This window comes from Macaca thibetana, chromosome 15, assembly GCF_024542745.1.
Source record: "Macaca thibetana thibetana isolate TM-01 chromosome 15, ASM2454274v1, whole genome shotgun sequence".
Lineage (NCBI taxonomy): Eukaryota > Metazoa > Chordata > Mammalia > Primates > Cercopithecidae > Macaca > Macaca thibetana.
Window position 1 is genome coordinate 27,337,091 of NC_065592.1, and position 141,431 is coordinate 27,478,521.

General features: G+C 42.1%; 1 protein-coding gene and 1 pseudogene across 2 annotated transcripts; both read right to left on the bottom strand.

Moving 5' to 3' along the window:
* Positions 1-8,815: 8,815 nt before the first annotated feature.
* Positions 8,816-91,025, bottom strand: HSDL2 (hydroxysteroid dehydrogenase like 2). Its single transcript, XM_050761024.1, has 11 exons — positions 90,744-91,025; positions 73,950-74,113; positions 72,249-72,347; positions 68,949-69,063; positions 63,608-63,711; positions 61,536-61,634; positions 41,786-41,980; positions 38,328-38,399; positions 25,547-25,696; positions 20,145-20,273; positions 8,816-9,124 (listed from the first exon to the last, which is right to left on the bottom strand). The coding sequence occupies exons 1-11, from the start codon at positions 90,758-90,760 to the stop codon at positions 9,012-9,014; spliced, it is 1,257 nt and encodes a 418-aa protein (XP_050616981.1). The 5' UTR covers positions 90,761-91,025; the 3' UTR covers positions 8,816-9,011.
* On the bottom strand, positions 21,421-25,127 carry LOC126937839 (60S ribosomal protein L38-like; annotated as a pseudogene). The gene is made up of 2 exons (XR_007719867.1): positions 25,121-25,127; positions 21,421-22,540 (listed from the first exon to the last, which is right to left on the bottom strand). The product of XR_007719867.1 is annotated as a 60S ribosomal protein L38-like (transcript).
* Positions 91,026-141,431: the final 50,406 nt, after the last annotated feature.

The window sequence follows — 141,431 nt, forward strand, 5'->3', positions numbered from 1 at the left end:
TCAAACTTTTAAGAAAAAATAATGCCGACCGGGCGCGGTGGCTCACGCGTGTAATACCAGCACTTTGGGAGGCCAGGGCGGGTGGATCACGAGGTCGGATCGAGACCATCCCGGCTAACACACTGAAACCCCGTCTCTACTAAAAATACAAAAAATTAGCGGGGCATGGTGGCGGGCGCTTGTAGTCCCAGCTACTCCGGAGGCTGAGGCAGGAGAATGGCGGGAACCTGGGAGGCGGAGCTTGCAGTGAGCCGAGATCGCGCCACTGCACTCCAGCCTGGGCAACAGAGAGAGACTCCCTCTCGGGAAAAAGAAAGAAAAAAGAATGCCCATCTTTCAGAAACTTTTTCAAAATATAAGGGAACACTTCCTAACTCCTTTTTTGAGACCACCATTACTCTGAGACCAAAAACAGACAAAGACGTGTCAAGAAAACTACAGCCCAGGCCGGGCGCGGTGTCTCACGCCTGTAATCCCAGCACTTTGGGAGGCCGAGGCGGGCCGAGGTCAGGACATCGAGACTATCCTCAAAAAAAAAAAAAAAAGAAAAGCTATGGCCCCAATATGGCAAAGGGACACAAATACAAAATTGAATCCACCAATATATAATTAATACAATATGACTAAATGGGATTTTTCCTAGAAATAATAAAGTTAGCTTTTCACTCAAAAATCAATCATTACATTGTTTCTTCTTATGTAAAATAATTTTTTTTTGAGACGGAGTCTTTGCCATCTTTATATTGACTTAAACATCTCAAAATTTAGAAACAGAATTGCCTGGAGAAGAATATCATAAGGAAGATAAAAAGTCTAAAATAAGAGATTTGTGTGCTGTAAGGTTTAAAATCTCATCCCATGTGGGCCCATTATTGAAGGTTTATTAGTGTCTTTTGGAGGTGTCAAAATTCACTGATTCTTTGCAATCTTTGTGTCCTTGCATTGTTGTCTGAGCATTTAAGAAGACCGCCCCTGGCTGGGCATGGTGACTCACGCCTGTAATCCCAGCACTTTGGGAGGCCGAGGCAGGCAGATCACGAGGTCACGAGATCAAGACCATCCTGGCTAACATGGTGAAACCCCGTCTCTACTAAAAATACAAAAATTAGCCTGGCATGGTGGCAGGTGCCTGTAGTACCAGCTACTCAGGAGGCTGAGGCAGGAGAATGGCATGTACCTGGGAGGTGGAGCTTGCAGTGAGCCGAGATTGCGCCACTGCACTCCAGTCTGGACAACAGAGCGAGAGTCCGTATCAAAAAAAAAAAAGAAGACGACCGCCCCCTCTTCTGTCTTATGAAGGTGTTCTTTGGCAGAAGTAGACCTTCACTATTTAGCCTGTGATTCTGGAAGGGCCAGCTCCCAGATAAGCTGGAATGACCCCAGATAGGCAGAGCTTGTTGTGATTTCTCTAGTTGACTGGGCTACTGCCTTTGCCCTGATACTGGATAGAGCTGCTGGCTGGGTACCGTGAGGGCTTTTGGTCAGGTTAGTCACAGGATATATTCCCTAGCCAAGCAATTCTGATATTTGGGATCTGCAGTTAGGGAAGGCTGCGGGCTGGGATTGGAAGTTAGGTAGAGTCACTGCTTGGGACAAGTGGGATCACAAGCTATGCTCCTTAGAATTGCACAATTGAGGCTGGGTGCGGTCTATAATCCCAGCACTTCGGGAGGCTGAGGCAGGTGGGTCACGAGGTCAGTAGTTCGAGACCAGTTTGACCAACATGGAGAAACCCTGTCTCTACTAAAAATACAAAAATTAGCTGGGCGTATTGGTAGGTGCCTGTAATCCCAGCTACTCGGGAGGCTGGGGCAGGAGAATCGCTTGAACCTGGGAGGCAGAGGTTGCAGTGAGCTGAGACTGTGCCATTGCACTCCAGCCTGGGCAACAACAGTGAAACTACATCTCAAAAAAAAAAAAAAAAAAAAAAAAAAAAAAAAATTGCAGAATTGAGGATTGCCTGCCTGTCAGGATAGAACTGTGGGGTAGGCTTTTGGCTGAGTTAAGTGGTTGGTTGACTTCTCAGGTCAAGCCAGTCTGGCCCCTTTGCATTTCTGAAATGTTTAGAGGTGGGAGTCTTCCTGCGTGGGTAGGTTGTTAGGTGGGATTTTTGGCTGAGGGCTGAGTAGATCTTACGTTTGGCTTCCTGGGTCAAGCTGGTCTAGCTCCTTCTCTCCAGTGCATGGAGGTGGGAGTTTCCTTGCTTGAGTAGGATTGTTAGGGTGGGCTCTGAGTCTGGGCACAGAGACTAGCTATCTAGGGACTCAAGCTAGCTTGAAATACCCACCATGCTTCTGAAAGTGACTAGCTCAGTTTTGTGGGTAGGCTTTGAGACTGGCTGGTATCTCTCATCTGGTGCCACAACTGGCAGAAACGTAAAGGTATTACCAAGATCCACGTGCTGGTTACTATGACCTCTGCCTCCTTTCATTGTTTCTACCTGGCCCTGAGTGGTCTAGTGATGCCATTTCCCCAAGTGTTCCAGGGGAAAACACAGTGGGCTGCCGGGGAAACATCTCAGAATACGCTAGGGAAGCTAGATGACTGTCTCAATTTCTCTTTTCCCCTAGTAGAAACTGTGGGCCAGGAAAATCTTCTGTCTTGCATTGTGCTGACTTGGAGGGAAAGGAGTGCCACAGTTGGAATAAGACCATTCTTCCTTGGGCAACATAGTGAGATACAGTCTCTTAAAAAGAAAAAAAAAAAAAAAAAGACTGTTCTCTTTACCCTTCTAATTCAGATTTCATTCAGTTCTGTGGACCATGTGTGTCTCAAACTTGTTTCCAAGTATTGGGGTTTACAAAAGGGTTTTCTGCCCTGTGGATAGTTTCTAGGTGAACTTTCTGTTGGTTGGGAATGAAGCCTGATACTTCCTAAACTGCCATCATTCCCCTAGATACAGCTGTTTGTCTCTATTTAAGTACATTTGGCTTCAACAAACATGGGTTGGGGAAAACAGCACAATAAATATTTTTAACTTAAAAAAATCATTTTAGACTAGGCAAGGTGGCTCACACCTGTCATTCCAGCACTTTGAGAGGCCAAAGCAGGAGGATTGCTTGAGACCAAGAGTTTGAGATGAGCCTGGGTAACAGAGCAAGACCCCATCTCTAAAAAAAGTAAAAGTAATTTTTAAAAATCATTTTAATTCACCATATTAATAGAATAAAGGAGAATAACCCTAATCGTCTCAATAGATAATAGGAATAGCATTTGACAAAATTCAGCAATAGTATGATTGAGAATACTCAGCAGATAAACAATAATCAGCCTGATAATGTGCATCTACAAAAAAAACACCCTACAACTGTCATAGTTAATGGTGAAAAAACACAGTGTTTTCCCCCTAAGACTAAGAACAAGGCTGGGATATCCATTTTTACTACCAGTATTCACCACTATACTGTGGGTCTAACAGTGCAATATGACAAGAAAAGAAATATATAAGGCACCCAGAATGTTAAAGAAGAAATAAAACTATCTTTACTTGCAGATAACTATCACATACCTAGAAAATCCTAAGGGATTTACAAAAAAGCTGCTAAAACTAGTAAGTAGGTTTAACAGTATTGCAGGACACAAAGTATTTCTGTATCCTAACACAGAATAATTAAAAACTGGAATTTAAAAAATTATTTAGGCTGGGCATGGTGGCTCACACCTATAATCCCAGCACTTTGGGAGGCTGAGGTGGGAGGATTACTTGAAGCCAGGAGTTTGAGACCAGCCTGGGCAACAAAGTGAGACCTTGTCCATACAAAAAAAAAAACAAAGCCAGGCATGGTGGTATTTGCCTGTAATCCCAGCTACTTGGAAAGCTGAGGCGGGAGCCCAGGAAAGCTGAGACTTGGAAAGCTGAGACCTTGAGCCCAGGAATTCAAGGCTGCAGTGAGCTATGAGCATGCCACTGCACTCTAGAATGCACTGCAGAAAAAAGAAAACATCTGTGCACTGAGGTACACTATGAAAGCATTACATGACTGTTTTGGGAAAAACTCCAAACCATTTTTCCTCTGCTCTTATACCAACACAGCAATCACCAACACACAAGAAGACTTATGTGACCAAATGTGTGAGGGTTTTTCCCACACACTAAGCAGTGGACACCAAGTGGGTGTCCTCCAATTTTATTCTGACACTATCTACTTGGAGATAGTGGGTATCACGATGTTGCCCACTATCTACTATCTCCAAAGTGTTAGATGCCACAGGTCGAGGGCTCAGTCCCCAAAACTGGCCCACCTCTCAGACACCAGTTGTAACTCTGGGCCTCTGGAAATTCTGACTAACTGACTTCAAGTTGGGGTTCCCACAACCCCCACTTGGGGTTCGATTAATTTGCTGGTGCAGCTCACAGAACTCAGGGAAACACATTTACCAGTTTATCGTAAAGAAAATAATAAAGGATACATATGAAGAGATGCGTAGGGCACAGTATTGGGGAAGGGGGCACAGAGCTCTCCAGCCCTCCCTGGGTGCATCACCCTCCAGGACCCTCCATGTGTTCAGCTATCCAGAAGCTCTTGGAACCCAGTCCTCTTGGGTTTTTATGGAGGCTTCATTAAGTTGGCATTCTTTCCCCCAGCATATAGAGCAGCATCCTCTCTAGAATGAGGGTTTATATGACCCACAGTTCTGCCTTGGGGAGGTGAAAGGAAGGCAAGAGAAGGTCAGAGAGATTCCGTTTCCTGAGGCCTGCCTGCAAGGCCTGACACACCCAACATTGTAACAAATGCTTGTAACAATGCTATAGGAATTATAAGCCAGGAACCCTGGAGAAAAACATAGAGGGGGAGAGGGGGAGGGGGGAAGAGAAAGAGAGGAAAAAAACACAATGACCCAACCTCATGGCATTTCACTCTTAGACTTTTATCTTGACTCTGAGAGACTCAAGATTCAATTTAAAAATGGCATCCTTAATTCTTTTTTTTTTTTTTTTTTTTTTAAAGACAGAGTCTTACTCTGTTATCCAGGTTGGAGTGCAGTGGTGCAGTCTTGGCTCAATGCAACCTCCACCTCCTGGGCTCAAACAATTCTCACACTTCAGCCTCCTGGGTAGCTGGGATTACAGGCCACGCTGCCACACCCGGCTAATTTTTGTATTTTTAGTAGAGATGGGGTTTCACCATGTTGGCTAGGCTGGTCTCGAACTGCTGGCCTCAAGTGATCCGCTGACCTCAGCCTCCCAAAGTGCTGGGATTACAGGTGTGACCTACCATGCCTGGACAGCATCCTTAAAATTTTTCTTTTTTTTTTTTTTTTTTTTTTGAGACAGTCTCGCTCTGTCGCCCAGGCTGGAGTGCAGTGGCATGATGTCAGCTCACTGCAAGCTCCGCCCCCCCGGTTCACGCCATTCTCCTGCCTCAGCCTCCTGTGTAGCTGGGACTACAGGCGCCTGCCACCACGCCCGGCTAATTTTTTTTTTTTTTATTTTTAGTAGAGACGGGGTGTCACTGTGTTAGCCAGGATGGTCTCGATCTCCTGACCTTGTGATCCGCCCGTCTCGGCCTCCCAAAGTGCTGGGATTACAGGCGGGAGCCACTGCGCCCGGCCCTTAAATTTTTAAAGAACTGTGTACTTCACCTTCTGGCTATGTTTGCCTTTTACATGTATTAGGGCCTAGAAGCTGCAAATACTTACAAAAATGGTGAAATCTTACTAAAGATAAATGAGAATTATGATGACCATTATGTGGAACATTCCAGATGAATAAGACTGTTTGTTCATCTAAGAATTGAGTTTAAAAATGAGGGCTTCTGAATCAGGCCCTCCCAGGGATACCTACTGATGTGCAAAAGCTTCTAAAAAGATTTCAAAAATGTTTGCCTCTTTAAAAGATCCCATGTAGAAGGCAAGAAGGCAAATGAAAAGCTTTAGCAACTAGTTTATAAGAAGATTGAATCTGCCAACCTTTTCACTTAGTTACTATTTTACTCCAAAGGCAAAAAGAATGCTAGGTAATATTTATAAAAATTAGGCCCGTGGGTAAAGCAGGTTTGCTTCTTTTTCAGAACTATCCATCTGCGTCCAGAAATAGGAAACCCTTTGTCTGCTCTATTTGCTAATGGGCTCTGCCCTGAACTCAGTAATCTAGTTAAGAAACAGAAGCTAAGTTGAAAAGACCACCTATTGAATTAAATCAGTCTCCAAAATTTGCATTTCTGGTATTTGGCCAGTTATTTTGAAACTCTTTGTAAAAATGTGTATCTATAAAGGAAAATCAGTAGAAATTCTTACAATAGGTGAGAGCATTAGTCCAAATAAACCTCACCTTCGACCATTTTGTCTTAACTGGGCTTCTTAGCATCACCTTTCTGTCTTGGCAAATAACAATATTTGGGCCTGAAATGTAAGTTCTTTGCCTTTGAGATGTAAATTTTCTACCTTGTGTTACCTAGGAACCATCCCTTTCAAAATGCAATTCAGGATAGAAAATTTTTAAATGGTTATTTAAAAAAGGGATGAATAGTAGACTGTGATGGGTTTAAAACAAAGGTGTAATCTAATGATTGGATGGATCAGAGGAACTCATTGCTGGTCCCCTAACATTACAAGCTCAAAACCAGTCAGCTCAATTTACTCCAATTTGGAAAAAATTTTAAAGCCAGAAGGCAGAGATTCCGATGGGCAACCTAACTAACAATCACTTAGGGCAATAATCAAGCAGGTCAGTCAAGAAAAGGGCAAGGTCCCTTGACTCAATCCCCCTGTTGGAATGGGTATAATTAGCAAATTCATGTTTTAATGACCAGAACCCAGAGATTGCTGCCTCACGGTATTTTCTACTTCTCATTTTCCCAAACCTTAAAGAATGTCAAAGAATAAAATCTCAACAAATTAAATTGTAAAGATCTAATTGGCTTTTATTAGCGATTCATGAACCGGGTAGCATCCAGCCTACAAAATAAACAGAAGCTCCACCAGGTGTGACGGAACGGTCTGCATTTGTCAGGCAGCACTAGCAGGAACAAGGAAACAGCATAGTAGAAGTAGCAGATTGGTTAACATCAGGTTACTTCAGGTTACGTTCCTTGTGTGGATTAAAGCAGAGGGGGCTTCCTCGTCACCATCACGCTGGCTCATGTTGACTGGACTCCCTTTGATCAGTTGCAGTGAATCTCTGGACTTGTTGAAACTGTCCTATTTTTAAGTTCACTTTGATTACACGTACTCCATTCCTGGATGGAGAGGTGAGATCTTGGAGTTCCATTCAACATAAATGTATTGGAAAGTTTTTGTTAGATAGGGCTTGTTAATTTTGGCCTTGGGCTACTCCTTTCCCATCTCTGATCCTCTGCTTCCTAACTTGTAAAATACAGATTAAATGCTCCTGACATTATGATTCTAAGAAATGTCAGGATTAGCTAAATTGCTTAATGGCACAATAATATTAGAGTGGAAGATGAGAAGCAAAATTGTTACGCTGAGCAAGTATTTTTAACTGATTGAAATGAAAGATAAGAGCTTTTTTAAAGTTTATCCTCCCCTCAACCCTCCCAGCCTCTCAAACCACTGTATCAGCTTGCGAGGGCTGCCATAAAAAAAACCCCACAGATTGAGTGGCTTTTTAAATTAACTTATTTGGTGGGTAGAGATAGGGTCTTACTATGTTGTCCAGGCTGGCCTTGAACTCCTGGCCTCAAGCAATCCTCCTGCCTTGGCCTCCCACAGTGGACGGCTTAACAACAGAAATTTATTTCTCACTATTCTGGAGATTAGAAGTCAAAGATCAAGGTGCTGGTGATTTTGTTTCTTCTGAGGCCTCTCTTTGCTTGCAGATAGCTGCCTTCTCACTGTGTCCTCTCCTGGTCCTTGTTCTGTGCACGCATCGCTGGTATCTCTTATGTCCAAAGGACACCGTGTTGGATTAGACTAACAGCCTCCTTTGAACTCAGTCACCTCTTTAAAGACCTCATCTCCAAATAGAAATGGGAGGTAGGACTTCAAGGAAGGAATTGGGGGTTACACAATTCAGCCCATACCAATGCCCTATCCTCAGGTTCCTGTTTCGAAACATGGTAGCCAAATGCATACTCCTAGGGAGAAAATTATTTTGTTTTAGGACAATTTAAACATATTTTTACATGGAATACATACTGCAATTTGTTAAATTACATTAGTAATATTTTCCTATGGCTAAGTCTACCTGGAAAGCTAGTTATCAAAATGAAAAATGAATTGTTTCATTTAGTCCTCACCAGTAGTAGTTAATTCGTTTTTTGTGATTTTTGTTAAATGCACTATATACGATTTTCTTTTTTTTTTTTTTTTTTTTTTTTTTTGAGACGGAGTCTGGCGCCCGGGCTGGAGTGCAGTGGCCGGATCTCAGCTCACTGCAAGCTCCGCCCCCCGGGTTTACGCCATTCTCCTGCCTCAGCCTCCCGAGTAGCTGGGACTACAGGCGCCCGCCGCCTCTCCCGGCTAGTTTTTTGTATTTTTTTAGTAGAGACGGGGTTTCACCGTGTTCGCCAGGATGGTCTCGATCTCCTGACCTAGTGATCCGCCCGTCTCGGCCTCCCAAAGTGCTGGGATTACAGGCTTGAGCCACCGCGCCCGGCCCACGATTTTCTTTAAAATAAGTATATAAAAATCAAATACATCATTAAAATTTTCATTAGTATACAATCCAAAACTAAAAATTTTAAAACAGACTAGCTTCATTTTACATGACAAAGAGCTAATTTTACTGCTTGATCTGACTGGCTGCCCAAAATACTTTTCTTGGAGAAAGACAGTGAGTGAGATGTAAGGCTCAAAGGGTTAAACCCTTGAAATATAAAAACACATACTGTCTTAGAATCCCACTTAATGAAGCTTATGTTTGATTAGCTTGCTGTTTTAATTACAATTTCAGGTCTTTTAGAGACAAATTCTATTTTTTCCAGAACAAACGTGCATATCCTTATAACACAACAGGGAAGAAAACAAACATTAGATTTTAACTGTTGAGCTTTTTTTACTTTTTGAGCATAGCAGTCGATTTTTTTTTTTTTTTTTTTTTATCTTTTCCTTCACAGTCTGGCATTCATCTGATTCATTAGCTTCTCCAATTTGATTGCTAGGGCCATGTTACCTTTAATCTTCAATTTTCCTGACATGAATGCCATTGTTGGTTTTAGTTTCCCTAAAATGAGAAAAGGAGAAGAGAGAAAAGCAACCATGAATGCCCTTAGGGATATACTGCTTTAAGAACACTCATTCTAAAAGAATCTCGAGTTCTATAAACCTCAGAAGCACAGAAATTTCTGTTACAGCATTTTATATCAGTATCTTGGGAATCCCAATTCCTAGACTTAAATGTTAACAATATCCTATAAGAGCTAGCATAAAAACCACAATCAGCAAAAGATTAGAGCAAATGTTTTTACACTAAAAAGATTTTTATACACTAAAGGATACACGGCCCTCTAATGAATTCTGCTAAACAAATACTGTCTATTTTAGTTAATTTTCCAACTTATGATAGTTCATTAAACTTTTAACATTTCAAGTTTAAGTTAAAAAAACCAAAGAGTGTAAATGAACAAAATATTCTTAAGAAATGATCATTAAAAGTATAGTGTATGGACACAAAATATGTGTTAGCATTACTTTAACCACAGAAATGCCAGGGTATAAAAAATGTGAGCATTAAAATAGAATTGTAGCTAGTAACAACATGTAATAAATATGAGCTCCATGGAGAGAAGTACATTTGTTATCTGCTACTCTTATTCCAGTGTCAGTACGGGGTCTGTCACATAGTGGAATTAATGAGGAAACAGACTCAAAAAGGATTTTGACTTGCCCAAGGTCACACAGCTTGTATGAGGCAGTGCTGCAATTCAAAGCCAGATATGTCTGCCTTTCATTTATGACTTTTTTTTCCTTTTCTTTTTATTTTGAGACAGGGTCTCACTCTGTCTCCCAGGCTGGAGTACAGTGGTGTGATCGTTGCTTACTGCAGCCTCAACTTCCCAGGTTCAGCCGAACCTCCTACCTCAGCCTCCTGAGTAGCTGGACTACAGGCGTGCAACACCATGCAGGGCTAATTTTGTAGAGATGAGGTTTTGCTATGTTGCCCAGGCTGGTCTCAAGTGATCCACTTGCCTCCCAGAGTGCTGGGATTACAGATGTGAGCCATCTGGCCCAGCCTCATTTATGATTTTGTCTTACATTATGCTAATTGATATAGATGACAGATCTCCTAGAAGGCACAAAATGTGTTTGGTATATTAGTAGCCACCCTCCCCACCACTGTGCTCCACACAGGTTCTTTGTAGAGAAAGTATATGAGTTAATGTATTTTATATATATTATATTAAGCTATTAAATGCCTTTAAATGATTCCAAATAGAGGTTGTAGCAAAGCCTCATAGAGTTATTATAAGGTAGAAAGGATCAAGTCCAACTCTTTTAATGAATAAACTGAGCTGTGTCCTACTTTAAGACAATGTGATGTTTAAATCCCAATACTAGCAAATAATAAATGAAGGGCAACTTTCATTTACATGGAGGATACTGAAGGATCTTTATTATTGAAGGAACAGAACAGCCCCTCAAAAAACACAGACATCTGGGTGTCCTTCAGCTAAATCAACTGGATCATGCTCTGTTATTCTACAGTGAAGCCTACCATTCCACCCACCCCACTCACACACATCTTCCAATCAGCTTTGCAAAGCCTTGCCCATAGAGATGAATGGACATCAAATATAACCAAAACCAAAACATAGATAAGAGCAACTTGGAGGAAACAGAATGCAGGCTCAGATGAAAGATAACTAAAATAGAGTAAATGGAGAACAAATTAAAAATTCCATAATCTCTGCCCTCAGAGATAAAAGAAAATAATACAGCAAGGGATGGAGAACAGGATGCAGGCGGAGAGAGAGGGAAGAGGAGGAGCACAGGAAGGAGAGATGAAAAGAAGAGGGGATAAAGAGGAAGGAGAGGGGAGAAAAAGGGAAAGGGGGAAAGGCAGCGATACCAGGGAAAGACAGGGGATGGGTTGGATTGACGAGGAGGAAGAAAACAAGATGAGCTCTTAGAAATTAAAATTTTACTCAACAAAATTAAAATGCAATAGAAAGGAAAAAGAAGGTGAGTCGATCTCCTAGAAGGTGAAAAGAATTATACAAATACATGTGCAATAGGAGAAATGCATGATTAAATCAGATGATCTTTTCTCCAGAAAGTCAGAAGAGAGAAAACTGAGAGAACTATCAAAGAAATAACGTAAGAACTTTTCAAGGGGCTGAAAAAATGACAGAAGACATTTACCTTTTATCACTGTGAAATATGAGACCACCACAGAGAAAGATGCCTCTGATTTCAAAAACTTTCAGAAAGGACAAGGGTAGATAGAAAAGATTAAGAACAACAACATCAAATTCTCAACGATAATCTTAAGATGATAAAGCAATGGCCTCAAAATTCTGAGGGAAAATGAATTGCAACCCAGAAATCTCTACCCAAACAATCAAGAGAGTTGGTAGAATAATAGTGGTTTCAGATACACACAAAAATTTTCTCTAAGGTATCCTTTCTCATGAAACTACTGGAGAATGTGTGCCACCAAAATGAAGATGTAAAGGAAGAAAGAAGACATGGGATCCAGGAAACAGGAGATTCAATGCAGGAGAGAGTTAAATTTCTAGGACAACAGCTGTGTAGCAGGCTTAATGAGCTTCAGGTCTGGATTATAACATGAAGACAAAGGGCTCCAGGGAAAAAATGGACTGACATGAGCTGATACATTTGACAATGTAGAAAACTGCATCAGGAAGCTGTGGGAAGAGTACAGGAAGACTCTGCTTAGTGTCATGGACTGAATGTTGGCATTCCCCACAAACTTCATCTCTTGAAGCTCTTGCCCTCGGTGTGATGGTCTCAGGAAGTGGGGCGTTGGGAAAATAATTTGGTTTAGGTGAAATCATGAGGATGGAGCCAGAATGATGGGATTAGTGCCCTTATAAGAAAAGGAAGAGAGGCCGGGCGCGGTGGCTCAAGCCTGTAATCCCAGCACTTTGGGAGGCCGAGGCGGGCGGATCACAAGGTCAGGAGATCGAGACCACAGTGAAACCCCGTCTCTACTAAAAATACAAAAAATTAGCCGGGCGCGGTGGCGGGCGCCTGTAGTCCCAGCTACTCAGGAGGCTGAGGCAGGAGAATGGCGGGAACCCGGGAGGCGGAGCTTGCAGTGAGCCGAGATCGCGCCACTGCACTCCAGCCTGGGCGACAGCGTGAGACTCCGTCTCAAAAAAAAAAAAAAAAAAAAAAAAAAAAAAAAAAAAAAAAAGAAAAGGAAGAGAAATAATTCAGTGGCATTTAAGTCCAGCCACAATGTTGTGTACCACCACGCAACACATGTGGTATCTATCTAGTTTCAACCCATTTTCATCATCCCAAAATGAAACCCTCAGGGATTCAGCATTAGCAGTTCCCCCTGCCTCCAGACTCTGGCAACCACCAACAGCTCTCTGTGTCTCTGGATGCACCCATTCTAGATATTTAATATAAAAGGATTTCGACAGTATATGATCTTTGGTGTCTGGCTTTTTTCATTTAGCATAATGTCCCATGGTATAGCATGTGTCAGTACTTCATTCCTTTTTATGGCTGACTACTATTTCATTGTATGTATATACCACTCTTTGTTTATCCATGTATCCCTTAATGGACATTTGGGTTGTTTCCGTCTTTTGCCTATTGTGAATAGCGCTGCTGTGAATATGCATGTACATTTATTTGTTTGAGTGCCTGTTTTCAATTCTTTTGAGTATAGATTTACAAGTAGAAATTGTCATTTGGTAATTCTGTAATTAACTGTACCTATACATCTATGGGTTTAAACCCATGTGTCTATAGTCAACTGATCTTCCTTCAACAAGGGTGCCAAGACCATTTAACACAGGAAAAAACAGTCTATTCCACAAATGGTGCTGGGATAACTGGATATCCACATACAAAAGAATGAAGTTGGACTCTCCTGCTATCTACAAAAATTAACTTAAAATGAATCATAAACCTAAATGTAAGAGGTAAAACTCAAAACTCTTAGAAGAAAATATAGGGATAAAGCTTCCTAACCTTGATTTGGCAAATGATTCTTAGATATGACACTGGAAGTAAAAACCAAAAAACATAGGTTGAACGTTAAAACTAAAAACATATGTGCTTCAAAATATATCATCAAGAAAGTGAAAGACAACCCACAAAAAATGTGAAAAAGCATTTGTAAATCATGTATCTGATGAAACGTAACTGAAAATATATGAAGAGTTTCTTTCTTTTTTTTTTTTTTTGGATACAGTGTCTCTCTGTCACCCAGACTAGAGTACAGTGGCATGATCTTGGCTCACTGCAACCTCCGCTTCCTGGGTTAAAGCGATTCTCCTGCCTCAGTTTCCTAAGTAGATGGGATTACAGGCGCCTGCCACCATACCTGGCTAATTTTTGTATTTTTAGTAGAGACAGGGTTTCACCATGTTGGCCAGGCTGGTCTCGAACTCCTGACCTCAAGTGATCTGCCCTCCTCGGCCTCCCAAAGTGCTAGGATTACAGGTGTGAGCCACTGCGCCTGGCCATAATTTCTTAAAACTGAATAATAAAAGACAAATAACCAAATTTTGAAATGGCAAAGGACTTGAATGGAGATTTCTCCAAGGAAATACCTTTGATCCATAAGCACATGAAAAAATGTATATCATTTGTCATTAGAGAAATGCAGATCAAAACAACAAGAAGCCATTTCACATCCACTAGGGTGGCAATAATGAAAAAACAAAATAATAAAAAAAACCCAGAAAAGAAGTGTTGGTAAGGGCTAGGATATGGAAAAATAGAAATCCTTGTACATTGGTCGTGGGAATGTAAATGATGTAGCCACTATGAAACACCTTTTGGCAATTCTTTGAGAAGTTAAACATATATTATGACCTAGAAATTCTACTCCCATGTAGATAGCCAAGAGAAAGGAAAACATATATCCACACAGAAACTTGTATATGAATGTTTATTGAAGCATTATTCATAATAGCCAGACAGCAGAAATAACCTACCTGTCCATCAGAAGATGAATGGGTAAATGAATTGTGGCAAATCCATATAATGGAATAATATTCAGCCATAAAAAGAAATGAGGTACTGATACATGCTACAGCTTGGATGAACCTCAAAAACATTATACTAAGTAAAATAAGTCAGATGCAAAAAATCACATATTGTATGATTCCATTTATTTAAAATATTCAGAATATGCAAATCAATAGAGAAAAAGCAGATTAGTGGTTGCCAGGGGAGGTGAGAATGAGAAGTGCTTACTTACATATGGTACAGGTATTCTTCTGCAGTGATGAAAAAATTTTGAAACCAGGGAGAAGTGGTGGTTGCACAGCATTGTGAATGTTAAATGTCACTGAACTATACACTTTAAAATGACTAATTGCGGCCGATTGCGGCCAGGCGCGGTGGCTCATGCCTGTAATCCCAGCACTTTGGCAGGCCGAGGCAGGCAGATTGCCTGAGGTCAGGAGTTCGAGACCAGTCTGGCCAACATGGTGAAATTCTGTCTCTACTAAAAATACAAAAATTAGCCAGGCATGGTAGTGGGCTCCTGTAATCTCAGCTACCTGCGAGACTGAGGCAGGAGAATTGCTTGAACCCAGGAGGCAGATGTTGCAGTGAGCCAAGATTGCGCCACTGCACTCCAGCTGGGCTGACAGAGTGAGACTCTGTCTCAAAAAATAAAATACACTTTAAATGGGTGAACTGTATGGTATATGAATTATATCTCAATAAAGCTGTTTTTAAAAAGCTATTGACATACAACAAGAAATTGAATTGTTAATTTAAAATATTCCTACAAAAAAATCCCAGCTACAAAATGGCTTCACTAATTAATTCAAATGATACAAAATCAAAACACAAAAATTAAGTATAGGTCTATATACCAGAAACAGGCAATTTGGAATAAACTAACAACAATAATTTCATTCACAATAGTAAAAAAGAATAAAATATTTAGTGGGAAAAGCATGAACCATAAGAGGAAAAAATCATAGATTAAACTTGATCAAAACAAAAAACTTTTGTAATACAAATATACTATTAAGAAAATGGAAAGAGAAGCCACATACTGGGAGAAAATATTTGCAAATCACATATCCAATAAAGAACATGCATCCAGAATTTATAAAGAATCTTACAACTCAATATTAAAAAGATGACTCAATTTTACTTTATTTTGTGTGTGTGTGTGTGTGTGTGTTTAGAAGCAGGGTCTCACTATGTTATTCAGGCTGGTCTCATACTCCTGGCCTCAAGTATCCTCTTTCTTTGGCCCCCCAAAGTGTTGAAATTATAGGCATGAGCCACCATGCCTGGCTGACAACTCAATTTTAAAATGAGCAAAGACTGAATAGACAATTCACCCAATATAAATAGCTATTAAACACATGAAAATATGTTTAACATCATTATCAGTAAGAAAATGCAAATTAAAACAACACTAGGCACGGTGGCTCGTGCCTATAATCCCAGCGCTTTGGGAGGCTGAGGTGGGTGGATCACTTGAGGCCAGGAGTTTGAGAGCAGCCTGGCCAACATGGTGAAACCCCATCTCTAGTAAAAATACAAAAATTACCTAGGTGTGGTAGTGCATGCCTGTAATCCCAGCTTCTTGGGAGGCTGAGGCATGAGAATTGCTTGAACCCAGGAGGTGGAGGTTGCAGCGAGCTAAGATCATGCCACTGCACTCCAGCCTGGGAGACAGAGCAAGACTCTGTCTCAAAAAATAAACAAACACATAAACAAACATATGAGATACCACTACACGCCTACTAGAATGGCTATAATAAAAAAGACAACAAGCCAACTCTGGGTGTACTGCCTATGAGTTGACCCTGCTCTGCAAGGAGCAGTTAAAAAAAATGTTTTTAAAAGACAACAAGTGTTGGTGAGTAGGTAGAGAAAATGAAACCTTAATACACTGCTGATGGGACTATAAAAATGGTATAGGCACTGTAGCAAATAGTTTGGTAGGTTCTTAAAAAGTTAAATATTGGCTTACAGTGGTTCTCACCTGTAATCCCAGGACTTTGGAAAGCTGAGGTGGGAGGATTGCTTTAGCCCAAAAGTTCAAGACCAGCCTGGGCAACAAAGCGAGACCCTATCTCTATTTTATTTTAAGTGAAAAAAAAAAAAAAAAGTTAAATGTCAACTTACCATATGACCTAGCAATTCCATTCTTAAAAATCTACCCAAGAAAAATGAAAACAAATATCCATACTGATACATGTATGAGAATGTTCATAGCAGCAATATTCATAATAGCCAAAAACTTGAAACAATCCAAGTGTCCATCAGCTGGAGAGTGAATAAACAACATGTGGTATATCCATACAATGGAATACTATTCAGCAATAAAAAGGAACCGAACTATTGATACCAGCTACAACATATATATGAATGAATATCAAAAGCCTATGCTAAGTAAAAGGACCTAGATGCAAAAGACTATACACTGTTTTATTCCATATATATAAAATGTCCAGAAATAGCAAATTTATAGAGACGGAGAGGAAATTAGTATTTGGCTGGCTAGGGGGTTGGGAGTGGAAATAGGATTGACTGCAAAGAGACATGAAGAATTTTTTGGTGTGATGAAATGTTCTCATAACATACAGTCCATAACTGGACTGTAGTTATGGCTGTGCAACTATAAATTTATTAAAAATCATTTATACTTAGGATGGTAAATTTTATTGCATGTGAATTAGACCTCAACAATACTGTTTTAACAAAAGGTTTTTTAAAAAGCTAGTAAGCTCAATGTTTTATACACACACACACACACCCCTCCTCAAGTAATACTGCTCAATTTACTTTATTTCTATCATACTGCTCCACCATATAGTGGCCTCTATTGGCCAAAAGGAGAGATTCCGATTAGTTGGTTACTAGTTGCTTTTTTTTTTTTTTTTTTTTTTTTTTTTTGAGACAGAGTGTCAGTCAGTCACCCAGGCTGGAGTGCAGTGGCTTGATCTCAGCTCACTGCAACCTCTGCTTCCAAGGTTCAGCCTATTCTTGTGCCTCAGCCTCCCAAGGAGCTGGAGTTACAGGCATGTGCCACCACACCCGGCTAATTTTTGTATTTTTGGTAGAGACAGGGTTTCGCCCTGTAGGCCAGGCTGGTCTCAAACTCCTGACCTCAAGGCATGCATCTGCCTTGGCCTCCCAAAGTGCTGGGATTACAGGCATGAGCCACCATGCCTGGCCTAAATTTTATGTTTATAATGTATCCACTATATAAACTAGGCATAGAAATGGCTATGGTTTCATCAAAGAGAATTCTTAGGATGTAAAGTCTAAATTGTGCCCATTTAGAGGAAAGCAGATGGGAAAAACAGAAATAAAAGGACATAAGAAGCACAAGCAAACTCACTTGCTCCCAATCTAAACCATACCTATAAAATATACTTGATAAGAATAACTGTTTTTTTTAAATAATTCATATAACTGACTGACCTCATCCAGTGAACTCAAGACCACATTCAAAGAAAGATACCAATTAAAAAGCCTATTATTTCAAGTGTATGCTACATAAGTGAAATGTAAATTAAAGAAAGAAGTCACTTGATTTCTTCACCTTTGGAGGGCAGACTAGCATAAGCTTTGGAGTTAGCTTGGATTCAAATCCTAGCTCTATTTTCTCATTCATCAGCTGACCTTGGGCTTATTATTTTATCAAAGCCTCAGTACTTACTGGTATAAAATGGAGAACATATTTTATTGGAAAGGACTGTTGGGAGTATTGCTTAACCTATAGCAATCATATAATAAATAAATCATACATAATTACTGTTATTTCCATTTAGAAGTTGACAATAAATTTTTATTTTAAATGGTCTTCATGTTCAATACTTATAAGAAACCAGTTCAGGCCGGGCGCGGTGGCTCAAGCCTGTAATCCCAGCACTTTGGGAGGCCGAGACGGGCGGATCACGAGGTCAGGAGATCGAGACCATCCTGGCTAACACGGTGAAACCCCATCTCTACTAAAAATACAAAAAAAAAAAAAAAAAAAACTAGCCGGGCGAGGTGGCGGGCGCCTGTAGTCCCAGCTACTCCGGAGGCTGAGGCAGGAGAATGGCGTAAACCCGGGAGGCGGAGCTTGCAGTGAGCTGAGATCCGGCCACTGCACTCCAGCCCGGGCTACAGAGCAAGACTCCGTCTCAAAAAAAAAAAAAAAAAAGAAACCAGTTCACCAATTCATTGAGCATTTATTAAATGTGTCCAAAGAACTGTGTTTAAGCTCTATGGAGAGATAGTTGTTGAAACACTAAACTATTAAAAATCATTAAAGGGGCCAGGCATGGTGGCTCACGCTTGTAATGCCAGCACTTGGGGAGGCCAAGGTGGGTGGATCACCTGAGGTCAGGAATTCGAGACCAGCCTGGCCAACATGGTGAAACCCTGTCTTTACTAAAAATACAAAAAATTAGCCAGGCATGGTGGTGGGCACCTGTAATCCCAGCAACTCTGGAGGCTGAGGCAGAAGAATCACTTGAACCTGGAGGCAGAGGTTTCAGTGAGCCAAGGTTGCACCATTGCACTCCAGCCTGGGCAACAAGAGCTAAACTACATCTCAAAAAAAAAAAAAAAAATCCTTAAAGGGAAAACCACTGATAAACATTGAAAAGATGTTATAGTGTATTAAGTGAAAAAGATTGCCAAACAGCAGTAATGGTATGATCCTGTTTTTATAAGCACACATGTATATATACACTCACACACACAAATATACATATGTATGATGCTAAACCAAATTATGCAAACCATAATAAGATGAGCATAACATACATATATAGATGCTAAACCATATTTTGGTTTGGTTATGGTTTAGCATCATACATATGTATATTATGGTCATCTTTCAGTGGTATGGTAAAAATAATTTTATTTTCTTTTTTCTTAGGTATACTTTCTCTTTTTTTGAGACAGGGTCTCATTCTGCCGCCCAGGCTGGAGTGCAGTGGTCTTATCTCAACTTACTGCAGCCTCCACCTCCTGGGCTCAGGCAATCCTCCTACCTTAACCACTGGAGTAGCTGGGGACTACAGGTGCACACCAGCACACCCAACCAATTTTTGTATTTTCTGTAGAGACATGGTTTCCCCATGTTGCCCACGCTGGTCTCAAACTCCTGGGCGCAAGTGATCCTCCCACCTTGGCCTCCCAAAGTGTTGGGATTACAGGCATGAGCCACCATGCCTGGCCTATCTTTTCTAATTTTCATATGAACATTTAACACCACTTTAAAAAAAGGGAAAAGTTGAAGAAATGTTGATCATTAGTACACTGTATACAGATTGGCTCAGATGGAATGTAGGCAATTAGCATCCTGAATTAGAACTGGAAAGAAAGACTTAGAGGGCACAGAATACACCATGTTCCTGTTTAGAAAGATTAAAACAGAACGAAGTCTGAATAACATTTATAATTCATTCCATGAAAGACTCTTTAGATCAGAATGTTATGCTTAGTTTCAAGTGCTGCTTCTAGTTTTTTAGAATTTGAGTTAATTAACTTATCATTTGGAGTAGTTTTCTAAGAGTAAAAAAGAGAAAATTATCCTTAATTTTCTAGCACAGTTAGAGGTAAATGGACAGAATAGAAAAATCACACAAAAGGTTCTCTGGGTTTGGGACTCCACAGAAAGCAGGGTTACTAGGCCATGGCCGAGGGCTGGTATGTGTTTCGTATTCAAACAGCTGGCAGGATGGAAGCACGACCTTACTCTTGATAAGTGAATTGCTGCTACTGAGTTCAGTGCCTCCAGTGACTGGGGTGTTATTGGAAACATAATACCTTAGGCCAGCTAATATGTTGAAGCCCACTCAGGAGTCCCTTTGAATTATCTCTCTGTTCCCAACATTACTGGCTTCTCAGTAATGGAAGAAAATGATTCTGACATCTGCCTTCCACCTGTGAGAGGAGGGAGAAGTGGCAATAGAGGCAACAGTAAGAACAGCCTTCCCAAAACTAAGATTCCACTGCTGCCAACATCTACAAGTCTTGATTATTTGGGAAGGGATAAAGCAAAATATCAGAACTAAATTTTCGCTGAACAATAAGGTAAACTAATAAACTGGAAAACTCACCTGAAAACATTTTTACAAAGTCATCAGTAGACATACTCATCACCACATCTGCCTGATCAGAAGGCTCTCCATATCCGACATTCCCACCCTTGCTTTTCAGATCAAGAAACCACGTGCCACCATCTTCACCTAGAGAGATAAACATATGGAAATCAGTGTTATAGGAGCCCTGTTCTTCTTAAATTTAATAATTACTTCAATTAGAATAATCTTACAAAATGCTGTTTCCCAAGTTAAAATCCCCAGACCTCCATCAGTCAAATTCAGCAAATATTTATTAAGCATGTCCAGGTACTCTGCTAGGCTCTGAATACTCTTCAATTAAAAAAAAAAAAAAAAACATGGTTCTACTCACAAAAGAGGAAGTAGAGGGTGATGTGGGAGCATATTAAAGAGTCAAAATACCCAGAGTAAGAAAACTCATAAAGACAGAAAGTAGAACAGTGGTTCCTAGGGACTGGGGGATGGGGGAATGGGAGTTACTGTTGAATGGGTATAGAGTTTCACTTGGAATGATGAAAAAGTTCTGGAGATAGATGTTGATGATTGTTTTTTGTTTTGTTTTGTTTTCTTTCCTTTTTTTTCTTTTTTTGAGACGGAGTCTTGCTCTGTCACCCAGGCTGGAGTGCAGTGGCTCAATCTCGGCTCACTGCAAGCTCCGCCTCCTGGGTTCACGTCATTCTCCTGCCTCAGCCTCCCAAGTAGCTGGGACTACAGGCGCCTGCCACTGTGCCCAGCTAATTTTTTGTATTTTTTGTAGAGACGGGGTTTCACCATGTTAGCCAGGATGGTCTCGATCTCCTGACCTGGTGATCCGCCTACCTCAGCCTCCCAAAGTGCTGGGATTACAGGCGTGAGCCACTGCACCTGGCCGGTGATGACTGTTATAAAACAATGTGAATGCATTTAATGCTACTAAGCTGTACACTTAGAAGTGGTTAAAATAGGCTGGGCATGGTGACTCACACCTGTAATCCTAGCACTTTGGGAGGCCAAAGTGGGCAGATCACCTGAGGTCAGGAGTTCGAGACCAGCCTGGCCAACATGGTGAAACCCTGTTTCTACTAACAATACAAAAAATTAGCCAGGTGTGGTGGGGAGCACCTGTAATCCCAGCTACTTGGGAGGCTGAGGCAAGAAAATCGTTTGAACCCGGGAGGCAGAGGTTGCAGTAAGCCAAGATCACGCCATTGCACTCCAGCTTGGGCAACAAGAGTGAAACTCCATCTCAAAAGAAAAAAAAAGAACAAAAGAAGTGGTTACAATTTTATGTATCTTTTACTGCAATGCAAAATTAAATTTTCAAAAAGGGTCAGGAAAGCTCAGTTGAAGCTGAGATTTGAAAGTTAAGTAAGAATTAGCTGGATGGACATGGTAGAGGGAAAGTATTTCAGGCAATGAGAACAGCATATGCAGAAAAGCCAGAATCAAGAGTGCAGCATGTGTGAGGAACTGAAAAAAACACAGTGGCACTAGAAGGTAGATGGGTGTTGGATGAGCTTGTGAGGCAGTCTAGGTCTGAGCACAGCCAGTCATGTAAAAGATTGAATGACTTCATCCTACAGGATGTGTCATATGGTAAGGTTTGCGTATGGCCCTACCTGCAGTGTAGATAATACATGGAGAGAAATCAAAAGAATGGAGAGGGCTACTAAGGATGGTGTTGGGATAGTTCAGGAGCTTGAGGGTGCATGCCTGGACTGGGAGCGTGGCAGAGGCATGGAGAAAAGTGGGTACATTTGAGAGAGAATTTCAAGGCAGAACCATAAGACTAGGTAACTGCATATGAAGAGGAAAAGGTGGGGAGGGTACATAGGAATGATCTGCTAGTTCTTGGCTTGGGTGGATTTGTTTTTTAAGTGGGAGAAGACTACTGAAGAACAACAGATTGCTTTATTTTTAATTTTTTAAGACAGGTCTTGCTGTGTTGCCCAGGCTAGAGGGAAGTGGCATGATCACCGCTCACTGCAGCCTCGACCTTCTGGGCTTAAGCAGCCTTCCTGTCTCAGTCTCCCAAGTATCTGGGACTACAGGCATACATCACCATGTCCAGCTAATTTTTTATTTTTATTTTTGTAGAGACAGGGTCTCCCTATGTTACCCAGCCTGGTCTCAAACTCCTGAGCTCAAGTGATCGGCCTCCCAGAGTGCTGGGATTACAGGCATCGTTTAAAATTGTAATACAGCTCAAACCAGTATGTCTGGTTCATCTCAGCTCCTTCACTGTCAAACCAGGGGGCAGGGACTGCTTCAGTTTCTCTGCCTTCTCTTTGTCTGTGACAACCAAAGTATAATCCTGCTGCTGTGAACTTTATTTTTCTTGATCTTGACAGATATGGCATCCACTTGCCTGGATCTGAGCAGAAAGTGCTTGATTTCCTCCATTTTTCTTTTTCCTTTCTTTCGTTTTTTGAGTCAGAGTCTCGCTCTGTTGCCCAGGCTGGAGTGCAGTGATGCAATCTGGGCTCACTGCAACCTCCGTCTCCAGGGTTCAAGCAATTCTCCTGCCTCAGCCTCCTCCCAAGTAGCTGGGACTACAGGCGCACACCACCAAGCCCGGCTAATTTTTATATTTTTTAGTAGAGATGAGGTTTTGCCATGCCGGCCAAGCTGGTCTTGACCTCTGGTGATCTGCCCACCTCAGCCTCCCGAAGTGCTGGGATAATAGGCATGAGCCACCCAGGAATTTCCTTAATTTTTCGAGGCATGGCAAGGAAGCATGCAGAGAGAGGGTGTGGATTGACAGTGCCCAAGAGACACAGTAAGCCAGACACTCAGCAGATTTAATGGGTGGTTGCAAAGGCAGGTCCTGGGAATGGTTGTTTTGGACATTTTCAGGCTGAGACATCTTTGTGATAGTTAACTAAAAATGTCAGATGAAGTCTGGCTAAGCTAGAAACAGGGACACATAATCAATCGGTTCATATGGTCACTGAAGCCACGTGAATGGTTGGGGTTTCCTAGAGAAAGTGTCAGAAGTAGAGTGTCAAGAGTGCTGAGACAGTGACGTGAAGAACACTGCTTAAGGGAAGGACAGAGGAGAAGCAGCCAGCAAGGGAGACTGACAAGCTATGATCACAGGCAGGGAAGGAAAGCAAGGAGGTTACAATGAAGGACCGGGGAAGGAGCATTTCCACAAGGAAAGTGTGGTCAGCAATATCAAATGCTGCAGTGTGGTCACAAGGGAGGAATGACACATGCCCACTGGTGACATGGAAGTCATCAAGGACCTTGGTGAAAACCAATTCTGTGAAATGGAAACAAATGGTATCAGCAGGGTGTGTTCAGGGGAGTAAGTTGTAGATGAACATCAGTCTGGCTCTGAAAAGGAGAAAACAGATGGGGCGTGTGGTTTGTTATTGTCATTGGGTTCCATTTTAAAGTTAGAAAAGAATTGAGAACATTAAAATACCACTGGGAAGGAGGCTGCAAGATGAACAGATTGAGGACAAGGTACAATTAACAGCACAAAATTCTTGAGAAGGCCAGGGAAAATGGGATCTAGAACTTTGCTTCCAAGTATGATCCATGGACTGCAATACTGTCATTACCTGTCAGAAATGCAGAATCTCAGACTCCACTCCAGACCTACTGAATCATCATTTTGCATTTTAGGAAGATCCCAGGTACTTGGTATAGACATTAGAGCTGGAGATGCACTGATGGAGAGCTGAGCTCCATTCTACTAAGAGGGAAGGAGGCGAGGATGATGCCTATCATGGTTGATTTGATATCTGATGGCAGGAAGCTGAAGGAATTTATGTCTGCAGTCTTCTACTACCTCTGTCAAAGAGCAAGTGGAATTATCTGCTGACACTGGCAGGGAAGAGGTGAGGGGAAATATGGGAGATTTCAGGAACACTGAGAAAGTTTGAAATAGTCACTGTGGAAAATGCAGCAGTAAGCTGACCATGAAAATACGGAATTCTGAAGTGTTGCTTAAACCTCAGCTGAAGTGGGGCAATAGTCAATTTCTGCTGGTACAGATCCACCCAGGCGGTGTGATTTTTTTTTCCTTTCCTCCCTCAAAACTTAGCAGCCTGGATGCAACTGTGGAGCAGCCAGAGAGTTTGATTCAGCCAGGACTAGTCCTTTGTCAGGTGATGGCACAAGCACAAAGGGTCCAGCAAGTTTAGGACACAAGCAAGAGAGTGACTAAAGCCATGGATGATGGATCCCAAGGATGGCAAGGAAGTAAGAACAGGAAGGCAGGATGGATTAAGATAAAGCAGAGAGGACGAAGAATAAAAACGTTTGTGTATAATGGGGCTGAGGTAGCTTTTTTGTAACATAAATTTTATCTGTTTCTTACTTTTATTTGTTTGAGATGCATCTCACTGTGTGGTCCAGGCTGGAGTGCAGTGGTTATTCACAGATGCGATCACAGTGTACTACAGTCTTGAACTCTTGGGCTCAAGTGATCCTCCAGCCTCAGCCTCCTGAGTAGCTGCAATTACAGCTGCATGCCACCATCCCTGGCAGCTAGTTCTTAAACTATTATTAACATGAGTAAATTTTATATGGAGAAGAACAATATTAATTGGTTTTTAAAAGCTAACTATCATCCAGGCACAATGGCTCACACGTGCAATCTCAGCACTTTGGGAGGAGGCTGAGGCAGGAGGATCGCTTGAGGCTAGGAGTTTGAGACCAGCCTGGGCAACATGGCAAAACCCCACCTCTACTAAAAATACAAAAAATAGCCATGTGTGATGGTGGGTGCCTTTAATCCCAGCTACTTGGAAGGCTGAGAAGCAGGAGAATCGCTTGAACCCAGGAGGCAGAGGTTGCAGTGAGCCCAGATCACACCACTGCACTCCAGCCTGGGCAACAAAGCGAGACTCCGTCTCAAAAAAAAAAAAAAATTTTAAAAAACAGAAATGTAAAAAAAGCTGACTGCTTTCAGACTGACCTGTTAATGTCAAAGATAAAAGTGGCAAGGTGCCTATAGTTGATAAATTACTGTATCATATTACCTGTCATGATCCATATGCCCTTCTAAGCAGGATTTTCTCTCAAATATGCCAGAGTTATATAACACTGGGAATATTTGTAATAAAATTTACTTTACATGTGTCCGTACGCACTGATCTTAATCTAGAAATAAAAATCATTGGGAGGCTGAAGTCGGAGGATCACTTGAGCCCAGTAGGTCGAGGCTGAAGTGAGCCATGATCACGCCATTGCTCTCCAACCTGGGTGACAAAGACTCCATCTCAAAGAGACAACAACAAAAACAAATTAATAGTTATAGGTGCTGTTCTTGAATGTCTATATTCAAGAGTAAGGGTCTTGAATGCAGCCAACTATCCAGGGCATCACTGTTGGAGGCTGATTTTCTTCCAAAGGAAACACCCCGTTTTGTTTCATAAAAACTTCAGATTACCAGATGCAGTCCTTACCGGAGAGTTCAAACAGATAGATTGCTTGAGTGGCTTTAACAATATCATCACTGAGAGAATCCTTAACAATTCTAAATGTTTTTTCCACAGCTCCAGAACGTGGTTTTGGTTGCGGCTGCGGTTTCTCTTCTTTGAATTCTGGAACAGCACCTATAAGATGTTATTCAAGCAAATGACCTTAATGCTTGGCAGTGAAGGACCACACACAGAATTAATTAATCAGCAGGACAGACTTGCCACCAATTAGACCTATTTGACCAAAATGACTTTAAATGCATTAAGTGGCATGTAAAAGCATAAATCATATTGACAGAATAACAGTCAAACACACATCAATTGTGACTATAAATGTAAATAGTTTGTACTCTCCAAATAAAAGGCTAACTTTCAGATTAGGTTAAAAATACTACTAAACTATAAATATTCATTATAAACAGACCTTCTATATCTGAGCACTTTGTGAGGCCAAGGCTGGGCGTGGTGGCTCATGCGTGTAATTCCAGCACTTTGGGAGGCGAAGGCGAGCGGATCACTTGAGCCCAGGAGTTCAAGACCAGCCTGGGCAACATGGAGAAACCCTGTCTCTACAAACAATACAAAAATTAGCTGGGCGTGGTGGTTGGTGTCTGTAGTCCCAGCTACTTGGGAGGCTGAGGTGAGAGGATCACTTGAGCCTGGGAGGTGGAGGCTGCAGTGAGCCGAGATCACGCCACTGCACTCCAGCCTGGGTGACAGAGGGAGACCCTGTCTCAAAAATATAAATAAAATAAACAGACCTAAACACAACTACTGGAGTATTAGGGATGATAATCAATCACTCCTTTGTCAATTTCTCTGAGTTCTAAAACCAAATGAGAACAAAATGACACTGGAATCAAAGATGGAAATCAAAATATCAGCTGTGGAATTAGTGGAGCTATACTGGAGACTGTAGCTTGAATCAACACCCAAGTGTGCTTTCTAATCACTCTACCTCTATATTCAATCTATTCACATAGTCCTTTCACCCATGGATTGATCCTGCATCCTCCCATCACAGGTTAGAAATGCTCTGTTAAGTACAGATCATGTAGAAAACTGAGGACAGCCTGCTCAAAAAGAGAATGCTCAGAAGGGTCTGACATACAACCTCAAGTTCTCCCCATCTCCCTTATTCAGATTGATCCTCCCAATAGATGAAAAGGGAGGTTAAACTATTAGCCCCCTGACTAACAGGCTGCCTTCTCTGGAAACACTAGGTCACGGGAATGAAGGTTGCCTGCAACATTTTAAAACTTGCATTCACTTAACCCACTGGCTATAACAACTTAACATATGATGTTAAGCCAGGGGAGAAGACAGCAGTTCATAGGACTGCTTTGCTCCTGTATCATGATGCTGCCCCCCAATACTGTCACGGTTTGTGTATTTATTTATTTATTTATTTATTTATTTATTTATTTATTTTTGAGATTTGTCTCAAAATCTCGCTTTGTCACCCAGGCTGGAGTGCAGTGACTTGATCTCGGCTCACTGCAACCTCCGTCTCCTGGTTCAAGCGATTCTCCTGCTTCAGCCTCCCAAGTAGCTGAGACTACAGGTGCCCACCACCATGCCCGGCTAACTTTTGAATTTTTAGTAGAGACAGGATTTCACCATGTTGGCCAGGTTGGTCTCAAACTCCTGATCTCAGGTGATCTGCCCACCTTGGCCTCACAAAGTGCTGGGATTGCAGACGTGAGCCACCATGCCCAGCCTCTCTATTCCTTTATTTATCATCCTAGAATCACACAGGGGCAGCTAAGTAGTTGCCCCCAGAAACAGGTAAGAACAATTCATTAATTAAATTAACTCCAAGGCCAATCTGTGCTCTAGGCTGAAGGTGAATCTGTTTCTCAACTCAAATTATACACAGCCATCTTGTCTAATACAATTCCCCAAAGGTTATTAAATGAAATCTAATTGACAGCATAAAGATACTCCATAGTACAAAGTAAGCTATTAATTCATAAAGTATACTGAATATAAATTGCCTTTCATTATGATGTTTCCACAAATTTAAAAAAAAACCCTTCTCCTTTTATAAGTTAAAGTACAAACATATATTAGAGATGAAAGCCTTAAAGAATTTCTTTAGCCTGTTTTATTATTGTTTTAAAATTTACTACAGTGTACCCCTTTATTGCCTGCACTGGCGGCTATCCACTTCTCCTGCCTTGCCCTTAGCATGGCGCTGCTTTTTATTAATGTGTAACATACATTCAGAAACAGTGATCAGGTGTATCCAGACCAAAATTTATGTAAGAAAGTGAAAACATCGTGTCATCACCACCTAGGTCAAGAAAGAGGACATTACAGGTATCCCAGAAGCCCACTCCACAACCCCTCCTAATTGCTAACACCATATATTAGTTTTGTCTCATGTTTATCGTCAAATAAATGGAATCAATCATACAGTATCTATTTTTATATGCCTGCCGAACCTTCAAAACTCTTCCAAAAAAAAATGCAAGAGGAGGGAACACTTTCTAATTAATTACGTGAGGCCAGTTTACCATGACACCAAGCCAGACACAGACATACAAGAAAACTGACTAGGGTAGACAGACAATATGCAAATGCATATACATGCATACATACATAAAATTAAGTCGAGAAGTGATGGGTTCTACTTAAGAACTGGGATAGAATGTAAGAATATTTTAGTTAAGATAGTTTTTGAATAGATACTGAACTAAACAATATAAGGCTGAATATGTAAATACATACACACGTACATATTTATTCTACAATTTGAAAACATAAAATTGGCCAGTAGTTCATCTTCACCAGTTAAATTTGAAAAAGGTATTCCCCATGCTTCAACAATAACACCTAATACTTTCTAACCTTTGCAGTGCTTATTTGAGCAAGGCCACTTCCCAGTTATTTTCCAAGTGTACACCAGTGTAAGTGAATGGGACACATTACTATTCATATAAGGTATTATTATTTAGAAGCCAATTTTAAAATTGAGCTATGAACTCCAATATTTATCTATTTATTTATTTATTGTTTTTTGAGACAGGGGCTTACTCTGTCACCCAGGCTGAAGTGCAGTGGTACAATCAAGGTTCACTACAGCCTCAACTTCCTGAGTTCAAGCTTCCTGAGTAGCTGGGACCACAGGCATGTGCCACTATGCCCAGCTAATTTTTTGTATTTTTTATAGAGATAGGGTTTCACCATGTTGGCCAGGCTGGTCTCGAACTCCTAGATTCAAGTGATCCACCCGCTTCAGCCACCCATGACTGGGATTACAGACATGAGCTACTGCACCCAGCCTCAAAAAGTTGTTTTTGAAGACATGGAGAACATTCACAATAATTAAGTAATGTTAAATTAAATGAAAATCTATGCAATTAAACATAATATAAATAAAGCTTCTTTCAAAAAAAAAAAAAACACACTATGAACCTACTGGTAAAATATTTATTTCTGGGTATACATTTTAAGTTATAGGTGCAAAAAAAAAAAAAAAAAAAAAAAAAAAACAGTGGTTGAAAGGAAATAAGCCAAAATATAAATGTACTTATAATTGGATTACAGGTACTTTAAATTTTTTTCTTTGAGCTGTTCTATACTTTTTTTTTTTTTTTTTTGAGACAGAGTCTTGCTGTGTCACCCAGGCTGGAGTGCAGTGGCGTGATCTCAGCCCACTGCAATCTCCACCTCCCAGGGTCAAGCGATTCTGGTGCCTCAGCCTCCCAAGTAGCTGGGATTACAGGCACATACCACTGTACCCAACTAATTTTGTATTTTTATTTGAGACAGGGTTTCACCGTGTTGACCAGGCTGGTCTCAAACTCCCGACCTCAGGCGATTCGCTCACCTCAGCCTCCCAAAGTGCTGGGATTACAGGTGTGAGCCACTGCACCTGGCCTGTTCTATACTTTTTTATACTTCTGTATTAAGCTTTTCTTTTCAAAAATGTTTTTAATTTTTAATGTTTTAAATTTTTTCTATTTGTAGCGATAGGGTCTCGCTATGTTGCCCAGGCTGGTCTTGAACTCCTGTCCTCAAGTGATCATCCCGCCTCTATCTCCCACAGTGTTAGGATTACAGGTGTGAGCCCCTACATCCTGCCCATACTAAGTTTTTCTATACAGACTAATTTAAAATGCTATCAAAATTGAGTAAAGTATATAACAAAATTGATTGGCTGTAGCCAAAACTATGTTAAGGGGATAAATGCACAAACTTTATTTCATTATTTTAAAAGAAATAACAATAAAGTATTAGCCCAACAAGTAAGAACAGGAACAAAACCGACCTCAAAGAAAGGAGAAAACAATAAAGCAAAAGTAAAAAAAGTGAGGTATCAGATGATTGCACAATTCTGGGAAGATGCTAAAAATCATTAGACACTTTCAAATGGTGAATTTTTTTTTTTTTTTTTTTTAAACAGAGCTTCACTCTGTCGCCCCATCTGGAGTGCAGTGACATGATTTTGGCTCACTGCAACCTCCACCTCCCAGGCTCAAGTGATTCTCCTGCCTCAGCCTCCCGAGTAACTGGAATTACAGACGTGCACCACCACACCCAGCTAATTTTTTGTATTTTTAGTAGAGACAGGATTTCGCCTGTTGCCCAGGCTGAACTCCTGAGCTCAGACAATCCGCCTGCCTCAGCCTCCCAAAGTGCTAGGATACAGGCATGAGCCACCGTGCCCGGCCTAAAATGGTGAATTTTTTGGTGTATGTAAGTTATATCTCAAGTTGTTTTTAAAAGGATAATGAATCAGAAAAGAGAAAACCTGTAGAATTAAACATGAAATAAAATTTAAAATCTGGTGCTTTTGAGAAAAAAAAATAAGATACTATAAAATAAGCAACTGATCAAGAAAAAAGAAAAATAATTTTTAAAACAGAGGAAAGAGGCCAGGTGCAGAGGCTCACACCTGTAATCCTAGCACTTTGGGAGGCTGAAGTGGGTGGATCACCTGAGGTCAGGAGTTTGAGAACAGCCTGACCAACATGGTGAAACCCCGTCTCTACTAAAAATACAAAAATTAGCTGGGCATGGTGGCGGGTGCCTGTAATCCCAGCTACTCAGGAGGCTGAGGCACGAGAATTCCTTGAACCTGGGAGGTGGGGGTTGCAGTGAGTCAAGATAGCACCACTGCACTCCAGCCTGGGTGACAGAGTGAGACTTTTTCTCAAAAGAAAAAATAAAAAAACAAAGGAAAGAGATAAAACAGTTTGAAAACTTTAAAAAACTGTGTAAGTGAAATACTACATGTCAACTCTTAAATAGGTTTTGAAACTTCAAATGGATAATTTTGGTTTTTTTATGTTTTAAAAAGCCTATAATTGAATAAAATAAAGGTTCTGAAAGAAATAACTTCAGAAGAGACCCAAATGACTTAGTAGGTATTTCAAACCTTCAAAGAAGAGAGCATAGAAAAAGGCCGGGTGTGGTGGCTCATGCCTGTAATCTCAGCACTTTTGGGAGGTCAAGGCAGGTGGATCACAAGGTTAGGAGGTTGAGACCATCCTGGCTAACACAGTGAAACCCTGTCCCTACTAAAAATAAAAAAATAAAAATAAAATTAGCCGGGCATGGTGGCGCGAGCCTGTAATCCCAGCTACTCAAGAGGCTGAGGCAGGAGAATCGCTTGAACCCAGACGGCTCAGGTTGCAGTGAGCCAAGAAAACGCCACTGCATCCAGCCTGGGCAACAGAACGGACTCCATCTCAATAAAAAAAAAAAAAAAAAAGAAAGAAAGAAAGGAAAGAAGAAAGGAAGAAAGAGCACAGAAAGAGAACATTACCCATTTAACATATTTAAAATGTAACAAGTTTATTACACTAAAAAAAGTAGATACCAATCTAACTTCTCTGATTTAAAAAATATCCATCTTATACAAATGTTAACACCTTATGGTAAAATCTGAAGATTTTTCTAATTAAAATTAAGAATAAAATAAGGATAATTAAAATAAAATAGTTTTAAAGAACTCGTGGAAGTTCAAGTCAGTGTATTAAGATATATGCCAGAAATAATCCTTCAAAGATATTATTATTTGCAGACAAGAAGTTTTACCATGTAGAAAATCCAAGGTAATTAATAATAACTACAGCAACCAATAGTTATAGGGGCTTCCTGCATCAAATGTACAATATGATGTACTATCACTCTTATTCCTCACAATAATTACACAAGGAAAGCAAGAGGTGACAAAACTGTTTCAGAGAACTGAAGTGATGTGCCCAAAATGACAGATGTAAGTGGCAGGCACCGGATTTGAACCCATATTTGTCTTACTCCGAAGTCTATGCTTTCAATGAGTACTCACTCTCTCTCAGAAACTATTAGATGTCTTTAAAAACAACAACAAAAAGCTCATGATGGTGACCAGATACAGAACATACAAAAGTTAATTTCCCCCTTTTTATTTTTAACTTGCCTTGTTCCAGAAAGCATTTCAATTTGTTTAATAAAAACAAATGGAATTCAAGATTAAATCCAGGCAGTCTGACTCCAGAGCCTGCAATTTTATCCACTGAGTAATAAATATGTCCTCAACATTTTCTTCTATGTTTAGCAATCTAATTTTTTTTTTTTTTTTTTTGAGACGGAGTCTTGCTCTGTAGCCCGGGCTGGAGTGCAGTGGCCGGATCTCAGCTCACTGCAAGCTCCGCCTCCCGGGTTTAGGCCATTCTCCTGCCTCAGCCTCCGGAGTAGCTGGGACTACAGGCGCCCGCCACCTCGCCCGGCTAGTTTTTTGTATTTTTAGTAGAGACGGGGTTTCACGGTGTTAGCCAGGATGGTCTCGATCTCCTGACCTCGTGATCCGCCCGTCTCGGCCTCCCAAAGTGCTGGGATTACAGGCTTGAGCCACCGCGCCCGGCAGCAATCTAATTTTTTATATAGCCAACATAAAAGCTGAGCACAGTGCTGAGATGTGAAACTCACCAGAAGTTGACCAAGCAAAGGCTGCTAAAGCAAGGGCAGCGAAGACACACGGTTCCTTCATGTTTCCAAAGGCAGGTCATGTGTTTTGTCTTAGCAGTTACACCAGAGAGAACTGAGTCTGTCATATAAATAACTGCTGGAACCCCTCCCTTCCTAGTGGGTAACTACTTCAGGTGATTTGTATATTAGTCAAGGTATATCATCTACATATGAAGTGCCAAGGAGATTGCAGCAAAAACTTTAGTTTATCCCTGAAAGACATTTGCCAAGAGATAAATTGCATAATTTATCACCTGGATTATTGAGACGTAAACATGATGAGTTTGCACAAGAGAAAAAAAAAAAACTTCAGGAGACAAAAACAACAAACCAATGATAGATTTTAAAGGTGCAGCCATCAGACTACAAAAATGTAAGCCGGAATGGGAAAGAAATATTTATAGAATTCCAATACACAAAAGAAGATGACACATGGCTGGTAGTCCCTGACACAGGCTCTCCTAACTTCACACTGAATAAATATAAAAATGCACACACACAAAAAAGGGGAAATACTGAACATCACCTAGACTGATACACAATCTATTATCTGAATCTAGGAGGAGAGGTTCAGCAGCTCTAAGGTACACAGAGTCAGCCTCAGAAAGACCGGTCTCCTGTGCTTTCCCTCATGAAAGATCTCAAAGAAAGAATACCTCTGCCCACCCGAACAAAGAAGAGAGGCTCGCGCTGGATCAGACTCTGGGCTTGTACCAACTAAGATCAGGAGCTGTCTCTCTGTTTTACACACGCTACTTTTCAAGACACACTCTATATGATTCCTCATCCGCATCTTTCAAATCCAGTTCCAAAGCTTGTAGCTCCCAAATAAGATAAGCAGACAGTAGGGGAGTCCTGCAGTGCAGCATCCTGGGAAGTACATGCCCCAAGGCATGGCTGACAAGGATGGGGAGGGGAAGAACCTTGGCAGCAGAGCATTGCAGGAGAGAGTAGTTTTTGTGTTTTTGTTGTGTTTCATGTTGTTTTTGAGATAGGATCTCCCTCTGTCACCCGGGCTGGAGTGCAATGGCACAATCACAGCTCGCTGCAACCTTGAACTCCTGGGTTCAAGTGATCCTCCTGCCTCAGCCTCCCAAGTACCTGAGACTACAGGTACGTACCACCACGCCTGGCTATTGTTAAAAGTTTTTTGTAGAAATGGGATCTTGCTATTGCTATATTGCTCAGGCTCATCTAGAACTCCTGGCCTCAGGCGATCCTCCCACCACAGCCTCCCAAAGTGCTGGGATTATAGGCTTTAGCCACTGAGCCAGGCCTGGAGAGTAGTTTGAAACAGAGGAAGTAAAGGAAGGTCACATGTCAGCCTTGCACACTGGCCTGAGCTATTTGCCCAACAGGTGCTACATTTGAAACTACAGCTCAGAAAAAGGAATTCCTCCATATGGACAGGGAGTGGAGCCAAAAGCAACCTACACATTCCTGCCTTTGACTACACTAGCTCTAGAGATACCTCCTACTATGAGGAAGAATTAATGGAAAAAAAATAACCTGATGCCTATGAAAAAAATAATATGCCACAAGGCAATGGAGGCTACTCTGAAGAGCAAGATCTAAAACTAACTTACAAGAATTCTTCCACATGGAAACTATATCATTATGATGTGTCAATACAGATTCATCAGTTGTGACAAATGTGCCACTCTGGTAGAGGATGCTGCTAAGGAAGGAGGTTATGCATGTGTGGGGGCAGGCGGGTATATGGGATATTTCTATACCTTCCTCTCAGTTTTGCTCTGAATCTAAAACTGCTCTCGAAAAAATAAAGCTTTGGCCAGGCACAGTGGCTCATGCCTGTAATCCCAGCACTTTGGGAGGCCAAGGTGGGCAGATCACCTGAGGTCAGAAGTTTGAGACCAGCCTGGCCAATGTGGCGAAACCCCATCTCTACTAAAAATACAAAATTAGCCAGGCGTGGTGGCACACCCATGTAATCCCAGTTACTAGCAAGGCTGAGGGAGGAGAATTGCTTGAAACTGGGAGGTGGAGGTTGCAGTGAGCCAAGATCATGCCACTGCACTCCAGCGTGGGCAACAGAGAGAGACTCTCTCAAAAAAAAAATAAATAAAGCCTTAAAAAAAACCTATATGAAACAGGGACAGAAAGTTATATGTTACTGGCTGAGATGAAAAGACAATAGGATAAAATGAAAGAGGAAGTGAGAGAAATATAAGCACCATAGCAAATTAAAATAACCATTCGAGACAATATGGAAGAGAAACTAAGCTATAGAACATCTTATCAGACTGTCCTTTTTAATAGAGGACAAACTTTAAAAGGTCTCCAGAATACAGAAGAGAAAGCCGGAACCAATGAGAAGTGGTGCTAACTACAGGGAAAGGGTAAGGGGAGCCAGGGTAAGAATAAGTGTTTCTGAGAATCAAGAACAAATGGAACAGAAGCAATTAAAACTGTAACTGAAGGAAAACAGGCCCAGCGCCATAGCTCATGCCTGTAATCCCAGCACGTTGGGAGGCCGAGGCAGGATGATTGTTTGAGGCCAGGAGTTTGAGACCAGCCTGGGCAATATAATAAGATCCCCTCTTTACAAAAAATTTAAAAATTAGCTGGGCGTGGTGGCATGCACCTCTAGTCCCAGCTATTGGGGAGGCTGAGGTGAGAGGATTGTTTAAGTCCAGGACTTTGAGGGCTGCAGTGGGCTATGATCGAGCCACTGCACTCCAGCTTGGGCGACAGGGTGAGACCCAGTCTCTAAAACAAATGAAAAATAAAAATAAGAATAAGCTGAAAGTCAAAAAAAAAAAAAAAAAAAAAAAAAAGACTGAGTGGGCTCCCTGTGTTCCAGTGGAGAGTAGGGGTGGGGGGAATCAATGAAGAAATAATGGTATTGTGTTTTTTGTTTGTTTGTTTTTTGAGACAGGTTCTCACTCTCTCACACAGGCTGGAGTTCACTGGCTTGATCATAGCTCACTGCAACCTCAAACTCCTGAACTCAAGTGATCCTCCCACCTCAGCCTCCCAAGTCGCTGGGACTACAGGCATGCACCATCACACCCAGCTAATTTTTGTACTTTTTGTAGAGACAAGGTTTCGCCATGTTGTCCAGACTACTTTTGAACTCCTGGGCTCAAGCAATCCTCCCACCTCAGCCTCCCAAAGTGCTGGGACTACAGGCATGAGCCACTATGCCTGGTTGATATTGCTTTTAAGATAGGAAGAAAGAAAAAATCAATTTAAAACTATGTACACTGTTTATAATAATTACATATATAAGAGCTAACATACACAGGACAAATACTGGAAAAGGTATAATGAAATGGTAACAGGTTATTCTAAGTTGTGGGTGCAACATTAGGGTGAACCTCTCCCCCTTTGGAAACAAGGGATACACCATAGTTCTCAGAGAGCTGAACTATGAGAGGACATAAGAAATAAACTGAAAGAGGTAACTTATAGCCCAGGCTACTATCTATATGACTATAATAATATACCTACAGAAAAGGTCAAGTAAAATTGCTATCGACTGAACCACACAGAATCAAAAAAAGAGAACTACAAAAGTAAATGCTCCCGCAGCATTAGGTGGGGGAAGTTAGCCAAAGGAATTTGAGTCTTCTGACCTTAAGGGTGAGAGCATTGCTTCTGTGGAGATGGCTATAGGCAAAGTTATCCCTATCAAAGCCTGATGCCAGTAAACACTGATTTTACACTCTACCTGTCTAACCCCCTTGTTCTGATTCCATGGTCATTAAATGACCTTCTGACTATGATTCTGTTTCATGTGTAATTATATCCAAAGGAAGAGAATGTGCTGATCAAGCACCTACATGTTTAACCTATGAGATGGCAACTCCTTGTTATAAATTAATAAATTGGATTATCACGGGAAAGAATGTGCTAATTTATGTATTTATTTGAGACAGGGTCTTGCTCTGTTGCCCAGGCTGGAGTGCTATAGCTCAATCATAGCTCACTGCAGCCTCAAACTCTTGAGCTCAAGGGATCCTCCTGCTTCAGTCTCCTGAGTAGCTGAGACTACAGGCATGTGCCACCATGCCCAGCTAATTTTTTTTATTTTTTGTAGAGATGGGGTCTCACCATGTTGCCCAGACTAAGAATATGCTTAAATTTATAAGACTAAGTATTCAAGTGTTAGGAAAGCCATTTAAGTTTACTGGTTAAAGACATGGGCTTTGGAATCACAGAAATACAAGTTTAAATCTTAGTTCTGCCACCTGCTGGCTGTGCAATCGCAGCTATAAAATGAGGGTAGTATCTGTCTTGGGGATTAATAGTGTTAAACAGGACAATGCATGCAAAGTACTTAGCACAGTGTTTGGCACATAGTAGGTGTCCAGTAAATAGTTGTTGAATAAACAAAATGAATATACTTGATCAATAAATGGTTATTATTTAAAATTTGGAATTTAAATGAGCTCAGTTCATGCATGCCTTCTTCTAAAAGACAGATCCAACCTTAGGGCGCTGGGCAAAAATCAGAGTTTTGGACTTAACTAACTTGAAGACCAGACTCTTCCAGACTTTGATAATTTTCCACCATTCTGTAAGAGGCCTTTTGAGAAAAAGACTGAGAATCTTGTTTTTCCTGGTTTTAATACTCTGGGTAGTAGGATTATGAGTAACTATTTTCCTTTCTATTGTTTTAAATTGTCTATAATACAAAAAAGTCCTTTTTATTACCTAAGTAATTTTTTTTAATTACCACAAAAATTTGGAAAAAGAAAAGATAAATAATAAAGAATAAATAAAGGAAAGCTGGAAATAAGGTTTGGCACTAAAATGCACTGCAGTAAGGTGCCACAGATTTGCTAACGGTATCAAGGAAATTCATCCCTATATTTTCTATCAGACTTCTAAAAAAAAAAAAAAACAAAATCGATGAGCATCACAGCATCTATAAGATAAAAATAAGGTAAGGGCCCATAAGAAGCATAGCCATTCTTATTAGTAAACCAGGAGAGAAATTCTTCCCACAGGTATTCATTAAAGTGTTTCTTCTTTAAGTGAGCCACTGGCAAAATGTCAGAACACAAAGTCTAAAATGTAAACTCTGGACCAATTCAAGGGCACTGTTGTTTCTGAATTACAGAAAGAAAACAAAGTAAAACCCGAACCTCCTCTGAAGTTGATTTCTTCCATAAAATCGTCACATAACACAAACTGTGGAAATGGTGTTAGATGTATTTGATATATGACACACTTTTCCTCAAAATAACGTATCAACATGAAATACCTAAAGACAGTGCAAAAGAAAATAAATAAAACCTGAAAAAAAAGTTTTTTCAGACCTTTTTTTGACCAAATGCAAAGAATATATTAATAACTCCTTCTTTTTTTTTTTTTTTTTGAGACAGGGTCTTGCTCTGTCACCCAGGCTAGAGTGCAGTGGCACGATCATGGCTCACTGAAGCTTCAACTTCCCAGGCTCAGCCTCCTGAGTAGCTGGGACTACAGTCTCGTGCCACCACGCCCAGTTTATTTTTTTGTAGACATGGGGTTTTGCCATGTTGCCCAAGCTTGTCGCAAACTCCTGGACTCAAGTGATCCATTCGCCTCAAAAGTGCTGGGATTACAGGTATGAGCCACTGTGCCCAGCCTTATTAAAACTTCTTAGTGGTAGATGAACAAAATAACCTTCTTTACTAGAATTAACTGAGAGCTCACATTACTTGTTTACTTTACATTACAAAATAGTTTAAAAACAGAAGGCAGAAATGTCACTGTTATAGGATCAATTCCATATTTTGGAAGAAATACGTAAGTTAGGATTTATATTTTCTAACATAAAATATAGTCTAGATCTTACCAGTTGATTCCATTTTCTTACTAACTGCTTCTGGGTATTCATCTAAGAAGAAATCTGGTTGCAAAGGATGACCTGAAAAATTGACCCCAAACCATTAGGTTAATGTAACTACAACATAGTAAGATTTTAACATCTGTTTAGTAAACATATCTGTTTCATTAAAAATCATTCTGGTGCAACAGAAAAGGCCTCCGTGAGAACTGCGAATGACCTGATCTTCATTCAATTAATTTTCTCATAATTCAGTTATCCTCCTCTCCTCTGATAAATTTTATCTTCAAGATTTAATCCCCAAAAGATTACCTGTTCTGTAAAGCCTTTACCTGCTCTCCCAGGAACCTTTGCCCTTCTCATCCTACACTGCTCTTCTGGCCCACATTCTTCCAAAGTGCTCAGGACTCATTTCTTACCTGCCCTCCTAAGAGCAGAGGGCCCCTTCTTAAGAAGGACTTTCTTCTCAGCATTAGTGCATTTGGGTCTCTTCTCTCTCTCCCTCTTCCTCTCACTCCATCATCATGAAAACTAAGCTATCCTATTCCATCCATTCCACTGGGTTATTATTATTATTATTGACACAGGGTCTCACTGTCACCCAGGCTGGAGTGCAGTGGCACGATCTTGGCTCACTGCAACCTCCACCTCGTGGGATCAAGTGATCCTCCTCCCTCAGCCTCCCAAGTAACTGGGACCACAGGTGCAAGCCACCATATCCAGCTAATATTTATTTATTTATTTATTTATTGAGATGGAGTCTCGCTCTGTCACCCAGGCTTGAGTACAGTGGCACAATCTTGGCTCATTGCACCCTCTGCCTCCCAGGTTCAAGGAATCCTCCTGCCTCAGCTTCCCAAGTAGCTGGGATTACAGGTGCCCACCACCAGGCCTGGCTAATTTTTGTATTTCTAGTAGAGACAGAGTTTCCCCATATTGGTCAGGCTGGTCTCGAACTCCTGACCTCAGGATATCCACCCACCTCGGTTTCCCAATGTGCTGGGATTATGGGCATGAGCCATGGCACCCGACCACTCATTTTTATTTTTTATAGACAGAGGGTTTTGCCATGTTGCCCAGTATGGTCTTGAACTCTTTGGCTCAAGTGATCTGCCGGCCTTGGCCTCCCAAAGCGCTGGGATTACAGGTGTGAGCCACTGCACACAGCCTCCACTGGGTCTTATTTTCAGCTAATGGTTGTGGTTAGCAAATAGGCTAACTGTTTTAATTACACTGATAACTCCAAGACACGTGCACACTAGAAGATTTAAAGGCCACAAAGCCTTCAAAACTATAGTACAGTGAGATGTTAACAATCTCAATTGCTCTCTTTTTCTTTTCCTTTCTTTCTTTTCCTTTTTTTTCTTTTCTTTTCTTTTTTTTTTTTTTTTTTTTTGAGATGGGGTCTTGCTGTTTTGCCCAGGCTGGTCTCAAACTTCTGGGCTCAAATGAGCCTCCTGCCTCAGTCTCCTGTCTCTCTCTCTCTTTTTCAGAAGTTTAAGCAAACTTCTGGAGGGCAGGAATGAATTCATCTTTGTTGTATCCTAATATCATAGTATCTGGTCATACTAAGTTCTCAATACTTGATAGGATTTTTAATTTAAATAAAATTTTAAAACTTGTGCACAATTACACTGTGTCTTTAAAACCTAAAGTAGGCCGGGCGCAGTGGCTCAAGCCTGTAATCCCAGCACTTTGGGAGGCCGAGACGGGCGGATCACGAGGTCAGGAGTTCGAGACCATCCTGGCTAACACGGTGAAACCCCGTCTCTACTAAAAATTACAAAAAACTAGCCGGGCGAGGTGGCAGGCACCTGTAGTCCCGGCTACTCGGGAGGCTGAGGCAGGAGAATGGCGTAAAAACCCGGGAGGCAGAGCTTGCAGTGAGCTGAGATCCGGCCACTGCACTCCAGCCTGGGCGACACAGCGAGACTCCGTCTCAAAAAAATAAAAAAAAAAAAAAAAAAAAAAAAATAAAACCTAAAGTAATAATTATATTCCTGGGTACCAGGACCCAGAAGACCCGAATCTAGTCAGGTTCTGCCGCCTATTAGCCATCTGCTCTTAGGCAAAGGTTCAATCTCTCTGAGCCTGTTTTTCCACTTGTAAATATTAACTACCAAATATTCTGAGTGTACTATATGCTGGGCACTGTGCCAAAAACATACGTTATCACATTTAGTCTTTACAAAAATCTTGTATGAAATGTATCGTTCTCTTAAGTTTACCAATATGGACATTAAGGCTGAGACAGACAAACTGGGTGACACGCTCAAAGCTGCATAGCAGTGAGCAGCAGAGCTGCAATATGAACCTGGCTTGTCTTCTCCCAAATTCCATGTTCTTAATCACTAAGCATTACTTCCCTTACAGAATTGTTATGCAGGCTAAATAGATAATGCATATAAGAGTGCTTTATAAAACTATAATCTGCTATTTAATTCAGTTGGAACTGCAGAGATGAGCAGGGATGATACAAATATAAACATGGTTTGTGTCATTTCGAAGCTCAGCTTAATGAATAATATTTAAAATATACTTTACCATAAATTAAATTTACTTCTATATATGGCTATATTAGAATACATCATATTCTATATGGTAAAAATCCATTATTATCATTATCATCCACGATTTCAGAGAGAGAGAGTTACTTAAAAAGAGGGCTTTCTGGAAGCTTCTCAGATCACTTTACTACACCATGCCCACTCATCTACACCATCTGTCATTAAGCTACTCTAAGAGACTGCACTTAAGAGACAAATATTTACAGAGTCCACAATCATAAATTATTTTAAACAAAAAAATTCATGACTGGGCCAGGTGCAGTGGCTCACACCTGTAATCCTAACACTTTAGGAGGCCAAGGCAGGCAGATCACTTGAGCTCAGGAGTTCAAGACCAGCCTGGGCAACATGGTGAAATCCCACATCTACAAATATAAAAATTAACCAGGTGTGGTGGCACATGCCTATAGTCCCAGCTACTCAAGAGGCTGTGGTGGAAGGATTGCTTGAGCCTAGGAGGTGGAGGTTGCAGTAAGCTGAGATCGTGCCACTACACTCCAGCCAGGGTGACAGAGTGAGACCCTTTCTCAAATAAATAAATAACCCACTACTGTACCATCTGTCACCACGTATTCTTGAACAAAATCTTTACTCTGTGATTTTAAGACCAACTTTAAAAAATAATTTTCATTTCTTATTTCGAGATTTGGAAGTGGCTAGTAGCTGATCTGACTTTCTGTGCTTATATATATCACTTCAAAAGCCCTCAACTCACCTCTATTTTTTATTCATCTTTTTTTTTTTAAGTTGTGTTGGTATGGGTTTTTTTCCTTCATTGGGAAGACAGCTTTTAAAATAACATATTCATTTTACGATCACACAAACACAAAAAACAGATGTGTTCATGGCAGAAAATATGGAAAAACATATTGTTACTTTTAAAAACTATACAAGCATTACCTGGTTTAATTGCATAGATGTCAAAATTTTGTATTCCTTCTGCTTTTAAGATATTTTCATCAATGACGAAGTTGCCAGTAAAACTTTTTGGCTTTTGGAAAATGGAATATGCTGCATCTGCAATGATATCCACTTTTCTACACTGGCTTTCGATACCAGGTCCTCCCAGCATCTCCGTAGCAGCAGTGTGTATGGCTGTAGAGAAAACACACACACACGTACACTTGTAACTCCAAATCAAATAATAAAACTATGGAAGTAACAAGCACTACCCTTCACAATTATCAAGGCTAATTCTTTCATTTCTCAGATGATGAAAACAAGGTCCAGACTGCTTAAGGGATTTGCCAAATTTTTTTGCTTTTTGTTTTTGTTTTTGTTTTGGAGACAGTCTTGCTGTGTCGCCCAGACAGGAGTGCAATGGCGTGATCTCCGCTCACCGCAACCTCCACCTCCTGGGTTCAAGCAATTGAACCCAGCCTTCCGAGTAGCTGGGATTACAGGCGTGCGCCACCACGCCCAGGAAATTTTTTGTATTTTTAGTAGAAACGGGGTTTCACCATGTTGGCCAGGCTGGTCTCAAACTCCTGACCTCGTGATCCATCCACCTCGGCCTCCCAAAGTGCTGGGATGACAGGCGTGAGCCACTGAGCCCGGCCCCAGAATTTGCCAAATGTTCCACAGAGAGAACTGGGTAGAAAACACATGTTCCTTACTCTGTGCAACCCTGCCTTATACTACAGACTAAACCAGAAGACTCACAGTAAAATTCAATGAACTTTCTGATTTAGAATGCTCAAGAATTTGCATGTCTTTTAAAGGAATAACTGAAGAGACCTCTAATAGCTTCCAATTGATTCTCTTGATAACAGCTAAGAGATTACTGCCTGAAAACAGACAGTACCACCAGTCTTAATACCCAAAATTTCCTTTCACATAAACATATGGAATGCATATGAGGCTTAAAACATCAGCACTGCCTGTGATGACTCCTTCTCTGGGAAGAGAGCTTATTTCCCCTCTTTAACACCTGTCAGCCACCACCAACCACATGCACACATTCTTGTGGGAATTCACTGAACCAACAATGCCACTGATTATAAAGTGCACCATTATGTTAGGGACCACTAAGGAAACAAAAAAGCTGCCAATTAAATTATGATATATCATTCATTGTAAGATACAGACTGGTATCAGAGATGTACAAATATAATACATGGGCATCTCAGCATCAATAAAAATGGTATAAACTCTTTCACCTAGTCAGTGAATAGGTTCCTTGAAAAACACTCAATAAATATTGCTTGGATTTCTGGGGGGGTCCTTTTTAAATTCAGACAACTCTGTTCTGTAGAAAATATTAGAAAATAGCCAGGTGCGGTGGCTCATGCCTGTAATCCCAGCACTGTGGGAGGCCAAGGTGGATGGATCACTTGAGGTCAGGAGTTCGGGACAAGCCTGGTCAACATGGTGAAACCCCATCTCTACTAAAAATACAAAAATTAGCCAGGCGTGGTGGCAAGTGCCTGTAGTCCCAGCTACTTGGGAGGCAGAGGTAGGAGGATCACTTGAATCTGAGAGCCAGAGGTTGTAATGGGCTGAAATTACTCCAGTGTACTCCAGCCTGGGTGACAGAGTGAGACTCCGTCTCAGGAAAAAAAAAAAAAAAAAAAGGAAATAAAGAGAAGTAAAAGGAAAAATTGCTTAATTAATTATAATTTCCCTATCTAGGGATACCTGCTGTTAATATTTGCATATAATTTTTACTATGTTAGCTGTACTTTTAAAAATTATGTGTCTTATATGAAGTAACTTGAAACTCTACAATTAACAGTACATTATTAATTACACATTGTCAACAGTAACATCTCAATTTGCTTACATATATCCTAGTTTACATCAAACAAGAAAAGTCTATTTATTTATTTATTTTCCAACATAATTCATAGGTTCACAGAAAGTCAATTTATTTAAATGTACTTAGGTTTGTGAGTTTCTAGTACTTTAGATAAAACTTATTTCCATACATTGTTAAAATACAATTTTAAATTATTATATGCTAGAATAACTTACATATTTTGGTCTATAAGATGAAATGTCTGTAGCTTTTAAGGGCCATTGGCCCTTTTGCATTCACTCAACAAATAGTTATTAAGCACTTACTATATATAAGTCAGGCGCTATTCTAGATATTAAGGACACAGATGTTGACAAAACGGACATAAGGCATCTACCTTCGTGGAACTTACATCCCTTTTTTTTAATGTTCAGTTAATTTAGGGAATTTCTTGAAAGCATTGAGTTAGAAGACACTTTTCTACTTCATAACTAAAAATCATTTACTAGGAATAATTTTTTTTTTTTTTTTTCCCGAGATAGGGTCTCATACTGGCACCCAGGCCAAAGGTAGTGGTGAGATCATGGCTCTCAGCAGCCTTGATCTCCTGGGCTCTCAAACTATCCTCCTACCTCACCCTCCCACCACATCCAGTTTTTTTATTTTTTATTTTTTTTTTGAGACGGAGTCTGGCTCTGTCACCCAGGCTGGAGTGCAGTGGCGCGATCTCGGCTCACCGCAAGCTCCGCCTCCCCCGTTCACGCCATTCTCCTGCCTCAGCCTCCAGAGCAGCTGGGACTACAGGCGCCCGCCACCACGCCTGGCTAATTTTTTGTATTTTTAGTAGAGACGGGGTTTCACCGTGTTAGCCAGGATGGTCTCAATTTCCTGACCTCGTGATCCACTGGCCTCAGCCTCCCAAAGTGCTGGGATTACAGGCGTGAGCCACTGCGCCCGGCTTTTTTTTTTTTTTTTTTTTTTTTCTTGTAGAAATGGGTCTTGCTATGTTTCCCAGGCTGGTCTCCAACTGGTGGGCTCAAGCCATCCTCCTGCCTCGGCCTCCCAAAGTGTTGGGATTACAGGTGTGAGCCACCATGTCCAGCCCTAGAAATAATTTTTTTCCGTAACAACAGATCAAGAGCAAGAGCTCTGGTCTCACTCTTGAACTGATCCTTTATTAATTAAAAAAAAAAAAAAAAAAATAGCAGCTGGATGTGGTGGCTAGAGCCTATAATTCCAGATATTCTGGAGGCTGAGGCAGGAAGATTGCTTGAGCCTAGGAGTTTGAGGCTGCAGTGAGCTATGACTGTGCCACTGCATTCCAGCCTGGGTGACAGAGTGAGACCCCATCTGCTTGTCAAAAAAACACAAAAATTAAAAATGAATAAACTAAAATAAAAAATAGCACCTGCCATTCATTAAGTATACCCTGTGCCAGGCATGCTATTACCTATTTTACATACATTATCTTACTTAATTCTTAGAACCCTGAGGTAGGTCCTGTTGTTATTCCCATTTTATAGATAGGAGTGCTCAAGCACAGAGAAGTTAAGTAACTTGCCCAAGGTCACAGAAGCTAAAATTCAAACACCCAGCAGCCTGACTTGAGAGCCAGGCTCTCATCCATGATGCAACTAAATGGGTCATACCTTGTTAATCAAAGTTCTTGGAGTTCAGTTATCATCTCACTCTCGAAAACTGTAGAACTTTCCTGCACATAATTGAGTATAATCTATTTTGAAACGATATGCATACATGCACACTCCTAGTCTCCATGTAAACGACATCAGTTGCACAAGAATCCTTAAAAATTCTAAATTAGAAGTCTAATAAAAATATGTCACATGTAAGTATATACATGCTATGTGTGTGTGTCTATAGAATAAGAAATGTTCCTCCAACCTATCATTACTTTAACAATCTTTCTAGGAAAGATACAAAGAAGGTACAACTAGACACTCAAAAATCAAGAACTGGGCCATTGAGTATTTCTCAACACAGATTTTGGAATGCCAACAAGCTAACCCAACAGGTTAGAAAAAACTGATAACGATAAAAACAGGTTAACAGTAGGATAAATCAAATGAAATTCACTGATGATTTCTGGGAAAGAAAATAAGCAAGATTTATAATGAAAGCAGATAAACCATGGATCACAAGAGTCACAACATCAACCCTAAAACTTAAGTCTTATTAAGAGATAACTGAAGAGACATCTAATAGCTTCCAATTGATTCTCCTGATAACAGCTAAGAGATTACTGCCTGAAAACAGACAGTACCAACAGTCTTAAGACCAATCAAAGATTTCCTTTCACATAAATATATGGAGTGCATATGAGGCTTAAAACATCAGCACTGCCCGTGATGACTCCTTCTCTGGGAAGAGAGCTTATTTCCCCTCTTTAACACCTGTCAGCCACCACCACACATATCCACATACTCGTGTGTGTATCCACTGAACCAGTGATGCCACCGATTATACAGCACACCATTACCTTAGGGATCACTAAGGAAAGAAAAAAGCTGCCAATTAAACTATGATATATCATCCATTGTAAGATACAGACAGATATTAGAGATGTACAAATACAAAGCATGGGGATGTCAGAATCAATGAAAATGTATAAACTGTTTAACCTAGTCAGTGAACAGGTCCCTTGAAAAACAGAGAAACTAGTTTTGATTTCTAGCACCAGACAGGAAGGAGGTGAGGCACCACCTTGTCGCCTCACCCTCCTTGGTTAGCTGAGTTCACAAATCTATTTGCAATATAGTCCAGGTGACAGAGGTCTGCAGCTGCTCTGTGATACTTCTGCGGCCTTCCTCTCTGCAGCCATTACCAAATCAGTAGCTGCCATACCCAGACTCCCCACCCCAAGCCCAAATCAAATCCACCCAAAAGTGGACTTTCCTGCTTCTACTACACTTGTCCAGACCAGTCACAAGGTAAGAAGAGTACGCATTGTGAATAGCAGCCATCATCCCTCTCTCCTTCTCCACCCTCCATTTCAGCAGGAACCATGAAACAGGTCTTATAAAAAGAAAAAAATTACAATTCTCAAGGTGACCTAGTTGGAAGCCTGAAATTCCATGTTGTGAAACAACTAGAGGCCGGCCCTCTGATCCTTTCTCTGGATGTGCTGAATTCAGCAGGGTGAAAGTGCTAAACCCAGGAGGAGCAATGAAGTCAGTGTTGTTGAGAAGAGCACGCAGCTGAAAAGCCAAGCGGCAGACCAGGACACTGCTGTGACTGAGGATAATATATGTTACACTGTACTCACTCCGTTAAGCACAATAAATCTCTTTTTTCTTGAAAGGCAATAATGTTGGGAGATTACTTCTGGTTCCAGCTGACATAAAGAGAGTCACTCTACGCTGTCATCTAAGATGAGGAGATGCGTGTTTTCCTTTAAATAGAGGCCTCACAAACAGCCAAGAGCCTGGCCACCCTCTCAAGTCCATTTTCACCCCTCCATTTTCATTGCCTCACTCATGAATAATGTAATATTCTAGCTAGCTTTCCTGCCTCTTCTCTCTATAATCTTACAAGCCATCCTATATTCAGATGCCAGATTAAACTTCCTAAACCTCATCAACAACCATATTACTTCAGTGCTACTATTTTCCCTAGTTTATTATTAATCTTCTGCTTTTAAGTCTTCAGTGGCTCTCCACTGAATATAGGTTACAACTCAAGCTCCTAAACTTGGCAGACAAGACCATCCATCTCATCCATCTTCCCCACACCCTCACACTCACCCAACATTCCAGTCAACCTGCACAACTTGAGTTGCTCAAGTTCAGTAGGAAATAACAAGCCCACACCCTATCATACATACACCAGCCTTGTAGTTCCACCGCACAGACAGTATTTTCCCAAACTGCAATCTTTGCATGCATCGCTCCCTCTGCTGAGAAATGTCTTTCCCAGTTCTCCTTTCTGAAACATTCCAACATCCCCTTGAGATCTCTTTTCAATTGTTTACCTACTTTTGAAAATCTACTTCTCTGATCATTTATCCTGAGCTACTATGTCTCAAAAGCACCCTGTAGGCCAGGCACGGTGGATCACACCTGTAATCCCAGCACTTTGAGAGGCCGAGGAGGGTGGATCACTTGAGGTCAGGAGTTCCAGAGCACCCTCGCCAATGTGGTAAAACCCCTGTCTGTACTAAAAAAAAAAAAAAATACAAAAATTAGCTGGGCGTGGTGGTGCGTGCCTGTAGTCCCACCTACTTGGGAGGCTGAGGCAGGAGAATCACTTGAACTCAGGAGTCAGAGGTTTCAGTGAGCCAAGATGGCGCCACTGCATTCCAGCCTGGGTGACAGAGCAAGATTCTGTCTCAAAAAATAAAAAATAAAAAACAATACCCAGTACATAATTCATCATACCATGCACCACAAGGAACATGACTGTAAATTGGATTTAGTGTGTCATCAAGTCTAGCACCAAGTAACATCACTGGCTCCAAGATGTCTAGTAAACCTTCTAAAATGAATATCTTGAAGCTAAAGCAAAGATCTCAGCAATGAGCTGATTTTTCCTGCTGATCCTGATAATGCCCTCTATATTCCCTGATACAGAACATTCTGCCTGTTATATAAGCTTTGTCCACAATATTTTGGAGCCAGGCAGAAGGTAATCATATTGCACATTCATTCACTCATTTACTCACTCATCAAATATTTATTGAATGTCATCAAATATTTATCTACAATGACTACAATAAAACGAACAAAGCAAACACTGTCCCTATCCTCAAGAAGTTTTCATTCTAGTAAAGAAGACATTAAATAACCATAATTATAAATTAATAATTACAAATGCTGTAAGTGATGTGAAGATGTACAGACTACTAAACCCGATGATCAGTCCCATTTTGTAAGAACTATCAGCATAATCTGACACAATTGATCACTCCCTATATTAGTCTGTTCTCGCATTACTATAAAGAAATACCTAGGCTGGGCACGGCTGTAATCCCAGCACTTTGGGAGGCCGAGGTGGGTGGATCACTTGAGGTCAGGAGTTCAAGACCAGCCTAGCCAACATGGTGAAACCCCGTCTCTACTAATAATACAAAAAACTTAGCCAGGTGTGGTGGCGCACGCCTGTAATCCCAGCTACTCGGGAGGCTGAGGCAGGAGAATCACCTGAACCTGGGAGGCAGAGGTTGCAGTGAGCTGAGATCGAGCCACTGCGCTCCAGTCCAGCCTGGGCAACAGAGTAAGACTCCGTCTCAAAAAAAAAAAAAAAAGAAAAAAAAAGAAATACCTGAGACTGGGTAATTTTTTTTTTTTTTTTTTTTTTTTTTGAGACGTTGTCTCGCTCTGTCACCCAGGCTGGAGTGCAGTGGCCGGATCTCAGCTCACTGCAAGCTCCGCCTCCCGGGTTCACGCCATTCTCCTGCCTCAGCCTCCCGAGTAGCTGGGACTACAGGCGCCTGCCACCTCGCCCGGCTAAGTTTTTTTTTTTGGTATTTTTAGTAGAGACGGGGTTTCACTGTGTTAGCCAGGATGGTCTCGATCTCCTGACCTCGTGATCCGCCCGTCTCGGCCTCCCAAAGTGCTGGGATTACAGGCTTGAGCCACCTCGCCCGGCCAAGACTGGGTAATTTTTAAAAGAGGTTTAGTGGCTCACAGTTCTGCATGCTGTACAAGCATGGCTCCAACATCACTTGGCTTCTGGGGAGGCCTTGGGGAGCTTGTACTCATGGCGGAAGGTGAAGAAGGAGCAGGCACATCACATGGCTAAAGGAGGAACAAGAGAGCGAGGGGGTGTGCTACATACTTTTAAAAACCAGATAAGAACTTGCTCACTATGGTGAGGGCAGTACCAAGGAGGATGGTGCTAAACCGTTCATGAGAAAGCTGTCCCCATGATCCAATCAGCTCCCACCAGACCCCACCTCCAACACTGGGGATGACATTTTGACATGAGATTTAGGTGGAGACAACATCCAAACTGTATCACTCCCCATTCTCCTTGGAACAGTTTCTTCAGCCAGCTTTCATCTCCTCTGGGTTTCTTCCTACTTTACTCTCCTATGTGGGTCTTCCTCTTCTTGCCAACCTTTCAATGTTGAAATGGGCAATGGTCCTTTCTCTTCTTCTCACTGCCTAGATGGTATCGTGTAGTTTTGTGGCTTCTAATGCCTTCTATATGTTGATAACCCACAGATTTTTATCTCCAGCCTGGACCACTCTCCTGACCCCTATTCACAAGCCCTGCTGTCTAATGACTGTCCCCGCTTGGGTGTTCAAACACAACACCCCACACTGAATTCCTAAGCTTGCCCTCCATCTGCTCTACGTGCAGCTTTCTCCATCTCAATTCCTGAGATGGAGATAGTCTCCACCGTCCTAGTAACTCAAGCCAGAAATCTTTATTTTTTTAATTTAATTTTTTTTTTTTTTTTTTTTGAGTTGGAGTCTCACTCTCTCACCCAGGCTGGAGTGCACTGGCGTGATCTCAGCTCACTGTAACCTCCACCTCCCAGGTTCAAGCAATTCTCCTGCCTCAGCCTCCTGAGTGGATGGGACTACAGGCACGCATCACTAAGCCAGGCTAATTTTTTGTATTTTTAGTAGAGATGAGGTTTCACCATGTTGGCCAGGCTGGTCTTGAACTCTTGACCTCAGGTGATTCATCCACCTGGGCCTCCCCAAAGTTCTGGGATTACAGATGTGAGCCACCGCACCTGGCTATTTTCCAGAAATCTTGGAGTCACCCTTGACTCTTTCTCTCACGTCCCAAAGGCAATCCATCAGCAGATATTGTTGGTTCTACCTTGAAAATATATCAGAATCTGGCCACTCTCCACCACCTTTACTGCTGTCATCCTGGTCACAGCCACCAAAATCTGTGCCTCACTTCCTGCAATAGCCTCCCAACTGTTCCCCCCTTTGCCCCTCAAGAATCTAGGCTTGGCTGAGCGCGGTGGCTCACGCCTGTAATCCCAGCACTTTGGGAGGTCGAAACGGGTGGATCACGAGGTCAGGAGATCGAGACCATCTTGGCTAACACGGTGAAACCCCATCTCTACTAAAAATACAAAAAATTAGCTGGGCGAGGTGGCCAGCACCTGTAGTCCCAGCTACTCGGGAGGCTGAGGCAGGAGAATGGCGTGAACCCAGTAGGCAGAGCTTGCAGTGAGCCAAGATCGTGCCACTGTACTCCAGCCTGGGTGACTGAGTGAGACTCCGTCTCAAAAAAAAAAAAAAAAAAAAAAAAAAAAAAGGAATCAAGGCTCATCAGAACAGCCAGAGAGGTTTTTTAAACATTTAGGTTTGATCAGGTCCCTTCTCTGCTTGAAATCCTGAAACAGCTCCTCATTTCACCCAGAGTAATCTAAGACCAAGTCTTGGCAAGGGCCTATAACATCTGATCCCCATTTCCTTATGGACATCATCTCATTTTCTACTCCTCTCCCCTCACTCTGGCGACACTGGTCTTCTCCCTGCTCTTGCATCATGCCAGTCATACTAGTCCACAGGACCTATCCACTGCTGCTTCCTCTGCCTTGCAGGTTTTCCCTCAGATAAGCTTTGGCTAACCGTATTACCCCTAAGACTAACCATATGCTCAAATGTCAAAGTCTATGCTCAAATGTCACCTTCTCAGAAAGGCCAAACCTACCTTCCCTGGTGGTCTGATAGTTAGGGCTTGGCACTCTCAGAAAGACCAAACATCTCTTTTCTTTCTTTTTCTTTGAGATAGGGTTTCACTCTGTTGCCCAGGCTGAAGTGCAGTGGTACGATCATGGCTCACTGCAGCCTTGAACTCCTAAGGCTCAGGTGATCCTCCTGCCTCAGCCCCCTGAGTAGTTGGGATGACAGGCACACACCACCACACCCTGCTACTTTTTGTAAAGACGGAGTTCTGCCATGTTGCTCAGGTTGGTCTCGAACTCCTGGGCTCCAGCGATCGGTCTGCTTTGGCCTCCCAAAGCGTTGGGATTACAAGCAGGAGCCACTGCTCCTGGCCTAATGCCAAACCCTTCTACCCTATTTTAAATTACCACCTTCCTTCCTCAATGGCTGAGACTCCAATCCCCCTTCCTTTGTTCTATTTTTCATAACATATTACCTTCTAGCATACTATATACTTTGCCATTCATCATGTTGTCTGTTGTATCTCTCCCAATTAGACTGTAAGTTCCATAAGGACAGAGATTGTTATCTCTTTTGATCTCTGATGTATCTTCAGCAAACAGAACACAGCTTGGCACAAAATAAGGGTCCAATGAATGTTTATTGTATGAATAAAATTTAAAATTCTTAAGAGTTAAAGAAGGCTTTTTCTGACTTTGTTACCCCAGGATCCCAAAGACCTACAGGTGCGGAAATAAAGGAAAGTGGGGGGAGGACAAAGTACAAGTGGTGGTAACAAACTCTTAAATCTCCCATACTAAATGGTAAACTCTTTGAGGGTAGGGATTGTGTCACATTCATCTTAGTACCCATGTGGCCTTGCCTTGCACCAAGTAGACAGTTAATAAATTATCTGTCAAACGCGTAACAAGTGAATAGTGCAGAGAACTGTGCCTGGCATGTAAGAATGAACGTTTCGGAAATGAACGAATGTAAAGTGAGAAGTCAGCTGCGCACAGTGGCTCATGCCTGTAATCCCCGTACTTTTGGAGGCTGAGACGGGCAGATCTCCTAAGCTCAGGACTTTAAGATCAGCCTGGCCAACATGGTGAAACCCTATCTCTACTAAAAATACAAAAATTAGCTGGGCGTGGTGGCGTGCGCCTGAAATCCCAGCTACTTGGGAGGCTGTGGCCTGAGAATCGCTTGAACCCGGGAGGCAGAGGTTGCAGTGAGCCAAGATCGCGCCACTGCACTGCAGCCTGGGCAACAGAGCGAGACTGTCTCAAAAATAAAAAAAGAGAAAGTGACAAGTAATATAAGGGAGGTACAAAGAGGGAAAATAATGTGTTAGAACTTTGTTACCTAAGAGACTTCCCTTTCTAACTATACTTCCTAACTCTCTATATCAACTTTCATGACAACAATGATGTGAGGGAGGGTGATTGCGATAGGGTGAGAAAAGGCAAAGAAGTTGAAAAAGAGAGACACGATAAACTGTGAGCTTTTAATTTTTTTGGCTGTGACCCATAATAGGTAACATTTTCATATATGACACTTATATATGAAACAAAAGCTTATGAAACAATACTGACCCTTCCTCTGTGCAATGCACTCTAATATTTTCTATTCGATTCCACTAGAAATAATAATAAAAAAAAAAAAAAACACAACAAAACAACTCTGGCTGCTACTCACTAAATCAATTTCACAATCCACTAAATTGATTTCATGCCTCACTAAATTGATTTCATGACTCACCAATGAGTCTTGACATACAGTTTGAGAAATATTGAAGAAGTGCCTTTTTCACTCTCTTTTTCCCCACTGCGAAAAACATCACTCTTCTGAAAATCTTAAAAGAATTATCTGCTACAGAAACATAAAGGAAACAAAGAAGCAATAAAACATGGTTTTGGTCCCACAGTGGGGACCAGGAAAGAAAGGAGTGTTGGCCAAATTGCAGAAGAAAGGAATTTAACCAAATTGATTCCTGGACTACTTAGAAGAAAAAGATGGTGATTGGAAAACTGGCTGCAACCCTCAAATATTCCTAAGAGTTACCTCAGCAGCATGCCCCAGTACTCGGTAAATTCTCACCCATAACCCCTTGTTTCCCCTCATCTACACCACAGGCCATAGAATTTTCAGTACTGCTTGGAGCTGGGGAACTCCCTTTATCCAGTACATAGCAGACAGGAAGCAACAATGAAAAGAAATCATTTATTCCTAAACTAGAACTCTGGATATGTTTCACACAGCTATATGTGGCAGTTCAGTTCAAGAGTACCACCAGGGCTTTAATAATACTTTGCATAAATGCTGGATTAAATATGCTTTTAAAACCTAACTTCTACCAACCTAGACATACACTAGGTAAAAAGGCCAAAGAAGTATCCCCAGTACCCATGTCTACTTCATGATAACCATCCAATCAATAGTTGTTGGATGATGAATGAATAAACAAAATAATGCCAGAAGAAAGAAGAATGGAAATAAACAATATACTAATATAAGGGTCCTTAGAGGATACAGAAAGACGTTAAATGATACGACTGGGAGAATCAGGAAAATCTGGAATGACAGAAATCCTGTAAGATAAACAACCTGGTTTTTCAAGAAATAAGTGGCAAGAAAAAAAAATGAGTGTAACTGCTTTAGATTAAAAACACTTGAGACTGGCCAGGCGCGGTGGCTCACGCCTGTAATCCCAGCACTTTGGGGGGCTGAGGCAGGTGGATCACGAGGTCAGGAGATCAAGACCATCCTGGCTAATAATGTGAAACGCTGTCTCTATTAAAAATACAAAAAATTAGCCGGGCGTGGTGGCAGGCGCCTGTAGTCCCAGCTACTTGGGAGGCTGAGGAAGGAGAATGGCATGAACCCGAGAGGCGGAGCTTGCAGTGAGCTGAGATCCGGCTACTGCACTCCAGCTTGGGCGACAGAGCGAGACTCTGTCTCAACAACAACAACAACAAAAAAAGAAGTGGGTTTAAAGGGAGATGGAGGTGGGAGGGCCGATAAAACTAGATTGGCCATGTGGTGAAATTGCTGAAGCGGAATTGTACATGATGTACTAGTCTCCCTACTTGTATACATGTTTGTACATATGTTTGACTTTTTTCATAAGTAAAAGTTTGAAAAATATGCAACAAAGGGCTTTAGAGGTTATTTATAATACTGAATTTTATATAAGGGGAAACTAGGTACAGACAGCTACTGCAGCTCACACAGCTAAGAAGAATATGTGCAATACAGAAACTGAATTATTTTATTTTTATTTTTTCGAGGGACTGGTTCTTTAGTTCATAAAGACACTTGTCAATATTCAGTATCAAAACAGTTGCACTATTGATTTTTCTTTCTCCCAATCAGCCCCAAAGAGACTACACCAAAGGCTAGTACATTTTAAACCAATAAGCTGCAGGATGTACACCTAACAGACCTCAGAGAAACCTTACCAGGGCAGAGAGTGGTGGCTCATGCCTATAATCCCAGCACTTTGGGAGACCAAAGCGGGTGGATCACCTGAGGTCAGGAGTTTGAGACTAGCCTGGTCAAAATGGCGCAACCCCATCTCTACTAAAATTACAAAAATTAGCCAGGCATGGTAAAAGGCTCCTGAAGTCCCGGCTACTTGGGAGGTTGAGGCATGAGAATCGCTTGAACCCGGGAGACGGAGGTTGCAGTGAGCTGAGATCATGCCACTGCACTCCAGCCTGGGTGACAGAGCAAGACTCTGTCTCAAAAAAAAAAAAAAAAAGCCTTACCAGAAAGTGGGGATTGGGTAGGAAAAGAAACTTTAAAAGATGAGCAAAGTGCCAGCCCATGGACTATAGAGGCTATCACAGCCAGATGGGGGTGGCCAGAGTGCCACAAGCCCAAAGAAGCAAAGAGAAACTGAGTAATTTTAAATACTAATGTGACGTTTGGATATTTTATCAAAATTAGTTCTGGCAGGGCACAGTAGCTCACGCCTGTAATCCCAACAATTTAGGAAGCCGAGGTGCAAGGGTTTCCTGAGCCCAGGAGTTCGAGACCAACCTGGATAACATGGCAAGAACCCATCTCCACAAAAAAAAAAAAAAAAAAAAAAAAAAAAACAACTAAAAAACCAGCTGGGCGGGCCGGGCGCGGTGGCTCAAGCCTGTAATCCCAGCACTTTGGGAGGCCGAGACGGGCGGATCACTAGGTCAGGAGATCGAGACCATCCTGGCTAACACGGTGAAACCCCGTCTCTACTAAAAAATACAAAAAACTAGCCGGGCGAGGTGGCTGGCGCCTGTAGTCCCAGCTACTCGGGAGGCTGAGGCAGGAGAATAGCGTAAACCCGGGAGGCGGAGCTTGCAGTGAGCTGAGATCCAGCCACTGCACTCCAGTCTGGGCGACAGAGCGAGACTCCGTCTCAAAAAAAAAAAAAACAGCTGGGCATGGTGGTATGTGCCTGTGGTCCTAGCTATTTAGGAGGTTGAGGCAGGAAGATGGCTTGAGCCCAGGAGGTCAAGGCTGCAGTGAGCTGTGATCATGCCATTGCACTCCAGTCTGGGTAACAGGGCAAGATCTTATCTCAAAATAAATAAATAAAAATCAGTTCTATCATTTCTTTACCTGAACTATATTATATGGTTAATTGAGAATCTGGAATACAGAATAAGTGTGCTAAAAAGAAAATTAACAAAATGTGACACTGAGAATATGAAAGCTCAAAGGCTCTCACAGAAGAGAAGATACAGATGGAACTAATTTCCATAATTAATAGATTATGGAAGCCTATTTGCAACTTTACAATCAAGAGTTCAAACATTTGAAGAGTATCTAGGTAGATTACCTCTCTGGCTGCATTATATTTATATGATTTATTTGCCCTAACAAAATTTGTAAACCACTAACGGCAGAAACAATATGTTACTGCTTAATTCTCCAATAGTTCCAAGTTTGAGATATGACTAAAAAGTAATATTTCAATTTTATTAAGCATTTAAAAACTTACATGGAGATTTTATGGTAGTTCAGTATAAGTTACCAACTTACCAAGTCCACTTGGTAGATAGGAACATTACACAAAAATTTCCAGCAAATCAAGTAAGACCTTAATGCCTTAACTATCACATTTAATACTAACACAGCATTAAGTAGTAGAAAGGATGCAAGAACTGAAGTTAAAAAAAGGGAAGAAACTGTGTATATATAATGATGAAAAGAAAAGCCTTCCCATTATTGACAAGAACACAACAAATATACATCCCATCATTGTTACTATTCAACATTGTTCTAAAAGGATTAGCTAATCTAATAAGAAAAGGAAACATAATTTAACATATAAGGAAAAGGCAGAAACACAATTGTCACTTTTTGTGATAAGACTTTAAACCTAAAAAAACTAGGAGAATCTGCAGAAAACTTTTTAGTACTAATAAGAGAGTTCAGTTTACTAGTATATTTGTAATAAAGATATATCATTTTTATATTTATATATACTTTAACAAATTAGAAAATATATTGAAAACAAAGCAGCACTTTGGGAGGCCGAGACGGGCGGATCACTAGGTCAGGAGATCGATAAAACGGTAAACCCCGTCTCTACTAAAAAATACAAAAAACTAGCCGGGCGAGGCGGCGGCGCGCCTGTAGTCCCAGCTACTCGGGAGGCTGAGGCAGGAGAATGGCGTAAACCCGGGGGGCGGAGCTTGTGAGCTGAGATCCGGCCACTGCACTCCAGCCCGGGCGACAGAGCCAGACTCCGGGCGCGGTGGCTCACGCCTGTAATCCCAGCACTTTGGGAGGCCGAGGCGGGCGGATCACAAGGTCAGGAGATCGAGACCACGGTGAAACCCCGTCTCCACTAAAAATACAAAAAATTAGCCGGGCGCGGTGGCGGCGCCTGTAGTCCCAGCTACTCAGGAGGCTGAGGCAGGAGAATGGCGGGAACCCGGGAGGCGGAGCTTGCAGTGAGGCTGAGGCAGGAGAATGGCGGGAACCCGGGAGGCGGAGCTTGCAGTGAGCCGAGATCGCGCCACTGCACTCCAGCCTGGGCGACAGAACGAGACTCCGTCTCAAAAAAAAAAAAAAAAAAAAAAAAAAAAAAAAAAAATTGGCTGGGTGCGGTGGCTCACGCCTGTAATACCGGCACTTTGGGAGGCCGAGGCGGGTGGATCACAAGGTTAGGAGATCGAGACCATCCTGGCAAACACGGTCAAACCCCGTCTCTACTAAAAATACAAAAAAAAATTAGCCGGGCGTGGTGGCGGGCGCCTGTAGTCCCAGCTTCTCGGGAGGCTGAGGCAGGAGAATGGCGTGAACCCGGGAGGCGGTGGAGCTTGCAGTGAGCTGAGATCACGCCACTGCACTCCAGCCTGGGCGACAGAGCAAGACTCCATCTCAAAAAAAAAAAAAAAATATATATATATATATATATATATATAAAATATCTAGTAATATATCTAACTAAAAATGGATAGGACTAGTCTTCTGCTTCTGGAAATACGTTTTCTTTTTTTCGCTGCTGGGGGCTGGCATCCCTAACACCGCATTGTTCATGTATCAACTATATGATGACTTATAAACTCTAAAGGGCTGTCTCATTACAATAAAACTATAAATAAGCAATAAGCATTTTTTAAAAGCACTGCTGGGCTCTCAATAAGTCAAGAGAAAACTACTAGTGAAGGCTAGAGAGAAGGAGAGAAGAGAGTGCAGTAAAGCAAGAAAAAAAGAAACCAAGGACATAAGAATTGGAATGTTATTATAGATTATATGATTACCTGCACAGAAAATCCAAGAGACTCTAAATTATTAGACTCAACAAGAAAGTTTAGAAAGATAGCTGCCTATAATGTTTAAATGCAAAAACATTTCTACACCCTATCACCAAACAGAAAATATAATTTTTTTAAAAGATACCATCTAGGGCGGGTGTGTGTGGTGGCTCATGCCTATAATCCCAGCACTTTGGGAGGCCAAGGCAGGAGGATCATCTGAGTTCAGGAGTTCAAGACCAGCCCGGCCAACATGGTGAAACCCTATCTCTACTAAAAATACAAAAATTAGCTGGGCATGGTGGCGAGTGCCTGTAATCCCAGCCATTTGGGAGACTGAGGCACAAGAATCACTTGAGCCTCAGAGGCAGAGGTTGCAGTGAGCCGACTGCGCCACTGCACTCCAGCCTAGGCAACAGAGTGAGACTGTCTCAAAAAACAAACAAACAACAACAACAAAGACACTATCTAGAATTGTAGCTGCCTCAAAACGAGACGGTGAGAAAGCGTTCCCTTCCCTAATCTTCCCATGCTCATATGAGTCCTTCAGAATTCAGTGACTTCTGGCCTGGTGCAGTGGCTCATGCCTGTAATCCCAGCACTTTGGGAGGCCGAGGCAGGTGGATCACCTGAGGTCAGGAGTTTGAGACCAGTCTGGCCAACATGGTGAAACCCCCTCTCTATTAAAAATACAAAAATTTGCTGGGCGTGATAGTGCACGCCTGTAGTCCTAGCTACTCGGGAAGCAGAGGTTGCAGTGAGCCAAGATTGTGCCACTGCACTCCAGCCTGGGTGACAAGAACAAAACTCGTCTCAAAAAAAAAAAAAAAAAAAAGAAAGAAAAGAAAAGAATTCAATGACTTCCACATTTCCCTCTTCCCCAAAATCTAGGTTTTGAAGACAGTGTAGTCAAAATTTAGCCGGGCACAGCGGCAGGCGCCTATACTACAGACAAGTATTAAACTTTTCTCTTCTCCTATCTCTTCAATGTAGAGAGTTGATATTTGGTACCTGTATTTCATATTCCCAGTTATTCTAGGTAATCCATGTACATTTGACCATATATTAAATATACTACAGGTTTATTTGCTAGCCATTATTTTCTCTCCTCTTTTTTTCTGACTCCTATCTTGAAAACTCTCTGTTCTGACAGATTTGCTGCTTGGTTAACAGCCCTTTCTATAAGACTCTTCTCAAGTGTGGTAGCATATCCACATATCTTCCCTTCATCTTGTCAATAAATAACTATCTTGGCTGAATCCCTTTCCATCAGTAACGTACAGATGTTATTCCACTGCCTTCTAGTTTCTGGCATTGAAGATAAAAGAGTCTGCAATCTTTTTCCTTTGTAAGTAACATATATTCTGCCTGAAGGCTTGGAAGATTTTTTTATCCTTGAAATTCTGAAGTTCTCCCAGATGTCTTTCTCCCCCTCATAAATTCAGCCTCAAATCTGGTCAACCTTTTAGTCTACATCCATATCGGTCTTTCTTCTGCTCAAGGGAATTGTTTCCTATTAGTCATTCAATTATTGTTTCTCCTCTATTTGTTCTCTTTCCAGATATCCTTCTGGGACTTCTGATATTTGCATGTGAAGTTCCCTGGATGTGTCCTCTAAGCCTCTCTCCATTTTCTTCAGGGTGTTTTTGCTCTTCTGAGATATTTCTTGCAGTAGACTATCCAAGCTGCTTACTCAGGTGTTACTCAACATCCAACCCTTCAACTACTATATACATATATGTATTTTATTTGTTTTTTTTGTTTGTTTGTTTGTTTTTTGAGACGGAGTCTCGCTCTGTCGCCCAGGCTGGAGTGCAGTGGCGCCATCTCGACTTACTGCAAGCTCCGCCTCCCGGGCTCACGCCATTCTCCTGCCTCAGCCTCCCGAGTAGCTGGGACTACAGGCGCCCGACACCACGCCCGGCTAATTTTTTGTGTTTTTAGTAGAGACGGGGTGTCACCGTGTTAGCCAGGATGGTCTCAATCTCCTGACCTCGTGATCTGCCCGTCTGGGCCTCCCAAAGTGCTGGGATTACAGGCATGAGCCACCGCACCCGGCCCATTATGTATTTTAAAAACACAATCTATTTTTAGTTCCAGAAAGCATTTTTCATACTATAATTCAATCTCTTATGTTATGATTTTTCTTTTTGAACTGAGGTATTTTCTGTTTCTTTAGCAGTTTTATTTCACTGAAAACTACTATTCTGGGTATTCTGTTTATTTTTTCTGTGTCTGGATATTGGGTCCTCTTAGCTGTACTACCATTTTTCTTTGTTTCCTCATAGCACTGTTCACCCTTATGTAGCTTTTTTTTTTTGAGACAGTCTCGCTCTGTCACCAGGATAGTTTAAACGATGCCAGCATTGCCAGCAGTAGTAAGTTATCATATCAGATATACTAGTCACTGAATCTGTTTTGGGACTTGATGAAGTCTCCAAGGTCTCCTCACTTCCACACCTCAAGGATAGGAAATACTTACCTTGCCTGTTGAGCCACCCCGTTGAGTCCTCAGATCTCCATGGTCAAAGCCCTCTCCAGGAACTTCTGAGTATCTGTTCTTTCTCAAGTTCTCTGCCCTGGCTCCATTCTGTCCTCTAGCTCAGAGAGAACAGTCTTTCACAAGCTTCTCAAGTTCCTTCTCTTACAGAATCAAGTCCTACTCCTTCCTTCCTAGTCCTACCTGCCCACCACCGTAGCAGCTGCTCCAATCAGGGGAATGGAAGGGATAGCAGGGACATGACTTCCAGTAGTCATCTTCCTAGAAACCCCCTCTGCCGGCAAATTCAGTGAAAAAGATTCCAATTTGCCATCAGTAGAAGTGATTTTTCTTTGTTTTTGTGGTTTTTTTCCCAAGACGGAGTTTTACTGTCTCCCAGGCTGGAGTGCAGTGGTGCGATCTCGGCTCACTGCAAGCTCAGTCTCCCAGTTTCATGCCATTCTCCTGCCTCAGCCTCCCGAGCAGCTGGGACTACAGGCACCCGCCACCATGCCCAGCTATTTTTTGTATTTTTAGTAGAGACGGGGTTTCACCGTGTTAGCCAGGATAGTCTCAATCTCCTGACCTTGTGATCCGCCCGCCTTCGTCTCCCAAAGTGCTGGGATTACAGGCGTGAGCCACCGCGCCTGGCCTAGAAGTGTTTTAAAAAATGTAATGAGGCTGGCGCAGTGGCTCATGCCTGTAATTCCAGCACTTTGGGAGGCCGAGGAGGCTGTATCACTTGAGGCAAGAAGTTCAAGACCAGCCTGGCAAACGTGGCAAAACCCCCTTTCTACTAAAAAAAAATACAAAAAAAATTTTTAAAATGTAATGAAGAGGCCGGGCACAGTGGCTCACACCTGTAATCCCAGCACTTTGGGAGGCCGAGGCTGGCAGATCACGAGGTCAAAGGATTGAGACCAGCTGCTTGGGAGGCTGAGGCACAAGAACTGCTGGAACCCGGGAGGCAGAGGTTGCAGTGAGCCGAGATCACACCACTGCACTCCACCCTGGATCAAAAAAATAATAAGTGTCAGGGACAATACATGAAAATCTACCAAATGAAGTTTTTAAAAATACATACCTGTTTTAGGCCATAATGCATTGACTGCAATTTCACCTTTAAATTCTTCTGCCATTCCAAGCACATACATAGACATACCATACTTAGCAATGGTATAAGCTGAAAGAAGCACAAAAAATAATAATCTAATTATAAAAGAAATTAATTTGATTAACTTGTGAGTAGAAATAACCAATTTTTCTATTACTATTTTCTTCCCGATATATGTGTGTATGTATGTATATACATATATGTGTATATGTGTGTGTATACATATATGTATATACATGTGTATACATATATGTATACACATGTATATACATACAACATATCCACACACAGATATATATCAGGAAGAAAACAGTAATACACACATGTATACAGACACACATACATATATACATATGTATACACATATTCTTTTTTTTGAGACAAGGTCTCACTCTATCACTTGGGCTGGAGTGCAGTGGTGTAATCATGACTCACTGCAGCCTCTACCTCCTGGGCTCAAGCGACCCTCCCACCTCAGCCTCCCAAGTAGCTGGGACTATGGGCACGTGCCACCAAGCCTGACTAATTTTTCAATTTGTTGTAGAGACAGGGCTTTGCCATGTTGCCTAGCCTGGTCTTGAACTCCTGGGCTCAAGCAATCCATCTGCCTTGGTCTCCCAAAGTGCTGGGATTACAGGTATGAGCCACCACACTCAGCCTCCCTGATATATTTTTGAGAATTCTTTTCAATAATATAAAATATAACTTTTAAATGTACTATTTTCTAAAGAACAGTTTTTATAGAAGTGAACAGAGATGAAATCGTTTTATATATTTCCCTCCTAATATTTGATTAAAATAAAAGTGACAGTAATAAACTTTCATTTTTCTTAATACTATAAGGGTAAATTACATTATTATTTCTTAATATGTTACACCTTTTTTTTTTTTTTTTTTTTTTTTTTTTCGAGACGCAGTTTCACTCTGTTGCCCAGGCTAGAGCACAGTGGTGTGATCTTGGCTCACTGCAAACTCCACCTCCCTGGTTCAAGTGATTCTTGTGCCTCAGCCTCTGAGCAGCTGGGATTACAGGTGTGTGCCACCATGCCCAGCTAATTTTTGTATTTTTAGTAGAGATGGAGCTTCACTATGTTGGCCAGGCTGGTCTCAAACTCCTGGCCTCAAGTGATCTGCCTGCCTCGTCTTCCCAAAGTGCTGGGATTACAGATCTGAACCACCATGTCTGGACTCTTTTTTTTTTTTTAAGTATGAAAGTGTTTATTTAAAGGGAAACTGCTGCTAGTAAAACAATCATTACAAAAGGCTGCAAATGTATTTAACCTAGTCAATTAAAGCGAAACAACTTTCAGTTTTGCTCTGTGGGTTCCCATTCCAAGTGCCTTTCCAAATGTTAGTGAATTGTGCTGAAATAAAAACTAAGTGTTTGGTACAACTATTTTAAAGGAGGCACCTATACGTAAATCTTGTTGCTTAGCATATTTACCTTAAACCACTGGTATGCTATGAAAGGTAATAGTTTTTTTTTTTTTTTTTTGGTCGTGTTTGTTTTTTTTTTGAGTCAGGGTCTCTCTCTGTCACCCAGGCGGGAGTGCATACCATGATCATAGCTCACTGCAGCCTCAAACTCCTGGGCTCAAGCGATCCTCCCACCTCAGCCTCCCAAGTAGCTAGGACTACAGGTGCATACCTGGCTAAGAAAAATAAAGTATCCCATAGATAGTTTTTAACCAACTTTATAGACGAATAAATTACACACAGTAAAACACACTCATTGGGAAATGAAAGAGCTTTCTGAAATGGTAAAAATCTGTATCTTGATTTGGATGTTGGTTATATACATTTCTCAAAATTCATCAAACTGAACCATTAAGAGCTGGGCATTTTATTGAATGTAAATTATGCCTCAGTTTTTTTTAAATTACAGATAAAAGATTAAGAATCTGCTTTCCAAATGCCACTTAATGATTTGGCATAGAGAATTCAATGCTGATTGTTATGTGCAGATTATGATTACATCAGACATACACAGATTTAATTCAAAACAAATTAAGCACAAACCATCCCCTCACCCTACCACCTACCACAGTGCTCTTTGAACCAAACTGGATTTAGGTTTAGTGGTGGACTGATATTGAGGATATGAGCAACTTTACTCTTTTTCAAATAAGGAATACATGCTTTAGATCTGAAAGCAAAAGAAAATACAAGTCAAATTAAACAGCTTTCTAAATTTCTCCACTTTTTTTTTTTTTTTTTTTTTTAAAGAGACGGGGCCTCACTCTGTTGCCCAGGCTGGAGTGCATGGCTCAATCACAGTTTGCTAAAGCCTTGAGTTCCTGGGCGCCTGGGCTCAAGCAATCCTCCCGCCTCAGCTTTCCGAGTAGCTGGAACTACAGGTGTGCACCACCATGCTCCACTAATTTTTGTAATTTTTTTTTTTTTTTTTGAGATAGGGTCTAGCATTGTTGCCCAGGCTGGTCTTGAACCCCATGGACTCACGCACTCTTCCTACCTCAGCCTCCCGAAGTGCCAGGATTACAGGTTTACAGGTGTGAACCACTGCTACCAGCTAACTTCTCCTTTTTCTTTTTTTTTTTTTTAATTTTAAGACAGGGTGTCTCTGCTGCCAGGATGGAGTGCAGTGGTATGATCACATCTCATTGTAGCCTCTACCTCCCCAGCTCAAGCGGTCCTCTCACCTCAGCCTCCTAAGTAGCTGGGACTACAGGCATGTGCCAGCATGCCCAGCTACCTGGATAGTTTTTGTAATTTTTTTTTTTTTTTTTAGAAACAGGGTCTTGCTATGTTGCCCAGGCTTGTCTCAAACTCCTGGACTCAAGCGATCTACCCACCTCAGCCTCCCAAAGTACTAGGATTACAAGCGTGAGCCATCATGCCGGGCCAATCCACCTTTTTTTTTTTTTTTGAGACGGAGTCTCACTCTGTTGCCCAGGCTGGAGTGAAGTGGCGCGATCTCAGCTCACTGCAAGCTCCGCCTCCCGGGTTCACGCCATTCTCCTGCCTCAGCCTCCCGAGTAGCTGGGACTACAAGGCGCCCGCCACCACGCCCAGCTAATTTTTTGTATTTGTAGTAGAGATAGGGTTTCACTGTGTTAGCCAGGATGGTCTTGATTTCCCAACCTCATGATCCACCCGCCTCAGCCTCCCAAAGTGCTGGGAATACAGGTGTGAGCCACCGCCTGCCTGGCCAAAATAGAAATATTTCATTATGAATTTTCATTTTATAACATACCTTTCATAGAAGGCCAAAACTCTGACACTTTTCTTTGACCCAAAGGTCAGTGTGAGGTCTTTCATTTGGCATTGCAATCTGCTTTTAACTGGGAGCAATATTTAATTTTATTTAGTGGATTTTTTTTTACGCAGCTGTTTATAAAGGTAGGCACTTTCAATAGTGAACAGAATCTTTGTGCAAGAGTTTTAATTTTAACTTTAATTTTTTTTTAAATAGAGACAGGGTTCACTGTGTTGCCCAGGTTGGTCTCGAACTTCTGGGCTCAAGTAATCCACCCGCCTCGGCCTCCCAAAGTGCAGAGATTACAAGCAGGAGCCACCCCACCTGGTCTATTTTGTTTTTAATTGAACTTTCACATCTAAAAATGTGGGTTAAGACATCACTTTCATTTTTGAAAAATGACCTCAATACAGGAAAGTAGACTAAATTATTTTTGCCAAATGGGCTTTCCAAAGACATAATTTCACAAGGAAAAAAACAAAAAGACTCATACATTTATGTACACATCAGTCATAATGTCAGTTTAAAACGTCAAGTCCATAGTTATGATTACCAATTTTGACAAATCTACATAAAATTCAGTGCTTTACTTGTATTGATCATCTTGTGGAAAGAAAACATGTATGTTTTTAACTTTGTTAGTAGGGAGCAATTCCTAGCAAATGATACAATGAACAAACAATTTCTGCACCCCTGCAAAACATATATCTACATTTGTTTAGATTTTTAATAAGTCTAAAGTTAACACTGACCACTACTACAGCACTGTCTCTAGTTATGATTACTAGTTTTGACAAATCTACCTTAAACTTGCCAAGATATCTGTCAATACCTTAGAAGTCATTTCATGTCATGAATACCCAGTCTAAAACCTTTTTAATCACTTCGAAATTCTCCTGACGCCATATACCTAGGTGTGTGGTACAAGTTTAGTAACCCTTATGCTTGGGAGCAGAATTGTTTCAGATTCCATTCTGAAATATCTGCATTATACTTAACCAGTTCAACATCCCTACTCCAAAAATCTGAAATCCATAATGTTCCAATGAACATTTCTTTTGAGCGTTGAGTCAGCGCTCAGAGTTTCAGATCTCAGAGCATTCTGGATTTGGGATTTTCAAACCAGGGATACTCAACCTGTATATGTATATCTGTGGCTTCATCATCTACAATAGAAACTGCCATAAATCATTAAACTTATTCACACAACATGCCCTTAACTAAGCCTTAGTTTAACATGTTGAGCAATAGTATTCCTGGCTAGGTTTATATTTTTAAGCATTTGTTTAAACAAATACTTAACTTTCAATTGAACTTATTTCACAAAGTTGCCAGCTGTAAAAGATTTTGATTCCCATATAATTTTTTCTAGTACCATGACAGTATCACATAGCAACATTGCCTATTTTATTTGAAAAGAAACACAAACTCTTGAAAAATGAATTCCTTTTCTAGTTCAAGTTTTTCACTACAATCTATACGCTTGCCATAATTCTTTTTTTCTTTTTGAGACAGAGTCTCACTCTGTCGCCCAAGCTGGAGTACAGTGGTGCGATCTTGGCTTACGGCAGCCTCTGCCTCCTGGGTTCAAGCGATTCTTCTGCCTCAGCCTCCAGAGTAGTCGAGTAACAGGTGTGCACCACCATGCCTGGCTAATTTTTTGTATTTTTAGTAGAGACAGGGTTTCTACCATGTTGGCCTGGCTGGTCTTAAACTCCTGACCTCAGGTGATCTGCCTGCACTGGCCTCCCAAAGTGCTGGGATTACAAGCCACCATGCCCAGCCAGTTGCCATAATTCTTGCTATGGTCGGGTTCAATATGGTTTCATTCAATAGAGACATACCTTACATAGTGAATTTGTAGAAATATGCCTCATATGTACAAACAAGTAAGCTTTCACCCATTTTACTTGAATATACAGCCCTCTTGGCATAAGTCTCATTTTCCTACTTCAGAGAGAGATGTGGTTATGAGAAATATTTCACTTTCCTCTTTCATATAAGAAAAAACAACAGTGTAAACACAATGATATAACTTGTTAGCCTGTCCTCAGCATCCAGAAGACAACAGAGCTCTGGCCCCATCTAATGAGGTAGTTGATACCCTGCCACTCAGCTACAGCAACTATTGCCATGTGGTAATGCTTCTCTATGTGGCCAGATCTTCTAACATTTCAAGAAAAGCTAGGAATCTGGACTTTTATATAAATCTTCTAGTTTTTTCAACATAAGCAACCAATAAAGTTCTTGAGACAGGGTCTCGCTCTGTTGCCCAGGCTGGAGCGCAGTAGCGTGATCTCAGCTCACAGCAACGTCCACCTCCCAGATTCAGGCAATCCCCCCACTTCAGCTTCCTGAGTAGCTGGGACTACAGGCACATGTGCCACCATCCCCAGCTAATTTTTCTATTTTTTGTAGAGACAGGGTTTTGCCATGTTGTCTAGGCTGGTTTTGAACTCCTGGGCTCAAGTGACCTGCCTGGCTCAGCCTCCCAAAGTGCTGGGATTCCAAGCATGAGCCGCCCTGCCTGGCCCTAACTAATAAAACTTTGAATGTAGGTAACTCATGAAAATAATTTTGTTTTAACACTGTCTGGGCCAAGTTTTGCAGACCCAACAAAACATACCTGAGGGAAAAATTCAGGACTCTAACTTAATAACTTAGATATTTAACCCTCATGACCAACCCTATAACATTCTACTTTATTATTGCCATTTTAAAAGTAAAGAAACTGAATCTGCAAGAAGTTAAGTTACTTGTCCAAGGTCACAAAATAGAAAGTCATGAAGGGTGAGTGTTAAGATTTGAATCCAAGCAGTCTTATTCCAAAGTCTGAGCTCCTAACCACCTGTTCTGTGTGTAACAAGATACACGTAAGGTACAGAAGCAAGTTCTACCCTGGTGTATCCTGATACTCACATAGAAAATGATAGAACCAGAGGGTAAATAAACAAATAAATAAATGGACAATAAGATGAGTTGTCTGATGAATCCAGAACAGATCAGGACTATGTTCTTTCATTTGATATTCTACATTTCCCCGGCAAAGCCCAAAAAAGTGTTAGCCTTTTTATTGGTTACAACAAAGTGTGATTCATAATGAGAATGACCTTACTGTTATTTAAATAACTAAAACCTAAGCCTTTTTTTTTTTTTTTATTTAACTCCAGTTCTTTTTCAGAGGAAGAAGACTATTGCTGGCTTCAGTAATCAGAAACAGTTCTATGAAAGGACTGTGTCCTATGAAAGACAGAGTATACATGTAAGTATTTACACATGCAAATATTTGAGAAAATGCTTGAGCTACACTTTAGTCCTTTTTTTTCCTTTGGAGACAGAGTCTTTCTCTGTCCAGGCTGGAGTGCAGTGGCATGATCATAGCTCACTGCAGCCTCAAACTCCTGGGCTCAAGGGATCCTCTTGCCTCAGCCTCCTGAGTAAATGAGACCACCACCACAGTCTCAGTAGGCACACACCACTATGCCTGCCTGATTTAAAAATTTTTTTTTTGTAGAGACAGCGTCTTGCCATCTTGTGCATCCCAGTCTCGATCTCCTGGCCTCCAATAATCCTCCCCTCACCCAAAGTGTGGAAATTACAGGTGTGAGCCACCGCACTCAGCCTACTTAGGTCTCTCCTAAATTCATAGAGAAAAGGAGCTCCAAATAAAGCTATTTAAAATACTATTGGGCCGGGTGTGGTGGCTCATGCCTGTAATCCCAGCACTTTAGGAGGCCAAGGTGGGTGGATCACCTGAGGTCAGGAGTTCAAGACCAGCCTGGCCAACATGGTGAAACCCTGTCTCTACTAAAAATACAAAAAATTGGCTGGGTATGGTGGTGGGCGCCTGTAATCCCAGCTACTCGGGAGGCTGAGGCAGGAGAATCGCTTGAACCTGGGAGGCAGAGGTTGCAGGGAGCTGAGATCGTGCCACTGCACTCCAGCCTGGGCAACAAGAACGAAACTCCATCTCAAAAAAATATATATAAAAAAATAATAAAATAAAATATAATACTATTGACCGAATGAAGGACTTTTAGGCCTTTATAAGGATTGACTAGATTTTGAACTACACTGTTAATTTGACTCAAATCTGTTTACAACTAAGTAAGTTCCCTGAGAGAATACCACAACATCCTCCCCCACAACTCTTCTTGCAAACTTACGTAAGGTAGGTGCCTCTGGTGTTCACGTTCATCATCAGATCCACTCTCTTAGTAGGTGTGTCCAGTGTGTTGGTCAAGCTAATGGCACTGGCATTATTTACCAGAATATCAATTCCTGTTTTCAAAATTGAAAAATCAATTTCCTTTTAATGTAAGACTTTTTATCACACACCAAAAAAGCATTTACTCTCTTCTGAACCCTCAGTTGATTGACAAATACAGTCATGTACCACACCTAACATCTCAGTCAACAATGGACCATATATGCAACATGGTCCCTTAAAATGATAACACTATATTTTTATTTTATCTTTTTTCTGTCTAAATATGTTCAGATACATACTTACTGTTGGGTTACAAACGCCTACAGTAGTCAGTACAGTAACATGTTATACAGGCTTATAGCCTGGAAGCAATAGGCTATGCCATACAGCCTAGGTATGTGGTCAGCTAGACTATCTAGGTTTCTGTAATTACACTACATTCACACGATCATAAAATTGCCTAATAATGCCTTTCTCAGAACATATCCCCATCATTAAGCAATGCGTGGCTGTACGTCTTTTAGATAATATGACTGAACACTACCAATGCAAGACTGGTAGCTGTTTCAAAATAGCACCTGCATGATTGTCTCTAGTACAATGGAGACATAGCCAATTGCCAGAGCTCCACATGAAACTAAAAGGAGGCTTAGTCTTTGGTGGTTTGTAGCTTCCACTCTTATCTGTTCTCTTACCTCCTGGTTGTCCCTCCCTGTCTCCATAAACCTTGGATCAAATTCCTTAAAGTCTTCCTTCCTCTCTAGCATGAAGTTTCAAAGGCCTGTCCTCCTTCCAAGCATAGTAGTCTCCCTTCCCCCAAGGCCCCTCACTTAAAGGGAAAGGCTCCTTTCTGGTCCTGAGAACTGGGAAAAGATAAAGACCTACTGTTTCAATCCCAGGCAAATCATCAAAGTGGATCAATTTTGTTTTAGTGACTCATACACACACACACAAAAAATAAACCAAAGTAACTACTATTTCTGCAAATTCTATCTAGCTTCCACCTATAAGCAACAAGTTTTGTTTACAGTTATATGCTTAGTGAAATAACATTAAAGGAAAATGGTAAAATACAAAAACTATGTCAAACATTTTTTATTTGTTTCTATCTGGTCTTCATTATTCTTTGTAAGGTGCACTTAATGATAGTTGTGTAACAATATAATAAACTTGGACGTCACTGAACTGTACACTGAAAAATAGGATGGTAAATTTTATGTTATGTGTATTTTACCACAATTTTTAAAAGTTAAATAATAAACGCAAGCCTAGGGACAATGGCTCATGCCTGTAACCCCAGCACTTTGGGAAGCTGAGGCGGGTGGATCCCTTGAGGTCAGGAGTTTGAGACCAGACTGGCCAACATGGTGAAACCCTATCTCTACTAAAAATACAAAAATTAGCTAGGCCTGATGGTGGGCGCCTATAGTCCCAGCTTTTCAGGAGGCTGAGGTTGGAGGATCACCTGAGCCCATGAGGCCAAGGCTGCAGTGAGCCACAATCATGCCACTGCACACCAGTCTGGGTGACAGAGTGAGACCCTGTTTAAAAAAAAAAAAAAAAAAAAAAAAAAGAACTAAAACTGAATGAATATGGGAGAATTGAAAAGTCAGCTTTCTCCCCTTAGTTCCTCCCCAAAAATTAGTGGATAAACTAATTACATCAAATCCTAAGTGGCACTAGTTAACCACTTTTACTACTAGGTAAAGTCATTTTAGATAAAATATCCTGCAGTTGAGTGTGGCACATTTCACAATTAGGGTCCTATCAGTTGGACAAACATCATTTTGCATTTTCTCTCCTCTTCTGACACAGGCATTCACATTTCTTTGGGAAAGGCTGCCAGCTAGGGGTAAGATTTTGGATTTAAGGGAAGAGGCCCCACTTGAGCCAAAGCTCGTGCTTCAGTCCAGCACCCCACAGCACTCTGTACTGGGATTATAAGTACAGCCCTGCTAACACTGAAGCATTACCTCATTTTCCACTGGCCATTGTCCCTCACATGTACACATCGTCCTCCAGAACATTAGTGGGGAGAGTGGTAATGGTTTAGGCAGGATTTGGACATGCCTAGGTGCACTACTACAATACCATGAAAGTCTTAGCTCAATCCCCAACACCTCTCTTCTAGGAACTTTTCAACTAATTGGGGAGAAAAGAAATACTAAGATCTAAAATAGTACAAGGTAAGGATCAAAGGAATGTTTTAAGAAATCAGAGAGGCCGGGCATGGTGGCTCACGCCTGTAATCCCAGCACTTTGGGAGGCTGAAGTGGGTGGATCATGAGGTCAGGAGTTCGAGACCAGCCTGGCAAATGTGGCGAAACCTGTCTCTACTAAATATACAAATATTAGCCGGGCGTGGTGGCGGGCATCTGTAATCCCAGCTACTCAGGAGGCTGAGGCAGGAGAATTGCTTGAACCTGGGAGGCAGAGGTTGCAGTAAGCCAAGATTATGCCACTACACTCCAGCCTGGGTGACAAGAGCAAGACTCAGTCTCAAAAAAAAAAAAAAAAAAAAAAAAAAAAAAAAAAAGAAATCAGAGAAAGAAAAATATAATTCTGACTAGTTGGTATGGTGAGGGAACTGACTTTGTGAAGATGAGATTTAACCATATAAAAGAAGAATTTTTTTCAAAAATAAATGTATAAGGTACAAGTGCAATTTTCTCACATGCATAGATTGTGAAGTGTCCATGATTGTAGGGTATCCATCACCCAAACAGCAAACATTGTACCCATTAAGTAATTTCCCTTCATCCACCCCTCTTCCATCCCTTCTTTCTTCCCAGTCTCCACAGTCTATCATTCTACACTTTTTTTTCTTTTCTTTTTTTTGAGATGGAGTCTTAATCTATCACCCAGGCTGGAATGCAGTGGTGCAATCTCAGCTCACTGCAACCGCCATCTCCCAGGTTCAAGCAATTCTCCCATCACAGTCTCCTGAGTAGCTGGGATTATAGGCATACACCACCATGCTCAGCTAATTTTTGTATTTTTGTTGACCGGGTCAGGTCTCAAACTCCTGACCTCAAGTGACCTGCCTGCCTCGGCCTCCTGAAGTGCTGCGATTACAGGTGTGAGCCACCGCGCCCGGCCTCATCAGATGCTTTTAAACCATGTTCTGCGTGAACAAATACATTATTTCTCCAATGACTCAGAAAATACAAGAATCAAAACAAATTTTTAAATTAACATTATAGTTATACCTTTATTTTACCAATATTCAATAATTTTTTCAGAATGAAGTTGTTACCTCCAAATTTCTTGACGGCTTTCTGCACTGCATCACTGATCTGCTGTTCATCTCTCACATCAACGATACACGGCAAGGCCTTCCCTCCAACTGCTTCAACTTATATAAAGGATACAAAACGAAAAAGCGTTAAAGCATTTAAATATTATACCTTTGATTCCGATATCACGGTCAAAAGAAATAAGTACCCTGTGTTTGGAAAATCAATATAAATAACTCTATCTTACCACCAGTGACTCTGCCATATAGTAGGACAGACTAGATAGGCCAACACTATTATAAAACAAAAACGAAGGTTTGGTGGCGGTTTCTTTGTAACTGTTTTTAAAAAGCTAAAAAAAAGGAAGTTTTTTGTTGTTGTTGTTTGTTTTCGTTTTTCAGACAGGGTCTCACTCTCTTGCCCAGGCTCGGGTGCAGTGGCACAAACATGGCTCCCTGCAGCCTCAATCTCCTGGGCTCAAGGGATCCTCCCACCTCAGCTTTCCAAGTAGCTGGAACTACAGGCATGCACCACCATGCCAGGCTAATTTTTCTATTTTTTGTAGAGCCGCGGTTTTGCCATGTTGCCCAGGCTGGTCTGGAACTCCTGACCTCAAGTGATCCACCAGCCTTAGCCTCCCAAAGTGCTGGGATTACCGGCATGAGTCACCTCACCCAGTTGAAAGTAATTTTAAAAAACTTTTTATTGTGGAAATATTCTAAAGTATACAAAAATGTAAAGATGCTATAATAAACTAATAGGAACCCATCATCTATCTTCAATGATTGTTAGTTTTGTCAGTTAATATGTTTATCTTTCCTTTCCCCTATTTTATTTTTTGCTGGTGTGTTTTAAAGCAAATCCCTGACATCATTTCACTCATAAACACTTCACATGCATTCCTCTAACATAACCACAGTGCTCTGAACATGACTAACAAAACTAGCAATGTCAACTGAAGTTGAATTTTTAAGCCCTCTCTCCTGGCTCTGTGCCTAGCACCATGCCTTAAATAGAAGTATGTGATAATTATTTGTCAACTAAAAGTTATTAAAATGATGACTTGCAAATTGTGCAGAGAATAAATAACACATAAAGCTTTTTCAAAGAGTTCATGCCACTTGCCAATCAAATTCTCTCCACTCTACTTCCCCACTCCCTCTCCCATCCAAGAACCACTGCCCTCATGAAACAAGATTTTTTTTTTTTTTTTAGAGACAGAGTCTCGCTCTGTCACCCGGGCTAGAGTGCAGCGGCATGATCTTGGCTCACTGCAACCTCCGCCTCCCAGGTTCAAGTGATTCTCCTGCCTCAGCCTCCCGAGTAGCTGGAATTACAGGTGTGCACCACCCCACCCAGATAATTTTTGTATTTTTAGTAGAGACGGGGTTTCTGCCATGTAGGCCAGGCTGGTCTCGAACTCCTGACTTCAGGTGATCCACCCGCCTCAGCCTCCCAAAGTGCTGAAATTACAGGTGTGAGTCACCACGCCAAGCCATGAAATAAGATTTTTAAATGGAATCTCTCACATTGCTTAAAAGTGCTGGAGGAGAAAAATGGTAAGAAGCACTGCCCCAAGGTGACAACATAAATACTTCTTTCACTAGATACAATTATTTTCAGGGTAGCTTTCAAACAGCTTTATCTAAACTCTCCAGCAAATTCTCTATGTATTGAAACCACTAGAAAGACATTTTATCAAATGGCACTGTCACACTCACTTTCTTCAGCAGCAGTATAGATTGTGCCTAGAAGTTTTGGATGTGGCTGGGCGGTCTTTGCGGCAATAACAATATTTGCTCCATCCTTTGCTGCTTTCAATGCAATAGCTTTGCCAATGCCACGGCTTGCACCTGTGATAAAGACTGTACATCCTGCCAGCCTCCTACAACAGAACAAAATGACCTTATTAGAAGACCCAATATTTTATTTACTGATGGGTATCAGAACCTCATACATATTTTTATAATATATGTTTCCTCCTCTGAAATTTTCTCTAAACCCTCCCCATGCCCATCTGATGGCAGATAACTCCACTGTACTCCCACTGCACAATGACTTATAAATTATTTACGACAACTGCAGTTGGCCAGTCTTGCTGTGATTTGGCAAACAAAACCTGTTCAAATGCAAAGCAAATCTTCAAGAGAAATGAAGAATTATAAAACAAATTATATAAACGTGCATTTTTTTCCCACAGAAAACATGTCAATAAAGCTTTTTTTTTTTGAGTGGCGGGATTATGAGTAAATTTTATCATATTCTTTATATTCTTTAATATTTTTCAAATTTTCCACAATGACTAAATGCCACTTAAAAGAAATTATCTAAAAACAAACAATTGTTCAACGAACGCTTATAATAGCCAGGGTGGCAACAACCCCATGTCCATCAGCTGATGAACAGATAAGCAGAATGTGGTGTAGGCATGCATACAATGAAATAATGTTCAGAAATAAAGTACTGCTATAAACCACAACATGGATGAACCAAAAACATTCTGCTAAGTGGAAGAAGCCAGTCATGAAGGACCACAGATGATGCCATTTACATGAAATGTCCAGAATAGGCAAACCTATAGAGACACAAAGATCAGAGGTTACCTCGAGCTGGAAGTGGGAGGGGTTGGAGGCTGACAACGGAGGGTTGAGGGGTTTCTTTCTGGGATGATTAAAAGGTTTTAAAATGACTGTGGTGATGGCTGCATAACTCTGTGAATATATTAACAGCCAATGAATTGCATATTTTAAATGAGTGAATAGTGTGGTACGTGAATCACATCTCAAAAGAGCTGTTAAATAAACAAACCGAGAAGTCTCACAAATTGCTGCAGGTTGATCTGAAATATTCTGATTCAAATGTACTGACAGGTCCCTGTGCCCATTTCATTATTTTTGTGTGTGTGCTGTGTGTGTGTGTGTTTTTTGAGATGGAGTCTCGCTCTGTCGCCCAGGCTGGAGTGCAGTGGCACGATCTCAGCTCACTGCAACCTCTGCCTCCCAGGTTCAAGCGATTCTCCTGCTTCAGCCTCCCGAGTAGCTGGGACTACAGGTGTGCACCACCATGCCCAGCTAATTTTTGTATTTCTAGCAGAGATGAGGTTTCACCATGTTGGCCAGGCTGGTCTTGAACCCCTGACCTCATGATCCACCCGCCTCGGCCTCCCAAAGTGCTGAGATTACAGGTGTGAGCCACCGCACCCGGCCAGCCTGTTTTTTGTTTTTGTTTTTTTAAATGGAAATGGGGTCTCACCATCTTACCCAGGCTGGCCTTGAACTCCTACGTGCTTTTTTTTTTTTTTTTTTCTTTTCCAGACAGCTCTGTTACCCAGGCTGGAGTACAGTGGCACAACCATGGCTCACTGCAGCCTTGAATTCCTGGGCCTAAGTGATCTTCCCATCTCAGCCTCACAAGCAGCTGGGACTACAGGCGCACATCACCATACCCAACTACTTTTTAAAACTGTTTGTGAGACAGGGGCTTGGTATGTTACCCAGGCAGGTCTCAAACTCCTGGCCTTATGTGATCCTCCCACCCTGGCCTCCCACCATTTCATTTAGTTCACTTAAACTTTCTGCTTACTCAGTTGCTAAGTGAAACGGAGACATCTAAAATAATTTCCTAGTAAACTCATAAAAGAAAAACTAAAAGAATAAAATAAAGTAAGATAACAGCAAGGGAAACCCATTTCTTTTTTACTTTCTAAGGGCAAATTTAAAAGTCTGCTTAAGGAAAAGAATGGAGAGAGAAGAGCAAAAGCAACAATGACAAAGAAAGAGGGATGACCTGAGATTGGTAATAGATTAACAGGTTTGTTAATAAAAGAACATAAAACTCTTGTAAAACCCAGAGGATTACACTCCAGAAGAGATCAGAGGTAAAAGTGGGAAGCGGTTTTAAAATAAGGAATAATTGGTTTGGTAAGAAGGAGGGAGGGTGGAGAAGTGGGGAGGAGTCAGAGAGGTTGAAATTATTTTTCGTGAAATATAGCACACATATAAAAAGCATGTAAAACAATGTGTATTGTTTAATGAACAAAATTAAAATGAACAGTAGTATCAAGGCAAGAAATAGAATATTACCAATACCCCAGAAGCCACCTGTATATTCCTCTCCAACTCTATCCTCCTTCCTTCCCCCACCCCACAGAACGAAAACTACCTTAAATGTTATTATTCATTCCCTTGTTTTTTCATTATTCCTAGTACCTAGGTCTGAGTCTAAATCAACAGTCCGCAAATTATGGCCCCAGGCCAAATCTGACCCACCACCTGTTTGTGTATGGCCCTGGAGCTAAGATTGATTGCTACAGATGAGCATTTGTGATCAATTTTGATGATAAGGAATGCTAATTTTGAATCCTAATTAGATAAAACATTATCCTTCTGCTACTTTTTTTGTTTGTTTGTTTGTCGTCCAGTCTGGAGTGCCGTGGTGTGATCATGGCTCACTGCAACCTCTGCCTCTGGCCTTAAGTGATCCTTCTGCCTCACCAGCTAAGTAGCTGGGACTACAGGCGTGTACGACCACACCTGGAAAATTTTAAATTTTTTGTAGAAACAGTGTCTCACTGTGTCACCCAGGTTGGTCTTGAACTGGGCTCAAGCGATCCTCCTGCTTTGGCCTCCCTAAGTGCTGGGCTTATAAACATTAAATTAAGTTCATTTAAACTTTTTATTTACTCACTTGCTAAGTGAGAAGGAGACATCTAAAATAATTTCCTAGTAAACTCATTAAAAAAGAATAAAAGAATAAAAATTAAGATAATAGCAAGGGATGTTATCAATCAATAACAGGAAGATAACCCCGGCCTTATCTCCCTGTTATTGATTGAATTGTGTCCCCTAAAAAGCAAGTGGAAGTCCTAACTTTAGAAGGTGACCTTAGTTGGAACCAGGATTGCTGAAGACGTAATTAGTTAAAATGAAGTCATATTGGAGTAGGGTGGGCCCTTACTCCAATCGGACAGGTGTCCTTCTGAGAGGGAAGACTATGTAAAGACAGACACACAGAGAATGTATGATGACAAAGGCAGAGAGTCTGGAGGGATGCAGCTGTAAGGCCCAAACAGAAGGATCGCTGGCCACCCTCAGAAGCTGGGAAGAAGCAAAGAAAGATTCTTCCTAGAACTGCAACAGCGCAGGCCTGCTGACACCTTGGTTTCAGAATTCTAGCTTCCAGAACAGTGAGAGCATCCATTTGTTTTAAGCCATCCAGTTTGTGGTTCTGTTTTATTTATTTATTTATTTATTTATTTATTTATTTTTATTATTATTATTTTGAGACTGAGTCTCACTCTGTCACCAGGCTGGAGTGCAGTGGCGCAATCTTGGCTCATCACAACCTCTGCCTCCCGGGTTCAAGCATTTCTCCTGCCTCAGCCTCCCAAGTAGCTGGGACTACAGGCGCACGCCACCACGCCCAGCTAATTTTTGTATTTTTAGTAGAGATGGGGTTTCACCATGTTGGCCAGGATGGTCTTGATCTCCTGACCTCATGATCCACCTACCTCGGCCTCCCAAAGTGCTGGGATTACAGGCGTGAGCCACTGCACCTGGCCCAAAGGGGATAATATTCTTACCAACAGCAGTGAATGAGTATAAGAGTTCCTGTAGCTCCACAACCTCCCCAACACTTGGTAATATCTGACCTTAAAATTTTTTTGCCAATTCTGTATTATGAAATGATATCCCAATGCAATTTTCATTTGCACTTCCCCAGTTACTAATGAGGTAGAATACATTTTTGTTCCCATGTTAATGGTCACTTGTGTTCCTTCTCTTGCAAAGTTCCTATTAATTGGTTTTGCCCATTTTTCTTTTTCTTTTTTTTCCTTTGAGACAGAGTTTCGCTCTTGTTACCCAGGCTGCAGTACAATGGTGTAATCTTGGCTCACTGCAACCTCCGCCTCCCGGGTTCAAGTGATTCTCGTGCCTCAGCCTCCCAAGTAGTTGGGATTACAGGGATGCGCCGCCACACCCAGCTGATTTTGTACTTTTAGTAGAGATGGGGGTTTCTGCATTTTGGTCAGGCTGGTCTCGAACTCCTGACCTCAAGGTGATCCACCTGCCTCCACCTCCCAAAGTGCTGGGATTACAGGTGTGAGCCACCAAGCCTGGCCAGTTTTGCCCATTTTTCTATAAATAAGGTTAACTTTTTTCTTATTGAGTCATACAAGTCTATAAATTACATACATTTCAGTATCTTTTCATTTGTGGCTTGCTCTTTCACTATTTTTATAGTGTCTTTTTTTTTTTTTTTTTTTTTTTTTTTTTTTTTGAGACGGAGTCTCACTCTGTCGCCCAGGCTGGAGTGCAGTGGCCAGATCTCAGCTCACTGCAAGCTCCGCCTCCCGGGTTTATGCCATTCTCCTGCCTCAGCCTCCCGAGTAGCTGGGATTACAGGCGCCTGCCACCTCGCCCGGCTAGTTTTTTGTATTTTTTAGTAGAGACGGGGTTTCACCGTGTTAGCCAGGATGGTCTCGATCTCCTGACCTCGTGATCCGCCCGTCTCGGCCTCCCAAAGTGCTGGGATTACAGGCTTGAGCCACCGCACCCGGCCTATAGTGTCTTCTGATTAGCAGAAATTCTTTATCATTGGAGACAGGGTCTTGCTGTGTCACCCAGGTTGAAGTGCAGTGGCTCAATCATAACTCACTATAACCTCCTACTCCTGGGATTATGCAATCCTCCTGTCTCAGCCTCCCAAGTAGCTGGAACTACATGTACACACCAACATGCCTGCTTAATTTAATTTTTTTTTTTTTTGAGGGGGACAGGGTCTTGCTATGTTGCCCAGGCTCATCTTTAACTCCTGGCCTCAAGCAATTCTCCTGCCTCAGCCTCGCAAAGCACTGGGATTATAGAAAAATCTTTTTTTTTTTTTTTTTGAGATGGAGTCTTACTCTGTCACCCAGACTGAAGTGCAGTGGCGCGATCTCAGCTCACTGCAACCTCTGTCTCCTGGATTCAAGTGATTCTCCTGCCTCAGCCTCCCAAATAGTTGGGATTACAGGCATGTGCCATCACGCCTGGCTAATTTTTTGTATTTTTAGTAGAGACAGGGTTTCACCATGTTGGCCAGGCTGGTCTTGAACTCCTGACCTCAAGTGATCTGCCCACCTTGGCCTCCCAAAGTGATGGGATTACAGGTGTGAGTCACTGCATCCGGCCTAGAAAATTCATTAATATTAAGGAATGTATAATTCTTTTCTTTTATGGCCCGGGCTTTGGGAATCTTAAGAAATTCTTTTTTTCCTATAAGTGTATTAATTTGTATTTCAAAAGTTTCATGGTTTACCTTTTAAAGTTTGGTCTTGAGCTACCTTGTGTGGTAGCTCAGACCTATAATCCCAGTACTTTGGGAGGCCGTGATGGGAGGATCGATGAGCCCAGGAGTACAAGACTAACCTGGGCAACATGGTGAGACGCTGTCTCTACAAAAAATTAAAAAATTAGCCCAGTGTAGTGGTGTGCACCTGTAGTCCCAGCTACTCAGGAGGCTGAGGTGAGAGGATTGCTTGAGCCCAGGAGGTTGAGGCTGCAGTGAGCCATGATCGTGTCACTGCACTCCAGCTTGGTGACAGAGCGAGACCCTGTCTCTAAACAGATAAATTAATAAGTTTGGTCTTTAATCTACCTGGAATTAATTTGTGTGTATAAACGGAGGTAGGGGACTAATACATTTTTTCCCACATAGATAACCAACTGTCCAAGTCTGAAATACCCATCTTTCTCACAGCTCTTCATATCAACTCTGTCACAAACTGAATGTCCATAAATATATATATCTGCTTTTGGACTCTCTATTCTGTTCCACTAATCTACATGACCACACTGCCTTAATTAAAACAGTTTTATCAGTCTTAATAATTGATAAGGCAAATAATTCCAATTTATTCTTCTTCAAGAGTTTCTTGTCTATATTTGGACCTCTGCTTTTCCACATATATTTTACTTTAATTTTTACTTTATTTATTTATTTAGAGACAGAGTCTCGCTCCATCGCCCAGGTTGGAGTGCAGTGGTGTGATCTCAGCTCACTGCAACTTCAGCCTCCTGGGTTCAAGTGATTCTCCTGCCTCAGCCTCCTGAGTAGCTGGGACTACAGGTACATGCCACCGTGACTAGCTATTTTTTGTATTTTTAGTAGAGACAGAGTTTTGCCATGTTGGCCAAGCTGGTCTCAAATTCCTGACCTCAAGTGATCCACTGGCATCAGCTTCCCAAAGTGCTAGAATTACAGGCATAAGCCACTGTGCCTGGCCCATGTATATTTTAGAATCTCATTATCTAACTGATCAAGTGAAATCAGTTGAGATTTTGATAGAAATTATAATAAGTCTATAATTCAAAGTGGAAAGAATTGACATCTTTGTGACAGTGAGTGTTCTAATCCATGAACATGGTATAACTCCCTGTTTATTTAGGTCTTTCTGTTTTTCACTATTATATAATTTCCTACAGAAAGGTATTATACATCTTTTGTTGGCTTTATTCCTAGGTACTCCATTATTTTTAACTTTTTCCAACTTTTTATTTGTAAATAATTCAAACTTAAAGAAAAGTTGCAAGAATAATAGTAGTACCAAAAAATACTCACATATCCTTCACCCAGATACATATATGGTTAATATTTTACCCCAATGATTTAGCATTTGTGCTCATTTTCTCTCCTTCTCTCTTTCTCCTTCTTTATATCTTATTTTCTCCAAAACACTTAAGAGTGATTTGAGGCCAGGTGCAGTGGCTCATGCCTATAATCCCAGCAGTTTGGGAGACCAAGACAGGGGGATCACTTGAGCCCAGAAGTCGAAACCAGCCAGGGCAACATAGTGAGACCCTGTCTCTATAAAATTTAAAAATTAGCTATGTGTGGTGGTGCACGCCTATAGTCCCAGCTACTCGGGAGGCTCAGTCAGGAAGATTTTTTGAGCCCAAAGGTCAAGGCTGCAGTGAGCCATGATTACACTACTGTACTCTAGCCTGGGAAACAGAGACTGACCCTGTCTCAAAAAAAAAAAAAAAAAAAAAAAAGTGATCTGAATACATCAAAGCTTGGTCTCTTATGTATCTACTTTCATAGTATTTTAATTTTGTCAATTGATTCAATAATGCCCTTTAGAGCATTTTTTCCTTCCACTACAGGACCCAGTTTAGGGTAGTGCTTTTAATTGACATATCTCTTTAGTCTCCTTTACTCTAGAACATTTTTGCAGCCTCTTCTGTCTTTTATGATATTGACCTTTTGAAAAATACAGTCTGTACTCCTTTTTTAAAAATACAATGATCCTTAGTTTTTTTCTTTTCCAAGATGGAGTCACACTCTGTCACCCAGGATGGAGTGCAGTGGCACAATCTCAGCTCACTGCAACCTCCACCTCCCAGGTTCAAGCAATTCTCCTGCCTCAGCCTCCTGAGTAGCTGGGATTACAGGCATGCACCACCACACCTGGCTAATTTTTTATATTTTTAGCAGTGACGGGGTTTCACTATGGTCTTGGACTCCTGACCTTGTGATCCACTGGCCTAGGCTCCCAAAGTGCTGGGATTACAGCTGTGAGCCACCACACCTGGCCTTTTTTTTTTTTTTTTTTTTTTTTTTTTGAGACAGAGTCTAGCTCTGTCTCCCAGGCTGGAGTGCAGTGGCGCGATCTCGGCTCACTGCAAGCTCCACCTCCCAGGTTCAAGTGATTCTCCAGCCTCAGCCTCCTGAGTAGCTGGGATTACAGGCACGTGCCACCATGCCCAGCTAATTTTTCTATTTTTAGTACAGATGGGGTTTCACCATGTTGGTCAGGCTGGTCTTGAACTCCTAACCTCATGATCTGCCTGCCTCAGTCTCCCAAAGTGCTAGGATGACAGGCGTGAGCCACAGCACCTGGCTTTTTGTTTGTTTGTTCGTTTGTTTGTTTTTTGAGACAGGGTCTTGCCTGTCACCAAGGCTGAAGTCCAGTGGTGCAATCAGGGCTCACTGCAGCCTTGACCTCCTGGACTCAAGCAAGTCTCCTACTCAGTCTCCTGAGTAGCTGGGACTACAGGCACGCATCATCAAGCCCGGCTAATTTTTTCATTTTTTGTAGAGACAGGGTCCTACTATGTTGGCCAGCCTGGTCTTGAACGATTGGGCTCAAGCGATTCTCCTGCCCTGGCCTTGCTAAGTGCTGGGATTACAAGCATGAGCCACCACCCCTGGCTGAATGCTCATTTTGGATTCAACTGATATTTCTTCATGATTAGATTCCGGTTATGCATTTCCAACCAGAACATGTGATACTGTGTTTTCCTCAGTATATCCCATAGGGCAGCATACAACGTCCATCTGTACTCACTTTATAATGTTAATTTTTATCATCTATCCATAGTGTTACCATATTTCTCCACTGCACAGTTACTATTCCTTCCCTTGCAACCAATAAACAATCAGTGCAAAAACAAAGACTCTTTTTATTATGGAATTTTCAAATACATTCAAAAAACCAGAAAAGAGTATAATAAGCTTCCATGTTTATCCAACAACTAAATTGTGAAAGCAATCATCAGAGAGCAAATCCCGGGTAGCATGGTGGTTCATGCCTATAATCTCAGCACTTTGGGAGGCGGAGGTGGGCAGATCACTTTAGCCCTGGAGTTTGAGTCCAGCCTGGGCAACATGGAGAAACCTCATCTCTACTAAAAAATAGAAAAATTAGCCAGGCATGTGGTATGCACCCGTAGTCCCAACTACTCAGGAAGCTGAGGTAGGAGGATCACCTGGGACCACAACACGGAGGTTGCAGTCAGCTGGTATCACACCACTGCACTCCAGCCTGAACCACAGAGTGAGACCCTGTTTCAAAAAAAAAAAAAAAAGAAAAGAAAAGAAACCAAATCCCAGAGGTTATGTACTTTCACCTATGAATACTTCAGTATTTATTTTTCTAACAGATAAAAACTTTTAAAACACTAATGTCATTATTATACCTAAGAAAATTAACAATAATTTTTCAATATCACCCAATATCTGTCTATGTTCAAACTTTTATAATTATCTCAGTTTTTTTTGTGGTTGGCCTGATCAAATCAGGATCCAATAAGTACCCCACATTACATTTGGTTGTTATACCTTAAGAGTTTGTCTTTTAATCAGTGCCAGCTTCCCTTCCACTCTTTATGCCATTTATTTGCTGAAGAATATACATAATTTGTCCTGTAGTGGAGTCCATATCTGGGATTTTGAACTTCTCATTTTTATTGCTATGTACTATATACTTCTTGCAGATTTTTGCTTGTGTAGAAATCTAACTTACTATTATTTTTTGAGAGAGTCTCCCTTTGTCGCCCAGGCTAGTGTGCAATGGCACAATCACAGATTACTGCAGACTTGACCCCCTAGCTCAACTAATCCTCCTACCTAAGCCTCCTGAATAACTAGGATCACAGGTGTGCATCACTATGCTTGATTTTTTTTTTTTTTTTTTTTTTTTTTTTTTTTTTGGTAGAGACAGAGTCTTTCTATGTTGCCCAGGGTGGTCTTGAACACCTGGGCTCAAGCGATCCTCCCACCTTGGCCTCTCAAAATGTTGGGATTATAGGCGTAAGCCACCATGCCAAGCTCAAAATTATTTTTATTTGTTGACTTTTATATATAGCAATTTTCTTAAACTTTTATTAATTATAACAATTCAGTTATACGTTATTTTGGTTTCCTGTGCAGGATAATTACATCATCGGCAAATAACTACAGCATTGTTTATTTCATTATAATCCAAATAGTTTTTCATTCTGTCTTACACCTTATTTACTAAAGGTTACACTTCAGTCAGAAGAAAAGTGTTTCCACATGGAAGGTCTGAAATTCAAGAAAATAGGAAAACCAAAGATATTGGTAAATAAGTACAGAAATCTTTTTTAGAAAGAGTACAATAATAATAAAATAATACAGCCGGGAGCGGTGGCTCAAGCCTGTAATCCCAGCACTTTGGGAGGCCGAGACGGGCGGATCACGAGGTCAGGAGATCAAGACCATCCTGGCTAACACGGTGAAAGCCCGTCTCTACTAAAAAAATACAAAAAACTAGCCGGGCGTGGTGGCGGGCGCCTGTAGTCCGAGCTACTCGGGAGGCTGAGGCAGGAGAATGGCGTAAACCTGGGAGGCGGAGCTTGCAGTGAGCTGAGATCCGGCCACTGCACTCCAGCCTGGGCGACAGAGCGAGCCTCCGTCTCAAAAAAAAAAAAAATAATAATAATAATAATAATAATAATAATACTTGTGGGGTTAAAAAAGAATTAAGGCCGGGTGCAGTGGCTCACGCCTGTAATCCCAGCACTTTGGAAGGCCGAGGTAGGCAGATCACCTGAGGTCAGCTCGAGACCAGTTTCGTGGCGAAACTCCCTCTCTACTAAAAAAATACAAAAATTAACCAGGCGCGGTGGCTTATGCCTGTAATCCCAGCACTTTGGGAGATTGAGGCAGGTGGATCACGAGGTCAGGAGTTGGAGACCAGCCTGACCAACACACACACACACCAGCCTGGTGAAACCCTGTCTCTAACACCACACACACACACACACACACACACCAGCCTGTCCCTGTCTCTACTAAACACCAACATGGTGAAACCCTGTCTCTACACACACACACACACACACACACACACACACACACACACACACACACACACACACACACACACACACACACACACACAACAGCCAGGCATGGTGGCAGGCACCTGTAATCTCAGCTACTCGGGAGGCTGAAGCAGGAGAATTGCTTGAACCCTGGAGGTGCAGCCTGGGCCACAGCGCAAGACTCCGTCTTAAAAAAAAAAAAAAAAAAAAAATTAGCCAGGTGTGTGGTGCACACCTGTAATTCCAGCTACTCCGGAGGCTGAGGCAGGAGAATCGCTTGAACAGAGGCAGAGGTTGCAGTGAGCCTAGATCACGCCACTGTACTCCAGCCTGGGCGACAGAGCAAGACTCCATCTCAAAAATAAATAAATAAATAAATAAATGAAACTTAAAAACTTTTAAAAAAGAAGTCTGATCTCTTACCTCTAGGTGACTAGCTTCATTAATTTCTGGCCTATCATTTTTGTACTTTTTTCAAAGATAAGCAAACATACATATATATATAGATATCACACTCCATGTATGTGAAAAATTATCCCTTCCTTTTTTTATACAAAAGGCAGTATACACAAAATATTAAAGTGGTTTTGTTGTCATTGTGTTTTTCTTTTGACGGTCTTGCTCTGTCGCCTTGAGGGAGAAATTTAAAGAAAAATAAATATTGCATTTATTCACTCCACGGAAAGTAAGGGTTAAGTGAAAAACACAAGTTTTTCACTACTGCAAGCAAGGCTATAGACAGGTCATAGTGACCTAGCCTGCAGAAATGAGCTCCAAACACCCCTGAGCAAGGTTAAAAGAAGAAAAACGATTTCCTTTACTGTCTCTCCTGTACTATTAGTTATGACTATGTTTGCCAATGCTTGTATTTAAGTAAGATTTGCAAAGTGCCTGTTTTTTCAATGCAGCTGCTAGGCCACTAGCTATGCAAGGCCACAGGTTAGTGCCAGGTCAGCAGTGATGCTATGGATTACGTGACTTGTCACTGTAAAATTTACTGCCTTTGTTTTGCTCTTGTATGCTGGTCTGTATAAGCTAAAATCTGTTTTTGTTCAAGGCTCAGCTTTTTGGACGTGAATCCACTGAGCCGGTGCGTACCTTAAATAAACATCCTCCTGTCTTCCCAATATCGGTCTCTCTGGTCCTCAGTTTACCATAACAGCCTCAACAGCTCACGGCAGCCTCAACCTCCTGGACTCAAGTGATTCTCTCACCTCAGCCTCCCAAGTAGCTGGGACCACAGGTTAAAGTGATTTTTAATATAAGTATTTACAAGAAAATGTCCCAACTATTGCTGTGAAAAAGCCGTATCTCTTTGCCTTGAGTATAGCTGGATTGATTCCCAGTAGGAGAAAGGGCATTTTCTTCCTCACTCAGAGTCTTTGGCATTGGCAGAAAAAAAAGCAAACATAACCCCGATCTGTGCCAGTAAGGAAGCCCTCCAGCTCCAAAGCATTAGTACCAGAATATAGAAGGCAAGAGCACTTCAAAGAAGGCTCCAAATTTCTTAGTATTATTGATAGATGGCTAAAACTTATTAATGCAGAGCTAACTTACAGTTTGATTTACTAAAATTCTCTGGTACCCCAAAATCAGGTAAAAGTGCTGAAATTTTTGTTAACTGTTTTAAAAAGGAAGAACAATTGTTTCCAAAAAACTATACAAATTATTCTAAAGTTCATTTGGAAAAATAAATACCCAAGTATAACCAGGAAAATTCTGAAAAATAATCCAAATGTGGTGGGAACTAGCTTTCCCACATATTAAAACATTTTATAAAGCTAAAACAATTAAAATAGTTTGGGCTGGGTAGAGTGGCTCACATCTGTAATCCTAGCACTTCGGGGGCTGAGGCCGGAGGATCACTTGAGCCCAGGAGTTTGAGACCAGCCTGGGCCACAAAGTGAGACCCCTCTACAAAAAATTTGTTTTAAATAGCCAGGCATTATGGCGCATGTCTCTAGTCCCAGCTAATTGTGAAGATGAGCTGGGAGGACTGCTTAAGCCCAGGAGATCAAGGCTGCAGTGACCTATGATAGTGCCAATGCGCCCCAGCCTGGGTGACAGAGTGAGACCCTGTCTCAATTAATTAATTAATTAAACAGTTTGGTACTGGTACATGAATACAGACTAAAGTAGCAGAGCAGAAAGTCCAGAAACAGACCTCTACATGTACAAGAATTTAATGTACGACAGAGGTAGAATTTCGAACGGAAGAAAAAAGATTAACTATTAAGTCAATGCTGCTAGGACAACTGAGCAGCCATCTGAAGAAAAATCAAGTAGGCTTCCTAACTCACTTCCTGAAACAAATCCCAGGGGGATAAAAAAAATCTGAGTACAAAAAATACATACAATAGAAATATATTTGAAAAATATAAACATATAAAACCATAAAAATATTAGAAGGAAACTAATAATAGAAAGATCTGCCCAGGCACAGTGGTTCACACCTATAATCCTAGCATTTTGGGAGGCCGAGTCAGGATGATTACTTGAGGTCTGGAGTTTGAGACCAACCTGGCCAACATGGTGAAACCCCGACTCTACTAAAAATATAAAAATTAGCCAGGCATGGCGTTGTGTGCCTGTAATCCCAGCTACTTGGGAGGCTGCGGCAGGAGAATCACTTGAACCTGGGAGGCTGAGGCAGGAGAATCACTTGAACCTGGGAGGCTGAGGCAGGAGAATCACTTGAACCTGGGAGGCAGAGGATGCAGTGAAACAAGATCGCACCACTGCACTCAAGCCTGGGCAACAGAGCAAGCCTCCATCTAAAAAAAAAAAAAAAAAGAGAAAGAAAGAAAGAAAGATCTTGGTTTAACTCAAAGGCTTCTCACAAAAATGCAAAAGCCTTAAGAGACTGATAACTCTCGCTTTACAAAAACACATTTCTCCATGTTAAATAAACAGTATAATCAAAGTCCAGATGCAACATGAAAAACTGGAAAATATTTGTAACATGATAAAAGACAAATTTTTAAAATACACAGAGCCCTCAGAGATTAATCAAAAACCCCGTTTGTTAAGCCAGACAAATATAAAGATACATAGATGGCTTTAAACCAGGGTTTCTCAACCTCTGCACGACTGACCTCTTGGACTACATAATTATTTGTTGTAGGGAATGCTTGTGCATTGTAGGATGTGTACCAGCATCCCTGTACTCTACTCACAAGATGGCATTAGCATCCCCGTTCAATTGTGACTATCAAAAATGTCCTCAGATATTACCAAATGTCCTCTGGGGATCAAATTGTCCCTGGTTTAAATATACAAAGAGATCAAAATCCACACTTGTGATAAAATAAATGCAAAATTTAACAATAATGAGGTGACACTTTTTTCTCTAATTAGATTTTCATCATTAACTATTTTGCAGTTAGCCAGCATGTGGGATTAGGGGGTCTCATTTATCCTTTTGGGTGTGCAACCCTTCTGGAGGGTCATCTGGCAATATCTACCAAAATATAAAGTGCATTTACTCTTTTTTCTTTCTGAGACAGAGTCTCACTCTTTCACCCAGGGTGGAGGGCAGGGCAGTGGCATGATCTTGGTTTACTGCCACCTCCGCCTCCCAGGTTCAAGCGGTTCTCCTGCCTCAGCCTCCTGAGTAGCTGGGATTACAGGTGCCCGCCACCAGGCCCAGCTAATTTTTGTATCTGTAATTTTTGTAATTTTGTAGTTTTAGTGGAGACAGGGTTTCACCATGTTGGCCAGGCTGGTCTCGAACTCTTGACCTCAAGTGATCCACCCACCTCGGCCTCCCAAAGTACTGGGACTACAGGCGTGAGCCACTGTGTCAGCCACATCTACTCTTCGATCCAGCAATTTCACTTCCAGGAGTTTATCCCTACATATACACTTACATATATGCAAATAGAGAAATATAAGTATAATCATGGAAGCAAAAAGAGTATCCAAAAAACTGGAAACAGTCTAGTATCCAACAATAGGGAACAGGTTAAATAAACAAAGGTATATTCATATACAGGTTGAGCAAACCAAATCTGAAATCCAAAACACTTCTGGAACCAAGCATTTTGCATAATGGATACTCAGGCTGTTACAGAATATTACGCAACCATTAAAAAGGAGGAGGGGTAGCCGGGCATGGTGGCTCACGCCTGTAATCCCAGCACTTTGGGAGGCCCAGGTGGGCGGATCACGAGGTCAGGAGATCGAGACCTTCCTGGTGAACACGGTGAAACCCCGTCTCTACTAAAAATACAAAAAAATTAGCCTGGCATGGTGGCAGGTGCCTGTAGTCCCAGCTTCTCGGGAGGCTGAGGCAGGAGAATGGCGTGAACCCGGGAGGCGGAGCTTGCAGTGAGCCGAGATGGCGCCACTGCACTCCAGCCTGGGCGACAGAGTGAGACTCTTGTCTCGAAAAAAAAAAAAAAAGGAGGAGGGGCCAGGCGCGGTGGCTTACACCTGTAATCCCAGCACTTTGGGAGGCCGAGGCGGACGGATCATGAGGTCAGGAAATCGAGACCATCCTGGCTAACATGGTGAAACCCCGTCTCTACTAAAAATACAAAAAAATTAACATGGCGTGGTGGCACGCGCCTGTAGTCCCAGCTACTAGGGAGGCTGAGGCAGGAGAATCGCTTGAACCCAGGAGGCGGAGGTTGCAGTGAGCCGAGATCACGCCACTTCACTTCAGCCTGGGAGAAGAGCGATACTCTGTCTCAAAAGAAAAAAAAAAAGGAGGCGGAGATCTGCATGTACCAAAAATGTTTGTCCCTGGGCACAGTGGTGCATGCCTGTAATCCCAAGTACTCCAGAGACTAAGAAGGAAGGAACATCAGCCTGGGGGTTCGAGGCTAGAGGCCAGTCTGGGCAACATGGGAGACCTTGTCTTTAAAAAAAAAAAAAAAAAAGAATGTCCCAAGACATACCAACTAAAAGTAGCAAGACCAAGAATAGAGTTTGCTGCTACTTTTAAGAAAGGGTGTGTGTGTCTGTGTACCTGTGTGTGGGGGGGTCTGGATGTATACAAAATATGTTTATACATGCACGAAACAGAAACATAACATAAGTAACTGGGGGACTAGATTTTACGGATGGGGAGACTCACTTTTTACCCTATATTCTTTGAACTGTTTTAAGTCTTTGGCTATATGCCTGCATGTTTCAGGCAAATCACAAAATCTGACAACACGTCACTCAACTCAAGATACCCAGACCTTACATAAACCAGAAAGTAGAATGGTGGTTGCCAAAGGATGAGCGGAGGTGGGGAAGAGGGGTTGTTTAATGGGTAGAGTTTCAGCTTGCAGATGAAAAAAGTTCTGGAGATTGACTGCACAACGATATGAATCTACTTAACACTACTAAAGTGTACACTTAAAAAATGGTTAAGATGGCAAATTTTATACGTATTTTAACACAATTTTTTAAGGTGAAAAAAATCCCTAAAAGATACCTATGTTTTAAGATCGGTTTAATTTGTTTCTAATTTGGAAATCAGTTTTTAAACACTCCATTATTACTCTAGAATTGAGCGTCAGGAACAGTGAAAACTCTACATTTAAACTCTGGAGCTGCTCCTGCGACCTTTCACCTAGAACTCGTACGCATTCGGCCAGGCATGCACTCCTGCTAAATTCAGGGAGGGCCAGCACTGCGGGCGGCAGAGTGACTTACCCTCGGCCCTTTACCAGTGGAAGAGGTTTCTACACTGCTGCCACCCTGTAACACAAAACTTTGTGTTCCTTTTCACGCGTTACCGCAGATTCTCGGTGCACAGCGCCCAACGCGGACCAGAGCTTAGAGCGTGCCCAGGCAGCATCCTTGACTTCCCACCGCCGGGCCGGCCAGCCCGGGCGATTAGCGGCGGCCCCCCCGAGACGCGCCCTTCGCCCGACCGGGTCTCTCCCCGCGCCGCCCCGACCCCCTTACCCGGTGTTGGGTAACATGACTTTAGTAGATCAGAGGAGGTGGCGGCGACTGCGGCGGCTGCGAGCTGAGAGCGAAAGCCGGACAGTCCCTCCGCATTTATCCCCGCCCCGGCCCCGCCCCTGCACCCGAGGCCCCGCCCCAAGGCCTGTGCTGGAACGGGTGCGCCGAAAAGCCGGGATCGCCGAGTGCGCCTGCGTATGCAGTCGGCCTCCCGCGCCCCACGTTCCTTTTCCTCGCCTCCCAGCCTGGTCCCTGAGAGGGGGCTCTCCGCGCAGGCGCTTTGAGGCACAGCTCCGCCCCGCCCCCTCACTGGTCCTACGGTGACAATCAGGCTCCCGTCGGCGCCTAACGTCTGGGCAGCGTCATCCGCTACGTTAGCGTTTTCGCGGTCTCTAGGGGTTTCTCCTCGCGCTATCGTGTTCCAGCGCTGTCTCCGAGCTGGGAGGGTCTCTGAGCCCTGAGCCCGCCCTCTCCTCGGCGGGCCCTCAGAGGGTGCTTAGCTCTGGGTCTTCTTGCCCCTGCACCCGAGCCTGGCGCGCCCTCGGGCCCCTCTGGGAACGCTAGCCCTGGGCAGAAATTACCTTTGTGGTTAAAGTCGGCCCGCGTAGCTTTTCCACTCTACCGCCGAATCTGGACCCAAGCCAGCCTCACCTTGTGCATGAGTAGATAGTTTGTGTTAAGCCGCCAGCTTCTTGGAACAGAGCTCTCTGCAAAAGTCGCGCTGAAGAATTCCTAGTCAAAAGCTGAACTTGCAGAAGAAGTTTTTACTTCTGGAATGAGTGTTGAGATGAGATCGATTCTGACATTCAGTTTCGCTTTTGGGATTACGCCTTGGATTAACTCAGCTACCCTGATGAGCTAAAGACTGTAGTATATTTGAAGGAAGACACGAGGAACTGTTTTGTATTTTGTAGGGATAAAACAGGACCCTGAGGAGATTATTATATGAAGACTCGTTAAAGAAACTAGCCTAGAGATGGCTTATGTAGTTGTAGGCTCCCCTTTGTTTTTGTTTTGTTTTTTGAGACGGAGTCTCGCTGTCGCCCACGCTGGAGTGCAGTGGCGCGGATCTCGGCTCATTGTAACCTCCGCCTCCTGGGTTCAAGCGATTCTCCTCCCTCAGCCTCCTAAGTAGCTGGGACTACAGGCATGCACCACCACGCCGGGCTAATTTTCTTGTATTTTTAGTAGAGACGGGGTTTCACCATGTTGGTCAGGCTGGTCTCGAGCTCCTGACCTCAAATGATTGGCCCACCTTGGCCTCCCAAAGTGCTAGGATTACAGGCGTGAGCCACCGCTCCTGGCCTCTCTCCCCTTTGTTATAGGCCCTAAAATGACTCTGTTTACTCAATCATATCACCTGCCCTACTCCTATAGGCATTTGAATTGATGATTCATGATACGGCCTTTAGAGGCTCCAGAGGAATTTGCAAGTGTATTAGCATCCGCTCAGTGACTGCTGGTTACCTGAGATACAGCAGGACAAAAAGGACAAGGTCTCTGCCTATGGGAGGTATGAGTAGCCAGTGTGTTCTTTAGACTTGTTAGGCATTAGGTATTTTAGGAAGAGTGTTGATAGAGATAGATGGAAAAACTTACTCTCCTCTCATCCTTAGGAGCACTTGCTGAGGGGTGTATATATCTGTCGAATAGAGTGAATTCTGAGTAATGGGGTGACATTTTCTTCGTATCATCTAAAATGTTCTCTCCTTTTTGAAAGCCACAATATCCTCAGTCTGTTAGAGTCCCTTCTCTTGAATTTGTGTGCTTCTATTTCCATTTGTTACACAGAGCTCAACTAAGAGGCGAAACAAAAAACCTTTGCCAATTTTTCAGTCATAACCTTGATATTTTGTGAGCTTAAATACCTGTAATTATACTATTTTTGTACTTTGGAATGGCTTTCACAGAAGGCAAATTTATTCCTAAATTATTAGAGGTAGTTTTTCTAAGCAAGTTTATATCCATTGTATTCAGTACTTTGACTAGAGTTCATTTAAAGTGTGATTTGGAGTTACCCATGACCTTCTACCCCATTACCTTGATTAACCTAGTATTAGATTAACACTAGAGTGGGGAATGGGTGAAGAAGGAGAGGACTTGTGAACATAATTAGATCTTCATTTTGGAAGTGAATAATTTTGGCTTAGAAAGAACACTTCTGACTGCAGCGTGAATAGTTCGTGAGTAGATAAAGGCACAGAAGCCATTTAAAAGCCCATAGTAATGTAATGCGTAAGAAAAGCAGTAACCTGAACTAAGGCAGTAATAGTGGGAATGAAAAGACATACTCAAGGTATGGAACCTGGCAGATGTAACTAATGATTAGACATAGGAACAAAGAGGGGAAGATGGTATCAGTGGTGACCTTCAGATTTCTGGTGTAAAGTCCTGGGAGATGGTGATAACACAGTCAAGAAGTGAAAACAAATGGTTTGAAAGCCAAGTATCTTGAAAGTCAGATAAGTCTCCCTCACTTCATCCCTTCTCAGCTTGACAAAACCACTTAAAAATGCAACATTTTCTTGACAGGCTACTGGCTACAACACATTCTCCCAACCAATTTATTTCCCTTAAGTTTTCGTTATAGGCAACAATAACCTGATTTGGCTAATTTAAACCAAATTAAAGGGGTTGGGGAATTTAGAAGAATTCTGGGATAGTTTATATAACTTAAGGAAGAGCTGAACAACTAAGCTTGACAATGGGAACCAGGATACTTCCATGATCCTCAGCAGCATGATCTTCTTTCTAGAATGCGTTGTAGGTGGCTTCTCTGTCTTTTCTGTGTATCTGTTCAAGCTTCAAATACTAAGACAGTCTAGTACAATGTGTTTTGTTTTGTTTTGTTTTTTTGAGATAAGATCTTGCTCCGTCACCCAGGCTGGAGTGTAGCAGCACGATCATGGCTCACTGTAGCCTCAACCTCCTGGGCTCAGCCGCCCAAGTAGCCAGGACCACAGGAATGTGCCACCACACCTGGCTAATCTTACTTTTTATAGAGACAGCGGTCTCACTATTTTGCCCAGGTTGGTCTTGAACTCCTCGCCTCAAGCAGTCCTCCCACCACACAGCCTTCCAAAGTGCTGGGAAATGTTTCAACCTGTAAATTAGTTGGCCATGGCCAAGGACACAAGTGGATATGGACAATGGGGAAGTAACAAAACATTGCAAACCTACCTGCCCCAGGTCATTGAAGTTGTATAAATGTAGAGCAAGTAAATTGGCATTCGTAATTCTGGGAAGAAAGGGGTCATAAAACTTTTTATTTCATAGGGCTTGTGATGGTTAATACTGAGTGTCAACTTGATTGGATTGAAGGATGCAAAGTATTGGTCTTGGATGTGTCTGTGAGGGTATTGCCAAAGGACATTAACATTTGAGTCAGTGGACTGGGGAAAGCAGACCCACCCTTAATCTGGCTGGGCACCATCTAATCAACTGCCAGTGAATATAAAACACGCAGAAAAACCTGAAAAGATGAGACTGGCCTAGCCTGCCAGCCTACATCCTTCCCCTGTGCATTTATCCCCCTCCTGCCCTCCAACATCAGACTCCAAGTTCTTCAGTTTGGGGACTTGGACTGGCTCTCCTTGCACCTCAGCTTGCAGATGGCCTATTATGGGACCTTGTGATCATGTGAGTTAATACTTAATAGGCCAGGCGCGGTGGCTCACGCCTGTAATCCCAGCACTGTGGGAAGCCGAGGCAGGCAGACCACAAGATCAAGAGATTGAGACCATTCTGGCCAACATGGTGAATCCCCATCTCTACTAAAAATACAAAAATTAGCTGGACGTGGTAGCACGCACCTGTAGTCCCAGCTACTTGGGTGGCTAAGGCAGGAGAATCACTTGAACCTGGGAGGTGGAGGTTACAGTGAGCCAAGACCGCGCCACTGCACTCCAGCCTGGTGACAGAGCAAGACTCTGTCTCAAAAAAATAAATAAATAAACTGCCCTACACACACACACACACACACACACACACACACACACACACACGCGTATATTTATATCCTATTAGTTCCGTGCCTCTAGAGAACTCTGACTAATATGGATTTTGGTACCAGGAGTAGGGTCCAGAACAGGAGAAGGCTCTGCAACAGGTCCAGGCTGCTGTGCAAGCTGCTCTGCCACTTGGGCCATTGACCCAGCAGATCCAATGGTGCTTGAGGGGTCAGTGGCAGATAGGGATGCTATTTGGAGCCTTTGGCAGGACCCATAAATGACTCACGGTGGAGGCCTCTAGGATTTTGGAGCAAGGCCCTGCCATCTTCTGCAGATAACTACTCTCCTTTTGAGAGACAGCTCTTAGCCTGTTACTGGGCTTTAGTGGAAACTGAACGTTTGACTATGGGTCAGCAAGTCACCATGTGACCTGAACTGCCTATCATGAACTGAGTGCTTTCTGACCCATCTAGCTATAAAGTGGGTTGTGCACAGCAGCATTCTATCATCCAGTGGAAGTGGTATATGTGTGATCAGGCTCTCGCCGGTCTCGAAGTCACCTGAGGAATAAGTTACATGAGGAAGTGGCTCAAATGCCCATGGTCTCCACTCCTGCCACCCTGCCTTCTCTCCCCCAGCCTGCACCAATGGCCTCATGGGGAGTTCCCTATGATCATGATCAGTTGACAGAGAAAGAGAAGACTAGGGCCTGGTTCACAGATGTTTTGCATGATATGCAGGCACCCCCTGAAAGTGGAAAGCTGCAGCACTACAGCCCCTTTCTAGGACATCCCTGAAGGGCAGTGGTGAAGGGAAATCTTCCCAGTGGGCAGAACTTTGAGCAGTGCACCTGGATGTGCACTTTGCATGGAAGGAGAGATGACTAGATGTGTGATTATATAATGATTCATGGGCTGTAGCCAGTGGTTTGGCTGGATAGTCAGGGACTTGGAAGAAGCATGATTGGAAAATTGGTGAGAATAAAATTTGGGGAAGAGGTATGTAGATGGACCTCTCTGAGTAGTCAAAAACTGTGAAGATATTTTTATCCCATGCGAGTGCTCACCAATGGGTGAACTCAGGAGAGGAAGATTTTAATAATCAAGTGGATAGGATGACTCGTTCTATGGACACCACTCAGCCCTTTTCCCCAACCACCCCTGCCATCATCCAATGGGTCCGCAAACAAAGTGGCCATGGTGGCAGGGATGGAGGTTATTCATGGGCTCAGCAACAGGAACTTCCACTCACCAAGACTGACCTGGTTACGGCCACTGCTGAGTGCCCAATTTGCCATCAGCAGAGACCAACACTGAGCCCTTGATATGGTACAGTTCCTCAGGGTGATCAGCCAGATACCTGATGGCAGGTTGATTATACTGAACCTCTTCCATCGTGGAAAAGGCAGAGGTTTGTCCTCACTGGAATAGACACTTACTCTGGATATGGGTTTGCCTATCTTGTACACAGTGCTTCTGCCAAGACTACCATCCATGGACTCACAGAATGCCTTATCCACCGTCGTGGTATTCCACACAGCATTGCCTCTGACTAAGGCACTTACTTTATGACTAAAGAAGTGTGGCAGTGGGCTCATGCTCATGGAATTCACTGGTCTTACCGTGTTCCCCATCATCCTGAAGCAGCTGGATCGATAGAACAGTGGAATGGCCTTTTGATGTCACAATTACAACGCCAACTAGGTGACAGTACTTTGCAGGGCTGGGGCAAAGTTCTTCAGAAGATTGTGTATGCTCTGAATCAGTGTCCAGTGTATGGTACTGTTTCTCCCGTAGCCAGGATTCATGGGTCCAGGAATCAAGCGGTAGAAGTGGAAGTGGCACTACTCACCATAACGCCTAGTGATCCACTAGCAAGTTTTTGCTCCCTGTTCCTGTGACATTACGTTCTGATGGCCTAGAGGTCTTAGTTCCAGAGGGAGGAATGCTGCCACCAGGAGACACAACAATGATTCCATTAAACTGGAAGTTACGATTGCCACCTGGACACTTTGGGCTCCTCCTACCTTTAAGTTAACAGGCTAAGAAGGGAGTTAGTGTTGGCTGGTGTGATTGACCCTGATTATCAAGATGAAATCAGTCTACTACTCCACAGTATTCATGGAATGCAGGAGACCCATTAGGGCATCTCTTAGTATTATCATGCCCTGTGGTTAAGGTCGATGGGAAACTACAGCAGCCCAATCCAAGCAGGACTATAAATTGCCCAGACCCTTCAGAAATGAAAGTTTGGGTCACCCCACCAGGAAAAAAACCACAACCTGCTGAGCTGCTTGATGAAGGCAAAGGGAATACAGAATGGGTAGCAGAAGAAGATAGTCATCGGCCGGGCGCGGTGGCTCAAGCCTGTAATCCCAGCACTTTGGGAGGCCGAGGCGGGCGGATCACAAGGTCAGGAGATCGAGACCACAGTGAAACCCCGTCTCTACTAAAAATACAAAAAATTAGCCGGGCGCGGTGGCGGGCGCCTGTAGTCCCAGCTACTCAGGAGGCTGAGGCAGGAGAATGGCGGGAACCCGGGAGGCGGAGCTTGCAGTGAGCCGAGATCGCGCCACTGCACTCCAGCCTGGGCAACAGCGTGAGACTCCGTTTCAAGAAAAAAAAAAAAAAAAAAAAGATAGTCATCAATACCAGCTGTGACCACATGACCAGTTGTGGAAACAAGGACTGTAATTGTCATGGATATTTCCTTCTTTTGTTAAAAACATGTTTGTGCAAGTATACACGTGTACTAAGAAAATATCTTCATTTTATTTCCTTTTTCCTTTATCATGTGACATCATATTTATTGACTTCATGTCAGCATTTAAGTATTGTTAACTTTAATAGCATTTGGATTGGGGATTGATATGTTTCTGGTTGTATGAAGGATAGTTGTGTTAGGTGGAATTATGATCTTATTGTCTTTATTTGAAGATTATGTATGATCTGAGGAGATGTGTATGGGTTCAAGTTGACAAGGGGTGGACTTGTGATGGTTAATACTGAGTGTCAACTTGATTGGATTGAAGGATGTAAAGTATTGATCCTTGGTGTGTCTGTGAGGGTGTTGCCAAAGGAGATTAAAATTTGAGTCAGTGGGCTAGGGAATGTGGGCCCACCCTTAATCTGGGTGGGCACCATCTAAACAACTGCCAGCGAATACAAAGCGGGCAGAAAAAATGTAAAAAGGTTAGAATGACCTAGCCTCCCAGCCTACATCTTTCTCCCATGCTGGATGCATCCTGCCCTTGAACATCAGACTCTAAGTTTTTCAGTTTTGGGGCTCAGACTGGCTCTCCTTGTTCCTCAGCTTGTAGATGACCTATTGTGGGACCTTGTGATCATGTGAGTTAATACTTAATAAACTCATGTATATATGAGTATGTATGTATATATATGTGTTTATATATATATACGTGTGTGATATATATATACACGCATACACACACACACAAACACACACACAGCCTATTATTTCTGTCCCTCTAGGAACCCTATTACAGGGTTTAATTAAGGCTTCTCTCCTTGGTTTGTAGTGTTCTAGGTGGGTTGAACATCTATTTGCATAAAGAACCCAAAGACCTGAAAAAAAAAAAAAAAAGAGAGAGACATCAATATCCAACCCATACTCTCTGAGATTTGAAGTTAGAAATATCTTTTGAGGCTGGGCATGGTGACTCATGCCTATAATTCCAGCACTGTGAGAGGCCAGGGCAGGCGGATCATTTGAAGTCAGGAGTTCAAGACCAGCCTGATCAACATGGTAAAACCCTGTCTCTACTAAAATACAAAAATTAGCTGGGCGTAGTGGTGGGTGCCTATAATCTCAGCTACTCGGGAGGCTGAGGCAGGAGAATCACTTGAACCCAGGAGGTGGACATTGCAGTGAGCCAACATCGCGTCACTGCACTCGGCTTGGGTGACAGAACAAGACTCTCAAAAAAAAAGCAATTATCTTTTGAGGAGATTCTGACAAACGCCCAGTGGCAGAAAGTATAACAAGTTCCTAAAGTAAAATTAACTTAAAGATATGGACATCTAGGCTCACGCCCAGGGCTCTGCATTAAAGCCTAGGAATTGAAGCTGGGCACAGTGGCTCACGCCTGTAATCCCAGCACTTGGGAGGCTGAGACAGGTGGATCACCTGAGGTCAGGAGTTCGAGACCAGTCTGGCCAACATGATGAAACCCTGTCTCTACTAAAAATACAAAAATCAGCTGGGCATGGTGGCGCATGCCTGTAATCCCAGCTATTTGGAAGGCTGAGGCAGGAGAATCGCTTGAACCTGGGAGGTGGAGGCTGTAGTGAACTGAGATCGCACCATTGCATTCCAGCCTGGGCAACAAGAGTGAAACTTCGTCTCAAAAAAAAAAAAAGAAAGCCTATGAATTCAAGGAAGTACATATATGTTCATGGCAGCATTATTCATAATAGCTAAAAGATGGAAACCAGGCCGGGCGCGGTGGCTCAAGCCTGTAATCCCAGCACTTTGGGAGGCCGAGACGGGCGGATCACGAGGTCAGGAGATCGAGACCATCCTGGTTAACACGGTGAAACCCCGTCTCTACTAAATACAAAAAAAAAAACTAGCCGGGCGCGGTGGCAGGCGCCTGTGGTCCCAGCTACTCGGGAGGCTGAGGCAGGAGAATGGCGTGAACCCGGGAGGCGGAGCTTGCAGTGAGCTGAGGTCCGGCCACTGCACTCCAGCCTGGGCGGCAGAGCGAGACTCCGTCTCAAAAAAAAAAAAAAAAAAAAAAAAAAAAAAAAAAAAGATGGAAACCAAATGTCTATCAACTAATGCATGGATAAACACAATATGGTATATGCGTTCAATAGAATATGATTCAGCTATAGAAAGAAATGAAGTACTGATACATGCTAAAATATGGATGAACCTCAAAAACATTGTACTAAGTGAAAGAAGGCAGACACGAAAGGTCACCTATTTTATGATTCCATTTCTATAAATAATGTCCATAATATGCAAATCTGTAGAGATAGAAAGCAGATTGGTGGCTGCCAGAGGCCAAGGGAAGGGGGCAATAGAGAGTAACTGCTTAATTGGTACGGAGTTTCCTTTTAGGGTGATGAAAATGTTTTGGGACTAGATAGAGGTAGTAGTCACACAACATAGTAATTATACTAAATGTCAATGAAAATTTCACTTTAAAATTGTTAGTTTCATATGTGAATTCCACCTCATTTTATTAAACAAAAAAAATTATGGAAAATCAGGTGCAGTTGCTCATGCCTGTAATCCCAGCACTTTAGGAGGCCAAGGCAGGAGAATTGCTTGAGGCTAGGTGTTCAAGACCAGCCTGGGCAACATAGTGAGACCATGTCTGTACAAAAAAAATTTTTTTTAATTAGCTGGACATGGTGACATGTACCGGTAGTTCCAGCTACTCAGGAGGGCTGAGGAGGGAGTATCACTTGAGCCCAGGAGTTTGAGGGGGCTAAAGTGAGTTATGATCACACCACTACACTCTAGCCTTGGTGAGAGAATAAGACCTTTTCTCTAAAAAGAAAAAAAATGTATGGAAGAAAGTTTTTTAACAGAATATGACTGATGCAGAAAACTCTTCAAGATCCAACTACCATTTACATTTGTGCTTTGGAGAATAATAGCTAAGCAATGAAGAATAAACCAGGTCAAGCAACAGAACATGACTCCATGTCTACAAAAAAAAAGAAAAAAAAATAGCCATTAGCCAGATGTGCTGGTGCATGCCTGTGATCCCAGCTGCTTGGGAGGCTGAGGCAGGAGGATCCCTTATGTTTGGGTGATTGAGGCTGCAGTGGGCTGTGATCATGCCACTGCACTCTAGCCTAGGTGACAGAGTGAGATGCTGTCTCAAAAACAAAAATAAGTGAATTGTGAACTAAGAAATAAAGGTGTAACTTTTATGACTACCTTAAGCACCAGTGGGATCTGGTAAAAAAAAAAAAAAAAAAAAAAAAAAAAAAAAAAAAGCTACTAAAAACTTCTCCAGTTCTCATTCTCCTTGGATTTTGGAAGCAGAACCAATCTATGATTTGAGAAATACACCAAGGCTCTTGAACAACGTGTGGAGGAGAGTGCTCTAATAAGTTTATTTTGCATTCTCCAAGATGATAATTTTATATCTTTTCATGTGGAATGTCCACCAACCTCTTCTAGCAGTTTCGTAGTTCAGTAGAAACAGGTGCATTAGGGGTTCACGTGAAAAATCCAAGTGCAGTTAGTAGGAGCAATCCAGTATTGAGAAAACAAGACAGTAAGTAGTAGGTCAAGGATGTAGAATGAGGCAGCAAGGAGTCCAGCAGTAAGAAACATGTTGAAATCTGGAAAATAAGTAGTTGGGCATTAACCACAGAGGTTGGGGAGAACTGCAGTCTTTAGGAAATGATTCATATGACTATTTCAGGTGCTATACCCAAAACAGGTGAGTAAGACAAAGATGTCTACTTTGGGCGCTTATATTCAATATTGTACTGGGAGCAATAGCCAGAACAATTAGGTAAGAAAAAGAAAAAGAGCACCCAGACTGGAATGGAAGGAGTAAAACTATCTTTACTTGCAGATGACATGATCCTATATCTAGAAAATCCTAAGGAATCCACCAAAAACACTATAAGAGCTAATAAATGAGTTTACTAAGGTTGTAGGAAGCAGAATATTAAAAATGCAACCTTATTTATGTATGCAAGTAATAAATAATCCAAAAAGGAAATTAATAAATTTCATTTATAAGAACATCAAAATGAATAAAATACATGGAATGAATTTAGCCAAAAAATGCAAGATTTGTACACCAAAAACTGCAAAACATTGCTGAAAGAAACTAAAGAAGACCTAAATAAATGGCAAGTCATTCCTGTTCATGGGTTGAGAGACTTAAAATTGTGAAATTACAATACTCCTCAAAGCAATCTATAATTCCTATCAAAATTATAATAGCTTTGTTCATAGAAATGGAAAAGCCAATCCTCAAATTAATGTGGACTTGTGAGAGATCCCCAGTAGCTAAGACAATTTGAAAAAGAACAACAAAATTGGAGGACTTATACTTCCAGATTTTTTTTTTAATTGAAACGGGGTCTCACTCTGTCATCCAGGCTGGAACACATGAGCACAATCTTGGTTCACTGCAACCTCCACCTCCTGGGCTCAAGTGATCCTCCCATCTCAGCCTCCTGAGTAGCTAGGACCACAGGCATGCATGACCACACCGCTAATTTTTTGTATTTCTGGTGGAGATAGGGTTTTGCCACGTTGCCCAGGCTGGTCTCGAACTCCTGAGCTCAAGTAATCCACCTGCCTCAGCCTCCCAAAGTGCTGGGATTACAGGCATGAGTCATTGCACCTGGCCCACACTTTCAGATTTTAAAACTTACTATAAAGTTACAGTAATCAAAAGTGGGAGCAGTGACATCAGCAAGATGGTGGAAGAGGATTTTCCAGTATTTGTTCCCTTGCAGAAACATTGTATTAGTCCATTTTCATACTGCTATGAAGAAATACCTGAGATTGGGTAATTTATAAAGAAAAAGAGGTTTAAGCCAGGCGCAGTGGCTCACGCCTGTAATCCCAGCACTTTGGGAGGCGGAGGCAGGTGGATCACGAGGTCAGGAGATCGAGAGCATCCTGGCTAACATGATGAAACCCCATCTCTACTAAAAATGCAAAAAAATGAGCTGGGCATGGTGGCGGGTGCCTGTAGTCCCGGCAACTCGGGAGGCTGAGGCAGGAGAAGGGTGTGAACCTGGGAGGCGGAGCTTGCAGTAAGCTGAGACTGCACCACTGTACTCCAGCCTGCATGACAGAGCGAGACTCTGTCTCTAAATAAATAAATAAATAAAAAAGAAAAAGAGGTTTAATAAACTCTTAAACCCACATGACTGGGGAGGCCTCTCAATCATGGCAGAAGGCAAAGGAGGAGCAAAGACCTGTCTTACATGGTGGCAGGCAAGACAGTGGTGTGCAGGGGAACTGTCTTTTATAAAACCATCAGATCCCATGAGATTTATTCACTATCATGAGAAAAGCATGAGAAAACTGGCCCCTATGATTCAGCTACCTTCACAATGCCCACGTGTTGTGGTATTATGCGAGCTACAATTCAAGATGAGATTTGGGTGAGGACACAGCCAAATCGTATCATTCTGTCCCTGGCCCCTCCCAAATCTCCTGTCCTTATGTTTCAAAACACAATCACGCCTTCCCAACAATGCCCCAGAGTCTTAACTCATTTCAGCATTAACTCAAATGTCCATAGTCCAAAGTTTCATCTGAGACAAAGCAAGCCCCTTACACCTATGAACCTGTAAAATCAAAAGCAAGTTAGTTACTTCCTAGGTACAATGTGAGTACAGGCATTCTGTAAATACACCCATTCCAAATGGGAGAAATTGGCCAAAATCAAGGGGCTAAATGCCCCATGCAAGTCCAAATCCAGTGGGATAGTCAAATCTTAAAACCCTGAAACAATCTCCTTTGACTCCATGTCTCACTTCCAGACCATAGTGATTCAAGTGGTGAGTTCCCATGGTCTTGGGCAGCTCCACCTGCATGGCTTTGCAGAGTACAGACTCCCTCCCAGCTGCTTTCATGGACTGATGTTGAGTGTCTGTGACTCTTCCAGGTACACAGTGCAAGCTGTCAGTGGGTCTATCATTCTAGGGTCTGGAGGACGGTGCTCCTCTTCTCACAGCTCCACTAGGCAGTGTCCCAGTGGGGACTCTGTGTAGGGGCTTCCACCCCAAATTTCCCTTCCACACTGCCCTAGCAGAGGTTCTCCATGAGGGCTCTGCCCCTGCAGCACACTTCTGCTTGGACATCCAGGTGTTTCTATACATCCTGTGAAATCGAGGTGGAGGTTCCCAATCCTTAATTCCTCACTTCTTTGTGTCTGCAGGCACAACACCATGTGTAAGCCATCAAGGCTTGAGGCTTGGATACTCTGAAGCAATGCCCTGAGCTGTACATCGGCCCCTTTTAGCCATGGCTGGAGCACAGGGCACCAAGCACCAAGGCGCTGACCCTGGCCCATGAAACCATTTTTTCCTCCTAGGCCTCCCAGCCTGTGATGGGAGGGGCTGCTGTGAAGACCTCTGACATGCCCTGGAGACATTTTCCCCCATTGTCTTGACAATTAACATTTGGCTCCTCTTTACTTATGCAAATTGGCTAAGTTCACAGAGGCATTTCACCTTCCCGGGCCCAAAGCACTCCCACTAGTGCTGCATACACTGCAATCCATCCCTTTGGGAAAACATCAATTGTCCCCTTATGAAATTATAATGGGAAGGCCCATGTGTATGGGAATGAAAATAACCAATCCAACTTTTCTCAAGGGAGATATATTGTAATATTGTGAGGGACTCATTTTATCACCTTTAAAAAAAGCCAAGATTTGATAAAGAATTCCTTTCACAGTGTGCTCCCTGAAGATAAGGTACCTGGGTTGGGCACAATGGCTCACACCTGTAATTCCAGCACTTTGGGAGGCCAAGGTGGGTGGATCACTTGAGGTCAGGAGTTCGAGACCAAACTGGCCAACATGGCGAAACCCTATCTCTACTAAAAATACAAAAATTAGCTGGATGTGGTGGTGCACACCTGTAATCCCAGCTACTCGGGGGGCTGAGGCACAAGAATTGCTTGAACCTGGGAGACAAAGTTTGCAGTGAGCTGAGATTGCACCATTGTACTCCAGCCTGGGTGACAGAACGAGACTCTGTTTCAAAAAATAAAAAATACAAATACAAAAATTAGCCAGGCATGGTGGTCCCTGACTATAGCCCTAGCTACTAGAGAGGGTGAGGTGGGAGGATTGCTTGAATCCAGGAGACAGAGGTTGTAGTGAACCAAGATTGTGCCACTGCACTCCAGCCTGGGTGACAGAGTGATACTTTGTCTCAACAATAATGAAAAGAAAAAAAGAAAAAAAATGAAGAAAGCCAACAGGAATCATGAGATACCATCAAGCTAATATGTACATTATGGGAGTTCCAGAAGGAACAGAGAAGGAGAAGGGGACAGAAAGCTTATTTAAAGAAACAATGACAGAAAACTCCCCAAATTTGGAAGGGAAATGAACATCCAAATCCATGAAACCCAAAGGATCCCAAATAGATTAAATATAAAGAGATCTTCACTGAGGCCCATTGTAATCAAATCATCAAAAGTCAAAGACAGAAAGAATTTTTTTTTTTTTTTTTTTTTTTGAGACAGAGTCTCGCTCTGTCGCCCAGGCTGGAGTGCAGTGGCCAGATCTCAGCTCACTGCAAGCTCCGCCTCCTGGGTTCACGCCATTCTGCTGCCTCAGCCTCCCGAGCAGCTGGGACCACAGGCGCCTGCCACCTCACCCGGCTAGTTTTTTGTATTTTTTAGTAGAGACGGGGTTTCACTGTGTTAGCCAGGATGGTCTCAATCTCCTGACCTCGTGATCCGCCTGTCTTGGCCTCCCAAAGTGCTGGGATTACAGGCTTGAGCCACCGCACCCGGCCAGAAAGAATTTTTAAAGCAAGAGAAAAGGAACTCATTACATACAATAATAAGATTATTGGTGCATTTCTCAGTCTTGCAGGCCAGGAAACCGTGGGAATATATTCAAAATGTTGAAAGACAAAAAAACCTGCCAACTAAAAATACTATACCTGACTAAGAATACTATACCTGCCAACTAACAATACTATACTGTTCTGAAGAGCAGTAATGCTGTCCTTTGGAAATAAAGGAGAGATAAGAACCTAGCCAAAAATAAAACATAACAAAACAAAACAAAAAAACCCAAAACACAAACAAAAAAAAACCTGTGGGAGTTCATCACCACTACATCTGCCTTACAAGAAATGCTAAAGGGAGTTCTTTTGTGTTGAAACAAAAGAATAATAGCTAACAAAATGAAAACACACACAGGTATAACTTTCACTGTAAGGGTCAAAATAGTCAAATTCAGAATACTCTATTATAGTAATGGTGGCACATAAATCACTTTTAACTGTAGTCTAAAGATTTGTTTGTTTGTTTGTTGTTTGTTTGTTTTGAGACAGAGTCTTGCTCCGTCACCCAGGCTGGAGTGCAGTGGCACGATTTTGGCTCACTGCAAGCTCCACCTCCAGGGTTCATGCCATTCTCCTGCCTCAGCCTCCCCAGTAGCTGGGACTACAGTTGCCCGCCACCATGACTAGCTAATTTTTTTGTATTTTTAGTAGAGATGGGGTTTCACCGTGTTAGCTAGGATGGTCTCGATCTCCTGACCTCGTGATCCGCCTGCCTCAGCCTCCCAAAGTGCTGGGATTATAGGTGTGAGCCACCGTGCCTGGCCCTAAAGGTTTTTTTTAATGTATTAAAAATATAACTATAATAATTTGGTCATGGATAGACAACATATAAATTGTAACATCAATAACATAAAATGTGGAAAGAAAAGTTAAAATGAAAAGTTCTTGTATGTGATCAAAGTTAAGCTAGTGTCAGCTTAAAATAGACTGTGATAAGATATTTTATGTTAAGCCCATGGTAACCCCAAAGAAAAACGTATAGTATATCCACGAAAGATAAAAAGAAAGAAATTGTGCCATGGCAGGGATACCAAAAAAAAAAAAGAAAAGAAAAAGAAAAAGAAAGAGAAAAGAATCCAGGCATACCATTATAATGAATAATCAAATCACAAAGGAAGACAGGAAGAGAGAATGAATGGAATGAAAGAACTATATAATAATAAGAAAACAGTTAACAAAATGACAGTATAGTTTGAGCATACCTAATCTGAATATCTGAGATCTGAAATGCTCCAAAATATGAAACTTTTTAAGTGCCAATATGATGCTCAAAGGGAAATTGTCACTGGAGCACTTTAGATTTTGGATTTTCAGATTAGGAATGCTCAACTAGTAAAACATCTGCAAATATTCTCAAATCTAAAAAAAAAAAAAAAAAAAAAAAAAAAAAAAAAAAAAAAAATCCGAATTCCAAAATGCTTGTGGTCCCAAGCATTTTGGATAAGGGAAACTCAACCTGTAGTAATTCTATCTACCAGTAATTTTTTTTTTTTTCAGACAGGGTCTCACTCTCACCCAGGCTGGAGTGCAGTGGTGCAATCTCAGCTCAGTTTAAATTCCACCTCCCAGGTTCAAGTGATTCTTGTGCCTCAGCCTCCTGAGTAGCTGGGACTGCAAGCAAGCACCATCATGTTTGGTTTGTTTTCATATTTTTTTGTGTAGATGGGGTTTTGCCATGTTGCTAAGGGTGGTCTCAAACTCCTGAGCTCAAGTGATCCTCCTGCCTCAGCCTCCCCAAGTGCTAAGATTATAGGCATGGGCCACTGTGCCCAGCCTCAATAATTACTTTAAATGTAAATGGATTAAATTCTCCAATCAAAACACGTAGAGACAGAACAGCTAAATACGTTAAAAAACATGAACCAACTATATACTGCCTATAAGAGACTCACTTTAGACCCGGCGTGGTGGCTCATGTCTGTAATCCCAGCACTTTGGGAGGCCAAGGCGGGCGGATCACGATGTCAGGAGATTGAGACCATCCTGGCTAACACTGTAAACCCTGTCTCTACTAAAAATACAAAAAATTAGCCAGGCTTCGTGGTGGGCACCTGTAGTCCCAGCTACTCAGGAGGCTGAGGCAGGAGAATCACTTGAACCCAGGAGGCGGAGCTTGCAGCGAGCCGAGATTACGCCACTGCACTCCAGCCTGGGCGACAGAGCGAGACTCTGTCTCAAAAAAAAAAAAAAAAAAAAACTCACTTTAGCTTTAAGGACACACATAGGCTGAAAGTGAAGGGATGGAAAAAGATAATCCATGAAAATAATAAGAAAAGAGGGCAGGTGTGGCTCTATTTATATCAGAAAAAAATAGACTTTAAGTTAAAAACTGTCTCAAGAGGCAAAGAAGGTTAATGTATAATAAAGAAGGTCCAACATCAAAGCACTTAAATATATAAAAGAAATATTAAAAGAACTGAAGGGAGAAATAGGTAGCAACACAATAACAGTGGGGGACTTCAATACCCCACTTTCAACAATGGATAGATATCACAGACAGAAAATTGATAAGGAAACAGTGGACTTGAACAAAACTATAGACCAAATTAACCTAACATACGTATGTAGAATATTCCATCCAACAGCAGCAGAACACACATTCTTTTCAAGTGCAAATGCAACATTCTCCAGGATACATCACATGTTAGAATGTTAAAGCACAAAAAAATCTTCTTTTTTAATTTAAGAGACAGAGTCTCACTCTGTAACCCAAGCTGGAGTGCAGTTGTGGGGGTCATAGCACACTGTAACCTTAAGCTCCTGGACTCAAGCAATCCTCCCACCTCAGTGTCCCAGAGGAGTAGCTGGGACTGTAAGCATGCACCACAATGCCTAGCTAAGTTTTTAGGTTTTTTATTGTTGTTGAGATGGGGTCTCTCCCTGTGTTGCCCAGGATAGCCTCAAACTCCTAACCTCAAGTGCTCCTCCCATCTCAGTCTTCCAAACTGCTGGGATTATGGGAGTGAGCTACTGCACTTGACCCACAGAATAAGTCTTTAAAATTCAAGAAGACTGAAATCATATTGAATATCTTTTCTGAACACAATAATATAAAATGGGTCAAAGAAGAAATCAAAAGACAAATTAAAGGATATCTTGAGACAAATACAAATGAAAAGACAACATACCAAAACTTATGGGATGCAACAAAAGCAGTTTTAAGTAGGAAGTTTATAGATATATAAAAAGGAAATAGAATCAATGTCAAAGAGATGTCTACACTCCCATGTTCATTCCAGCATTGTTCACAATAGCCAAGATATGGAATCAACCTAAGTGTCTGTATTAGTCCATTTTCATGCTGCTGATAAAGACATACTCAAGACTGGGTAATTTACAAAAGAAAAGTGCTTAATGGAGTTACAGTTCCACATGGCTGGGGAGGCCTCACAGTCATGGAGCAAGACAGAGCAAGTCACATCTTACATGGATGGCAGCAGGCAAAGAGAAAGAGCTTGTGCAGGGAAATTCCTATTTTTAAAATGATCAGATCTCATGAGACTTACTCACTGTCATGAGAACAGCACTGGAAAGACCCAGCCCCATGATTCAATTATCTCTCATTGCATCCCTCCCACAACATGTGGAAATTATGGGAGCTATAAGATGAGATTTGGGTAGGGACACACAGACAAATTATATCATTCTGCCCTGGTCCCTTCCAAATCTCATGTTTTCACATTTCAAAACAATCATGTCTTCTCAACAGTTCCCCAAAGTCTTAACTCATTTCAGCATTAACTCAAAACTCCACAGTCCAAAGTCTCATCTGAGACAAGGTAAGTCTCTTCTGCCTATGAGCCTGTAGAATCAGAAGCAAATTAATTGCTTCCTAGATACAATGAGGATACAGGCATTGTGTAAATATAGCCATTTTAAATGGGAGCAATTGGCCAAAACAAAGGGGTTACAGGCCCCATGCAAGTCCAAATCCAGCAGGGCAGTCAAATCTTAAAGCTCCCAAATGATCACCTTTGACTCCATGTCTCACATCCAGGTCATGCTGATGCAAGAAGTGAGTTCCCATAGTCTTGGGCAGCTCCACCCCTGTGGCTTTACAGGGTATAGCCCCCCTCCTGGCTGCTTTCCCAGGCTGGGATTGAGTGTCTGCAGCTTTTCCAGGTGAATGGTGAAATCTGTCAGTGGATTTATCATTCTGGGGCGTGGAAGACAGTGGCTGTCTTCTCACAGCTCCACTAGGCAGTGTCCCAGTAAGGACTCTGTGTGGAGGCTCCAATCCTACCTTTCCTTTCTGCACTACCCTAGCAGCAGTTCTCCATGAGGGCCCACCCCTGCAGCAGACTTCTGCCTGGGCATCCAGGCATTTCCATGCATCTTTGGAAATCTAGGCAGAGGTTCAGAAACCCCAATTCTTGACTTCTGTGAACTTGCAGGCTCAACACCATGTGGAAGCTGCCAAGGATTGGGGCTTGAACCCTCTGAAGCCATGGTCCAAGCTCTACATTGGCTCCTTTCAGCCATGACTGGAGTGGCTGGGAAGCAAGGTGCCAAGTCCCAAGCTGCACACAGCTTGGGAACACTGGGCTTAGCCCATGAAACCATTTTTTCCTCCTAGGCCTCCAGGACTGTGATGGGAAGGGCTGCCATGAAGACCTCTGACATGCCCTGACAACATTTTCCCCACTCTCTTGGGAATTAACATTCAGCTCCTCATTACTTTATGCAATTTTTATTTTTTTTTGGAAACAGAGTCTCACTCTATTGCCCAGGCTAGAGTGCAATGGCGTGTCTTCACTCACTGCAATCTCTGCCTCCCGGGTTCAAGCAATTCTTGTGCCTCAGCCTCCTGAGTAGCTGGGACTACAGGCATGCACCCCCATACCCAGCTAATTTTTGTATTTTTAGTAGAGACTGGGTTTCACCATGTTGGCCAGGCTGGTCTCGAACTCTTGACTTGATGATCCACCCACCTTGGCCTCCCAAAGTGCTGGGATTACAGGCATGAGCCACCATGCCCAGCCAGTTATGCAAACTTCTGCAGCTGCCTTGAATTTCTCCTCAGAAAATGGGATTTTGTCTTCTATCACATTGTCAGGCTGCAAATTTTCAGAATTCTGCTTCCTTTATAAAATGGAAGGCCTGTAACAGCACCCAAGTCACTTTTGCTCCAGTTCCCAACAAGTTTCTCATCTCCAACTGAGACCACCTTGCCTGGATTTCATTATCCATATGATTATCAGCATTTTGGTCAAAGCTATTCAACAAGTCTCTAGGGAGTTCCAAACTTCTCCACATTTTCCTGTCTTCTTTTGAGCCCTCCAAACTGTTCCAACCTCTGCCTGTTACCAGTTCCAAAGTCACTTTCATATTTTTGGGTATCTTTTCAGCAGCACCCCACTCTACTGGTACTAATTTACTGTATTAGTCCATTTTCATGCTGCTGATAAAGACATACCCAAGACTGGGCAATTTACAAAAGAAAGGGGTTCAATGGACTTACAGTTCCACATGGTTGGGGAAGCCTCACAATCATGGAGGAAGGCAAGACAGAGCAAGTCACGTCTTACATGGATGGCAGCAGACAAAGAGAAAGGGCCTGTGCAAGGAAACTCCCATTTTTAAAACCATCAGATCTGATGAGTCTTATTCACTCTGATGAGAATAGCATGGGAAGGACCCAGCCGCATGATTCAATTATCTCCCACTGGGTCCCTCCCACAACACATGTGAATTATGGGAGCTACAAGATGAGATTTGCCTGGGGTCACAGAGCCAAACCATATCAGTGTCCATCAATGGATGAATGGATACAGAAAACGTGACATATGTATAGATAGATAGATAGATAGATAGATAGATAGATAGATAGATAGATAGATAGATAGATAGGCAGACAGACATATACAATGAAATACTATTAAGCCTTAAAGAAGAAGGGAATCTTGTCATTTGTGACAACATGGATGAACCTGGAAGACATTATGCTAAGTGATTTAAGCCAGCCACAGAAAGGCAAATACTGCATGATCTCGCTTATGTGTGGAATCTAAAAATGTCAAACATATAGAAGCAGCAAATAGAAGGGTGGTTGCCAGAGGCTGTGTTGTGGTGGGGGCGTTGGAATGGAAATATGTAGATCACAGGGTGCTGAAACTGTTAGATAGGGTCAGTAAATTCTGGAAATCTAATATACAACATAGTAACTTAGTGGTAATGTATTGTATATAAGCATGCCTTGTTTTATGGAGCTTCACTTCACAGATAATGCATTTTTTTACAAACTGAATATTTCTGGCAATCCTGTGTCAAGCAAGTCAATTGGTGCCATTTTTCCAATAGTGTGTGCTCACTTTGTGTCTCTGTGTCATATTTTGCTAATTCTCACAATATTTCTTTTTTTAATTTCTTAATTTTTAAAACATAGAGACAGAGTCTTGCCCTGTTTCCCAGGCTAGAGTACAGTGGCGTGATCATAGCTCACTGCAGCCTTGGACGCCTAGGTTCAAGCCATCCTTCCACCTCAGCCTCTCGAGTAGCTGGTACTACAGGCTTGTAGTTTTTGTAAAGACAGGGTCTCGCTGTGTTGTCCAGGCTGGTCTTGAACTCCTGGGTCAAATGATCCACACACCTCGGTTTCCCAAAGTCCTGGGATTACAGGTGTGAGCCACAGTGCCTGGTCCCCTGGTGCTTTTCTTTACCAAAATACTTATAAATGGTTAGCACGCTCTTTTGCTTCATATAACTAGGGGTTTTTTTTGTTTTGTTTTTTGTTTTTTTTGTCATCTTGAAATTCTGTTATCGAATTAAACGTTTAATGCCTATTTTTAAAGATCTTGCTACTGTGAGACCCTGTCTCAAAAACAAACAAACAAACAAAAACAAAAACAAAACAAAACAAAAACTGACCTAGCAAGCCACAGTGACATGGAGGAAACTTAAATGCATATTACTAAGCGAAAGAAGCCAGTCTGGAAAGGGTACACACTGTATGTTTCCAAATATATGACATTCTGAAGAGGGCAAAACTATGGAGATAGTAAAAAAAGATCAGTGGTTGCCAGTAGTTAGTAAGGAGGGAGGGATCAATAGGCAGAGATCAGAAGATTTTTAGGGCAGTAAAACTATTCTGTATGATACCATGATGTTACAGATGTGTCATTAGATATTTGTCAAAATTCACAGAAGTTACAACCAGAGTGAACCCTATGGATGTAGGTGGATAATGATATGTCAGTGTTGGTTTATTGATTATATTAAATTTACCATACCAACTGGGGATGTTAATGGTGGAGGAGGGAGAATGTGGAAACTCTCGATACTTTTTGCGCAATTTTTCTGTGAATCTAGCACTCTTCTAAAAAATAAAGTCTAATAATTGCAAAACAAAAGCAAAAACCAGTGTGGTACTGGCATGGGGATAGACATATAGATCAAGTAATAGAATAAATAAACGGATACACTTATGGTCTATTGATTTTCAACAAGCATACCAAGACTATTTAATGGGGCAAGAATAGCCTTTTTTTTCTTTTTTTCTTTTTCTTTTTTTTTTTTTTTATGACAGTTTTGCTCTGTAGCCCAGGTTGAGGTGCATTGGTGTGTGGATCTCGGCTCGCTGCAGCCTCAACCTCCTGGGCTCACGCAATCGGCCCACTTCAGCCTCCTGAGTAACAGGGACTACAGGCTGGTATGTTTTGTAGAGACAGGTCTCACCATGTTGCCCAGACTGGTCTTGAACACCTGGGCTCTAGAGATTTGCCCTCCTCAGGTTCCCAAAGTTCTGAGATCACAAGCATGTGCCACCAAGCCCAGCCCCAGATATTCTTATTAACTAGATATTCTTACTCACAAAAGAATGAGTTTGGATCCACCCCCTGACGCCATCTCAAAAGTTATATTAAAATTAATTTTTCACAGTTTGTATGGTTTTATTTCAACACAAATAAAATGTGCACATGAGCTGTCTATTCCCTTTCTTTGCTGTGCAGCCTAGCATTGTGACTGGTGACTCTGATGGCCAGCTGGGCTGCCCTTTCCATGATGGCTTTGCAGTTCCAGAGGAAACATTGTAGCTGTCTCAGGAGAGTAAGATTTGCTGTGTGTCAGCAGCCCTTCCAACTCCTTAACAATGTGTACCAGAAACTTCCAGAAGCCGCTGGGCAGCATGTGCTTTGTTTTTTTATTGCTCCCATATAACCAATGTTGGGCATCAAGATATGGCCCTTGAATCTTCTATGAACTCAGTTGTCTGTCTCTGGGTTTCCACCAGTTATGCTTAATTTTGACATATTGTTCTGACTGGTGGTAAATGAACTTCTTGCTCCTCTTTTTGATGATATTGGGCTTCATGAGGGGTCTGATGGTGGCCATGCTAGAGATGGCTCTAAAAATTAACCCCAAATGGATCAAAGACCTTAAATGTAGGAGCTAAAATTATAAAGCTCTTGAAAGAAAACATAAGGGTAAATCTTCATGACCTTGGATTTGGCAATGGATTCTTAAATATGACACCAAAAGCACAAGCCACAGAAGGGAAAAAAAGAAGATACATTGAACTTCATAAGAATTAAAATAATTAATCTGTGCATCCCAGGACACTATCAAGAAAGCGAAAAGACAACCTAGAGAATGAAAATAAATACTTATAAATCATATACCTGATAAGGCTCCAGTATCCAGTACATACACCGAATTCTTACAACAGCAACAGAAAAATGAACAACCCAACTAAAACATTGGCAACAATTTGAATAGATACTTTTTCTTTTTTCTTTTTTTTAGACAGGGTCTTACTTTGTTGCTCAGGTGCAACCATGGCTCACTACAGTCTCAATCTCCTGGGATCAAGTGATCCTCCCCTCTCAGCCTCCTGAGTAGCTGAGACCACAGGCTTGTATTTTTTGTAGAGACAGAGTCTCGCCACATTGCTTAGGCTGGTCTCAAACTCTTGAACTCAAGCAATCCTCCTGCCTCAGCCTCCCAAAGTGCTGGGATTACAGGTGTGAGCCACAATGCCTGGCCCCGAATAGATAATTTTCTAAAGAAGATATACTAACAGCAGCAAGCACATGAAAAGATGCTCAACAGCATTACTTAGGGAAATGCAAATCAAAACCACAGTAAGATTCCACTGTATACCCACTAGGATGACTCTAATAAAAAAATGGAAAGTAACAAGTGTTGGATGGGATGTGGAGAAATTGGAACCCTCATACATTACTGGTGGAAGTGTAAAATGGTTCAGTAGCTTTGAAAAACAGTTTGGCAGTCTCTCAAGTTACATATAATTGCCAGTTCCTGAATGTCCACAGCCAAAAGAGCAATTCCACTTTTAGGTATGTATACCAAAGAGAAATGAAACATGTTTAGAGTCACCACCAGGTGGCGCTGTTATTTTAAAATTCAAAATTGTATCACGCCATAAAATGTTAATTTATTAACAATATTGTGATATAATATTATAATTGATTTGGGTTAAGGCAAAAATAACATAAAGTTTTCTATAGCTCTCAAAAAAATGAAAATAAGAGAAGGCAGAAATTTAAATGTCTTAATGAAAATAATGCTTTGAATCTTTAAAACAGGATATGATACTCCAATCCATTTTATATTATTAACGCTTTTAACAATTACCATAAAATGGACAAAGTTATCTTCCCTTGTTTTGTGACTTTTTAAGTCTATGAAGTTTAGGCTGGGCACCGTGGCTCACGCCTGTAATACCAGCACTTTGGGAGGCCGAAATGGGCAGTTCACCTGGGCTCAGGAGTTCAAGACCAGCCTGGCCAACATGGTGAAACCCCGTCTCTACTAAAAATACAAAAAAAAAAAATTAGCCAGGTGTGGTGGTGTATGCCTGTAATCCCAGCTACTTGGGAGGCTGAGGCACGAGAATCATTTGAACCCAGAAGGCAGAGGTTGCAGTGAGCCAAGATCTCACCACTGCACTCCAGCCTGGGCAACAGAGTGAGACTCTGTCTCAAAAAAATAAAAAATAAATAAGTAAATAAAGTCTATGAAGTTTAATTCTCCAATGTTAAAAAGTAATGTTCAAGTATATAGGAGATTGAAAATGCCTAATTAAATTGAAATATTAAAGGATATGACACTGACAACAACTTTAAGCTTAAGTTATCAAATAAGGACTCTCCTAACCCTGAGCTTGCATAATACTCCATTTTTTAAAGTGTGTAATTTAGTAACCTTCAAATTTGTTGACCGCAACCCACAAAAGGAAATATTTATTCAGACCCAGTACAAAATTTTTATTCTATTTTATTTGAATCTTGTCTGTCATGTTAAAAAAAAAAAAAGTTGATTCTAACCTACTAAATAAGTTTGATGACTCATTAATGGATTGTAACCTACTGTTAGTCGTATTATAACTTGCCATTGAAATTTTTCCATTTGACTTTTAAGATGTTTTAGGCTTCTCCAGTGAAAAACAATGTTACAAATTAATGGTCAGAGGCCAACAACAATATAATGTGACTAAGCAGATGCTTTCAATGGCTTTGAGAGAGTCACAGATCTCTTGAAAATTTCCATTTCCTTCACCCACAAGACAGCTCACCCTGTCTCAGAACCACCTTCTGAGAAATCACTGTGAGCCAGAAACTGTACCTCATGCCTGTAATCCTAACACTTTAGGAAACCAAGGTGAGAGGATCACTTGAGCCCAGGAGTTTGAGACCAGCCTGGGCAACAGTGACACCCTGATTCTACAAAAAGATTTTTTTAATTAAGCCAGGAGTGGTGCTGCATGCTTGTAGTCCTAGCTTCTCGGAAGGCTGAGGTGGGAGGACTGCTTGAGCCCAGGAGTTTTAGGCTCCAGTGAGCTGTGAGTGCATCACTGCACTCCAGCCTGGGCAACAGAGCAAAACCCTGTCTTGGAAAAAACAATTTCTTTGGGTTTTGAGGGTGTGGCAGTTGCCTCTGTAATGTACCAAACCATCCACGTAGAACTCTGAGCTGTGCCTTTTCTTGCTCCATGAATTATTGCCAGTCATTATTTAATTAGCAACTGTTGGATATTAACCTGATTGTTGTATTTTAATGTCTATATATTTCTGATTCATGATTCCAACAAGCTAGAGAAACTGAAAGTTCCTCTTTAATACTACCCTTCAGAGATAATCATTGTTAACAATTTGGCATGTGTCTAGGACTTTGAAATACTCACATTAATTTTTATGGTTTTTAAGCATACGGGAAATTATGTATACTGCATTGTTTTGAAACTTGCTTTTTTTTTTTTTTGGTGTTTTGTTTTTGTTTTTGTTTGTTGAGATGGAGTCTTGCCTGGTCACCCAGGCTGCAGTGCAATGGCACGATCTCAGCTCACTGCAACCTCCGCCTTCTGGGTTCAAGCAATTCTTCTACCTCAGCCTCCCGAGTAGCTGGGATTACAGGCACCTGCCACCATGCCCAGCTAATTTTTGTATTTTTGTAGAGATGGGGTTTTACCATGTTGGCCAGGCTAGTCTTGAACTCCTGACCTCAGGTGATCTGCCCGCCTAGGCCTCCCAAAGTGCTGAGATTACAGGCGCGAGCCACCGTGCCAGGCCTGAAACCTGTCTTTGGCTTACCTAGTACGTTATAAACATCTTTCCATGTTTACATCTAAAACTTTTTTTTTTTGAGACAGTCCTGCTCTATCACCTAGGCTGGAGTGCAGTGGCGGGATCTCGGCTCACTGCAACCTCTGCCTCCTGGGTTCAAGCGATTCTCTGCCTCAGCCTCCCAAGTATCTGTGACTGTGGGTGCCCGCCACCACACCTGGCTAATTATTTTTTCCATTTTTTAGGAGAGACAGGGTTTCACCATGTTGGCCAGGCTGGTCTCAAACTCCTAACCTCAGGTGTTCCCCCTCCTCGGCCTCCTAAAGTGCTGGGATTACAGGCATGAGCCACCGCGTCCAGCCTAAAACTTCTTTTTAAAAGTAGGTGTGGTCAGGTGCAGTGGCGCACAACTATAATCCCAGCACTTTGAGAGGGCTAAGATGGGAGATTGCCTGAGTCCTGGAGTTTGAGACCAGCCTGGGCAATATTGGGAGACTCTGTCTCTACAAAAAAATTATAAAAATTTTAGCTAGGCATAGTGGCACATGCCTGTGGTCCCATCTACTCAGGAGACTGAGGTGGGAGGATCGCTTGAGCCCAGGAAGTCAAGGCTGTAGTGATTGTGCCACTGCACTCCAGCCTGGGTAACAGAGCAAGACTCAGTCCCCCTCTAGCGCCCGCAGAAAAGAAGATGCATAGTTTACCTTTTTATGAATGTACTCCAAATTGATTTTACCATCCTCATTTGTGATGGACATTTCTTTTTGGACATGAGGTCTTGCTATGTTGTTCAGGCTGGACTTGAACTCCTGGCCTGAAGTGAGTAGCTGGGACTACAGGTTCATGCCAAGTTGCCTGGCTGTTATGATAAACTTTTAAGTGGTTTTAAAATTTGTCTTTATTATAAATGGTATTTGCAATAAAAAGCCTGTGTGTATACATCATTGCTCACTAGTCATATCTCCATAGAATACATTTCTAGAAGTGAGACTGTTTGCTCAGAGGATATACACACTTAATACCCTTTAGCAAGGTTGTGCTCATAATTCATACCAGGATTTCTCAACCGTGGCACTATTGACATTTTGGGTTGGATAATCATTTTTTGTGGGAGGCTGTCATGCGCATTAGAGTATGTTTAGCAGCATTCTTGGCCTGTACTCACTACATTCCAGTAGCATCAGTGGCACCCTCCTTCCAGTTTGTTTTTGTTTTTTTGAGACAGAGTCTCACTCTGTCCCCCAAGCTGGTGGGCAGTGGTGTGGTCTCTGCTCACTGCAACCTCTGCCTCCTACGTTCAAGCAATTCTCCTGCCTCAGCCTCCTGGGTAGTTGGGATTACAGGCACCCGCCACCACGCCCAGTTAGGTTTTTTTATTTTTAGCAGAGACAGGGTATCATCAAGTTGGCCAGGCTGGTCTTGAACTCCTGACCTCAGATGATCCACCTGCCTTGGCCTTCTAAAATGCTGGGATTACAGGAGTGAGCCGCTGCGCCTGGCCAGATTTTTCTGTTTATTTTTGTAAAACATACCTAACATAAAATTTACCATCTTAACTATATTGAAGTGTACAGTTCAGTGGCATTAAGTACATTTACATTGTTGTGCAACCATCACCCCATCTATCTCCAGTTCTTCCAGTTTTGTCCACCAAAAATGTCTCCGGAAATTGCCAAATGTTCTCTGGAGGCAAAATTGCTCCAGTTGTTTACACTTTCTGCAAGGTGAATAAGAAGTCAAAAATGTCGATGTCATAAAAAAAATAGAAAACCTAAGAAGCTGCAATAGATTAAAGAAGAAATGACAATTCAACGTGACACATAATCCTGAACTGGTTCCTGTATAGAAAAAAAAAATTGCTATAAAGAACACTGTTGGCAGGCTGGGTGCGGTGGTTCACACCTGTAATCCCAACACTTTGGGAAGCTGAGTCTGGCGGATTGCTTGAACCCAGGAGTTTAAGACCATCCTGGGCAACATATTAAAACCCTGCTTCTACAAAAAATACAAAAATTAGTAAGCATGGTGGCTTGTGCCTGTAGTCGCAGCTATTCAGGAGGCTGAGGTAAGAGGATCACCTGAGCCTGGGAAGGTCGAGGCTGCAGTGACCTGTGATTGCACCACTACACACCAGCCTGGATGACAGAGCAAGACCCTCCTCAGAAAAAACGAACAAAACAACACCAGCAACACAAAAAGAACACTACTGGCAATTAACAAATTGGAATATGTAGTAGAGTTTAAAGTATTGTATCAATAATGAATTTCCTGATTTGACAACTCTACTAGGTTATGCAAGATAATTTCCATGTCTTATTACAAAGTATTAAAAGGTAGAGGGACGCCAGGTGCGGTGGCTCATGCCTGTAATCCCAGCACTTTGGGAAGGCCAAGGTGGGTGGATTACCTGAGATCAGGAGTTCGAGACCAGCCTGACCAACATGCTGAAGCCCCATCTCTACTAAAAATACAAAAATATTAGCCAGGTGTGGTGGCAGGTGCCCATAATCCCAGTTACTCGGGAGGCTGAGGCAGGAGAATCGCTGGAACCTGGAAGGCAGAGGTTGCAGTGAGTTGAGATCACGCCATTGCACTCCAGCCTGGGCAACAAGAATGAAACTCCATCTCAAAAAAAAAAAAAAAAAAAAAGGCAGAGGGAAATGAATATACACCTACTCTGAAATGAAATGGTTGGGGCTGAAGTGTGTGTGTGTGTGTGTGTGTGTGTGCGCGCGCGCGCCCGTGCGCGCAGTTGTCTCAAAAACCTCCTGAGTCTTTCCCTTACATCTCTGACACTCCCACTGCTCCAAAGTACACTGTGGGCTTTCCTCAACTTCCACCTAGATACCTGGAATTCTAGGAAACAGTTCCCTCAGTAGATAACTGCTCCCTTATATGGGCAAAAGCAGCAGAGTGAGTACGTGAATCAAGCTATATTTCACCTTTTTTTTTTTTTTGCTCTGTTGCTTTATGTACCACACCAGCCCCACACAACTCTTCACCAAAGAGTTGTGGAATTATTACATGAGAGAAAAAACTATGTGACAACTGCTATGTCACAGACTGCTGGTGGCTTACCCAGTACTTCTTACCAACACTATTTTTAGAGGTGACAACATAACCAGCAAAAACACTGCCTCTCCCAGCCACTTTTACAGCCAGGGATGGCCACATGACCAAATATGGCTTACGAGACATATGTGGAAGATGCTGGGAAGGACTTCTGGGAAAGCCTCTTTAAAGAGTTTCCAGTCCGGTGCTGTGGCTCACACCTGTAATCCCAGCACTTTGGGAGGCCAAGGCGGGTGGATCACCTGAGGTTAGGAGTTCTAGACTGGCCTGGTCGACACGGTGAAATCCCGTTTCTACTAAAAATACAAAAAGTTAGCCTGGCGTGGTGGTGGGTGCCTGTAATCCCAGCTACTTGGGAGGCTGAGGCAGGAGAATCCATCTAAGAGAGAGGGAGAGAGAGAGAGACAGAGAGAAAGAGAGAGAGAAAGGGAGGGAGGAAGCCAGGAAGAAGGAAAAGAAGGAAAGAAGGAAGGAAAGAGAAGAAAGAAAAGAAAAAAGAGAGAAGAAAGAGAAACAAAAAGAAAGAAAAAGAAAGAAAGAAAGAAAGAAAGAAAGAAAGAAAGAAAGAAAGAAAGAAAGAAAGAAAGAAAGAAAGAAAGAAAAAAAAAGAAAAAGAAAGAAAGAAAGAAAGAGTTAGTTTTGTTTCCAGGTGGGGTGTGGTGGCTCATGCCTGTATTCCCAGCACTTTGTGAGGCCAGCCTGGCCAACACAAAACCCTGTCTCTACAAAAAATTACAAAAATTAGCCAGGCATGCTGGTGCATGCCTGTAATCCCAGCTACTCGGGAGGCTGAGGTGGGAGGATTGCTTGAACCCAGGAGGTCAAAGCTGCAGTGAGCTATGATCTCGCCACTGCACTTCAGCTTGGGCAACTCCCCCTCCCCGCCCCCAAAAAAACGAAAACAAAAAAAAGAGTCCCTAGCCATTTTGTAATACTAAGAATGATGAAAGCCATATGCTTGCATAATGGAACTAAAAGAAGACTGGTCTTTGATGAACATGAAATGGAGTGTCATATCAGCCCTGAAACCACTACTTCTGAACTTCCTTTGCATGAGAAATACATTTGTATCTAGTTTATCTCCACACTGAGTTTTCTGTTGTATGCAGCTGGACCTAACTCTTAAATGATACTCAGTCTCAAGATAAAATTATCCCAAGAATATAAACCATCATCAAAGGCCTTGAGCACACCCAGATTCCTACTATTGCCCCTTGTCTTCACATCTGCCTTTCTATCTCAGAGCATTGATGTTGTTCAAATTTCCTTCTTCAACATTTCCTTTAGTATCTCCCTCCTCCTTTCAGGAGATTCCAGGCCCCACTCACAGGGGTTGGTCTCACACCAGGATCCCTCCTCTTTTCCCAAGCCAAACATTTTCTCAGGTCTGAATTACTCATTTGATTTAAAATATGGCTCTAGCAAGAAAATCCGTGGTGGGTGTAAGTAGTCCAAGTTCAGTTCCCTTGGAGATATTTCCACCTAATTCTTCCTGGTGCCCAGTAAATAACTATTATGTTAAACACACCCACATCTCCCAAAGACAGGCATTAATTCTGAGAAACGACGTTGTACTGTGAGTACATGTACGTTTTCCATGCTGAGAAAGAGAAATATTTGACTCCTATAATCAATGTAACTTTACCCCTGCTCACTATCAAGATAGCATTTTATTTTGCAGAACAATGTCAATTCTTTTTCATCTTCTAGTTTTCAGACTGTGCCTAACCAGGCATTAAAAAAATATATAAAAAGATGTTTGAAATTAGCTTAAAAATCAGTCCCCCAAATTGAGCTATCCGTCTCTCTTTCTTGTCACTGCTTTGCTACACCAAGATCAAGCTTTGGAAATATCCCATGTATTTATTCTGTGCCAAATTAAATTTTTGTAGGTGTCATCCTCCTACCACCCTCTACTAAATTAAATTCTTGATTAAGGTCTCATACTCCCACTGCTCCAGAATAGAGGCAATATGAGGACTTATTATCCTCTGATACAAGTAATCCTCCACCCCAGGGGGGTGGTGTGGAGAGGAGGTTTGCTTTTCCAGTTACATAAATAACATATTCTTCACAGAGCAGCTTTCCAGGCTGTATTTTGTTGTTTTGTTTTGTTTTTCTGCTACTGACCTTTTGCTTGTTTGCCTGTTCAAGGCTGAACATTTGCCGGTGCCCTGTGGGATCATCTGCAGTTAAATATTTTTCAGAACCATATTGGTACGGGAGAACAACAGCTTGACCCAGTTGTTTGGCAACCCAAGAGCTTTACCACTAACCTTGTGGGCTGTGGTTTGCTTTTTGCACAGGGCTATTATTTCCACTAAAGACGAATCAGGAAACATAAAACAGATATACTCTAACCAATCTATTTGACTCCTTGTTGAACAGATATGTCAAAAGATTTAGAGAAGAGGTTTGAATTTGTGGCCAAAATGAAGGCTTTGTTGTAGTTGTAAAATAAAATTTATGGTTCCTATAAGTGATGTGGTCTCAGATACCTGAAAAGTAACTATTTTGTCCAGTATAGTAATTACAATATTATAAGCATCTATCTATCTATCTATCTATCTATCTATCTATCTATCTATCTATCTATCCATTTTTTTTTTTGTTTGGTTTTTTTGAGACTGAGTCTCGCTCTGTTGCCCAGGCTAGAGTGCAGTGGTGAGATCTCGGCTCACCGCAAGCTCCGCCTCCCGAGTTCACACCATTCTCCTGCCTCAGCCTCCTGAGTAGCTGGGACTACAGGCGCCCGCCACCTCGCCCGGCTATTTTTTTTTTTTTTTTTTTTTGTATTTTAGTAGAGACGGGGTTTCACCGTGTTAGCCAGGATGGTCTCAATCTCCTGACCTCGTGATCCGCCCGTCTCGGCCTCCCAAAGTGCTGGGATTACAGGCGTGAGCCACGGCGCCCGGCCTTTTTTTTTTTTTTTTTTTTTTTTTTTGAGACGGAGTCTCACGCTGTTGCCCAGGCTGGAGTGCAGTGGCGCCATCTCGGCTCACTGCAAGTTCCGCCTCCCGGGTTCCCGCCATTCTCCTGCCTCAGCCTCCTGAGTAGCTGGGACTACAGGCGCCCGCCACCGCGCCCGGCTAATTTTTTGTATTTTTTTTTTTTTAGTAGAGACGGGGTTTCACTGTGGTCTCGATCTCCTGACCTTGTGATCCTCTCGCCTCGGCCTCCCAAAGTGCTGGGATTACAGGCTTGAGCCACCGCGCCCGGCCCTTTTTTTTTTTTAAATGACAGAGTCTTGCTGTGTCACCCAGGCTGGAGTGCAGTGGAGCAATCTGGGCTCACTACAACCTCCACCTCCTGGGTTCAAGTGATTCTCCTGCTTCAGCCTCCCAATTAGCTGGGATTACAGGTGCCAGCCACCACACCTGGCTAATTTTTTTGTATTTTTGGCAGAGGCAGGGTTTCACCATGTTGGCCAGGCTGGTCTCCAACTCCTGACCTCAGGTGATCCGCCTGCCTCAGCCTCCCAAAGAGCATCTATATTATATTTATTTACTTCAAATATCTGTAGACAAATTGAATGCCAAGACAGGAAAAGTAAATAAACTCTATTAGCACAGAAGGCTAACTTCAGGTCAGGGAGAAAGAGTTATACATAACAGGTTAAGCGGAAAAGAGGGGAAAAAAAGGAAAAGAAAGGGAGCTGTCCCTTTCTCTCTGCTACCTTACTCATAGCTGTTTCTTTCACCTTCACTTCTTTGAAAAGATTAGGGTAAATCACAAGCTAGAGAACTGGTTGGGAATAGGTAAGTTAGGGGAGAATCATGTTAAGGGCTGGTGAAAGGAGAGAATCCATGGCTATTTGATAAGAGTGAAAATGTTTTAATGAAAGTCATCAGCGGAATGCGGTGGCTCATGCCTGTAGTCCCAGTACTTTGGGAGGGCAAGCTGGGTGGATCGCTCGAGGTCAGGAGTTCGAGACCAGCCTTGCCAACGTGGTGAAACTCTGTCTCCACTAAAAATACAAAAATTAGTCAGGTGTGGTGACAGGCACCTGTAATCTCAGCTACTCGGGAGGCTGAGGCAGGAGAATCGCTTGAACCTCGGAGGTGGACATTGCAGTGAGCCGAGATCGTACCACAGCACTCCAGCCTGGGAGAGAGAGCAAGACTCTGTCTCAAAAAAAAAAAAAACCAAAAAAAAAACAGTCATTAATTGGTACTTAACTTCAAGGGAAGGTGGCAGTCTAGGAAAATACACAAAAAATGAACCAGAACCAAAAAAGAAATTTCAACTATAGTCAAACTATGGAACTGACATAACCCATTATAGACTATGAAGAATAACTTCAATTTGTACCCAAATCAAGGAAAGCAGTGAGATTTGACAAGCATTTCCTTCAAATAGTAACTCAGTGCCATTTTTAGTAAGTAAATGAGATGTTCCTGAAGGCCCAGAAGCAATTTGAAATGTGAAGAAATAAGAACTGGGACCTAGGAGCACCATGGAAAAATTAAGAAATACACCCTGGGGTTCATTTTCAGACGTTAAGGAAGGTAGGACTGAAAAAGAGAAGATGCGTCTTGCATTTTTATTTATTTTCAGGACTCAGTTTGCTGACCCTTGACTGAAACTTGGGAAGTGAAGGGAGGCTAAAGGGTTAACAGTGACCTGCAAGGCAGATCTGCAACTGCTGACCAAAGTAAACTGAGCAGAGTAAATAAGCACTAGCAGATTAAAATCCTATGACAGGCCAGACCTCCTGACACTCTCAAACTAAAAAAATGAAAATAAAAAAAAACTTACAATCTTAATTCCAGTAACAATGAGAACTCTTAGTACCTAGATTTTACTTTCAAATACTGTACTTTAATAAAAGGAACCAGGCAGGGTACAGTGGCACACCTGTGATTTCAGCACTTTGGGAGGTCAAGGCGAGAGGATTGCTTGAGCCCAGGAGTTGGAGACCAGCCTGGGCAACATGGTGAGACCCTTTTCTCTACAAAAAAAAATATATATATTAAAAAACTAACTGGGTGTGGTGGCAGCTGCCTGTCGTCCCAGCTACTCAGGAGGCTGAGACAAGAGGATCACTTGAGCCTTGGAGGTTGAGGCTGTGGAGTAACAGAGTGAGACTCTGTCTTGGAAAAAAAAAAAAAAAAAGGAATTAGAGTTCCTTGAGAAATGGCTGATTCCAGGACTGAGGTAGTAAATGTACACGATGAGCCTGGAGCATCTTATTGTGCCATAAAGTAAGAAAGTGTTCAAAAAGTGAAATCAAAAAACCCCCACATTGATGGGGGGGATGTCAAAGGAACACATAGGCCAACTGCAACTGTTAGAGCACCCAATGGCCAAATCTGGAAAAATGTCGGCAACAAAATGAAAAGATATTGAATTATAATCAAAGTATAAAATAAATATTCATGAGTCCATACTGATCTAATTAAATGATTGAACATATAAGTAAATGAGGGAGAATGACAAATCATCTGTACAGAAGAATTCTAAATCATTTATGTAAACACTGCTTACTCAAGGAAGTAGAGCATAGTTCCCCATTCCTTAAGTGTGGGCTGTGCCCAATGCCTTCTTTCCAAAGAGTACAATATGGAAAGGCAAGGAAAAATAACTTGAGAGTGAAGAAAACTGACAGACTATCTCAGCCAGATGATCAAGGTCAACATTAACCACCATGAGTCACGTTAACAATAGGCACCCTTGATATGACATGATGAAAATGGCACTTTATCTCTGTAGTCTTTCTCCCAAAAACATATAACCCTAGTCTAACCATGAGAAAAACAAGTTCCACTTGAAGGACATTCCATAAAATACTTGAGCAGTACACCTTAAAACTGTGAAGGTCATCACAAACAAGGAAAGTAAGAAATTGTCACAGCCAAGAGGACACAATAGCTTAATGTACTATAGTATCTTGGAGGGGATCCTGGAACAGAAAAATAATATTAGGTAAAAATAAATCCAATCTTAATAAAGTAAGGACTTTAACAAATAACAATATATTAAGAATTACTTGGGCCAGTCATGGTGGCTCATGCCTGTAATCCCAGCACTTTGGGAGGCCAAGGCAAGTAGATCACTTGAGGTTAGGAGTTCTAGACCAGGCTGGTCAACATGGTGAAACCCCGTCTCCACTAAAAATACAAAAATTAGCTGGGCATGGTGGCAGGTGCCTATAAGCCCAGCTATTCGGGAGGCTGAGGCAGGAGAATCACTTGAACCCAGGAGGCAGAGGTTGCAGTGAGCTGAAATCGCGCCACTGCACTCCAGCCCAGGCAACAGAGTGAGACTCCGTCTCAGGAAAAAAAAAAAAAAAAAAAAAAAGGAAGGCAGAATTACTTGAGTGTCACCTCGTGAGAGACTCTGAGCTATTTCTGAACTTCTGACCTAAAGACAGCGTGAGATAATAAATGTTTGTTGTTTATGCCAAAAGAGAGAGAGAGACAGAGTGTGAGAGAGAATTAACAACAACATATTAAGAAAAGAAGAGAAATTTCTTTTCTGGTTCTGGTTCATTTTTATTTTCCTAGACTACCATCTTCCCTGGAAATTTGGAACAATTAATGATTTTTATTAAAATATTTCCACTCTTCTCAACCACGTGTCAGTGTTGGTTCATTAACTAACAAATGTACTCTACTAATGTAAGATGTTAATAATAGCAAAAATTGGGTATTGGGTGTGGAAGAATGCTCTGTACTATCACAATCTTTCCATAAATCTAAAACTGCTATAAAAAATAAAGTTTATTTTTAAAATTTTAAAATATTTTTTTCTTATTTATTTATTTTTGTACATGAGTAAGTTCTTTAGTGGTGATTTCTGAGATTTTGGGGTTCCCGTCATCCAAGCAGTGTACACTGAACCCAATGTGTAGTCTTTTACCCCTCACTGCCCTTTCCCCGTTGAGTCCCCAAAGTCCATTGTATCATTCTTATGCTTTTGCATCCTCATAGCTTAGCTCCCACTTATGAGTAGGAACATAGGACGTTTGGATTTCCATTCCTGAGTTATTTCACTTGGAATAATGGTCTTCAATTTAAAAATTAAAAAATCTTTAAATGGTAAATAAATTAAAAAAAGAAAAACATCTGAGGAAAACACACTCTTGTTCTCTAGACTTTCATACAACACAGGCCACTTCTGTGACCAGATATGTGGGGTTTTTCCCCACAGACAAACAATTCTCCAACAGACAATTTCCAACTGGGTGTCCTGTAATTCAACTGAATTCTTTTTTTTTTCTTTATCACTCTATCACCCAGGCTGGAGTGCAGCGGCGCAATCTCATTTCACTGTAACCTGCATCTCCCAGACGCAAGGGATTCTTGTGCCTCAGCCTGCCAAGTAGGTGGGATTACAGGCGTCTGCCACCACACCTGGCTAATTATTGTATTTTTAGTAGAGACAGGGTTTCACCATGTAGGCCAGGCTGGTCCTGAACTCCTGACCTCAGGTGATCCACCCACCTCAGCCTCTCAAAGTGCTGGGATTACAGGTGTCAGCCACTGCGCCCAGCAAATTGGACACTATATGTAGAGATAGTGTCAAATTCCACAGGTTAAGGGTTCAAGTCCCATAACACAGCCCCTGTTTGAGACACCAATCGCAAGTCCCTATGCTTCTGACCAACTGGTTACGGTAATTGAGGGGTTCCTGTGATTCCCTCTTCAGGTTTGATAGTTTCTTGGAATGGCTCACAGAACTCAGGAAAACACTTTACTTACATTTACCAGTTTATTATACGTACACAACTCAGGAGCACCCAGATGGAAGAGATGCATAGGGCAAGATACGAGGAGTGGTGGTACAGAACTTCCACACCCTCTCTGGGCATACCAACCTCCCAGCGCCTCCATATGTTCAGCAACCTCGAAGCTCATCACATCTGATTGCTCAAGAGTTTTTACAGAGCTTAATGTCCAGCCCCCTCCTCTCCTACTGACACCATACTGAGGCTACCTAGAGGATCTACCTTAAATCACCCTATTAGCATAAACCCAGGGGTTATGAAAGAGACTCATGATAAATAACAAAAGACACTCCTCTCCTTCAGGAAATTTCCAAGGTTTTATGAAGTCTGTGACAGGAACCAGGGACAAAGACTAAATATATTTCTTATACCACAACACATTTTAAATGATTGAATGAATTTGGAAGAAAATAAGGGAAATTCCCTAAGGCAATATTCTCAACCCGTGAGTGGAGTTTGCTTCCCTGGAGATATTTGCGAATGCCTGGAGGCCTTTTTAGTTGTCACATCTGGGAGGGGGGTGGTACTGTTAGTAGCGAATCTGCAGCAACTCAATTCTTGCCTCCTCAGAAAAAAGGATTTGAACGAGGGGCATAAGGCATAGGGAGAGACGGAGGCAAGTTTTAGAGCAGGAAATGAAAGGAAGTAAAGTACACTTGGAAGTGGGCCAAGCCGGCTACTTGAGAGATTCAAGCGCATGGTTTGATCTTTGACTTGGGGTTTTATAAGTTGGCATGCTTCCGGGCGGTTGCCTCTGCTCTCCTTTGGAGTGATTCTTCCTTTGGAGTGGGTTGTGCGCATGCGCAGTGACTTGCTAACACTTGGGAGGGGCCACCCGCGCTGTGTTTACTGAAGTTGTGCACATGCTCATCTGAGGCATTTTTTTTCCCTTACCAGTTCATTGTTGGTAGAGAAGGGTCATATACCAGTTAAGCTCGGCCATTTTGTCTCTTAGTGCACATGCTAGAGGCCAATCTTAGTGCACATGCTAGAGGCCACTCGCCCAACTCCGGAGGTGTAATCGGGAAGCTGCTGATCACCAGTTTTAGGTGTTTTCTGTGTGTTGGGAGACTGCCTTTCCCTGGCGCTGGTTGTGACCAATGATCATTTTAGAGAAATAATTTAACAACTGCCCGACCATCTGATGGCCACCTGACATTCCTTGGGCGGGACACCCTCTCCTGCCCTGCTCATGCCTGCCTAACTACTTACTCTAATGGTACTAGCATCTAGTGAATAGAGTCTAAATATCCAATAATACACTGTCTACTAAACATCCAATAATTCACTGGGAGGTCCCTCCCCTCCATGACAAATAATTTCTAATGTCAGTGGTGCTGAGGTTGAGAAACTCTATTCCGAGGCATGAGGTCTTGGGACCTATGTCAGTGCTGACAAAAATAGGCTAAATTTTGTGGATATGTGTGTGCATAATACTTGATACATTCAAAATATGTGTAATATATATAAATTATGAGGCATAATAGTAAACATCTGTGAAACCAACAACCAGCTGAAGGACTAGAGATGATGAAATCCTGGGCTTCTCTTGATTCCATCTCCCTACCTCCTCCCCTGAAGTAACCACTATCCTGAGTTTTGTATTTATCCCTTGTCATGTTTTATAAAATTGTGTGTGTGTCTATACCTATGTATATGTATTTATGTATAGATACACATACATACACAATATATTGATGAGTTTTGCCTAGTTGTGCTTGATTATTAACATTATAAAAATGGTATAGTAGCTCACACCTGTAATCTCAGCACTTTGGGAGGCCAAAACAGGTGGATCACTTGAGCCCAGGAGTTTGAGACCAGCCTTGGCAACATGGCTGAACCCTGTTTCTACAAAAAAATACAAATATTAGCCAGGCATAGTGGCACATGCCTGTAGTTCCAGCTACTGGGGAGGCTGAAGTGGGAGGATCATCTGAGCCCAAGGAGGTCAAGGCTGCAGTGAGCCATGATCACACCACTGCACTCCAGCCTGGGTGACAGAGTGAGACCCTGTCTCAAAAAAAAAAAAAAAAAGATATCCGAGTACATATAGTTTTAATTCAATATTTTGTTTTGATTTCTATATATCATTGCCTATGGTATTTTATTCATTTTCGCTGTGATATAGTATTCCATTGTGTGAATATGCCACAATTTTTTTGCCCATTTCTCTTGTTGATGAGCTTTTAGGTTATTTATATATTGCATTAAAATAGATAAATTAGGTTATTTATATATAGCATTAGACTAGCTATATATTGCATTACAAACAGTGATGCTATGAATATTTTTTCATATGTCTTCTGGTGCACAAGGTTATATACATCTGGTGCTCTAGGTTATATACATCTAGGAGTATAATTGCGAAAGTGGCATGTAATCCCAGCACTTTGGAAGGGTGAGCTGAGCAGACCACCTGAGGTCAGGAGTTCAAGACCAGCCTGGCCAACATGGCGAAACTCCATCTCTACCAAAAAACCAAAAATTAACCAGGCGTGGTGGCGGGCATCTGTAGTCTCAACTACTCAGGAGGCTGAGGCGGGAGAATCACTTGAATCTGGGAGGCAGAGTGAGCTGAGATAGCGCCACTGCACTCCACCCTGGGCGACAGAACGAGAGACTCTGTCTCAGGGAAAAACAAACAAACAAACTGACAAGCAAAGAATTGCTAAAGTGTATATGTCTCTAACCTTACATTGAAATTGTGTTTAAGAATACCTTTTATATCCTAAAGTCATATAGTCTCCAAACCATCTAAAACCTTAAAAGTTTTCCCTTTAATTTGTAAGTCATCTGGAACTGCTCATTGTATACAGGTATGAGGTTGGTACCTGTATTTGGAATGAGGAAGAAAATAACTTCCATTTTTTCCCCCAAATGCCTCCTGTGTTCTACATCAAGTTTTTATATTTGCTGGCCGGGTGTGGTGGCTCACGCCTGTAATCCCAGCACCTTGGGAGGCTGAGGCAGGCAGATCACCTGAGGTCAGGAGTTTGAGCCCCGCCTGGCCAACAGGGAGAAACCCCATCTCTACTAAAAATACAAAAATTAACTGGGCGTGGTGGCACGCACCTTTGTCCCCGCTACTTGGGAGGCTGAGGCAGGAGAATCACTTGAACCCGGGAGACCAAGTTTGCAGCGAGCTGAGATCACGCCACTGCACTCCAGCCTGGGCCACAGAGCAAGACTTCGTTTCAGGAAAAAGAAAAAAAGAAAAGAAAACAAAGTTTTTATATTTGCCAAGATCTCCTCACACCTGTAATCCCAACACTTTGGGAGGTCAAAGAGGGCGGATTATCTGAGGCCAGGAGCTCAAGACCAGCCTGGCCAACATGGCGAAACCCTATCTCCACTAAAAAAAATACAAAAATTAGCTGGGCGTGATGGCGAGCACCTATAATCCCAGCTACTTGGGAGGGTGAGGCAGGGAGAATCGCTTGAACCCGGGAGGTGGAGGTTGCAGTGAGCCGAGATCATGCCACTGTACTCCAGCCTGGGCAACAGAGCAAGACTCTGTCTCAAAAAAAAAAAAAACAAAAAACACCAGAAAAAAGAAAAAGAAAAAGTGTCTATTCCTATGGCAATACTACATTTTTTCTTGATTATTTGACTTCATGATATATAAATTTAATATTAGATAGAGCTAGTCCCCACATTATTATTTTTTAAGACTATCTTGGCTATTCTAGAAGTCATTTATTTTTGTTTTTTATATTTAAATTTACTTTTTTTTGGCCAGGTGTGGTGGCTCACGCCTGTAATCCCAACATTTTGGGAGGTCAATGTGGGCAGATCGCTTGAAGTCTGGAGTTCAAAACCAGCCTGGCCAAATGGTGAAACCTAAACTCTAATGGAAAAAAAATACAAAAATTAGTTTGGTGTGGTGGTGTGCTCCTGCAGTACCAGCTACTCAGGAGGCTGAGGTACAAGAATCACCTGAACCTAGGAGGTGGAGGCTGCAGTGAGCCGAGATCACTCCACTGTACTCCAGCCTGGGCGACAGAGCCAGACTCCCATCTCAAAAAAATATATGTTTTTTTCCTTTTTTTTTTAAGAGATGGGGGTCTTACTCTGTCTCTCAGGCTGAAGTACAATGGCACACAATCACAACTCACTGTAACCTGGAACTCTTTGGGCTCAAGTAATACTCCTGCCTCAGCCTCCCAAGGAGTAGCTGGGACTACATGTGTGCCACCATGCTTAGCTCATTAAGTTTACCATTTTAACCATTTTAAAGTATATAGCTCTGTAGTGGGGGTATTAATTTTAATTTTAATTTTTTTGCTGTTCAATGGTGCCATCTCTGCTCACTGCGACCTCCGCCTCCCCGGTTCAAGCAATTCTCCTGCCTCAGCCTCCCGAGTAGCTGGGACTACAGGTATGTGCCACCACACCCAGCTAATTTTGTATTTTTAGTAGAGATGGGGTTTCTCCATGTTGGTCAGGCTGGTCTTGAACTCCCGACCTCAGGTGATCTGCTCGCCTCGGCCTCCCAAAGTGCTGGGATTACAGGCGTGAGTCACCATGCCCGGCCAGCCATTTTAAAATAATATTTTCTAATTGTTTTTGTGGTATATAGAAATGCAACTGATTTTCATATATTAATCTTACACCCAGACTTCTTACTAAACTCTTTCATTAATTTTTTCTTTTGCATTAATTTTAGTAATTTTCATATACTTTTGAATTTTCTACATAGGTAATCATATCAGCTGCAAATAATGGCAACTTATTTTTCCTTTCCAATATTCATATTGTCTTAGCAGGTTTTCTGTTGCTATAACTGAATACCTGAGATTGGATAATTTATAAAGAGATTTATTTAGCTTATAGTTCTGGAGGCTGGGAAGTCAAAGACTGGACAGCTGCATCTGGTTGGGGGCCTTGTGCTCCTTTATAGCATGGCAGAAAAGGGAAAGAATTACGTGGCAAGAGAGGAAGTAAAAGAGAGCCAAACAAGCCCAATTTGCTTTATCACAACCTGTTCTTGTGATAACTAACGGATTCCTGTGAGTATTAATTGGCTACAACAAGAAGGGCATTAATTCTCCTTAATGACCTAATCACCTCGGAAAGGTCCACACTGCCACAATGATAATCAAATTTCAACATGAGTTTCAGACGGGACAAGCACTATTTAAACTGTAGCATATATCTTTTCTTTCTGTTTCTTGTCTTACTGCACAAGAACCAAGGTATAATACTTAACAGAAGCTTAAACAAAAGACCCAAAACATAAATTTAAAAAGTTGACAAATTTTACTTTTTAGAATTAAAATGAAAAGTTTTTGTTTATCAGAAGACACCATGAAGAAAAGCAAAAGAGAAGTAACATACTGGATGAGGAACTGCCTGCAAATATTATCAGAAAAAAAAAAAGTGTGTGTCTAACTCCTTCAAACCAATAAGTAAAAAATGTATAGTCAAATATGAAAAAAATGGGTAAAATATATGAACAGGTACTTTACTGAAGGATATTTATCAATGAATGGCCAATAAAATGTGAGATGAAATCCAATTGCATTAATGAAAGGAAATGAAAATTGAGGGCAAGTAAGGTTTTTTTTTTTTTTTTTTTTTTTTTTTTTTGAGATGGAGTCTTGCTCTGTTGCCCAGCCTGGGGTGCAATGGCCCAGTCTCAGCTCACTGCAATCTCCACCTCCTGGGTTCAAGTGATTCTTCCTGCCTCTGCCTCCCAAGTAGCTGGGATTACAGGCGCCGCCACCACACCCTGCTAATTTTTTGTATTTGTAGTAGAGACGGGGTTTCACCATGTTGGCCAGGTGGGTCTCAAACTCCTGACCTCAGGTGATCTGCCTGCCTCGGCCTCCCAAAGTGCTGGGATTATAGGCATGAGCCACCACGCCCAGCCGCATGTAAGATGTTTTAAACTGACTGCTTGACAAAATTTTTAAAGTTGGATAATATCAGTTGAGGATATGAGCTAATGCTTGTAGTGGTAGTGAAAACTGGTAAAAAGCACTCTGAACTAAAAATACAAAAATTAGCTGGGCGTGGAGGCATGCACCTGTAATCCCAGCTACTGGGGAGGCTGAGGCAGGAGAATCACTTGAACCCTGGAGGTGGAGGTTGCAGTGAGCCAAGATCACACCATTGCACTCCAACCTCGGTGACAAAAGCAAAACTCAGTCTCAAAAAAAAAAAAAAAAAAAGTTCAGAGTGTATCTGAATAACCACTGTCCAGATTCCCCTAATGTTAACATTTTGCATGCAAGTAACTTTTTTACTTTCTGTCCTCAAAATGAGCCTCAAGATACTCTAGGCTCATCCTGCATTTTCCCCGATTCATCCCTGGAACCAACAACTTCTCTGAGGAGTCTTGGTTCCTTTTTTATTAGCCAATGGTATCTAGAAACTAAAATATGGGCAATGCTGGGCACGGTGGTGCACACCTGTAGTCCCAGCTACTCAGGAGACTGAGGTGGGAGAATTACTTGAGCATGGGAGTTTGAGTTCAGTCTGGGCAACATAGTGAGACCGCCCCCCTCAACCCACAAAAAAGTGACTGTGATGTCATTGTTTGACCCTCTCAACAGGTAGAACTTGTAAATCTAAGTATATATACCAGCCCATGCCTACACAAGTTTATTTTTAATCTCTCTCTCTCTCTCTCTTTTCTTCTTCTTCTTTTTTTTTTTTTTTTTTTTTTTGAGATGGAGCCTTGCTCTGTTGCCCAGGCTGGAGTGCAGTGGTGTAATCTTGGCTCACTGCAACTTCTGCCTCCCGGGTTCAAGCGATTCTTCTGCCTCTGCCTCTTGAATAGCTGAGATTACAGGTGTGTGCCACCATGCCTGACTACTTTTTGTATATTTAGCAGAGACGGGGTTTCACCATGTTAGCCAGGCTTGTCTTGAACTCCTGACCTCAAGTGATCTGCCCGCTTCGGCCTCCCAAAGTGTTGGGGTTACAAGCGTGAGCCACTGTGCCCAGTCTAACCTTTTTTTTTTTTTTTTTTTTTGAGACGGAGTCTCGCTCTGTCGCCCAGGCTGGAGTGCAGTGGCCGGATCTCAGCTCACTGCAAGCTCCGCCTCCCGGGTTCACGCCATTCTCCTGCCTCAGCCTCCCGAGTAGCTGGGACTACAGGCGCCCGCCACCTCGCCCGGCTAGTTTTTCGTATTTTTTAGTAGAGACGGGGTTTCACCGTGTTTGCCAGGATGGTCTCCATCTTCTGACCTCGTGATCCGCCCGTCTCGGCCTCCCAAAGTGCTGGGATTACAGGCTTGAGCCACCGCGCCCGGCCTTAACCTCTTATAACATATGTTATAGAGTATATTCGGGCTTCTGTGAGGAGGGCTGTATTAGTCAGGGTTCTCTAGAGAGACAGAACCAATGGGACACACATACACGCAGAGACATATGAGAGGAGACTTATGGAAGCCATGTTCCACGATAGGCCATCGGCAAGCTGGAGAACCCAAGAAGCCAGTAATGCGGCTCCGTCTAAGTCCAAGTCCAAAGGCCTGAGAAACTGGAAGGCCGCTGGCACAAGTCCTGGAGTCCAAAGGCTGGAGAACTTGGAGTTCTGATGTCTAAGGGCAGGAAAAGAACCGTGTCCCAGCTCCAGAAGAGAGCAAATTTGCCTTTCTTCTGCCTTTTTTTTTCTATCCAGGCCCTCAGCCAATTGGATGATGCCCGCCCACATTGGGTGAGTCCACTGATGCAAATGCCAATCTCTTCCAGAAACACCGTCACCGCATACCCAGAAATAATGCCTTACCAGCTATCTGAGTGTCTCTTAAAGCAGGCAAGTTGACACCTAAAATTAACCATTACAGGGACCTAGTCATTCTAAAGAATTCAGAGAAAACAAAACAAACCAAATGTGGATATTTAGCAGAACTATGTAAAGGATTTTGTGAAGTTTCTGAGAGAAAGCACACCTTACTTCACAGCTATCTACTTATTGGAGTCACTTCACAGTCACTTCCCACTTCACCATCCCCACCAAGTAATTGAAAGATGAAACAAGAATACAAACCATTGATATCCAGCCCTTCAAGTGACTTAAAAACAAAACTAAAAATATCAATAATGCACAAACAAGCAGAGATGAGATTTATGAGCCCTCAACTCACACTATTCTTTAGTAAACTGCAGATCAGAGTAGTATTGCCATCATTAAAAACAAAACAAAAAAAAACCAAAACACGCACACACACACACAACAAAAAACAAAAACATTTTCCTTGCCCAATACAAACAAGGGAAAAAAATTCTAGCAGAGGCCAGGCATGGTGGCTCATGCCTGTAATCCCAGCACTTTGAGAAGCCAAGGCAGGCGGATCACTTGAGGTCAGGAGTTCGAGACTAGCCTGGCCAACACGGTGAAACACCATCTCTACTAAAAATGCAAAAATTAACCAGGCATGGTGGTGTGCGCCTGTAATCCCAGCTACTCAGGAGGCTGAGGCAGGAGAATTGGAGAATCGCTTGAACCCAGGAGCGGAGGTTGCAGTGAGCCAATATAGCGCCACTGCACTCCAGCCTGGACGACAGAGTGAAACCCTGACTCAACAAACAGAATGGAACAAAAAACAAAAAACAACAAAACAAATTCTAGCAGACATCTTGCCAAAAAAACAAAAACAAAAACAAAAAATCCAAACCAAAACAAAAACATCCAAATGAAGTAGAAGAATATACTATATAAAAACATGAAAATTACACTTTTCAAGAGGAACAAATATGGATAAGAAGAAAACATTAGACAAAATATTTCCTTATCCTCTGTGGGTAATTAAATGTGGAGTCCATGAAACAAGAGATTTTAAAACATTGATAAGACAATAACATGACATTTTAAAAAAGCTGGCAGAGCTAACGAAAGAGGAGAGGAGAAAACAAAATTATTATATTATTTAAAAACACATTAAAATAGCAAGGAATCAAACTAATACTGCAGAAATCTGAACTATGATTGGAGAGAATAGACTTGACAAAATCATATAAAATATTAAAAAAAACAAACACATGCCATTAAAGAAAAATATGTAATAGAACGAAGATCTAATAAATAACTAATTGGTAATGCTGAGGAAGAAAATAGGGCAAGTTTACCAAAAATACAAATTTAATATTAATACAATAAATAGTTTGTGAAACAAAAGGAAGGTTGTCTTTGCAAGGTACAACCTGCTTCACATGTTCAATTAATAAAATATTGACTGCCTATTATGTAGTAGGCATTATTCTGGTTGCTTAGAACACACCGGCAAAAATTAGCCAGGTGTGGTAGCAGAACATGCCTACAGTTCCCGCTTCTCAGGAGGCTTAGGTGGGAAGGATCACCTGAGCCTGGCAGACTGAAGCTGCAGTGAGTCACGACTGCACCACTACACTCCAGCCTGAGTGACAGAGTGATACCCTGTCTCAAGAAAATAAATAAATAAAAAATAAACATGTTTAAATAAATATGAATTTTTATAAGAGTTAGTGTCATGGTTATAATCTTGATAGAAATTTATATCATTTAAAAATTGGGCGGGGTAGGCAGGGCATGGTGGCTAACACCTGTAATCCCAGCATTTTGGGAAGCCGAGGTAGGCAGATCACTTGATAAGTTAGGAGTTGGAGACCAGCCTGGCCAACGTGGCAAAATCCCATTTCTACCAAAAATACAAAAATTAGCTGGGTGTGGTGGGGTGTGCCTGTAATCCCAGCTACTTGGGGGAGTCTGAGGCAGAAGAATCGCTTGAACCTGGGAGGTGGAGGTTGCAGTGAGCTGAGATCATGCCACTGCACAGCAACCTGGGCGACAGAGCAAGACTGTCTCAAAAGAAAAGAAGAAAAAAATAGTAAAAAGAAAAAAAAAATTAAAAAGGCAAGTAAATAAAGATAAAGAAAAAAAAAACCCAACAATCCAAGATATTTACTTCTAAGTGGGGTCTGGGAGACTTCTAGGTTAAGAAATTCATCCTCAAGATAGAGAGTGGGGGACACCAGTTTTAAGGACAAAAAAAAAGTCAATGTTTAAGGGCAATGATGCTTCTTAGATCACTGTAGCGATTATCACTCAGATCTTCTTACCCCTTAGGACTCATGTCTGTATCTTTTTTTTTTTTTTTTTTTTTTTTGAGACAGTCTTGTTGTGTCAGGCAGGCTGGAGTGCAGTGTCATGATCTCAGCTCACTGCAGCCTCAACTTCCTGGGCTCAGGTGATCCTCCCACCTCAGCCTCCTGAGTAGCTGGGCCTACAGGCATGAGCCACGATGCCTGGCTAATTTTTTACATTTTTAGTAGAGATGGCATTTCACCCTTGCCTAAATCTTAAACGAGGATTTTCTGCGAATTAAAATAAAAAGGGCTGTTTCATTAAAAATTCTGGGAGACAGTGGGTCCTAGGTGATGTAGTATGACAAAAGACAGGGAGAGGAATCCTCCCCTTTTCAGAAAAGTGCTCCAGAAAGCCCAATGCAACTTTGGCATGGGCTGGCAAATTATACTATAGGACAGTGACAAGGGACAGCACCTTCAGCACAGACATGAGTCCTCTGTGCCAGGCACTGGCCATATTAGGAACTTCATGTGGAGATGATTACATCAGGGCCAGGCATGGGATGACAAAAATGGACGTGATTCATAGCTGCTGAGAAGTCATCGAGCATGTAGGAGACACTTGCATGCCGCCTCTTCAAATAGTTGGGAAGGACTTTGAAGAAAGGCTCATAATTCAACAGATTGGGCAGAGTTGGTCAGAGTCAGTTTGTGTCAGCTGTTGTAACTTTATTTGACTACCAAGGTGATATAGCCTGCAAACTATAAATTATACTCAAGATGCCATTTTGCTTAAGCCTTTGAAGTTTGTTATTGTTTAATTATTGAATAAATAACAACAAATATTAAGGGAACACTCAGCCAAGGTTTATTTTGAAATAATTGTAGATTCACAGGAAGTTTAAAAAATAAGTACAAAAAGGTCCTGTGCACCTTCAACCAGTTTCCCCCAATAGCAACATCTTAGTAACTACATTACACTATTAAAGACAGTACACAGACACTGCGCAATCCATGACTTCTCTTCAGATTTTTTCACTTTTTCATGCACATATCTAAAGTTCTATGCAATTTTATCATGCGTAGATTTGTATAACCACCCCCTGATCAAGATACAGAACTATTTTATTACCACAAATATCTCCGTTGTTACTCCCTTGTGGTCACAGTTGTCTCCATCCTCTTCCATCCGCTCCCACCCTCTTCATAATCTTGGTGACCATTAATCTGTTCTCCATCTCTATAATTTTGTCTTGAGAATGTTATAGAAATGGAATCACACAGCATGTAATCTTTTGAGATTGGCTTTTTTCATTTAGCATGATTTCAGATGTTTCTATTTTGGGAAATATGATGTCAATTATTATGATTTTGTATTTGTCGTGGGATAAAATAATATTAAAATGTCTACCTTCCTAGATTCACCTAATAGCTGGTATTATTTCTGACTTATTTGGCAACTTTGTATTATTTTATATATTAAGAAGTCTTACCTGTAAACAGAAATAGGGTTCTGTTGGTTAAATGTTAACTAACTACTGCCTACCAGAATGCCTTAAGGCAAGTGTTCAAAGGTTACATGTTGTCCAAACATAATAGCGACGGGGGTGATGTCTCTCATCAGAAAACGGTGTTTCAGGGGAATTACTTAGTCAAATCAGAAAAAAAGCACAAGATAAAATGTTAGAAAAATTATAAACTCATTATTTGTAACCGTCTTTTCAAAGCATAGAGCAACTAGCAAATAGAGAAAATGTAACTCCATTCACTATCAAGACGACAGTATACAGAACCTACTGGTTTCAGCTCAAACCAGGTCATGTGGGTGATATCTGAGATACCTGATTCCAGAAACTTCTGTGGGATGATAGAAAGCCATGGCTCTTCCACATCACCTAGACTATGGGAACAGCTAGGATTCTAAAAGTGGTTCTTGAGGAGCTAAACTCTATGCTACCTACTATTTTTTAATCAAAGTGACTCACAAACCCATGGAGCTTAATCTATAAGAAGTTCTCGAAATTGGCCAGGCACGGTGGCTCAGGCCTGTAATCCTGCGCCCGGAGCTGGTGGATTCTTGGTCTCACTGACTTCAAAAATGAAGCCGCAGACCCTCGCAGTGAGTGTTACAGTTTTTAAAGATGGTGTGTCCGGAGTTTGTTTCGTCATTTAGATGCGTCTTTTTCCTTCTGGTGGGTTCACAGTCCTGCTGGCTTCAGGAATGAAGCTACAGACCTTCGCAGTCAGTGTTACAGCTCTTAAAGGTGGCATGCACCTAAAGAGTGAGCAGCAGCTAGATCTATTGTAAAGAGCAAAAGAACATGGCAGCCAGACTGGGGAAGGGGACCCAACTGGCTTGGCGATGGCTGGTTTGGGCAGCCTGCTTTGATTACCTTATCTGGCCCCACCCACATCCTGCTGATTGGTCCATTTTACAGAGAGCTGATTGGTCCGTTTTGACAGAGTGCTGATTGGTGCATTTATAATCCTCTAGCTAGACATATAAGTTCTCCAAGTCCCCACTGGATTAGCTAGATACAGAGTACCAATTGGTGTATTTACAAACCTTGAGCTAGACACAGAGTACTGATTGGTGCGTTTACAATCCTTTAGCTAGACACAGTGCTAGACAGAAAAGTTCTCCAAATTCCCCCACTGTTAGCTAGATACAGAGTAGGGATTGGTGTATTTCAAACCTTGAGCTAGACACAGAGTGCTGATTGGTGTATTTACAAACCCTGAGCTAGACACAGAGTGCTGATTGGTGTGTTTACAATCCTTGAGCTAGACACAGAGTGCTAGAGGGAAAAGTTCTCCAAGTCCCCACTAGGTTAGCTAGATACAGATCACCAATTGGTATATTTACAAACCCTGAGCTAGACACAGAGTGCTGGTTGGTGTATTTACAATCCCTTAGCTAGCCATAAAGGTTCTCCAAGTCCCCACTAGACTCAGGAGCCCAGCTGGCTTCACCTAGTGGATCCTGCACCCGGGCTGCAGGCAGAGCTGCCCGTCAGTCATGCTGCCCCTGCATTCCTCAGCCCTTGGACGGTGGATGGGACAGGGCACCACGGAGCAGGGGGCCGCGCGGGAGCCCACCACGGAGGAGGGTCTGGGACACGGCTGGCTGCAGGTCCCGAGCCCTGCCCTGTGGGGAGGCAGCTGAGACCCTGCGAGAACTCGAGTGCAGCGCCCGTGAGCCGGCACTGCTGGGGAACCTGGCGCACCCACCGCAGCTGCCTGGTTGCTAAGCCCCTCACTGCCCTGGCCGGCCGGCCGCTCCAAGTGCGGGGCCCTCCGAGCCCGTGCCCACGCCCACCGGAACTCGCGCTGGCCTGTGATCGCAGCGCGCAGCCCCAGTCCCCGCCGCTGCTTCTCCCTCACACCTTCCCGCAAGCAGAGGGGGCCGCCTCCAGCCTCCAGCCTCCAGCCTCCGCCAGCCCAGAGAGTGGCTCCCACAGTGCCGTGGCAGGCTGAAGGGCTCCTCAAGTGCCACCAGAGTGGAAGCCAAGGCAGAGGAGGCACCTAGAGCAAGGGCTGCTAGCATGTTATCACCTCTCAATCCCAGCACTTTGGGAGGCCGAGGCAAGCAGATCACTTGAGGCCAGGAGTTTGAGACCAGCCTGGCCAACATAGTGAAACCCCCACCTCTATGAAAAATACAAAAATTAGCTAGGTGTGGTGGCACATGCTTCTAATCCCAGCTACTAGGGAGGCTGAGGCAGGAGAATTGCTTGAACCTGGGAGGCAGAGGTTGCAGTGAGCTGAGATCACGCCACTGCACTCCAGCCTGGGTGAGAAAGCAAGCCTCTGATTCTAAAAAACACGCAAACAAAAAGTTCTTTGAA

Coding starts and splice junctions, on each gene's coding strand:
- HSDL2 (XM_050761024.1), bottom strand. Junction 25,697..38,327: donor TAAGAAAATGGAATCAACTG/GTAAGATCTAGA, acceptor AACATCTTATAG/GTGCTGTTCCAGAATTCAAA. Junction 20,274..25,546: donor CTATCTGTTTGAACTCTCCG/GTAAGGACTGCA, acceptor TTATCTCTCTAG/GTGAAGATGGTGGCACGTGG.